The 118,453-nt window shown below is 37.5% G+C and overlaps 4 protein-coding genes across 13 annotated transcripts; 2 read left to right on the top strand and 2 right to left on the bottom strand.

Moving 5' to 3' along the window:
- Positions 1–2,969: 2,969 nt before the first annotated feature.
- BLTP3B (bridge-like lipid transfer protein family member 3B) lies at positions 2,970–52,777 on the bottom strand. Of its 3 annotated transcripts, XM_083858870.1 has the most exons (22): positions 52,604–52,773; positions 45,563–45,709; positions 39,816–39,978; positions 38,687–38,725; positions 36,111–36,202; positions 34,461–34,650; positions 31,391–31,531; positions 30,711–30,881; positions 29,322–29,502; positions 27,894–27,977; positions 25,604–25,786; positions 25,382–25,500; positions 23,464–23,605; positions 22,535–22,728; positions 19,097–20,595; positions 18,458–18,633; positions 16,489–16,625; positions 15,640–15,790; positions 11,402–11,658; positions 9,140–9,248; positions 8,064–8,233; positions 2,970–7,364 (listed from the first exon to the last, which is right to left on the bottom strand). In XM_083858870.1, the coding sequence occupies exons 2-22, from the start codon at positions 45,583–45,585 to the stop codon at positions 7,239–7,241; spliced, it is 4,347 nt and encodes a 1,448-aa protein (XP_083714996.1). In that variant the 5' UTR covers positions 45,586–45,709; positions 52,604–52,773; the 3' UTR covers positions 2,970–7,238. The 3 variants fall into 3 exon arrangements, with proteins under 3 accessions (XP_083714996.1, XP_083714995.1, XP_083714997.1); XM_083858869.1 differs by lacking the exon at positions 45,563–45,709 and having other exon boundaries at positions 52,604–52,776; XM_083858871.1 differs by lacking the exons at positions 2,970–7,364; positions 8,064–8,233; positions 11,402–11,658; positions 45,563–45,709 and having other exon boundaries at positions 9,155–9,248; positions 52,604–52,777.
- A 5,354-nt stretch (positions 52,778–58,131) lies between these two features.
- Positions 58,132–67,557, top strand: ACTR6 (actin related protein 6). 2 transcript variants are annotated; one of them, XM_083859927.1, is made up of 11 exons: positions 58,132–58,337; positions 59,252–59,369; positions 61,095–61,163; positions 62,494–62,617; positions 63,395–63,530; positions 63,626–63,682; positions 64,348–64,446; positions 64,627–64,705; positions 65,411–65,582; positions 66,263–66,341; positions 67,151–67,557. In XM_083859927.1, exons 1-11 carry the CDS (start codon positions 58,270–58,272, stop codon positions 67,278–67,280), a joined length of 1,131 nt encoding a protein of 376 aa, XP_083716053.1. In that variant the 5' UTR covers positions 58,132–58,269; the 3' UTR covers positions 67,281–67,557. The 2 variants fall into 2 exon arrangements, with proteins under 2 accessions (XP_083716053.1, XP_083716052.1); XM_083859926.1 differs by having other exon boundaries at positions 66,203–66,341.
- On the bottom strand, positions 64,180–81,796 carry DEPDC4 (DEP domain containing 4). 5 transcript variants are annotated; one of them, XR_014589928.1, is made up of 10 exons: positions 81,706–81,796; positions 80,325–80,751; positions 79,627–79,781; positions 78,917–79,100; positions 77,132–77,358; positions 76,175–76,317; positions 75,856–75,981; positions 74,627–74,705; positions 68,298–68,428; positions 64,180–64,281 (listed from the first exon to the last, which is right to left on the bottom strand). XR_014589928.1 is itself a non-coding variant. In XM_083859925.1 (9 exons), exons 1-9 carry the CDS (start codon positions 81,788–81,790, stop codon positions 68,424–68,426), a joined length of 1,431 nt encoding a protein of 476 aa, XP_083716051.1. In that variant the 5' UTR covers positions 81,791–81,796; the 3' UTR covers positions 67,934–68,423. The 5 variants fall into 5 exon arrangements, 4 of the variants coding, with proteins under 4 accessions (XP_083716051.1, XP_083716048.1, XP_083716050.1 ...); XM_083859925.1 differs by lacking the exon at positions 64,180–64,281 and having other exon boundaries at positions 67,934–68,428; XM_083859922.1 differs by lacking the exons at positions 64,180–64,281; positions 68,298–68,428 and adding an exon at positions 69,505–72,272.
- A 161-nt stretch (positions 81,797–81,957) lies between these two features.
- Positions 81,958–112,008, top strand: SCYL2 (SCY1 like pseudokinase 2). Of its 3 annotated transcripts, none has more exons than XM_083860536.1 (18): positions 81,960–82,055; positions 86,186–86,389; positions 90,053–90,210; positions 94,082–94,226; positions 94,888–95,037; positions 95,661–95,882; positions 96,756–96,872; positions 98,202–98,327; positions 99,810–99,986; positions 103,290–103,412; positions 104,664–104,777; positions 105,240–105,372; positions 107,634–107,752; positions 108,362–108,462; positions 109,000–109,066; positions 109,190–109,276; positions 110,414–110,533; positions 111,129–112,008. In XM_083860536.1, the coding sequence occupies exons 2-18, from the start codon at positions 86,213–86,215 to the stop codon at positions 111,777–111,779; spliced, it is 2,787 nt and encodes a 928-aa protein (XP_083716662.1). In that variant the 5' UTR covers positions 81,960–82,055; positions 86,186–86,212; the 3' UTR covers positions 111,780–112,008. The 3 variants fall into 3 exon arrangements, with proteins under 3 accessions (XP_083716664.1, XP_083716662.1, XP_083716663.1); XM_083860537.1 differs by lacking the exon at positions 81,960–82,055 and adding an exon at positions 85,279–85,293; XM_083860538.1 differs by lacking the exon at positions 109,190–109,276 and having other exon boundaries at positions 81,958–82,055.
- Positions 112,009–118,453: the final 6,445 nt, after the last annotated feature.

The following is a 118,453-nucleotide window of genomic DNA, read 5'->3' as shown; positions in this document are numbered from 1 at the left end:
ACAGTAACTAAACATTCATAGCACCTGATTTAATTAATATTCAGCTTGTCTGTTTATTGTGCATTTCTCTCTTGCTGCAATTTTTAAGTTATTTTTCATAGAAATTCTCAGTCTCTCTTTTCTACTTCCTTCCATAACCCTATCTTTCTCACATCTCTTTTAGGATGGTTGTAGTGAAAATGTACATCATGCTGAAGACATGTTTGTCCTACAGCTCTGCCTTATCCTTTTTTAGTTACACACAGCTTCAATTAAGTTCTCACAGTAATCACCTCCAGTGTTTCAGGCTCACATTCTTCTGGCAGGCCCATTTCCAGTGGATATCAGGAATGGCAGAGTGGGTGAAATTGGATACTGAGTATCTGATACCTAAGTTTCCTGTTATTCATAAATTAATGTAGGGTCTCCTGATTGGCATAAAAGGTTTCCAAGGGTCCTTAAAGTGAAAGGACATCAGCAAAGTGGGAGATTATTACAGTCCTTGTCAGTTAATATCTAGCTAACACATGCAGTATGACGTTGCTCCATATATGAGTTTTATCACCAGATGGAGAAGAAAAAACATAAATTTTTACTGCCTATACATTACTATTTGCTGCTAAGTAAAAATATTCCTTTTAATTCCAGCAGGTGTGGATTTGAAGGCAGCCACACTGCCATTAAGGATGACAGCTATTCAGCCATGTAGGAACACGTTTTCATGAATAAGGTGCTCAGAATTTGTTCTAATGTATTGTTTTCTCTATACTTATCTCAAACACTCTTCCTTTTTCCTCCTTGACTTACAGTAGCTAAATAAGAGATATGTTTTGCATAATGAAAAGGCAAAAGAGATTAACTCTAGGTTGCCTTTGCCTGCTGAAGTATTTTGTCAAGTCCCATTTCAAGAAGTCTTTTAAATCTTCTTAACGTTATGACTTTGAAGGAGTTCTTTCCTATTGCATAAGCTGAAAATACTTCTGATAATTGCGAAGGAAGGTTTAAGAACCACATTCAGGTCATGACCTCTCTCAGATATATCTTCAGATGAGCATGGGTTTGAAACTTAACTTGTAGTTTCCACGAGTTACATTGCGAGCTGATTCAGAGGGATTTAGGACCCAGTTAAAGCAAATAGCTGATACTGCTTAAAGAATTTCTAAATGACTGTTCGCAACTTACCCTATTTCTTACATTACTTCTAGATAGGAAATGAAATGCTGGAGATGACTTTTTTATAATTCTTTAAGAAAGCTGTGGTATAAATACTTTCAAAAATATATATATACACACATACCAACTCAAAAAGTCTGTAAATAGATTCTTTTTTTGGTGAATACTGCAGAAATAGCAGATCTCATGTTTAGAAGGAAGTGATTTTTCAGGAGACTTCCTGCTAAGTTTGAGCAGAGAAGATTCATTTCTACATCAATCTCAGTTCAGGTAAGCAGCTGATTCTGCTGGTGTCCAGTATATTGTCATGTTCTGCAACTTGTTCTAGTATGTGGCACTGCAGGATGATGTCTTAGAAAACTCTCTATTGTACCTATCTTGAGTTCCAGCCTCTTGTTAGAAAGGGAATTAAAAATAAGTGGACGGGAAAAAACTACATTAAGATTCCAGAGGAATGAAGAGACAGCTGCTTTCTATGCTGTTTTCTCTATTTGACAAAGATAAGGCGATCCCATTCCTACAGTAAATTTTATATAAATTCCTTTTCTCTCTGCTTAGTCATTCTGCCTTTAAGTTTTTGAATAGCCAAACAGGATATAAAAAGAAATAACTCCAGATCACTTACCACACACTATAGTGTTAATATAAACTGTCAGGTTAGATTACCATCTGGCGAAGGTGGGTAAGGTAAGCATTTGCAAAGGACAACATTTGGTTATTCCCAAAGAAACACAGGATCTCTCTATATGTTCCTTTTATTAAAAACGAGGGATTTTTTTAGTTAGCAAGAAAAATGAAAAGTTGTTAATATCAAGGTGGAGCTTTTCATCTATACATTGATAGAAAAACCAGAAAAAATCATTCTACACTTTTAGGAGATAATGATGAAGAACAACAAATCAGGTAAAATTCTTACCATAAAATAAGTTTTTATCATTTATTTAAAGCTAAAAGGGGGAAGAAAATGTTTCTTCTGACACTGTTCAGGCAGTTTGTGTGATTTACTTAAAGAGGGAAACATATGCCATAAAGAAGGCAGTAGAAACAAAGCCAAGGTGTCTAAATTAGCAAAACAAAACCAAACCACCAAAGCAAACCCCTGATTTACAGTCGTGTTATGAAATGGAGCATGAGAAGAGGCTGGAAGCTCCAGGCTGCCTGGTGACCCTGCCCAGTGAGGTGGCTCCCGCTGCGCCCCCTGGCGGCAGCGCTGCTCAGCGCGGGGAGGAACCTCCGCCGACACATCCGCAGCTGAGCGCGGCTCCTCTTTACCGGCAAGACATTCACCGGCATGGACTGCAACATGGCAATTCTCCCTGCAAAAGCATTCTCTCGTCTCAAAAACTCCACGTTACTAGAACAATATAATTCCACTGACAGAAGTTGTTTCTGGCAGTTGCACCGTCCGTGGTAGTGGTGAAATGATGTTTGCAGATTGTTCTACAGATAAGTCGTGTAGAGGCTGCCTCTTTATTCAGCACTTACTGCCTCAGACTACCACTTCCGAAGCGTTCATTTGTCCATGTCTCTGTCAAATGTTTAAAATACGGACCAATTACGTAACTCAAATTAAATCATGGTGGTTTCAAACAGACTCTGTCCTAGGAAAACTGCATTAACCAGTTCATGCATTATGCGCCACACGCTGCCATCGTACTCACAAAGAAGATATAGCATAAGTTCATCTTATATTTACTTGCAAAACAATGCTCTCAGAGATTGTTAAAACAACATTAAAATTTAATACTGAGATTACACGGCAGAAAGCTTCAGGAAATACATATATTCCACTTCTACTCATACTAAAATGAGTGATGGCAAAAAAAAAAAAAAAAAAAAAAAAAAGCCAGGAGATAGTGAAAGAATAATAAAATAGATACTTTAATGTAAATGCTTATGAGTAGCTTGGGCAATGGCAGACAAAGACAAAAATGACCTTTAAAAAAAGTTATTATCTACCCGTTTAATTAGGTGGAAATATGAAAGATTCATGTCCTTGGGATGCAGAAGTTGCCCCTTACTTAAGGAGAGAACAGAGGCTATCAAGAGTTTAGCTGATTTTTGAAGATTTAACTTGTTTCAGCTAGCAAGTAGCATGACTACTTGCAAGACATTCTATAGTATCTGAGAAGCTGAGAGTTGCAAAAAAGTTCTTGAAATATTGAAGTATTCAAAAATATCTTCCATAAACTTTAAAATCAGAACAATTTTAATTTTTTATATAAGCATGCTAAAAATAGCTAAAACTGTAAACAACTATAACTACAGAGCTTTTATTTACCAGCAATCTTTATGCTTTTTCTTAATTTTATTGAGAAAGAAAGCTTTGTTCCTCCAGCAAAGACCATTACTCTTATCAAAGTTTTGCATCCCTTAACACAGATAAGTGATTAGCATGATCTTTGTGCTGCTTGTGCTTTCAGGTTTCCTGTTGTTACTAAGCAGAGGAGGTCACTGCCAGAGAACTCAGTGGAGTGAGCAGAGCACGCTGCTTGGCGCTGCACCACTGGGAGCCACTCATGAGCCTCAGCACTACAGCTGCACTTCAGCACTACAAAGCCTGCACTGGGTTCACAATGAGGCACAGGAAATGGGACTGCTATTCAAAAGCCAGTCAGCAGAAGTGAAGTGGCATGAGCTGGAATTAAAAAAAGATAAGGTTGTATTGCAGGGCCGTCAAAAAACTCATTTCCCTACTGGGAGGGGTGAAATAGTAGATTTCACAGCAAGTGCCCACAATTTCATTGCTACTTAACATATCAACGAGGTGATGTTCTGTTCTTACAGTAGAGAAAAAGACATTCATTTATTCCAGCTGAACTGGAATCTGATGTACTCTCTAAAATGTGCAGATGACAAAAGTGAGCTGAAAATCTACTTGAAGCATTTTGTGATGTTTTAAGAACTAGACCAATGTGAGCACATTATTTTATATAGAAATCATTGTGTCCATCATTACTTACCTGAAATCTGGTCACTGTAGGGAGTTTGCTCCTGCAATGCTTACATAACATTTGGTACTTTTGGAATTGTAGATGGTTAATACAAGTCTTTACCTTTATTATGACATTCTCCTTACATTTATTATAAAATTATTTTGAATAAAGGCAACCATCATGGCAGACAGATGAAGTTTTCTGCAGCTAGCAGTTATACTTTAGAGATCGCTTGTGATCCCAGATTAAGACTCTCAAATAATTTCCTAAGTGAGACAGTCTGCAAACAGACATGGCTAATGGAATTGGGAAATAAAGGCCTTAGGCAGAAGGGGTCCGAGCAGGTATGATCTCTACAAAACTCCCTCTTCACCAGGCCTTTTATAAGTAATACTATAAAGCCACAGAATTTTGATTTAAAACTGGTGCTTACCAACAAAGTTAGAGTTGCAGTAAGAACTGGAACAGCACATGCCAGAAAGATTCAGTGACTAAGTCTGGGAAAGGGCACAGCCTCTTTCAGGTGTGAGCTGATGGGAAAGCTTGATTAGACATTAAACCAGCCATTTCTAAACAAGATGAAGAATGTTAAGCAAAACTGCAGATCAGTTTAAATTTCCACAGAAAATATAAAACAAAAAAACACAGTAACAGTTTTCCTACCAGACTTCTGGAGTCAGTTTTCTATATACAATGAAGTTCTCCAAACTATCTTCCATATAGGTCTTTGCAGAATAAAAGCAAGATGTTCTACTAATAGTACAAACTTCCTGTCTAGGAGGTTATGAACACCAGCAGAGCCTTGAGGATAAATTAAGCCCTTTTTTTAAAAAAAATTCTGAGGCTTTTCATAACTATGTTTAGTATAACCTGTTAGAGCTTGGTTTAACGTTGGACTTTCAAACATTAATAAATGAACTCTCCCTCTGCAGTTTTTTTCAAAAACAAAGCACATTTCAGAATGACACAGTACTATCACTGTCAGTATTGTCACAACCAAGCTCACAACCAGGCACACCCATCTCCTCTGAACTGTCCTCAGGTGATGTTCATTACTGTACAACGGCCATGAAGTAGAAATGTATTCCCGTTATAGTGAAGTGCTAAGAAGTGATACCCTGAATTTCAACAACTGTACAGAGAAGGGCTGGTTTGGGCTGTTATTTTGGTTTGCAATTGTTTTTAATAAAAAAAAGCAAGTTTTAGTTTATGCAGTAAAAAACAATTTTGATATTTGGCATTTGATATTGCTATTTATTTCTTTTTAAAAATTAGGTAATTCTCAATTTAATATTCTAGCAACATGCTACTAAGCACTCTATACATTCCTTCTTCAGAATAATTCCAAATAGATCTTAACAAGGATAAACCAAATAAGAATTTCTTTAATAGTACCAACCAGAGTTAAACCTAGGGAGAAATCCTCCCCTGAATCTGACATTATATTTATGTGAAATTGCACCACACATATTTAATACTGTGTTGTCTTATGTAACTATGCAAATACAAATGTTTAATTTCTCTAATAGAAACATTGCGTGTGTATTTTTTCATCTAATTCAGAATAATAAAATAACAATTTCCATGGACATTAAGAAGTGTTTCAACTAGGGTTTCATACAGGAGGCTTTAAAATAGTGCCTGAACCAGTTGTACCACAGAGATCTTGATTAAAATCTACACATTTTCAGTAACTATTTCCAGCAGTGCAAATTATGTGTCCTCCAAAAAGTTTTAATGAAAACCATTTTAATTAAAACTGGTTTGACAGCCTAAATGTGCAAAGTCAAACCACAGGATACTAAATACTTTTTGAGATTTGTTTGCTTATCTACAAACAGAACTTCCCTCCAACATCCCATGGAGCAGAAACAATTGTGGTAACAATTAAAAGATTTTCATTTGTCAGATTCAAGGTTACTAGTTAAATTATTCAGTCAGTTTTATTTCCAGCAAAGACAATCTCTTATAGGCATGTATGGTTTTGTGTGTTGTTTCCTAATTGTTTAGAAGCACACTTACAGTCTCTATTTTACAGTGTTGTGCTCTTTTACTTTTTCATCTGTACCGTTTTTTAGCTGAAAATTATGTTCAGTTTGTACAAATCACCCATAATTTAAACTGTACAATTATAGTTCATGTAATCTCACAATTTCATTGGGTAATTAAATGATTCTCTACAGTTTATTAAAAAAAAAAAAAAAAAAGCAATATACAACTAACCAATCCCAATAGGATTTTTCCCCCTCAAAAGCACTGACATTACTTATTTAAACACACTGAACCAAATCCTTGGGCATGTCTGATGAGCTGTGCAGGAATCAGACATGCATGCAAAATGGCTCAACGCTCACCTGTCACCAAGGGCCAGATCCTATATCAGGGCTATATCCTCTTCAAAGAGAAAGGAAAAATAAAGAGTGAATGGCTAAATTACATCAGCTGTACAAATACTGTAGACCTTCACACAGAAGGAAAGACCAGTAGTATGCTCTCTTATTTAAATTCTCCAGCATTTACTGTTTTATTTTAGGAGTGAATATGGAAAGGATATACGGAACTCTATAGCACCAGAGGATTATACTTAAAATCCTCTTGGGGAAAATTACACTGAATGTAGGGCCAGTTTAGGCTGGTATTTTAATTTGCAGTAGCTATACTATTCTAGAGGATCTCACCTGTATCATCATAGTGCAAATGTAACCTCTTGTATAGGTATCTTCTGGCAACAATCAAACAACAAAACGTTAGAAAAAGAGGTACACCTTGTTAGTGAGGCGTGGTACATGGACTCTGTTATGTACCCAGGCACCTTCTTTCATTGCTGAACCATCCACTTTTCAGAAAACATTTTAAAAGTAACATTTCCTTTGATAATATTAAAAGTAGATGATATGATTTTTCCCTTGTAAATGAATAAAGTACAATATAAACTGATTGTTCCAAAGTCATTTCAGTTTAAAATGGGTTGAGAAAAGTTACAATGTTTAATGATGATTTCAGAATTTGGTTCACAAACTTTTTTTTGTAATGAGAAAACTTTGTAAGCAAAAAACCCCCCACATTTTCAAGTGATTTGCAGGCAGTATTTTAGGTGCCACCACCACCTGCAGTTATGATGATGATGCTTTGCACCAACAGAACACTGTCCTACTGATGTTCAACATTCATCTTCTTCATGTGATGAAGCAGGGCATCTTTTTCCATTTGGACCTCAGCAAGAGCCATTTTGGCTTTGGCTAGTTCATGTTTGAGACATTCATTTTCTTCAATGAGCTGAAATGATCCGGTTAGAAAAGAAAACTATTAGTATAACTCCACACTGAATGACTTTTTCCATTACAGTAACTTTTAAAATATCAAGTGCTCCCATTTGTTGCTGGGCAGAGGTTTGCTGAGGCTGAGTCAATTGCAACTGATTCTCAGTCAGTGAGTGTAGAACACGGAGAGAGTTGATGCAATTAGCTCAAAAGGTGGGATAGCCCGTGTTTCAGCTATGCCGTTTCCATTCTGGAGTGGAATGGAAATGACCCAAGATTCTGAGCTCTAGGCATAGATTGTTACCCAGTGAGAAAAACAGTCAAATTATTGTGTGGTTTCTGTCATCATCCATTCAAAATCTGGGTATGACTGATAGATCAGTAAGGATCTGACCAAACAGTCAAGTCCCCTGTCTTTGGCAGTTGCAGATGAATGAGGAATGAGGGAGATGGGGAGAAGAAAACTTCCTTATAGAACTCCCTCTGACTTAAAGGAAAAGAGTCACTGTGTAGTGTATTATTTCACTATTTAGAAAGCAGTATTAAATTGGTGAACCACACTATAATATCCACAATCCGTATTTTCCACCTCAAACAGATTTCTAAACAGAAGTGTATCACAGTCACACCCCCAGATAGCCTTACAATTATGATTAATAATGATTGTAACGTAATTTTGAGGGGGCAAGGTGAAGTCAAAATGAATTCTTAATACCTCATTTTTAAGGAAGTCAGATGAATCCCTGCTTGATTTAGAAGGTCTGGGTGTTTCCCAAGCAGTTTGCGTGGCTTGGTCCTGTGTTTTATGTTCAACAGATCCCACTGCTTGCTGCAATGTACTGCTTGAATTCTTCATCTTTGACACATCATTTACTTTTTGATTGTCTGTATTACAGAAATAGTGTGCAGGGGTTTTGTCAAAAAGATTTTTAAGCTTTATTCTTATCAGTACAAAATTAAACCCACCTAAAACAAATATAATATTAAGTACATTGATACTTGCCTCTCAAAACCAAATTTAAGAATAAAATTTAATTAAAACTCACAACCTTTTAAAGGAAGAAAAAAACAATATGTAACTTCCAGCCTGAAAAAAATAAACACATTTTTATACCAACCTGTATCATCACCACAGAATATGCATGCTGAATAATCAGAAATATGAGAACTATTAATATTGCTATTAACATACTGCCTCCAGATCTCTCCAAAGACAACATTAACATTTAAAGACATAGTGAGATAAACCTACAGAATCAAGGATTTAAATTAGAAGATAACTTTAATTACTTGGCATTAAAGAAACTTTCTAGCATTTGTAACTGAAGTGCACTATAACATGTGCTAAAATATACTGCTGCACATCAAGAGAAGAAGTCAGGGTCATGGTTTTACAGTAATTTCTACTACTATCTGCAACACAAAACAACAAAGATGGTAACCACCTTGGTAATCTGTAAAGAAAGGAAATATTTTTGTCTGCTTTGTAGCAACAAAGGAATCCTAAACTTACCATGATTAAGTGATATGCACTGATGAAGCATATCCTGATGACATTACAAGCATATCTTTATCTCTCCCAGGTTGATTCAACAGTGCATTCTCACAGCCAATACAGTATTCAAAAAGGTAATCCTCCTTTTTGTGACTACATTAGAATCATGGCATATGGCAACACAGCTTACACAAACCACCATCAATTATCTTTTCGTAATTAGTCCCATGTACGCACAAAGGCAAAAAACAACACGCCTATGGAATTGAGATACCAAAGTGCAAGAACATACAAACCTCTAATGAGAAAAGTGCCATCATCATTTCTTTCTATCCAGAGTATGTCAATATGCAGTTTTATGGGTACCAGCTCAGACGCCTTAAGATTTTCACGTGGACTGTCATCCTAAAAAATACACATAATAAAAAAAGAGTTTACAAGGAAATCAAAATAGCTAATTAGAATGTTTATTTAAACATAAGTGGATTTATTGAAACTTGAAAGGGAATGTTTCAGAGCAGAATTTTCTAATGGATCTCCACTAAACTTTGGCTCCATTTTTTTCCCCCCAGGGATTGTATTAAAGGCTCACAATTATCTCTGGAGTAAGTCTGCTGAACTCAATATATAGGCCAGCTAAAATACTTCAAAGTGTTTTTACAGACATCTCAATAAGATTATATCCCAACTCAAGACATTTGTTAGCTCAGGAGCTCTCTGAGTCACAGATAAGAAGCCTGTGCTATATCTGATTTTCCCTTGAACTATTTAAAGATTGAATGGGTACAGCTATCATTCTTGAGCAGATTTTGTCTTTTCAGAATTTAGTTTGGGATGACACCAGCTGCAGTTTAGTTATGCTACTGTACTTAACAGGAGAGAAACTTCACAAATTAATTCTTTGGGGTCTCCCCAGGAAGTCTTTATAGTTCATTATTCCTGTCAAACAGAATAACGCAGCCAGTATAATCAGAAACTATACATATCAGCCTCAGATGTGTACCAAGAAAGCTGTTGAGATACAGCTTCCAAAGTTTATTGAAACAGTACTGAGATTGCAGCAGAAAATGCAAACAATAAAATAATCTTTCTTAAATTCCTCCCTTGCCATGAAACACACTGTATCAAGTCTCATGCAGATGAAATTAAAAAAACGTACTGCATTGAATGGCAATGCAGCACACATTTGAACCATATCTTTTCATTCTGTAATACCCAACAACTCAACAGAAATGAACCATCTCTATGTGAAATTTGCAGTTTGTCAACCATCATGAGTAACTTCACCATGACTTGTGTGCACTGCTGAATGAGTACTTTGGTGCTTTTGCTGCCAAGTAGAATCTTGTTGCCAGTTTATTACTGTACATTCCCCATCTCAAGCAGCTGCTTTCTCAAGAACATTTTACTTAAGTCTGCTTTCTTGCCAATAAACCAGCACAATCCTGGTTTTAAATGCAAATGACTATATGTAAAGACTTAGCTATTTGCATTTGGGCATTCATGTTTGTGATCCACTGAAATCTGAGGAACAGATCCACAGCTCTTACAGAAAATGCTTGTGCTAATCCCGTAGAGAAGGAACAGCTCGAAGAGTGCTCAAATATCCTCAGGAGACTGAAAGGTTGTATCACTGAGGGAAGAAATACTGATGCATTTTGAGTAGTACACAAGACAACTGCCTCTCCAGTAAGTAATGATCTTGAAAGAATCAAGGCCTTAGCCTCAGATGTAGAACTGGAGCTGCTCTTCCAGTCCTCATCTTGTCCAAAGTTCATATGGGTGATTATTACTGTTGAAAGCAACGTAATAATTATCTTGGTTTTTCTGTTGTTCTACAGTCCTCAAAAAAGTGTCCTTATCTTTATATTCAGTGGTTGTACAGCACAGAACTCACCATCTTCTTTAAACGTCTGAAAGAAAGTCCCCTAAGAGACTTGAGCAGAAATGTTCTCCTAATGTTTTATTGGTAATATTTTAAGATATGGTGCTGAAAAATGCTTGCATTGTTTAGTATCTTTTTCTAGGTAGAGCAGAACATGAAATTTGGGTTGTAAGAAACAGTGTTCAAGTGGTAATGGAATTTCATAACCTTCTTCCTTATTTTGTTCAGAACTTTCATTGCAAGAACTAGCCTCCGACTAGGAGAGATAAATAACCTTTAAAATCCCTGGTTTATAATTAAAAAACCATATCCTCTGCTAAGCAAAAAAGCCCAACCAGAAAAACCCACATAGTGCCTCTAGAAGCTTGATCTACCTTACACATAAAATTCCCAGACACTGTCACTCTACAAGAAAGATTTGGGAGAGGAGGAAAAAGTATAAAGTATTAATTCATATACAAGTAACTTGGTCGTGCAAAAATTGACCTCCAGGCATACCACAGAGCTAACAAAATCTATGGATTTTAAAATTATTTTAGTATTATCTAAAGACCTTTCAGAGTATGATAGCAGTTTCTTTGAAGTTAACTGTATCCACATTAGTAGTTTATCATCAAAGAAACAAGATCACAATCCCTTTTTAGAGCAGGCAAGTATCTCATTGTTAACATACTTTTAAATTAATCCTTGCATTAGAAACTTTTATCTTCATAGGCATCACTTCTGCGACAGTTTCATCTTCTAGAAAATGCTGAATGTTTGTGAGAGAAGATGTTAGAAATTCAGCACTGAAGTTCTCCACATGACACTGAAGAAACCCATTTTTTACAGCTAGCAGGGAATGTACAACAGCACTAGGCCCGCTTTCCCATCTCAGACTAATCTCAGGTGATGAATTAACAGGTCCAGCCACAGATTTACAGTCAGAACCTGTTGCAAAAAGAGAACAAATTTGCATTAAAATTTTGTAATGTACAAAAAAATCAATTATGATGTAATTATTTCCACTTCTATTGTCCAACTGATTTTCCAAAAAGTACCATAGAGTTATTATTCATAAAAGGCAGTGTTGCAAATACAGAACTTCAGAGTAAATTTCTAAGTATATCACTTCAAAGTACAAAAATAAGGAGTACCTATTAGGGCTAGTACCTCACTGTGACAAGAGAAAGGACAATGCAAAAGTATCACCATCCACAAAAAAAAATTTTTGCTTCCTTGCTGCCTTGATGATGGAAAACCAATTATTTTGCATACTTTTCCACTAAGTCCTTAAATTTCAATTCAGAAAAACAATAAAGGCATTTCATTCTCTCAGGAGGGCAGGTATTTTCTTGGAAAGTCTGAACTGTCTGACTTACGAACCATAAATAGCAATGCAGTAAGATAGAGAGTATGACCACATATGCATTACTTGACTGGCAATAGACTTGAATGTTAAAAAAACTCTGGCACTTTCTTGCTAATTTCAGTATCTTTAATCAGTAAGGACAATTGCAACATTCAACCTAAAAAGTTCTAAAAACCATAATAAACCAAACTAAAGTAAACTAAAATAAAAATTTATGATAACCAGATTGGGTGGAGGGGGGTGACCAGTATCCATTTCTTGCACAAAGCAGTTGCCCCATGGGATTCTCAGGTCATCTCATCACTATGATGGCTGACCAACAGAAATTATCTCTATGGCAAGAAGCACAATCGCAAGTAACTATAGAAAAAACAAGCACTGAAGCTTGGAAGAAACTCAAGAAAAATCAACCAAATTATGTTAATTCATCATGTAACAGACATTGCCTAGAGCTACAGCAGCCTGACAACGTAATTGATTTGCTTTCCTATTTGTATATTAATTGGGTTCCTCTTCCTGTATAGTGTGCCAGTTCATGATGACCTGGCACAGCAGCAGAGTCAGGACTTATGCAGTTATCTACTGGCACTAGAGTCAGGGTAGATGGATACACTGTCAATCTGGGCCGACAGTGACCAATGGCAAGATGAACATGAGAATCTTGCTGTGAACCAGAATCTCTCCCTTTGTTACCTCTGTGAATAGAGGTTTCCACAACACCAACAGCCATGTTTCCATCCTTCAATCTTTTCAATGTTTAAGTAGTGCTAAATCTCATATTGCCCTTCCCCACAAAAAAACCGCCCCCAAAACCAAGCAACCAACCAAAACCATACTGCAAGTATCAACTTTCTTTTTAGGCTCAGTCCAGACAGAAGTGAATAAACGACCTGCAGCCCAGGAGAGAAGGGACACTCTCCAGATAGAAGAGCAATGACCACTCTGTTCAATTAATCTCTGCAACTGGTTTGGGAAACTTTGTTTCCCTCAAGGATCCATATACTTCCCACACATGCCGATAAAGAAATAAGCAGTAGGTGGCCTAAATATTTCTGCACCTGAAAAGAGTGCCTGCATCATTGCTGGAAGAATCCAAAGTACAGAAAAAGAGCAGAGGAAAAGACCACACATTCAGTCTCAGCCTTGAGTCAATTTTAGTTGTCTTGCAGATGCATGAAAGGGGCAGTGTCAAGGGAAGATGGAGTAAAAATGTGTTTAAAATTTTGGAAGCTGCTGTGAGCTCCTGTTGCCATTTCACAAGCATGGTCAGCATGGTAAGATCTCAGTAAAATCACAGCCCTCCCACAACACCTCTGCCATACTCCATCCTGTCTTCTTTTGGTTTTGCTGACAGGAAAGATTGGATAAAGTTGCAGTCCTGCATCCAACCCTGCAGGGAATTGCACAGCTGCCATGTAGCCCTCAACTTAGTCCAGGTTTTAGCCACATTCTTCCCTTTTAAAATCTACTGCACTAACACTATAGTAGATTTTAAATAGTTATTTTCATCCAGAACATCTTGTAGACTGTAATTATAACTTGAGCATTCACTGCATTGCATGGTTCCTCAGGTTACTGGTTTCAATTGTTAATGCAGCACTTGAGAAAGTTTTATTAAAGGTTTAAGAGATCTTTTATTGAGATATTATCATACACATTTGCTTTTATTGAGATATTATCACACACATTTTCTCACCTGTTCTTTTAGTTGTATTTTTTACCATTAACTCTTTTTAAAAGTCTCTTTTGATCTGATTCTCAAGCTTTTTCCAAACTTTTTCTCTTTTTGTTTCAATAGAAATTACTATGAAAATAGAAATTAATATGGGACACTGGGAGCAGCAGCAACTGCTTTTTAGGCTCAGAAGATTCCTGACAGTACAGAAATCACAGTGGGAAGAAAAGATCAGTGGCGAGAAGATGTACATTACAGAATAGGAGTGACCAGCAACGCATAAACAACAAAAAAAAAGTGTTGTTGGCTCAACCATTCAGGTACCCACAAGAAAGAGAAGGGAAGAGATGTGAAGTGGAAGTATTTGGAGATTCCAATCATGTTAGACCCTTTCTATCCACAAAATAATTAATGCACAAGCTTCTCATTATCAGCTGGGAAGCATTATCATTATCAGAGGTTTGAGCTGTAGATACACCCAAGAGCGGGAAGGTGGCATGTTCATATTATTTACTCCCTCCAGCTTTTACAGAGGATATGGCAGATAACCAGAAATCAATTTGTGTGCTGTATGAACTGAGGGTCAGGCATGAGTCCTCCCTGCTGGACCTTCTCCTAGCCTTCAGATGCTTGAATACAACATCATGCAACAGCTGCTCACGCAGCAGCTGCTGGCAACAGCTCAGCTTACCAGTAAATGGGTTCTTTAGCCAGGGCACCAGAGGCTGTACCACCTCTGAAGCTGAAGCACCTCCTGAACAAAAGCCATGCTGATAGAAGGTTGGAATACAAACGGCAGTTGCTATAGCTTTTTCCTGGGAAAGGATCTGAACCAGAAGCAGGTGCATTAGGGATCTGCCCCCTAAACCCTACAGTGCAACAAAGCTTACATCCAGCAATCCGTGTAGAAGACAGAGGGGAGCAAAGCAGACTGTGACATGAGCTGCCATGCCAATACATCATGCCAAGAAAAACACCTCATCCACGAGAACTCCGTTTTCTGGCAAAGAATGTATATATTGTACTCATGCCCAAAGAACAGCTCTGACAAGACACTGGTTGATCTAGCTGTGCAAGTATCTGGCATGAAACCATACTCCTTGTATTAAGCTTAAAAAAAACCCAAAAAACCAACCAACCAACAAAACCACCCAAATAACAAAACAAACAAAAATCCCAAACCAAACCAAAACCAGTTGTCTGTCTTTAAAGTTCATGTTTATTGAAGGAGGAAATTTTTAAGATTTTCTTAAGCCACACTTTATAAGCCTGTTTAAACTGTGTGTGTCATTTCATCTAGAGAAAGTGATCTTGAAAAAAAAAACACTCCTTCAAAGGAAGGTACATTAAGCAAAGTACTATTACAATCACAAGGGAGTTCCACCTTCACAAAAGAGTGACATAGTGCAATGTGTCATGGTTCCACCCCGCCAGCAGCCAGACTCCACACAGCCTCTCACTCACTCCCCTACCAGTGGGATTGGGGAGACAACTGGAAGGGTAAAAGCCAGAAAACTCATGGCTTAAGATAAAGACAGTTTAATAGGGAAAACAAAATCCAAAAAACATAGCCCCATATCAATCACTAGGAAGACAATTAATTCTACCCGAACCAAAACTGGCACATAATGCAGCTTATTTCATTTTCAAAAAAGCAAACTAATGACTAGAATTCAATGCAATGCAAATTTTGACTCACATGATCATACACAGTTCTAGTTATTTATTCTTCCTTTTCAATGTATGGTAATGAAGAAAAAAAAATCAGAGATCTAAACCAGCATAACAGGGTGCTAGTCTAACATAAAACTGCATTTGCATTTTTATTTACTTAGAACAAATGTTTCCCGCTCCAATTTCACCACACTGAATTGCTGGTTCTTACCAACAGTTCTGTTGCACAGATACTGTCGAACACCAATATTTCCCAGCTGGTTTGGTATCACTTGGTTCACCTGTAAGCATATTTCTGTGTCTTCTCCTCTGATGTCAATTTCACCATTAACACCAAATACTTGAAAAACCACAACAGACATCTGCCAACAAAACCCAGATAAAACAATATAAGATTATAAATGAATTTACAGTGATTATTGTTTATAAGGTATGTCTCAACCTTTTCCATCACAAAAGGAAAAAAATCCTTTGTATCCAAACCCCCTGCTCACAGAGAAGCACGAAGTTTTCTCATTTTCCTCTTTTATTTTTGTACACATTGGCTTTATAATGGATTGCTCAACAGCCTGTCCAAAGACAGACACTTATACCCCACTGACACCAATTCGGAACTGGCTAAAAAAGCCATGGAAGTGAGACAGAGTTTCCTTACTCTGACAAAGGAGCAGATGACCTATATGATACCTGAAATGTCAGGTATCAGACAACTTACTTACAACTGCATTCAACTTTATGCATATCATAAGCACAACCAAGCACTTGCAGTGCTGAATCAGACCACGTTAAAAAGCTAGGATAGGCTACTAAACTTTGGCTATCTGCATAGCAGTTAGCCCTTCTTCTTTATTTACCAGGTTGAGTATTTTTTTAGAAAGAAGTAGAAGCCAGTTTTAAGTCAGCTTTGGTGTCAGAAGATGTGTGTCCATCATCATTACTATTATTTTAGGTTCATTTTTCTAATGACTTGAAAAATCATCTCTAAAAGGATTCATTTCATTTCTGTTTAAAGGTTTAATTTATGGAATCATGTATTTTAAATGGAATACAATAATATTACCATTTCTTCACAAGTCTCATGAGCATTTTCTGAAGCAGCACTCATAGCATCTGGAGATGACCCATCACAATTTTCAATCACTGTACCTCCTTCGTGGACATTTTCTGATGGGCTTTGATAGTTTGTGGCTGTAATACCTTCCACATATACACCAAACAAAATGCAAAGTTAGCACAGCATAACCTGAATCACTCCTACATTAAGAATAAAGTCAGTTTTTTAACATGAGCTGAATGGCTTATTAAACAAATATTTATGAGGAACTGCCAAATTCATTCCTTTTACAGCGAGTTCAAAGTTCTAAATGCTAATCGAAAGTAAAGCAGGAGATAGTAACAAAACCAAAACAGCACTCTATATGCATTGTTAAAAAAAAAAAAAAAAAAAGTGAAGGCATTTTTTAGTCTTCCAAATAAATTAATATAAAAGTGATCTAGCAGGGGGAAAAAAAATCCAAGTTGTGTATCTAAAATACTGCACAGTGCCTTTAGAACAGATGCTTGTATGTTTACAGAAGTAAGCTACATATATTTTCATTAGACCAATCATGATACTGTTTCCTTGACAACTGGAAAGCACAGATACTTAACCTGCAGTTAAATATTGTTTACACATGCTAAAAAGACATATAAAGGTTATTTGAAATGGAAAATGTATTTTATGGCATACTCCCACATAAGCACATGCAGGAACACTCCTACAATTCAAATACATAACAGGCTTGTAAGTGAAGGAGTCTTCTCATTATTGCTCTAGACTGAAGAGAAACCCTACAGAAAAAAAATAGTCAGTCTTTATGTGTAGAGGCAGATGAGCCTGCCAAGCCTCTGCCCTGGAGGGATGTCCCTTGAATGGAATGTGATAAGCTCATCTCAACCCTCCCTGTGAGAGGTAACTCTTAGATGAGGCTGTTCTCTCCAGTCAGGGCAAAGTACCCATAATGCTCCGATATACCCATGTAGATCCCTTCTAACCCATTGGTTCTTCTTTGGCACCACTCCTGCTTTCCCCCATAAATACCCCACCTTCTGCCCATTTCAGCAGGGAGCTGTTATCCCTGGCCCCCTTCACAGGGTGCTAGACAAAAAAGGCTGTCCCTGTGGAATCACCACATGGCACTCCTGTCTCTGAGGCAGCCTGGGATCACCTCACCAGGCAGAGCTGAAATCACTGCTCAGAGCTGATCACTGGCTGCCACAGGCTGCACCTCGCTGAGGCTGCCTGGTGGCCAGAGGACTGCCCGAGACCCCTGGAAGGTTGTCTCTTGTGAGACCTCTCTCTCTGGGAAGGCTGCGCCACTCTGGGACAGACTAGCAGAGCCCCCTCAGCCATTACATTTATGCAAATTAGAATTACCAGAAAAGAGATAGCAATAAGATCATCTTACTCTATTTCTCAATATGAGAAAATTATTTCATCAGTATATGCACAGATGAGCAAAAACTGGACAAATACCTGCTATTACACAGTTGATAGCTGGGAACCACTCCTTAAGGGATGAGCTGCAAGACTACCAAACCTGTCTGCCTGGTAATTAGCATGACGAGCATGAGTGAAAACTCGTTTCTTTTCCATCCACTTCTAAAATGAAAGCTTCTTTACCACTTCAAGTGCAACACTGATTCAGGCTACAACCTGTAAATACTTACAGCCAAAGCAGTTGCTTTTAAGCACAGCAAGGAACAAATTCTACTTAATTCAGATTTGCAACACAGCACTTCAACACTCTTACTTTCCTTAAGAGAGGAAAATTAAGCAGTGTTAAAACTAAATAGTGCTGCTTAAGTAGTGCACATTATTGCTTTCCCCTGAAATGATTCACTGTGAATACACCTGGTATTACTCATGAAGGTAACAGAAAGAGTCTTCTGAAGTATCAGGATTTGCTGGACTAGAATCTTCTTGAGCATGACTTTAATAACAAACAACATTTACATGTATTGCTTAATATTCTGTTAAACTTACTTACCTTTCTCCAGAAAGCTTTGACTATCACTTCCATCACTCTCTATCAAATGATCCTCTAGCATCATACTATCAATAGAGATGGTATCCAGAGAGACTTGTGAAGGACTTCTCTTCATATTTTTGTAAGAGACAGAGAATGCAGGGAGGTTGGATGAACAGCGTTCCTTAGGCTTAGCACTTTTAAAATATAAAGATATGAGGACATTATTATTTAAAATTAAAGGAAATACATAGAAGTTACTAAAAAAAATTTCTCTAAACCAAGTAAGACATATATAAAAAATCTGATTATTCAATAATCCTTTGGTAAGAAAAAGAGGTAAATGTAGAAACATACATTCATCTAGGTATTTGTGTCAATATTTCCTAATATTTAAATTAAAAGTAAATAGTTTTAATCAATTAACTAACACTTCATTTTAACTTTCACTGAATGCTAGATACTGCATAACTTCTTACATGCTTTAAAAATTTTCATCTACTAGAACACAGAATCACAGAACAGCCGGATTTGGAAGGATCATTGAGTCCAGCTCCTAAGATGTTCCCTTCCTGCTAAAAGTACTAGAAGTCTGTGGCCAACAAGATTGCTAAGTATTTTCAAAGAATAGGAAAACTGATAGCATTGAATCTGTTATACCTTGAAGAAGACTGGGATGCAGACATTTTAACAGAAGTCACTTTGTCTTTGTTGATTTCAAGCTCTTCAGATTCTAAGGTAGTTTCTGTTTCCAAGTCAGCAACTTGGTTAGGACAGCCTTCAGTTGTGCCTTCCTGTTCATTTAACTTATTTGAGAATATGTTTCTGTCATCCTCTTTATCAATGAAAAATTCAGTAGAATCTTCTCTCTTACTTAGAATGGATACTGAATCCCTAGGATTCAAACTACTTTTCTCAGTTAGAGGTCCGCAGACCTCTTCTGAATCACTTCTACTAAAAAGTCCACTGCTTCCTCCTTCACTTGTATCTCCCAAACCTTTATCTGATGCATCATCGGAAAATGACATTGCTTTCTGCAAATCTGTATTACTATCTGATTTAAACAAAAGAGGATCTATTAAAATTCCTTTATTAACTTCAGCATTCAGAGGCTTGCAGTCATTTACATAACTAAAATTAGTAATACCAGTTTCCACTATCTTACTACCAACTAATTTACTCTCTGAAGTAAGAGTTTCCCCATTTCCCACAGGAGAGTGTTCTGATGCCACAGGACTTCCTTCCTCCTCAAGAGGAGATTTACAAGGGTTTCCCTGAGTCACTGGATGGAGCAGTAAGGCTACTTCTGCACTTTTCAGTAGGAGCCCAATGCAGACATCTGTTTGCTTTGCAGGTTTTCCCGTCACTGCCTCCACATCATTCCTTAAGTTTTCCAGGAGCAATACAAGAGATTCATGGAGAAACAGCAAAAAAAGATACTGGTAGTGATTGATCTGCACTTTTACATGTTTCTGAACATGGACAAGAACATGTACATCTGCATCAGAGGAAGAGCTTTCAGAAAACACTCCTGAAGTCACAGACATTTGCATGCCATTGGTTGAGGGCTCGGTCTCACTGCTGTAATACTCCTTTAGAAGTTTCTTACGCTGCAATCTATTAGACAGATCACTAGATTCACTTTTTGGAATGTTCAAGGCTGTCTGATTATGGGATACCAGCTCTTTTTGTGACTTTGCAAATCTTATTGGCTGGCAAATCCAAAGTGAAAGCGGGAAAGAGTCCACAAAGCTTACTGGTCGGCCTTTCCCACTTTTCATTCCTTCATAATCTATCCAAAACTGGGAAAAATGCACGGCCCAAACATCAGTTGCTGCAGATGTTTTTAATGCATATTTATTCAATTCTGGGATGATATAACCTTTATAAACATCATGCATTTTGGTATCTTGTTCATGAGCGTGTCTCTGGAAGATTGGATGTAAAAGATTAAAATTTTTTGGGGACTTAGGAAAAGTGGTGAAAGTTCTACTGAAAAATTCAGTGTCCTTGAAGTTCTGAAACAAAGCTTCTAGATCAGAGTGTCTGCAGTTTGGTGAGCATCTGGTATTTGTAGCAATCATCTCTGAACTTTGAATGGAAAGTGCACAAGGTTGATCTTTATGAATTTCAGGTTTGTTTTCAAATGGTATGATGATCTGCAAGGGAGAAATACATTTTTTCTAGTTAAAAATATGTAGATTAAGAAGCTATACAATGAAAGAAACAAAATAACAGCCATGATAGCTGATACAAAGGAATATAATTATAGTTTTACGAGAAATCAAGTACAGGACATAGAACAGAGGTAAGTCGGGCTCAAAGACTATGATTTATGTTCTCTCTCATTTTTAAGAAGGATGCTGTGGCATCAATATTTGTACAAAAACATAAGAGTCTCAGGCTTTTCTTATCTGAAGGTCATAAATTTAGTTCAGCTATATTAGGCTGAAGTGGTTCATTTCTTCAACTCAAGCACCTTGGTAGAACATTTGTTAAAAGTGCTTCCAAAATTCACATCTTTGAAAAACAGAGAATTATAATCTGGAGTTCAATCTGGCATGTCAGATAGGGCTTTTCACCATACCAAATACTACAGTATTTTATTTCTATGTTAAGATACAAGCAAACAGTTAGGTATGCTAATGCAGCTAATAGTCTTAACATTGCAGAATCTATATATAGATATACTTGATCTATATTCTATATTTGATCTATATTTGACAATTATCTATCATAATACATTTGTTTCATCAGGAAAATAGTAATATACTTCAATTTCTAAAGCTCAGTGCACTGTATTTAACTTGCACATTTTTAGTGCCAATTTTAAAGTAAGCATTATTTTATGCCAAATCCTGAATCTTAAATTGTTAACATGAACTCTGGCCACTCTAGTTTTGCTAATATCAGTGACACTGCCTTCTATCGCAATATCTCCATTCTGAATCTAGAAAGTAGGAGTAAAAAAATCATCCCTAAAGACAATTAAAGATGGGGGTAATGAAGCTTCTTCATTTAAATATGAGGACTCAAAAAAATAACCAAATAAAATAATCAGCTAAATGATATGTAAACATCAATTCGTTATTTGCTAGAATAAAAATATTGTTGTTAATACAGGGTGACATAATTAATATGAATCAAGGTTTGAGGGACGTAAGAATACTTTTATCCTTTCGTAGTTTAGTAGGCTATCCACATATAATAATTCAATACCAGATCAATCTATATTTGCAATTTCCAGTTGTTTGCTCTTAATAACAGTTTTTATTCAGTACAAACCATGTCCTTGTAAAGTTCCATTAAGAATGTAGCAAGAGCTTAGAGAGACAACCATCTCTCCATATGCTGACTTTTTAGAACCCCTGAAACCTCTCCTATGGGCACCACTGAAAAGACTCATTTTGTTCACCTCTGAACTTTAGAAATCATACAATGAAATGCCCAATGCAAATGGGATGGGTGGGAAATTTATCTGCTCAATAATCCTTCTTTTACAAAGAAGGAGAAGACAGGGAAGCAAAAATTTGATGTTCAGCTGCATTAACAAGCACCACTCCTCTGGAATAAGCATACAGAGAACTCATATACCTGAACTACACCAACAGCTAGCATGAAAGAGAAAACTATGAGAATGGGCTTTGGAGAAGGAAATAAACCCTCAGGTGTACTGTTTTCTTTACTCAAGGGCATTCACCAATAAGACAAAAGAGTTTTGATATAATACAACCAAAGGAACAAGGGAGAGTCCTTGCATTAATATAGAGTACAAATATTAATTTTTCACTAGTTATTTTTACTTTAGTGCTCAATTTTTTTTAGTTCCGCTATGTCAAGTTCACTGACTAGAGGGAAATAATTTGTTAGTACTCCCACTCAGTTCTTCAATACAAAACCAAAATACCCAAATACCCAAACCAAAATACCAGGACACAGATGAAAGAGTGCAGGAAACAAGATGTCTGTCTTCAAACAATCATATTCTGTAGAGTTTTTTAGAGAAGTGTTTCTTCATTCATTTAGGTATTTGTAAGAGAATAACAGAAGAAATAGTCTTCCAAGGAATCACAAAACCCCTACTCAATGACATCATACCTTTAACATTAGTCCATCCACTCTCACATCAACATGTTCATCTGATTTTGTATTGTCATTTAACTTGTACATGGCCATGAACTGAATAAGACTTTGTTTCAAATCCAACACAAACTGGTTTAGCCAAAGAATACTTCTCTGATCCAGGGTGAACTGTAAAGCATTCAGCTGGGCATACAAATTTGGACATGGAACTAAAAGAGTAAAGAAAACAAAAAACATGAGAGTAAGTGAATTGTTTATGGGTTGGGTTTTCTTTGGTTTTCAAACTATTGCAAACTTATTATTTTCACCAGTACTTTTCATCAGAAAAAGAATAGAAACCTGGTCCTTTAGTCTCAAGGAAGAATTAATTGTTAGGGGATACCTGAAGAAATGCTTTGTTCTCTCACTCCAAGCAAGTAACTGAATCTTTGAGTGTAAAAAACTAAGAATAGAATTAAGTCTGAAGAAATGGGGAGAACAGTCTCATTACAGAGGAAGGGCAAGACCATGGCAATTTGCTGTCCTCAAGTTCCATGCCCAAGAAATCCACTAACATTCATGTATATAAAACAAGGCCAGTCACAGAACATATTCCTACTAATAACTCCAACAGCTCTTTGTTGCATTTTAGGTATTACTGCAATAGTTAGAGTGCTTTCATCTAGTTGGACAGTGAAATTGCAGAAACAATATGTGGATGTTGGAGAATGAATAATTCATGTGCCAGTAAAAATGCTGCAAATGTTTTCAGACTGAAAAAACACATTTTTTTTTTAATAGTATTACTAAGAGCTTGCCAGGAGCAAGCACTGTGGAAATGGAGCAGTCTTGTTCTCTTATACATTTTAGAAAGCCATTACCTATTTCCAAGCTTTAAGCTTCACAAAGGTGAAAGTAACACACAAAATTTATGCTTCAGTATAAGCAAAAAAAAAAAATCTTACTAGGAAAGTCCTTTCCATCTGGGTAGTAATATTCAGTGAATTCAATATGAATAGCTGGCATTTCTGGTGGAAGATAAAGTGACTTTTTATTGCAAGAGATCAGAGCTTTAGGGGAAGAACGACATTGGTCTGCTGTTGAAACCTGTAAATGATAAAAGATTATTTCATTAACACATTACATTTTTAGGAATGATTAAGCATTTGTAGTTGCATGGTACTGTCCCTAGTAAGGTAACATTCCATTGCTCTTGGGTATTGGCCCCCAAACACAACACAAAGTACAACACAAAGGGTTGTACACAACGACAAACAGCGACAAACGCTTAACTGCCTTGTGGCAGAAATTACTCGCATAAAACCGTTTCACAAGCAAACTGTTTTAAAGGTACCAGATCCCCATCTTCATACGAGGCAAGAGGGAGCAGGTCACTTTCAAAGGTGTTCAGCAGAAGCCTAGAATGATCTGATTTTTTTATTGCAAATGCAACAGCTCCTGTTTAAGTATTTATGCTTGGATGGAGTGTATTTCCACAGTCTGATCTAGATAAGGGATAGATAACCTAGATAAGTTTATTACACATGTTAGGTAGTTCTTTTATAGTCTTAAGAACAAATTCCAGTACACAAGTGAACTCTCAAACTGTGAAGCAGTTACTTGTGCAGCAAGGTGTTCAGGATGCACAGAGATGTGTATGCTTGGATATGCTTGAAGGTCTGTTTCACAGGAGAATCAAGATCCTGTGCAACAGTAATTTCCATTTCTGTTTCTTAAGAATGTAAATTATGAAACAAGTAAGAAATCAACATTTGATATATATTTGACCTTAAATTTCATTGAATGTGCCAAAAAGTATGTTGCCAAAACAAAGCATTTCCATTCAACAGTTAGCATGTCAAACTGCTAGTCTGAAATTACGCAGTGTAATAATATTGAATGTATCTATGGTAAGGTTTACTAGAATGAGTTTCACTGGAAATAATGAATACATGACCTTTATAAGCCGCCTCACTATGTAGTTGTTTTCAAGAGGCAAACATATCTGCATTGACACACACAAAAATTCAAATGAAATGATCTATTTAGAAAAACAGCTTTTAGGAAATTGCATAGAAATGATGACAATTTAAAAACTGAAAATATGTTTGTGTAGAGAGGAGGAGACAAGAGCAGAAGGCAAATGGAAACATGAACAGTAGAAAACAATAGTATAAAACCACTTCAGATCCAGACAAAGCCTCCCAGCAGCAATCTGCAATCTCCCACAAGACCAGAAGTGATATGGCAGAACAATCTTGGAAATCAGAAAAAGAGCAAGAAGAAATCACAATGACAAAGGACGCACACTAAACATTTCTGTTAGGACCTGAAACTCAGAGCAAATCCTCCCATATCACTACCATTCTGCCTAATAGACACACACTCCTCTATTTTCATTTACCTCAGAACAAACAATCTGGACCACAGCCAGCAATGAAAACTACTCATTCTAACAAAGGGGAGGTGGATGGAAGTAGTAAAAGTATCTGCTCAAAATATCACTGGAGAGGGAGTGGCTGGAAAAAGATTTTAAAAACTTAATAAAACCTCTTAACAGTTTTTAATGTACTTTGAAAAATACAACATTAAGAAAAGCATGATATACAAAACCACATAGTAAAATACTGGGCACATAACACAATACAATGAAAAGATTAAATTTGAATTCCAAATTCATAATTCAGAGAACAAGAGAAGTTAGATTCAAGACATAATTGTGATAAGATCACAATTTTAACAAAGCAGGTCCATAAAGATCTAATCCAATAATGAATGGAAAGACTCATTAATTTCAATGGGCTTCATACTGTCCCTTAAAAACCACAGTCATACAGTCAAGGGTTGGAGTCGCCCCAGTTTTACTAACTTAAAGAAATGTACCTGATATATATTGAAATCTGCAAGTCTAACCACAATAGGACTAGACATCAGTTTGCCCTTTGGTTGTTGGGAAGATACAGAGGAAGCCCTAGATGTTCCTTTTGGTATCTGTTCCTTGCCTGTAATAAAGAATAGTGATGGAATCATTGAAAAGATCAGTCTTTTTTTTCCATAATTTTAATATTTCATGGCAGCAGGGAGTTAGTGATGGAAACAAAATACCTGTTTGTAGGTTCTGAGGAGATACAGCAGGTGGTGATTTGGGAGGAGAATCTATGACCTGATCCTTCACAGCTTGCTTAAGCAATTCAACATTGCTTTTGAATTCATTTAATAATTCCTTGGCCCATCCACTTCTGGTTTTAGTGGCATCACTATAATGCATCCAGTGATCACAGCTGTCTCCTGCAAATAAGAGAAATGGGGAAAATATTAACTCATTTGAAATTCTGCTTTTAACAGGATAACAAGTTTCCACTATTTCACAAGTATTCTTCGAACTATAAGCTCATTGCATGCTGTAATTATAGAACAACAGCACTCATACCAGATACTGAAACAGAAGTTATATATTCCATAAACCAAATCTCAGCACTTCACAAAATCACTCAGAATATAGCATTACCAGCTGCCTTATAACACCACTAACACTTAAAACATCATTGAGTATTTTCAGTTCAGAGAAATCTTATGACACATTACTGTCATATGTGAGAACATGCAAAAAAATGTTCAATTGAAAAAAAAAGTGAGAGCAAGTAACAGAATGATGTTCTCATGCTCACTTTTTCCAAGCTTATCTTTCCTGTCAGAATTGTGTCCTAAGACGTTCCTGGTCCCTTTCCAGAAATGTATTCTTTTTGTCTTGGTTCTCTAGCACCTTTATGGCACACAAACAACAAGGTAAGTTCAAGAAGTGCTGCAGCACACACAGCCTTAAAAATCAATCCCACTGGAAATTCTTTCATTCCTGTTTTTCAATTCCAACATGTTTCTGTTGGTTAAGCAAACCTCTGAAAGAAGTCACAATTATCTTCAAGTAGTCCCTGTAAAGACATTCTACTAACCTGTTCAATAACAAGGATGTAATAACAAATAACTTTTATCAGTTGGTACATCACTCTTTAAATACTACCATGGGAAAATTTACTTTATTTGGGACTTAATGAGTTTTTGGATACTTATACTGGGGATGAACAAATACGTTTGCTATTAAAATAGGAAAATGATTTTGGAAAAAGATGTGATTTCAAGTCCAAATGCAAATATTGCAGCATTAAAGAAATTTTTAGGGTGAGGCCTATCACAAGAGAGGACATTTTTCCCCACCCTTCTTCCTCAGTTATCTTTGTCAGTTATTCATATTTTCATAGCTAAGGAAGAAGATAAAGGAACAAGGGAGAGACCAGAAAGAGAACAAAAGGACAAAGATGCATTAGACTGAAGCCCATGAAACTGGGATTCTCTAAAACAAGGTTAACATGGGGTTCCTCCAAAAACATGCAACAGACTCTGAAGGACCTCCAGGACTTTGTTAGCAACATCATAGGGAAAGGTCTAACATCCCTTCTGGGAAGTCAGTTTGGGCAGCTGCCTCTCTGAAGTGCATGAACACTAACATATGCAGCATCATGTGGGAGCAGGGTGACCACACCCCTGCATGCAGCTGCATGGCTGTGATCTCATTGGGATCACAGACACGTGGTGAGACAGCACACACAACTGAAATGCTGCAAGGGATGAACATGGGCTTTTGAGGAGCACAAGAGGGCATGCAGGGCGAGACCAGGGGAAACAGACGGAGCTCAGCCTCATGATGGATCATCAGGTTTGGAGTAGAGGACAGACCATCATGGATGATGATGTGGATTTCTGCTCCAGATCATCTGATTAGGAAAATGATCAGACCCTTTTCCTTGTCACCTGCTTTGTAATGTATCCTTTTTTTAATTTTTTAGATTTCTACTAGAAATTATTTATGAGAAATGTTTTATTTGTAAGAAACACTTCTTTGGAAGTTGTTAACATTTTTAAAATAATATTTCTTAACAAAAGGCTACACAATTGAATCGCTACACACTGAGATTCTTGTTCAGCAAAATAACATAAAAAGCAAAACACTGATTGGAAATGGACATAAAGTGATAGATTTCTATATAGGAAACAAATCTAACAGATTGATTCTTGCAAATATCCAATTACTAAATTTTAAATATGCAATACTGCCTTCCTCTGTCAATACAAAATTCTCTTCATGTTAGAAATGTGTAAACACTGTTTCGCTGACAAAACAGTGAAAAGCATTTGGCCTAAAACAGCTCATTTGCAGAAATTAAACTGGTTCCCAAGTTTTTCTTTTTCTTGTTTTTGCATATAGAAGGAAATAAAAAAGTGCATTTCAAATGGTGTGAGCACAATTAACTAAGCTGTACACACATACACGCAAATTTTTTTATCATTCAAGGAAGATAGTTACAGTCACAGGTAATTCATAAAATGCTCACTTTCATACCTGCTTTGTGAAATGGATAATAGTCCACTGTTAAATAGCTGAAGGAAAGCTGCATGGCCCCTCCTGTAACACGTCTGTTTGGGTCTGTAAAACAAAACAATGCTTGGCTCTGTGGACATTGCATTTAGCATGTTGGTTCTCATGTTGTAATCCTTTAAACACCTAACAGCTACTACTTTTTCCCTTTACTGTCTCTCCTTACAAGCTCATTATCTTCCCTCAAAAATTTCATTCAGATAGTTTTCACTGGTTTCTAAAGAATTGCAGAATTCTGTACTCAGTCACTACTTAAAAATTGCATACTGTTTTCAACACTATTAAAAAGACAACACTTTGAAAACATATTACTGCCGTTTTTCTGAAACAAACTTTTTACACTGAATATATGATTATGATCAGTCTTTGAAGTCAATATTTACTTTCAAGAATTCTATATAATACAATTTTATTTGACAAATATTGCAGTAAAGGGGTCTTCTGAGAATCTTCTCTCCTGACTTTTTCCACTGTTGAATTTAAACTTCATGGCCAAAACTAAAGTACCAATAAGAACATCTCACTAGGAGTGATAAATTCCAACTGCCATAGATACATGGCACGTAAGGAAATACATTTTTAGCCAGTGAACCTTATGCTCTACTGCTCTGAAAGTGTTTTCCCTATTCAAGGAAATGCATTTGAAAAACCCTATGTTTTTCATACTCTTCTTCAGCAGACCTTGTATGTTTTCATAAATTTTTCAGTGACTAGCCAGCTTCTTGGATATACACAAATATCTCACTCTCCTATGATCACTTCTAAAAGGCATGAAAAATATGCCCTTACTTGTCTTCCTTTTTTCTCTGATTCTCTATATGTGACTACATGCAATAGGCTTTTGTTAGAAAGCAGCAGTACAAGACTTACATACAAAATTTTAAGGTCACAGGACACTTGTTCCATTCTTTCCATGTGCTGCAGACCATACCAAATTGTCTAAATTAGTTTCACAAAGAGGACTGCTCTTTTATTGCTCTGTATTTATAAGATTATTAAAGAAGCAGATTGTGTAGTGACCCCTTCAAGCCACAAAAATGTTGCCACTGCATTCTTCATAACCCAGTTAACTTATAAAAGCAAGAAACCCAGGAGTAACAATCAGACTGATAGAATCTGTTCCTAGAAACAGAAAAGGCACAGAAGGTACTAGCACTATTAAGTTTTGCACTTATTCTAAAATAATTATATTTAATAATGAAACGTTGTCCTAACAGAGCCACCTAAATAGTTTTACATGAGTCCACAGACACTGGAGATAATTCTAACTATTCCTCTGAATTAAAGTCTCTTGACTTTATTGTATTATTATTGTCTCATTATTGTATTCCCCAAAACATCTCCCGTAAAGATGATTATGATTCGCATACATGTTACTTTAAAAAAAATTACCTTTTTCTTTAGAATGGATATCATCACATATATGTAGGTCCAAGTGGGAAATTACTAAGTGATAAGAAGTTTCCTTAACATCAAAATCATTAAACAATTTTACTATTGCATCGTTTTGATCAGGTGCTGCTGTTGTCTGGTGCGCTTTCACCTGCTGGGAGCTGGGTGCAGGGACAGAGCTCTGAAAAAACATTTAGTCAAGCATGTCAATTTATAATGTTCATTGTTTCTTTCAGTAAGTATCCATCTATTTACATAAAACAGGCATTTGAAACAAGGAAAAATATGCACAACATGCATTCCCCGTTGGATCATTACTGAGATTGAAGTGTACCATTTCAGCATAAAGCTAAGTTGAGCTAATGGATGTGTGCGCTGTACTACAGTGCCAGTGCATCCCCCATTCTCCCCCATTTCTCACACTTCCTTACATTCCTGTCACAACAGCACAGTTGTGACAGTGGGCTCCTCTCTGCTAATTTATCTCCTGAAGCTGCATCACGATAGGGTCAAACATGAGTTTGCCAGCGTCAGAGAACACGTGAGAAGCAAGTACCGGGCACTGAAGAATCACAACCTCCCTGCTCAAGAGCGGGTAATCATTAGATTGCTATGGCTAAACCTTCACACCTCAACACAGGGCATCAGGGCCAGCACAAGAACTGAACCCTCCATTAGAGTATACCGGCTGTACTCAGTGATTCTCTACAACTGACTGTACTCAGTCATCAATCATGTTTTATTTCAGAGCACTTATCTTCTATCAGTGTACTCGTCCTGCTTCTTCACAGACAAGAAGAGGGGCCTCCCCTGAACACCCACAAAGCCCAGTTGCTCTAGCCTGCTCTGTGTGCTGAAGAACACCAAGATTTACAAGCAGTATCAACAGCACAGATATGCCAGCAGAAATATATTTAAAGTAGAATTGGTTTTCATTATATATTTCAACAAGAGCTGCATGAAGGTAAGCTCTTAATAAAAGTCAATTTTTCAGTACCATGAGAACAAACTGGACAAGCATTTTAAATTATTACAATAAGCATATCTATCCACACATTAAGATTACCTTAATGTGTCTTAATTATTTAAAATCATAACTAGAAAGTATTTAAAGAAAAAATTTGCTAAGTAGTCAATAAGGGGTTAAGCAAATACAGAAGCCTAAACACTCTGTACATGGATAAAGAAATGAAACTTTTTTTATTTTCTGCAGTTAACATCAATACACAAAACCTGGCAAAATAAAGCCTATTTGAAATTATGATTCACTCCCAGCTGAATGAAAATGAGTAACTGAACATTCCCTAAAATAAATTGACACAACTGACCACACTGTATTGCACTGTAGAACACCTGAAAATGATACAGTGAGACAATCAATTCTCATACCTGGGCTGTTTCAGAAGCCAAGCTTTTCCTCTGTTCTGCTGATTTCTCTATGGCTTCACTAAGAGATTTGGCATACTGGACCATGGCTTTCAATTGGGAATCAGTCAAAACCCACAGCAAATCATCCAGAATCAGAACCAGTTTGGATGCCACAACATTACAGTCTTTTAACTGTAAAATAAAAATTTAAAATTGAACTAAGGACTTACATTTCTTATATTAAATACATGGGGTAAAGAAAAGCTGCATGCAAAAAGCAAAATCAAAGATTTTTTATTTTAAATTTTATTCCTCTAATTAACTAAGAAGTACCTAAGACACGGTATATTTATGCCTCACTCTATATATTTGGCAAGCACCAGATATTAAAGTCCTGCATTTCTCTACATGTAAGTACTGTAAATATTACCTGAATCTAAAGAGATAAAACAACAAGCATCATCATAAACAAAGCTCTGTAGATCAAACCATTTTATTAATAGGACCTCTGTAAGGTGTTAATTTTCACAATCTGCCTGTAGCATTTCTTGTAAACAATTACATATTATTATAAATTCAGTTCAGGGAATTCTACATTGGTTACGGCCTAAATTTAAAATCGTTGCTATGTGCATGTATGCCTTAAGAGCACGAGTTACAAATTCAAAAATAAAATAAGACTTCAAACTTTTCAAGTTTACCCTTCTTTTAAGCGTGACCCTAATTTTTGATTGGTTAGTAATCAGTCGAACTGGAGCACTCATCATTTCATGCTTAGAACTCTGGATTGCATCAGCTTCTATTCTGATCATCTGCCAGTTGATTTCTTTAAAAGTCAAAACCTTTAAAGACAGAAAAAATATAGAAAAACACCTTGATCAATATGACATTTACTTGCACCAAACCCTGCGCATGTACATATGTACACACAAACTCATATGAGCCATACAAACAGAACAAATACAACTCACTTGCTATTCCATCTAAAGGTGTCAGGAAGCCCTCACCTTGCTTGTCACAGAAACATTAAGCTACTTCCAAGCAGGATGAGGTAACAAGCAGCATTGAAAATATTCAGAAGAAAATAAAGGTCACAACTATTGCATACAAGTCTGCTTTTGGGAGAGGAAAAAAATGATTGTGTAGTTTACTTTCAAGATGTTAAATAAAGAAAGAGCAGGGAGAGAAGCAAAGCTACAGGATAGGAGAGAGTTTTTTGGAGTGTTTCATTTCGATTAAAAGATAATCATTAACCACACTGCATGCCATGTAGACCCCACAAGCTTTGAATCCACTACATGGATTTCTAGAAGATGCAGCAAGCAAATGTTAGAATAACAATGATACAAGAGCATCTGGATATACAAGAGTACAGCTGGACACTGAAAATCAAATCTGGAAAAATGAGTGATTGTCCAGCAGGAGCACCATGGAGAACATCAAATGAACAGGACATCAAGAGGGAAAAACTATCATTCTAGTTTACCTAAAACTCCTTCCTACATGATTTGGATGATAGGATCAAGTTCCCCCAGTAAGTTCACAGACAACACCAAGCTGGGAGAGTGTTGAAGAGGGTAGGAAGGTGCTGAAGAGGGATCTGGACAATTTGTATTGATGGGCCAAGGGAAACTGTATGATGTTCAACAAGGCTAAGTGCCAGGTCCTGCACTTGGGTCACAACAATGGCAGGCAGCACCACAGGCTGGGGACAGACTGACTGTTCAGTTCTCGGCCTCTCACTTCAGCACAGACATGGAGGTGGCTGAAGCACGTCCAGAGAAGGTGAAGGGTCTGGAGCACAAGCCTTTTGAGGAGCATCTGAGGGAGACAGGTGTGTTTAGCCTGGAGAAGAGCAGGCTCAGAAGTGACATTATTGCTCTCTACAACTGCCTGAGGGACGATTGCAGAAAGATGGCTGCTGGTCTCTTCTCCCAGGCAGGAGACAAGACTAGCAACAGGACAAGAGGAAATGGCCTCAAGCTGCACCAGGGGAGGTTAACATAGGGGCATGAGGAAGAATTTATACACTAGAAGGGTAACCACTAGCATTGGAATGGACTGCCTAAGGAGGTGGTAGAGTCACCATCTCTGTAGAGTTTCAAGAAATGACTGGACATGGCACTTAGTGCTATGGTTTAGTGGGGATGGTGACGTTTGGTCAGAAGTTGAACTCAATGATCTTGCAGGTCTTTTCCAACATTAATGATTCCATGATGCTATGATTACTCTCTGAAGAAACAAGGATCAGCCATGAGTTAAGAGCAAGACAGAAGAATTTGTTTGATATGTGTCTTATTCTTCCTGTGTCATTCTCCTCTTGTCAGTTTGAAAACCTTACAGCATATGTCCTGAGAACATACGTAGAGACTTAAGTAAAACATACCCAGGGTGTCTGGAAAAGAGGTACACTCTGTCAGGTGAGCAAGATGGAAAGTGCAGTGCAAAGCATCTTGAAACAGCATTTGCAGAAAAGCAGAGTACCTATCCTCCTCATACAGGACATGAAGTGTGATCAAAAGCTTCTAAAAGTATTCTAAGGAGATTCTTTATTATATTAAGAATGTAGCTACAGTGCAAAGCTAAATGATTATGCCCTAAATATATGGTTCAGCACATGTTAACTTCAATGCACAGCACTGGTTTTGGTTTTTTCACATTTTCATGCAATTTGCTGCTAACAAATCATTCACTGTAATTTCTAGAAATTAGTTTCTGGTATCAATTGCACTAAAAGGAAATTGCACTTTTCCCAAGGAAAGCTCTGTTGCGTACAGGACTGTTCAGAATCAAATTCTTCCTAAAAACCACAAAATCAAAAAATCTGTCAATACAAAACTACATCTAGTCAAACTCTAATTCTTCCCATTCAGATTTCATTAACATGAGAGCGTAAGCATGCAGATAAGCTCCAGGAAAGGAAAACTGTCAGAAAAACAGTATTCAACTTCTTACTTTTGTGATTTTTAACTGATATTTTCCTGGCGTTTCTTTCCCTACCTAAAAATCAACTACCAGACTCCTTAGCTCTGGAGGAAGCTGGCCAGATTTATGATGCTAAAATAAGTCTTCTTGAATGAATATTTAGGATCAACCTTGCACTCAGTATACATTTAACTTTGGTTACCTGGGAGAAGGCAAATGAATGGCATATATCAAACTAGCACTTCCATGCGCTATTCTCCAGGACAGTAGAAACATACATTTTACTGCTATTACTTTTTAATATATATATGTCATTTAAGTATTCCATGAATTTAATTGCTCAAAAACTTAACTAAATTTCATTTAAAACTGCTTTAGAAAAAGAGAATTCTTATCAGGCAAACTCTCACAAGCAAATAAATAACCAGTTAAAACTTTGAAAATATAATTCTCGTTGTTTTTGTTATTTTTATTACTACTGTGAATGATAACAAGAATAGTAAAACCAGCACAATTTCTTATCCTTCCTATTTAATATACCGTTCTTTGTTCTTTCAGTACTCTTCAAGTCTGGCTCAGTTTGCATTTCAGAATAGTCACCCACTTGGACAACGTAAGAAGGAAATCATACACCTGCTTGCCCTGGTCTTTGTTCTTGCCTCAGCATCCACATTGGCCATTTGATCTGATTCAAATCCACCATTTTTACATATTTGTGCTCCTAGAAGACAACTGAAATTACTCAGCACAGAATGTCTCTATTCTCTAACCTGTAAAAGGTTGCAATTCAACTTCCTCCTTTACCACAAAAACAAGGGAAAAAAGTTAGTAAAAGGTATTATTTACCTCTCCACGTTGAGCTTCTTGTATTCTGGTAAACCTAAGGTCAGCATGTTCCCAGTTTGCATTTACACTATATATTCTCAGCTGGGAAAGTTCAAATGAAGCATTAAAGGCTTTTGCGCCAATCCTTATTATAATGGAGTTCACAGAAACTGAAATGCCTTCTACCACTTTTTCAGCAAAGCCATATTCACTAAAAAGTGAAATGTCAACATATTAAATATAAACCGAGTGAAAAGGCACAGATGAAATAAAACATGAAAAAGATGTTAAAATAAATGAAGTTACTAACGTATTCTATATTTAGCAATTTTTGCTCAAAATACTTGATGTCATTTACAATAACTTTCACTCTATGATCCTCATCTCTACATAGTTAAAGAACATATATTTGACCAAGATCAATCTACACAAATTATAACAGTTAATGAAATTCTTTCATGTTAAATTATATGGATGTATGTATTATATGTTATTATACATACATAAAAAAGTAGTATACATCATTATGTAGAAAGCTTAGTCTACTATATGCATACATGAGGAGTAATTCATGTCAAATTAATTACGTGACAATTCAAGTCAGGTTAGTATTTATGCCTATAAGCCAAATTATTTTGTCCATTAAAAATAGTAACTTCCAGATATTCAAAACAGTATAAAGTATTTACTTTATTTCATTCTATAAAGAAAGGCATCCTAAATGGTGGTTACACTTCTACAGCAAATCAACATGCATTCCAGCATTTAAAAAGATTAAGATGTTGTAAATAATTTTTAAATAAATTTTCTATATATCCTGAATGCTTTAGATTAGCGTATGGAAATTTAATATTAAATATTATTTTAACATCTAAAAATTTACACCCTTTTTTTTCCCTGCTTGTTTAAAAAAACCAAACAACTTGTGTGATTTGTCATTCCTTTTCCTTTTTCAACTTCATTCCACACAAAATCTCTATGGTAGTGGTTTTTAATCTGTACCTTAGGAGACATAGAGGCCCACGGACTACTTCTACACATTGCACAGAAGTAATAACAAGAAAAAAAATGTATCATCAAATTTATTTCTCTGTATATAGGTCCCTGTGACCACAGAAAAATGTTTTGAGTCTATGTAAAGGAAATGACTGGGGTGTGGAGAGACAAAAATCACTGATGTAATGTTGTACTGTTCCAATGAATTGCTTAAGTTGTGGGCTATACAGTGTGCATGAAATCTCTCAGTAAGAATCAGCTGATACAATTGAGAAAATAAAATTTTAAACTCCTTAGACAAAATAAATAAAAAAGAAAATATTTTAACCCCCACATGAACAGTATATGTATATTCCAAAAAGGATGAAGGCAAGATATCATTAATTTATAAAAAACTTAATATCAATTAAACTCAGTAAATATCTGACACAGCAGTTGCACCCCTACGAAACGTACCTTGCAAGCTCCATACCTAGTTCACATGTTCTCTCCAGGCTTGGGTCTGGATAGCTCCATGACCACTACACTATTTCACACACAAGCAATACAATAAAATTTTGGAGGAGATGGGAATGGCAAACTGCAACCCTATATACTTCTTAAAATTTGCAGTCAATCTGTACTATGTAATTCCAAACCTTTTTTGATCAATTATATGGAAGTACCATCACTGACCTCTGCCCGGATGCAGTTGCTATAGGAGAGGGTCCATTAGGGGCACGTGGCTCTTCACAGGTGCTCATTTCCATTACAACTTTATCCAAGGACTTGAGAAACAGAAAAGAAAAAAAAAAATAAAATTGAGACTTTAGAGGTAACAAAGTAAACAGATGACATATGAAGAACAAAAATCCAAATGAAAAAGGTGACTCGAGAAGTTTTTCTGAAATACACACAAAACATTTCCTACCATGTCAATTTTTCCATAAACTTTCATAACACACTAGAATTATCTTCTTGTAACTTTTTCCTTTTTTTAAAAAAATTTTGTGAGCTCTAACACATATCCTCAGTCCAATACTATATCATGAAATTCTTGGCCCCTGAATATTATTTATCCAACACATAAATTTTCAAAAATTGCAGTTCAAAATGGACATGCTTTAATGTGCAGTCATCTGAATTTTCTTTCTATATGGCTGTTCTTTCAACAAAATACTTAATACTTAATGCAAGCTGATTCAAAGCATGGGAGTTAAGATTTTTTCCCTGTCTAATTCTAACTTTCTACCACCCCTTCTGAATGCCCCCATTTATGCTCTTAGGTCAGACAAACATCAGAAACCCCTTTGTCCTCAGTTTTAGATTTTTCATTATTCAATCTACCTTAGCTATTAGATTATTTGTCATAATCTGCTTGCTCCACATTTTTCTGTGCTACTCTTACCCATTAAAACCTGACTACAACCAAAAAGTAATGAACTGTCTAGTCTGGATTTATTTATACTTCACTGCATTTTGATGCTTAAAGGGAAGAAATAGTTGGTAACAGTAAATTTGCACATTTAAAAATTATATTTTAGCTGGCCCAATGATTATCTTGTCTTGAAAACAACAGAGAAAAAAAACCAAGAAAAACCCAATCCCTTAGTTTGAGGATGGTGGGGGGAAGCCAAGATTTCTCCTAGTAATCCTAGAAGTTTTGGATGTTCGACCACTCTTTTAAAAATTCCCTTTATTACATGACCAGTGCACAGAACAGTAGGACAGTGATTTCAAGAGATTGCACAATATAAAAAAGAAGTAACAAAAAATGTATCTGGATGAAGATCTGTGTCTTTTCTCACTAGCAACTACTGTACTTGGATAGAGTAAAAACTTCTGCAGATTATCCTTGGGGCCCAAAATCACTCCTCAAAACTATCATGTTTACCATATGAAATCAGAACTGGATGAACAAAGATAACAGTATGTGCCACTGTGTTAACAGCTTGATTCTCACTAAGGGCAACTGAGCTCAATGAAAGGCCCTTTGGCTAGATAAGTGGGTTCTAGTTATCCAGTAAGCTATGCTAACAGAGGATGCTATTCCAACTTAATTCAACTCTCAGTAGCAAAAATATCCCTCCACCCCTGTCCCTCCCAAAACACCAGAAGTTCAGTGATATAATGAAGGGCTGAGATTTGGCACTTGGGCCACTAAATTCACTTTCCTTTAGAAATCAAAAAGGCTGTTGTACAATCTACCACTGAACAGTGAACTTTTGTTACCTGTTTATAATGCACTTGGTTCAAGGAAACCTTTATGTAAGAAAGGTTACCTTGAAAGTTAGCCTCACAAAGTGCTAATGTAAGTTTAACAGGAGCAAAGCAAATAATGCCTTGCTACCATAGGTCAAAGTGTGTCATGTTTAAGAATAGCACAGCTTAAACCCATTTCCTAATTTGGCAGTTGCATCTCACAGCCAAGAGGTCAAATCATCCACCTTGGCATTACCAGATTTTAAGTTCTGGGTGTCAGGAAGAAGCAGTACAGACATCAGTACATTCCAACTGGGTCACTAGCAAATGCATCAATTATTTAAAACAACATGTCTTTCCCAAGTCTGATTCAGAACAAAGGAATTACAAGCACATTCACTGCAAGACTGGGAAACATGACAGCTAAAGGAATACTCACCCTTAAGCACACTCAACTGCAAACGCAATTGAGAAAAGTTTACTCATCATCAAATAAAATTACTTCTGGGGCTACCACAATTGTTAGTATATTTAAAAATAAAGAATAAAGGAAGGCAAATACAAGAATTAACACGACTTCTAATTATCATTGAGTCCTATTTATGCATTTTACCTCCTATTTATATCCAGGCTGAATTCTAGGTGGTTACAAAAACCCTACAAATGCTATGTGTGTCAAACCTGCTATAGCTGAGATGACTGTGTGAAGATTTGAAAAGTCCCAGAAAAGACATCTCCAAAAGAAAGGCAGGAACTTGTAAAAGGGGTTAACTGGACAAATAACTACCCTTCAGGTAAACCCAAATTAACAAGTAATGACTAAAAACTTGACAGAAACGAGCTAATGGTCAAACATTACAGAGATTACACCAAAGCCACAGATTAGGAAAACAAACCTACCAAGAAAAAACACTAAGGCATTTTGCCTTGATCTGCTGCTACCCAAGGACACTTAGTAAAGGCCTGTTGATGTTTCAGTTATTTCTAGAATCACACCAAGAGAACTATATAAATATTTCATATAGATTGTGCTACACACAGTACATTTCAGAGTTTATTTCAGAACTCACCAAAGAGATGGGATGTGTTTTCAATTTTGTCCATGGTATCTGCAAGAGAAAACATTATTCTAAAGCAAATTAAATATTAAAAAGATAGTAAAATAAACCACACAGAATCTGTTTTAGGCATACAAATTATATTTCTAACTTCTGAACTCAGCATAATATTACTTTCAAAATGTTAAGTTCATCTGAACATACTATATGGTGACTTTATGCACACACTAGGTGTTAAAAACTTTGAACTTCAAAATCTACCTATCACTGAGCAGAAAAACAGAGGAACAAAGCAGAATCTGTCTCTTTAACAATGAGTTAACAAGCATCAGAAGAAGCATCACTGCCTTACACATTCTTTCCTTGAAAAGGAAAGAAAATCTACATCTCCTTTGCTGACCTACAACTGACTGGATGCATGGAACAAAACATCAATTTTACTGCATCCAGAAAAATTAGGAGAACCTTCCACAGTGGGGAAAAAAAGCAAAGAAAGAACACTAAAAAACCATAAACAAACCCCACCAGGTGCTAATGTTTGCCCACACTGTAACTTCAGTCAAGAACAAGCCAGTCTTCATTTCTTAATCCTACATTCGTAAAATGTAGGTGCAGATGATATATCTTGTTTCAATTATTAGCAGCCACAACTACCAAAAACGCAGGATCTACTAGATTTACTGTGTTTCCCACATTTCCTACAGAGATCAGAATCCCTCAGAAGGATATTTTTGGAAACAGGAACAAAACAAGAGGGAAAGCAATAAACAAAGAGGCGTAAAGAAAGAACATACAAAAAGAACAATAAATAATTATGATAGACTAATTACCACAGACAAATACAAACTTTTATTTCTACCTCATTTTTCAAAACATGCAGGAATGAATTCTACTCAGAAAGAATAACAATTAAAAATAATCCCTCTTATTTTCAGTATTTCCAGATGCATTTTATGTCATCACATGACAAACAAAAATAAGGAAGAAATTATTGCTGATAAAACATTTGTTTTTCTTTAAAATTTTATTAAGCATTTATCACAATTTCCAACTAACACAAAATTGCTTGAAAGTTTACAAAGACAGAACAAAAGGAAGCAAGATTTGTTTTATTACCATTCCAGCACAATAAAACACTCACCCTAATGGATGCTTTATTACAAAACACCTTGTTTATAGCCAGCCATGTTGGAAGATCCAGCATGTTCTGGAGTACCTCTTGATCCAGCTCTAAATTGGTCAGCTGACCTTCCCCCTTTAATGTGCTCAGGTTGATCTTGTCAGGTGACAGATTTTTGGTGAACCTAAAAACAAACACACCTTAAGTAAAAACATACAAAGCAATCAAAGCTATCCTGCATATCAGTGACAATTTAACTTAAAGCAATGATATGGGGGTTTAAGAAATCTTAGATAAATTTCACACTGGAAAGAAATGATACAATGGAATTGATTTGTCCCTCTAATTTTTTTTCACCTCAGTAGCTCAATCTCTAAATACATAAACAAAAATATATTGTGGGATATCTTCTAATTTTTGTGTCACCTAGAACAACAAAAAATCCTTGACTCAAACTATTGAGCTATTAATTTTAAACTATATAAAGCAGAACAGAATCTATTTCATGCTTTAACTTTCTGAAAGGAAAAAAAAAATCCCAAACCCCTAAAATTACTGTCATAAGAGTACCTTTCTATATATTTAGCAAAAATCTTGCAATAAAAGTTTTACATATAATAATAATTAGATTTAGTCATAGAATTTAATGACAAATTAGAAATACACATACACACACATAGCAACAGGAGGTATATAAAATACTGGATGAAAACTTGAAAGCTGAATATGATATCCATGTGGTAAAAAGTGTAACTATTTAAAAGCATACATATAAATAACTTATATCTCAAATGCACTAGGATTTGCTGATACAAGGAAAGAATCTGTGTGACTGTGTCAAATGCTTCACATCCTTGTAAGAATGACAGAGCCCATGGATTCTCCACCTTCAAACCACAGCTGTAGCATTGTATCTACTGTAAGCTAAGAACAGGCTATACTTTACCACACTTTCAATCTATCATGAAAAATTGTTTCTGCTCATGAATTGAGTCTAGTTTTACAAAATTAGGAGTAGAAAATACTGCCATTGGCATTATGCTTTGTGACTTTTCCTACCAAAACCTCCTGGTACTGCTGTTCTCCAGGCAGAGAGCAAAGGGTTTGTCTGTCCTCAATGATGGAACACAGCCCAGAAGCAATGCCTCAGAAGGTGCAATTCCAGCATTTCCTTTCCATTCAAGAGACAACTTCTAACTGAACTACAAGGTCCTCATTAAGTACTTGATACTGGGGGAGGTGGTGGAAGAAGATGAAACAGGTTGGCAAGCTCTCTTAACAGTTTCCAAGTACAGCTTGAAACTTTTTTGAGTCCAACTGCCCTACTTCACTCCCAGGATGGTTAGCTTTTTGTCAAGCCTGACAAAATGCAAACAGTATGTATTTACAAATATTACTAGACATGTTTCTTATGAAATGCTGCAGTTGTTACTGTATTGCTTACAGTCATAAATTATCCACAAGCAATGAGATTTAATCTGTGAATAATATAGTTTCATAATTTCAGTACTAAAAATATATTGAGATAAGGCTATTGATAAATGTATTTTCCTTGGCAACTAATGTATTTCTAAATGCTCTGTTTAGAAACATTGTGAGGGGAATGAAGGACTTCAATTATTTTGTTTCCTGGTTACTCTTTTTTCTGTCTTTCTTTCAACAAGAAAGAATAATGAGAAGAGCTAAACAACCTTCCTCATTAAAACAACCTATCAGTAACTGTAAAATAACTGCAAAATATAAAACTTCCTATATCAGAAACCATTGCAAAGTCTCATCTGACTCAGGTTGTACAAAATTCCTAGAAGAAAAAAAGCAGCCATTGAGTGTTTTCAGCCACCTGGTAGCACCTCTCACTCTTGACTTTCTAAGTAAGGCTCAACACAAGAATTACAAACTGATGTCATCTTAATGTCACATTTACACAGCAAACGCAAAACCATTCTGCCATTACACATGCACAGGTACACACAACTCTCCTAAGACTCATGCTCTGTGAAAAAAGTCTCCCTCAGAGTTCCCTGCTGCTCAGTCACACCAGAAACGCCTCCCAGCTCGGAGATAGATCCAAGCATTACCCTGGTCACAGCTGCAGACACATCACAGTGAAACACACAGGACTACAGAAAGAGGTTTTCAAACTTCTGAGCAAAAGATATCAAAACACCACTAAAGAGGAGAATGGCAACAGCAAAGCAATTTTTGAGTTACTTTCAATATCCTTCAAACAAACAGAAGCCAGTCTTTCTCAACAGGAGGACAGGGAAAAAATCAGAAAGGACCATCACTTTTTCTATATACATTTTTTTTAATTCTTCCAAGAGTGTTGCTTTGAATTTATTTCCTCTCCTGCAGCCAGTGAAAGAAAAAATGCTCTAAGTGCTGCTTCATTCAGGAGAGACACACATAAGAGGATCTCTACCAGTTAAGACTGTACCTTTCATGTCAAAAGTCACAGAAAGTTACAGGTGAGCTGTGAGAAGATATTCTTAGCAAAACTGTTTTCACTGATTGTGTTTCAATTTCACATTTCCTTTCTCAAAACATATCTGAGGTTTGAATTACTATGTGATAGTATGAGTTTCGATACAGTTTTATTATTGAATTTTACATGTATAATAATGCTGTAAAATATTTACCATTTAAATGCAAGGATACAGAAATATGAATTCATCAATATCATAAGCTGCCTAACATAGCTCCTTTGGGCGCATCTACACACACACGCACTAAATATTCCTATGCAGTTACAGATAGACGGTTCAACTTTAATTTACAAAGTACAGACTAAGAGTTTAGTGAAAAGCATAAAAGACTTCACAGTAACACTGCAGTATTAAGAATCAAAGAGGAGTAAGTTAATCAATGTATTTTGTCAGGACTACAACAGTTCTTCCAGTTCTCTCCCTCTAAAATAACTCAAAAACCTACATAAAAGATGCATTTATTTCCTTGCCTAAAATGTTTTTTTAAAAAAAACATCACAGGCTTGGAGCTCTGAATGGAGCAGGGAAGATGGCCAAGAACTTGAAAACAGAAACAAAAAATCCCCCAGAACAGGTAGAGAAGATAGGAAAAGACTTTTCTGAAGTCACAAGTTTATGGCTTGTATACGAAAGGCCACAAACCACGTGAAGCTTAGAGCAGTGTTCCCCAAAGGTTTGGAGCGAATACCAGGTGCCTTGTGAAGTTTGAGAACAGAAACTCCAACACAGAGAAATAAGAGAAATCTAGATCACATTTGGACACAGATTCCCAGCTATTTTGCACATCTCCTGTTTTTCCCAGCTCTACCATGTGTCTTCCTGTTTTTAAAATAAAATTTCCTCAGTGATATGACTCTAAATATATGCTCAAATCATGACAAATTATTAAATCACAGTATGTGCTGCAAGTTTGTTTATTTCCTTGTTCTGAACTCAAAACTGCTTAAACAACAGGCTCCAAAAAAGGGAAGCATTACCTACTAAGCACTGCCAACTGGATCAATAATAGAACGGCAGAAATGAAACACGAAGATAACAGGTTGGGTTTTTTTACTGTTTCACCTGGCTGAACCATGTTATTTGATCACTAAAGAATTACACCATTTCTGAAACAAGACAAATGATCTTTTTCAATTGAGTTTCTCAGGAAGATGTTTCCTACCCATGACTGTAAGTAACAGAGTGAAGGAGGTCTACTACCATTCAGCTCACTACACTTCAAATTTTAAGACTTCAAGCAGAAGAGGAATAGAACTAACTCAAATTTGCCACAGAAAAAAAGTGTTGGGATCGACAGTGTATACTGTTACAAATGAGTTCCTCTCATCCAGCCCAACACCACAAATCATACCTAATTCTAAGTAACTGGCTTGATCAAGCACACCCCTCACTATCTGCGACACCCGACTGGCACCTTCTTACACCCTCTAACACCAATTTGTACACAAGAAAGATATCACCCCTTTACCTACCGGTATTGTGGCCACTCCACACAAATGGCTACATACTTTATCTAATCTCACCCTGAACATCTGCAGAATTGTCAGGTGTGTATTTGGTGTCTGAGTGCAAGATGGAGAACCCTCCATGGCCGGTTGGATGTCCAGCATGGAGAAGATCTGCATCACCTGCTGCAAAGCACTTTGTGAAGGTGCTCATTGCCCAATCCTCTGCAGCAGGACAAGGAATTTCCTTGTTTACAAACCCAGCCTGGACCTTCTGCTCTCAGGCTGGTCATTAGTTACACCACACTGACAAGTCCAAAATACCACCTACAACCCTACAGCTTCAGGTAGGACTTTTCAGGCCTATATAGGAACTTAAGCACGTAACACTTGCACGCTTTTTGATCTATCACAGCATAAAACCAGATCTTCCTTGCCAGGGAAACCACAAATTAGGACCTTGGCTCAACAAGCAACCTGTATTTGTGTAACATATCTGGTGCAGTGTCACACCACACCCTTATCCATCCCATTGTAGGAGCCTTGAATAATACACATGCTTTGCTGACACCTTCCAAATAATTGCATCCCCACCAAGTCTCTTGACAGTACACAATGCTTCCCCTAGTTAATTCTGTAATAACACATATAGGAAATTATTTTCTTTCAATTTAAAAAGCTGAATTGCTTGCTTTTTGGGTACAGGCAGCTGAGACAGCTGCTGTCATCAATGATTATTATCTAATTATGTGTCATGAAGCAGATCTGCACAGACACAGCCAAGCACTGCATAAATGAGGAGCTTGCACTGCACAAATGATAATCATGTGGCAAGTAAAACATTGCTTAAGCAATTCACCTTTCATTTATGATAAACCCTTATACAGACCAAGATTAAGCTTTTCTATTCCATCAGTCTTTTCACAGCAAGCAGAGAAATGGCCAATATGATCAAACCCAAAGAACTTTGTTCAAACATGACAATCCTATACATGTCAGGGCTTAATTATATGTTGAGTACAAGAGAACATAAAATCCTGAATATATCAAACAATATGTGGCAATGTATTTACAACTTGCCCACTGCAGGCAGCAATAAAACCACCTTAATTTGCTTATGGTTGACAACTATTAAATTCCACTTAAAATGCAACATTCTGTACGTAATGCAAAAAAAAAAGCCATATGATGAAAAATAACTTCAAAAATTAAAAATCATGAAATAATGATATAGCGCAAAAGCAAAACAATACCTGCTTTTTGAAAACCTCATCATTTATTTATATGACATGAGCACGTATCTATTTTAATGCTAACCGATCAGATCTCACAACAAAATAAGGTCTTTTGATAAGATATTAACTGTAAGAACTCTTCTAATTTAAAATAACGGAAATAAAATCAGTCACTTTTTTCTGTAAACCAGTTAAAGAGCTGACCTTCAAATATATCAATACAGAGGTAATACACAATAAGTGATGAAAAGAAATTATGTAGATGCAAATAATAAACAGTAAATGTCATATAGCTTAAATATATTAGGAAATACTCAGATTACATTTAGAAAATACACATAAAGGTATGTTTATAATGGGATTGCTGATTTAGTCCACAAACTCATTTTACAAATTTAGTTTAAGACTTACAAAAACCCCAAAGAAGCCAAAACACACAGCTGCATAGCAAACCATTATTTTTTTTACAGAATTTTAAATTATAAGAAGAAACAGAAGTGGAAACCTAAGTAGCATTTATAGACCTCACTTCACTCCTAAATTTATATAAATACATACCACCTCTTATATTTACTCTACAAAGGTGGGAGAGGGGAAGTTACCTGAGGGCAAGGTATTCAGACATAAGGCCCCTACTCCTGGCGAAAGCAAGTGGTCAGTTGCCACGGCTTCTGAGGAGCTTCTGGTACTCATTTTGGTAGTAAGGATATTCACAGCAAACCAATCTCCACCAGAGCCAGCTGGGATCGCTGCAGGGAACGGGACACAGGGGACATACAAGGGATCAAGTTCAAAGGGAAAAAGGAGTGATACAATAATGTAAGAGAGTTTTCGCTAAAGATAACTGCAGTTACAAGTTGTTACACATCATGACACTACAGAATTCAAAAGGAAACAGACCTGTGTAAAACACCAGATTCCCATGAGGATATCCCTTGCTGTCTGATACTACGGTACTGGAGCCCTGTTTAAATGAACAGCTTACGAAGAAAATTTTAATTGTGCAGGAAAGATCTATATAATGTAACCAAGTTGTTTCAGGGATATCCAGTAATAATTTGGAAGAAGATAGCCCAAAGATGCAGCATAAGAGGGTTTTATTTTATTTTTAAATGGAAAACAACTTTTCAGTTTTGTTTTGCCTAGCCTGAGATTTCTCACATTATTTGTTCCTATTTACAGTGTCCCAACCTCAGCTATTCAAAATTCAAACTAAAGAAACCTGACTCTAGAGATATAGGGGAATGGGACTTCTGGGCTTGTTTCTGTGTTCAGTGTGGTGCTACAAAGACTTACACACATCTGAAAGTCTGATTTTTGCAGGCTATGAAATTTCAGTACAATAAACTCCTCAAAACAAAAGTTCTCTGCTAACTGTCTTCACTTCAAAGAGATGCCTCATCTTAAACATAATTAATTCCTACACTTTTACCCCTTTGGGTGCAACAAAACCCAAACATTTGGACAGTGACCTTGGTAGGCAGTTTGTTCGTATATCAGAACAGCATTTAAGAAATTTATCACTGAAGTCAATTACAGATACCTAGTTACAAATTATTCTTCTCAAGTTTCCAGACTCTGGGCAATGGGAGAAACTACAACATGAAACCTGTTTCAGAAGTGGGCAACCACCTAACTTTCAGATTCCTGAGTAGCTGGATCCAAGTGTTACTTCCTTGGGAGTCAGAAGGAGCAAGCACCTCTGAGGAAAAAAGAAAACCCTCTGATGTTCCCAAGCTAAATGGTGAAGATGCATGGCAGAGCTGCTACGAAATCTGCGCTGGGGACATTCTTCCAACAAGGCCTGTACATCCATCTGTGGGAGGCTGGAAGAACTAAAAAGCACAGCCTAGCTGGAACTCTTTCATCTCCTGTGTTTCCTTATCAAAAATTAAGACAATGAAGAAACCTAAACCATGGTTAGCACCAGCTCCACAAAGATGTACTCTTACAGGAGTTACTGGATTGAGAAACTTGGGTTGTTGTGCAAGTGGCCAAACCCAAGATACTATTGATATAATTGAGTAATTAAAAAAACAAACAAACAAAAAAAACCCCAAAAAACCAAACAACCAAACCAAAACACAACCTCAAAGCACTAAGGCTTTGGTGGGAAAAATAACAAATTTTTAAAAATGTAACTGTGGGCTAGTTTTGATACTTACATACTCCATAATCACTTGACCTTAAAAGACAATTGTATTCCTTACAGGCTTTATTTAAATATCCTTTTTTCCCAGGGAATAGCTTATACTAGTGTGTCAGACACTTGAACAGAGCAATCTTCAAGACCATTTTCATTGTGAAACTTACTAGTATTCTGAGAACTCTAAAGAAAATGATCACATACAATTAAAATGCTGCTGAGTAATTACTCTTGATTGTGCAAATGTGTTAGTTTTTATTATGTACTCACAAGTTGCCTAACTTCAACAAAGCTTCAGCAGAACTTTAATTGTACAAATACAGTGTCTGTAGAATTAGCATTTAGATTTATAATACACTTGCAAAAATAACGTAAAACAAACTGAAAAGGAAAAGTCAAATTCTGTGTTTATTTTATTAACACAAACGCTACTGAAAGCTTAAGAGATCTTTCTGACATGTAATGCAAGATTTAATATAAAATCTTAATAAAGGTAACAATTAAGAATTTTACCAGAAAATGTATTATTGCTCATTTATCTCCAAATTACAGGTATAATTTCACAAAGCACCACAGCAATTTCAGTTTGAATTTTGGAAGATGTTCTGTTACAGAATATTAAAATGCAATATGATGAATGAAGCTACTAACAAAACCAGAAGAAAGTTAAAGTTTTTTTTATATCTGTTGAAAAAAAGCATTTATTGATTCCTTCATGTTCATTGGAACATTACCAGCACATTCACATGGAAGAAATTGTTGGCACGAAGTCTCCACTTGAATACTGAAAGTATTGATTTTCAAACATAAGGGAATTTAAGAAATATAGGATTACAGTGATATTTTACATTGCTCTTTCTCCTCCTCCTTGTCTGCTGTCTCAAGCAGTTGTGCTTTATTACCTGTAGTTTTTAGGCTTATTCTTTCAGTGGGTGCAGCATTTAAGACAGACATAATGCTAACACTTTCTGCAAGCATTCAGATTCAATACAGACTCGTTCAGAAAAACAGAGATTATTATGCCTACATAGTGTTTTGCAATTTTATCACATACTACACAAGCCAATAATGTCACTAACCTAGAATACACTCTGAAAAAATAGAACAAGCAAAGAGAGAAGTGGAAAAGTACACATTTTGTGTTCTTTGGCTGGCTAAAGGAGTTGGCTAACTTTCACAAAACTAAAGTGACACAGAAATGGAATACACAAAACTGAAAATAAGCAAAAAACTACTTATTTTGCTACTAGCAGAATTTTCAAAGTTCATCCAATCAATTTTGGTCATTTACTTACAGGAAGGAAATGGCCCGTTCTAGTCCAATGAAGGTGTGTTATACTGCTTTACTCTAAAAGGAGTCACCTCAGATTTCTTGAGAGGACAACATCCCTCACCAAACAGGCATGTCTGACTGGTATAAAAGCAGGTCAATATGCAGGGCAAATACTTCAGTAGGATGGATATCAGTGAAGTTGTCCTAGATTATCCTAGATTATGCAGGATATCATTGCTTATATCAAGACTAACATCCATACAATTAGGATGCTACTCTTTTACAACCATTCTTTATATGAGCTTTAGAGTGACTTCCCAACTGCGAAATGAAGACAATTGTCACAAAACTCCCCGCAATTTTCTTCTATTGAAATCTTAGTATGTTCACATCTATTGATTCAGATAAACAAAAGCAAAGGTCTAAGTTCATGCAGAACATTAACTAATGACACAACTGAAACCAATTTCTGCCATACCAAACACTTTAGAACCCCTTACTGTTTTCTTTCTGGAAAATATTGAGTAAGAAGCAAACTGTAACTTTTCAAGTTGAACTACGTGTTATCATTGATAAACTTAAGAGTTGGTATCAATTGAGGTGAAGACTGTCATATTTAGTGTGGCTACTTATCAGACAGGCAAAGTTTATAAGCTTGCCTTCATTTACACATATCTTTATAAACAAAACTGTTTTTCACAGGGCATGGATCATGCAGATACACAGATGACTCAGACATCTCATTAACTAGAAAAGGAATTGCCATGAGACTAAAAGCCAAAACTATAAAACACTTGACAACACCATTATATAAGTCTGAGTTAGTAATACCCGATCCCTGTATGTACCTCCCATCCAAGAAACCCAAGACTGAAACCTCTGGCACAGAGATGATCCTCTCATAACCAGAGAAAGTACTGCAGTAACACCACAGTGAACTTGCACAGGGCAATCTAGATTCCTAGCAGAAATCTTGAACACCATTGTTTCATACACTTGTCCACCAAGTCTGAGAAAAAAAGAAGGTATGCTCAAGGATATCTGCAATCATCATAGCAGAGCATTAAACAGAAAATTTTGCAATAAAAAGGTGCAAGAGATTTCAACAAGAAATCTCTCACCCACTGAAAATATGTAACAGCACAAATGATGATTCAACACAAGTTTCAGTTCATTGGGGAAGACCTTTACAGTATGAGTAAGTGATCCCAACACTAGAGAAGACTTCTAGGGATGGTGTCTTTCCTGCCTTTGTCAAGGATGATGCTGTTATCCAGACTCCACAAGAGACTTATTTTAGGGCACATATGAAATAAAGACACTCTGTCACCTGCATTCAGTAAAACCACAGCTAATATAACATGGAGATAACAAAAATTCAAGCCTCCACATAGCAAACTCATCTCTTCAGTTCAGTTGATAGGTTTAGTTTCATATCCTACACCATCATATAATGTGATGTACAACAAAAAGACATACAGTTTCCTCCTACCCCTTCCCTCCTTCTTGTTTTCTACCACAGCCTTGGGAAAGAACAATGCATGTTGAAGATAGAGGACTTTTTTTAAATTTTAAAAGACCAAGAAAGCAAAACATTCATTACCACATCCTGACATGAGATACAAGACTTGTTACAAGCTGAATAAAATAAGTTTTACTACTTTCATTGCTCTTAAACTGTAACACAGCAATAAGAAAATCCCTTTACAAAGTCATAAAATAATTTAGGTATTAAAATCGTTTCAAAATGCAGTTTGGGTCATCTTCTTGTCTTTAGACCTTAAAGACTAATATCTATGTAAAATCTCCACTGTCTAACAAATGTAGAATGACAAGGCTCCTTCTACACCAGTGTCCATTATCAGTTCATCTAATAAAAGCACTGTGAACTGCTATATGGAAACTGTGCTGCTGAATGACACAATGTTTTCAAATTTGCAAATACAGTACCTAGATAGGTAAAAGAGTAAAGACATGATTAACAGATACTGCAGTAACCTTCACGGCAAACATTGCCAAATCAATGATGACTGGGGGAGCTGGACATGACACCTGCTAAAGAGCCCTTCCAACCTCAACCGTTCTTTGGGTTGTGACAAAAAATCAAATAACTTCTCTGTAACTTAAGGTACAAATTTGTATCTTTGTTCAAACATAAAGGAAAATAAAATATTCAAAAATTAAAACGAGATGAGAGAGTAATTCTTTCCACTATTGCTTAATTATATATGCGCCTCTTCCAGTAAGTTTTAATCCTGCCACTAATACCTGCTTAGTTGAAGATGACAAGCAGGCAGCAGCTTCAAGAAACTACTAAAACTCCAGAACAGCAACTACTACTATAAGAGTAAAAAGTGAAAGTGTCCTTTGGCACTCTGTCTATTACAGGAAATTCCTTATGTACTTGGCTCCTTAGTCACATTCTCAGAAAACTTACTAAAGAAAATCTTGAATTAATACTTGTATAATTTTTGCTGAAAAATCAAGGTCCTGAAATTTAAGCTCATATCAGTTGAAATCTGTTTTCCTGAGTAACCAACTTCTGAAACCACTGACACACCTGTTCTGCAGGAAGTAAAGACATTATCTGAACATGTAATGAAAAAACACTCATTACAAGGGGCTTAATAATACTGTCTACATTTTAGGTAGCAAATACACTCTTGGAATAGTATGGATTATGAGCATCAAGTTCAACATGCAAGCCTCAAATCACTGGATATATCCCATAAGCTTTCCAGAAGTGATAAAATTTGTCATAATCATTTGACAGAGCCTTGTTGAGTAAGCATTATCACAATACACGAGAGGAATCACAAATTTACCAACATGACAAAGTACTTAGTTCTAATCTATTCAGCTGCTCATTTGAAAAACTAGACAAAAACTGACTCATCTTACTCATGCCTAGCTCCCAGACACATTTTAGAGTGAATCTGTAGCACAGAAACTAGAGCTCACGTCTCTTTCCATACAGCTCACTATACACTGCTGCAGGAAACAAGCTGCTAAATCCAGGTATTCCAAACTCCTGCTGGTTAGAAAACTGACTCAAGGCTGATGACATCTTCCCCTTGCATTTCCATTCACACAGCGCTCTCTCATTTTCATGTGAAGAAAAGAATTCTTTGTCAGCATTCCCTGCTACATAACTCATGAGCAGGGCGGAGAAGAAACATCAGTCTACTACTGCCCCACATATCACGTTTAGCAGATAGGTATCAAAGGATTTGGAATGAGAATTACGTTTTCTGTGTGCATCAACAAGATTAGTCAAATGACAATCTGTCACTCCATTTTGTTAAATTTTCTCTAGAAACATTTTTCAGAAATACCACACGAATGTGGAATAGAACATTAGGGAAAAAAAAAAACCCTAAAAATTGAAGTATTGCAGGTTATATTTTTTTAGATATAAAAGTAAGCTCTGAAGAATTAGCAACGCTGTGGTATCATGACAAATCGAGTACCTAACAGGTTTTTGCCTCTTTAGAAAATGGGAGAAACCTGATGCGGCTTTCAAAAACTGTATGAATCAGACTGTGTACTTTCTGCGATTCCTCCATCTTTCAAGCACACGACATTGACAGCCAAGACATTTACAGCAGATTTGTTTGTTTGTTTCGTTTTAGGCCGCGAGGCACCACAGACATTATTTCAGCCGCCCAGAAAACTACGAACTTATTTTTCATCTCTCTGCGTGCACCTTTTTGTTGCCGGCCTCACCTGTGTCTCGGGAGCTCGGAATTGCGAGCCGAGCTGCAAGGACACGGGCCAGGCCGCCCCGGCCCGGTCAGCCAGCGCTGCTCCGCGCCCCCGCCGCCCGGAGATGACGGGGGTCGGGTCCCCCCGCTCCTCGGCCCCCGCACACCTCGGGCAGCGGGGGCGGGCACCGTCTGCCCGGCAGGGAGGTGGCCGAGCCCGGCGGTGACTCACTCGGTGACTCCCTTCTGCGCCAGGCAGGCCGAGCCCCCTCCCCGCGCTGCGCCGCCGGCACCGGGCGAAGGAGCGGAGGCCAGGGGCCAGGTAAGCACTCGAGCATCCGGCCGCCCCCTCCGCCCCCAAACCACTGAGAGGAAGCGGCTTCAGCTATCCCATCTGCGGTCAGAATGGACCCGTTCCCGCCGCCCGGCGCTCAAGCCGGGGTCGCTCTCCAGGACAGGCACCCACAGTCGACCCGCCCCGCACCGCCCCAGCCTGCCCGGGGCACCGCGCCCCACTGACCTGGAGAGATGCTTCAGGATCTGCTTCTTGATAATCCCCGCCATGGTGTCTGCTTGCCCGCGCCCCTCACGACGACCAGCCGGCTCCAGGAACGCGCCTCATCCCTGCGCCCGCCCCTGCCCGAGGTGGGGAGAGCGCCGGGAGCGGAGCCGCTATCCCCACTCGCGCTCACTCGGCGCCCGGCGCCATCTTGGCCGCAGCATCGCTCGGTGACGGGCGCGAGACGGGGCGGGACGGGCCCTGTCCCCCGCCCCCCGCCACAGCGGCGGCCCCGGGCGGGCGGAGCGGGGCAGGACGGGGACGGGGCCGGGGTAGGCTCACCGGCACACGTAGTGCCGTGGGCAAGGGCAGTGCCGCCTCCGCCCTTCGCTTGCTCGCAGAGCCCCTGCCCGCCTGCTCGGCATCTCCGTCCCCAGTCAGCGCCCAAAGCCCCTGCCCGCCTCAGCCCCATCGCTCGCCTTTTCCCCGCCTGCTTCCGCCAGCTGTTCCTTTCATCCCTCTTTAGCCTTCCCATCTCCAAAACTCTGGAAGCGTGTCTGTGCATCCCCGCCTGTGAAGCATGTCCCAACACCATCACACCTTTGCCTGGGCCTGACCTCGGCCAAGCCAAAGGACAGGCTAGCTGCAGCTTCTCCAACATCCACATAAAAGGAACAAGGCTAGATAAGATGAACAACTCACTGACAGAAACTTACAATGCTGTGGCAAGAAATTTACACGTATACACACCCACACATATATATCCCATCCCCGAATTGCTCAAAGCCAGAGACTTGTAAAGTCAGGTTGTTCCTCAAAAGCTTACATTTTGCTGGGTATTCGTGGCAAGTATATAGCCTATGAGTTATTTTACTTTTGAGAGAACAGCCTCTCTTGCTGTAGCAAAATCTCCAAGTCAGTTAAGAAATTAGTTTTGTTCATCTAGTAACCCTGTTCCTCCGGCACTCCCTCATTCATAAAAGGCATCTTGAGGAATTTCAGTGGTGGGTAACCAAGTACCCTAAAACATTAACTGGAAAAAGAAAAAAGAAAAAAAAATCAGTCAGAAAACGAAATAGTTTTTCAGATGTGACCTCCATATGCAGGATGGGCCTCTGTAATAGAGTCTTGAGTTGCAGAGTAAAGACATCAAATACTATTTTCTCTGCTTCTTGTATACATAACATTAATAATTTACAAGCAATGAACCAAAACCCTAAGGACCTTTAAGTCAGAAATATGAAGCAGTAATAGGAAATATAGGTCAGGAGATGAACATTTTCAATTGATTTTTCAGACATTTAAAAATCAGTCAGTTGTGTAATATTGACCTCATTATATTCTTAAGGAGTTTCATAAGGTAGGAATGAGCTGTGTATGAAGCTAACACTTTTATGCCTGTTTTACGTTCAGTTTTCTCAGCTAGGAAAAGTCTACCAGTATCATGAAGAAACAATACTCATTATCATGATGGGTCAGTGTCTCATCAAGAGAGAAAATACAAGAGGCAAAGAAAGCAGGACCCATGCCGTGTGTCCTCTTTCAAGTGTCCCACATGCATAGCTCTGGAAGAACAGGGGAAGTCCTGAGGCTCTTCACTAATGTCAGAAGTGAAAACCAGAAATATTTCTGTCCAGCAGGATTGATCTGAATTGTGACCTCATGTTGTATCCCTGTGTCCTGGAGCATACGGGGTGGAGGAACAGAGGAAAATGCACAGATCAGCACAAACCACACACCACACCCTCCTCACACAGAAGGGAGTTAGAAGGGCACCAACTCTCCATGTTGATTTCAGACCTTCCCAGTCACCATGGACCTGCATGGTGATCCCTGGACTATGTCTGGCCTTGCTAATCCCACCAGTCCTGATCCTGATCATGACTTGGGGGCTGTCTTATGTGCTCGATATTCCAACTGCTTCATTGTCACATTTGCTTGGTAACCTGGGCTCTGGGCTTCATTCCCACACCTGTCTGCCTTCATCCCTGGCTGGGGGTGGTGGGACAGGCCCTGGCTAGCAAGGCCCTACTCTGGTGGCCACAGTTTCCCTCTTGGCTTCTGGATTCTCTCCCTCTTGGAGCAGCTGGCACTCATGTCACTAAGGACAATAAGGACTCCACTTGTGGGTATATCCAGGATGCTGAAATTATCTCAAAGAAAAACTTTGTCTTATATTTGCCATAGGTATTTTTAGGGCCTATTTGTGAGCACAACAGAATTTGTGAATTCAGCAGAACACCCAAAAAGCCATGGATGGAGAGTTTTCCATCCCCAGTCATCTCAACCACCAGCCTGCCCTTCAACATCACCCAAATACAATTACATGGAGTACAGTTCATTGATGCAAAGTCCAGGGTAACAACCCCCTGTCAAAGGGTGCAATAACTTCTTCCTCGAGGATATCTTTCTTTGGATGCTCTAAACAACCTGGAAATTCTGTTCTTGGCTCCATTCATTCTGAGGCTACTTCTCCCACAGACTTGAACCAAAAAGCATCTGTGCTTTGTAGAGGGTGTGCAGAGTGAGTTTGACTCTCTCACAGTTTCATGTGTTCATGGGGATTTCTTAACTAGAAAAACTGGAATGGAGTTGAGAGGAAAAAAACCCAAACCAACTGGAGCTCAAGCAACTTCAGAAACATGAAGATCATAGAATTTTTTAAAAATTATTTTTCCCATTAAATAAAGTAGTAGGAGATGTAAGAGAACAAACTAAATTTGAGCTACGTTTGAGTGAGTTCTTTGTATCATACTTGCAGAATGAGAAATCTGGCATGCTTTATTATGGATAATGCAAAAGATAATCGTCTGTCTTCAAATGCAGATGTGCAAGGCTTAAGTAGTCTGACAGACCATTATTCAAAGAGCATCACAATATATCAAGTCTCAAAATCAGTTCTCACAAGGGGCGATGTACCAGGTTTGCTACCACATGGACTTTTGAATGTCCTATTTATGTGTCCTTGCTGATTTTGTCTGTGTTACATACTCTAACAATAGAAAGTATTATCAGAAGTGCCATTGGAATATATGGGTGAATGTGTAAACAATCTCAATAAATATGCATGAATTGCCCTCAAGTAGAAGTGACAGTAAATACACCAACTTTAGTTCAAAGAGATTTGAAATAGTTTTGTATATCAACTACTTCACATAAATCTAAGTGAACTCTTAAAAGCCTGGCACTTGTCCTCCAAAAAAAAAAAAAAAAAAAAAAAAAAAAAAAAAAAAAAAAAAAAGTAACTCCAAATCCAACAATCCAACACAGGTTATTGGATGAAAACAGATGAAGCATCATAGAGCTGGAGCTAGTATTTAGAAGGGAAAAAGTAATTTACTAAATTCTGGCTTTCCCTTTTATTTTCACAAGGCAAAAGTTAGCAATAGATATTATGACTTTTTGAATCTAAACAATTATTTTAAGAACTTTATATTAGTAAAAGGATAAATAAAAGTTTTGCAATTTTAAGAGTAGTATTTTATGTTTCTCTTTAATACTGAATACCTAAATAATTCGTTACTATTCTATGTTTTGTGTATTTCGGATTTTAATTAGAAACCCAAAGGGGAACAACTGACAGGGTTCTTTAAAAAGCACCCAGGAGTTCCTGAACTCAAAAAACAGGCTTTTGATAATTCCTGTGACCTCTTCTCAAGAATCAAATAATGTATCTGCTAGAGTCAGGATTAAGGAAGCTGTCCTTATGACACTTCCTTTACAAGCACATAAAGAGGATTTGTCTAAAAGCAGATTGCCATGTGTTCCAATGAACATCCTGGCTCATGGAAAGACATTTGTTAGGGTGAACAGTCATCATACAGAGTAACAGTTATTTTTAAGTTAAGGAAAGTCAATTACACAAAAATACAAAACTGTAATGCTCTTTCTTTTTACTGGAATACAACAAAGGAACTAGAGATGGTAGGTAAAACATATAGATAGAGCAAAATTCATCATCAAGACAAATGCAAGGTGCTGCACCTGAGATGACATACCCACAGAGCCCAGTGCAGGCCCAGACCTGTGTGCCAGTGAAACAGCCTTGTGGAAAAGGGCCTGGGGGTCTGGATGGACATGAGGCTGAACTGGACTAAGCAGTGCACCATTGCAGCAAGAAGCACAAAGCAGATCCTGGGTTGCATCCACAGGCACATTGCTAGCAGGGACAGAAACTCGATCATTCCACCCTGCTTGGTGCATTTTAGGCCACACCTGGAGTATTGTCCAGTTCTGCTCCCAGCAACTCCAAAAAAATTTGTGGACAACTGGAGAGCATCCAAATTAAGGCCATAAAGATGATCAAAGGCTCAAGAACACACCCTGAAGAAAGAACTTTGTTTTTTCTGCCTGGAGAAGCTCTGGGGAACCTTATCACAGTATTGTGGTACTTAAAGAGTGGCTACAATAATGGAAGCTCTCACTTCACAAGACAAAGGGCAACAAGCTTTAGGTTGTACCAGGAAAGTTTTCATCTTGATATAGGGAACTTTTGCACAGTGAGAACAACCAATCACTGCAGTTCCCATTGCAGGTTTTCAAGATGGTGTTGGACAGGATGTTGGGTTTCATCATGGTTCGCTTTACTACAAAAGGTTGGACCAGATGATCTCTCAGCGCCCTTCCAGCTGGTGCTATTCTGTGGTTCTATAAAGGTGTGTGCTATATTACACAGACTTCACTAAAACAAAAGCTGACCAGCTTTTGTTTTAGAGAATTGGAACAAAGAATTCCAATAGCACTGTTTTCCATACTATTTATAATAAAAGTGTTAATTATGCATGCTTTGAAAAACTGTTTGCATGAAGGAAGGTTGTAGCCAGTTGGGGGTTGGTCTCGTCTCCCAGCCAGCCAGGGACAGGATGAGAGGACTTAATCTTAAACCCCACCAGTGGAGCTTTAGGTTGCATATTAGGAAGAACTTTTGTTGTTGTTGTTGTTTCACAAAAAGGGTGATTAGACATTGGAGTGGACTGCCCAGGGAGTTGGTGGAGTCACCATCCCTGAAGGTGTTTAAGTAAAGGCTGAGCATGGCACTTAGAGCCATGGTCTAGTTTACGTCGTATTCAGCCATAGGTTGAACTCAGTGATCTTAAGGCTTTTCCAACTTAATTGATTCTGTAACAATAAAATAATGATGATAGAATTTAGAGTTGCCTCCCTTTCCATGTTGTCACATTCTCACACAGCCCAGGCCCGTGTTGCTGGGCACTTCCCACTGAGACTGTCACTCAGCACCTTTCTCCCGGGGCGCGGGGTTCCCGCCCCGCAGCATCCCGAGCCGGCAGGGCCACCCGAGGTCGTCTGTAATTTTAAACCACTGCTGCACGGGGTTCTCGCCCCAACATCCCCGCCTCATCCCCGGCCGCCGGTACCGCCCCCGCGCGGCTGAGGGCGGCCGAGGAGGCGTCTGCAGGCGGGCCGGGGGCTGTCCGCGATGACGCCGTGTCACCTCCCCGCCCACCCTGTGACGAGCGGCGCCGGGTCAGGCCCGGCCAATGGTTCCCGCGGCTCCGGCAGCGTCACGGGCAGGGCGCGCGCCCCGCGGCAGAGGCGGAGCGCTACCGGCACTGCCGCGTCCCGCCGGGCCACGCGCGCCCCGCTCCTCCGCTCTATGGTCACCGTAGAAATCCACGGCGGTGGCGGATCAATACTGGGACGGCGGCGGCCGTGGCGCCGTGGGGAACATGGCGACGCTGGTGCTGGATAACGGCGCCTACAACGCCAAGATCGGCTACAGCCACGCCAACGTCAGGTGAGGGACGGGAGGGGACGAGGCGGGGCGGGCGTTGGGCGGCCCCTCGCGGCCCCTCAGCCGCCGCCGCTCCCCGCCGGCCGCGCGCCCCTCGGCCGCTCACGGGTGCGCGTGCCCGCAGCGCGCCTGCGCTCACCGCGGAGAGGCGCGGCCTGGCCTCGCCCCGCCCCTGCGGCGGTGCGGGCTCCGCCCCCGCGACTCGCGCCGCGCTGCGCATCCTGGCTTTCTGTGTCACACCGCGCCCCTTGTGTCACACCGCGCCCCTTGTGTCACACCGTGCCCCTGTGTCACACTGTGCCCCTCTGTGTCACACCTGCCCCTCTGTGTCACACCGTGCCCCTGTGTCACACAGTGCCCCTCTGTGCCACACCGTGCCCCTCTGTGTCACACCGTGCCTCTGTGTCACACCGTGCCCCTCTGTGTCACACCGTGCCCCTCTGTGTCACACCGTGCCCCTGTGCCACACCGTGCCCCTGTGTCACACCGTGCCCCTCTGTGTCACACCGTGCCCCTGTGTCACACAGTGCCCCTCTGTGCCACACCGTGCCCCTCTGTGTCACACCGTGCCTCTGTGTCACACCGTGCCCCCCGGGCAGGGTAGGGGGAGAGCCCTTGACGCTCTCCCTGTTGTGCCGGCGGCAGGCGATGGCGGTTAAAGCTCAGCGCAGTGTATGGCGGAGGTGGGGAGTGGTATTTGATTTTCCAAAAAGCTTCTCGTCTGCACTGGAGTTGTCAGAAGTTAAAGATTTCCGTCATAACTGGCTCTAGTTAATGGACTAAAGCCAAAATACAGCAGAAAAAATATTAGTGAAAGTACGCTGTTTATGAAAGTGGCCTAAAGAAAGTGTCTCATAAAGTGTCTCTTGAATGTGTCTCATACCATGTTTAATAGGAAACTTCCCAATCTTTTCCAGTGTTATTCCCAACTGTCAGTTCAGGTCAAAGACTGCACGCTTGAAAACCTTTACGGCAAATCAACTGGATGAAATTAAGGATCCCTCTGGTCTCTTTTATATTCTTCCCTTTCAGAAAGTAAGTAAGATCTCTTCAGTTTAACGTTAAAGCCAAATTTAAATGGTTCTAGGGAGTAGTTTTCATACTGTATGTCCCAACCGCAGGATTATATGTAGTATCATATAAGAATCAGTGAGCAGTGTGAACTTTAACAGTCATAAACTGTTTAGATTGAAGAAAACCTTTAAGATCATCAAGTCCAACAATTAACCCTGCGCTGTCGAGCCCATCGCTTAGCCATGTCCCTGAATGCCACATCATCTAAATACCTCCCGGGATGGTAACTCAGCCAGTTCCCTGGGCAGCCTGTGCCCGTGGGTGACAGCCCTGTTGGCGAGAATGTGTTTACAATCTGAAATTCTCAGATGCAACTTAGGGCTATTCCTTCTCATCCTGTCACTTGTTACCTGGGAGAAGAGACCAACCACTACCTCACTACAACCTTCTTTCAGGTCACTGCAGAGGGTGATAAAGTCCCCCTTAAGCCTCCATTTCTCCAGGCTAGACAGCCTCCCTCAGCTGAGTCCTCATAGGATTTGTTCTCTGAACCCTTCACCAGCTTTGTTGCCCTTCTCTGGACTTGATTCAGTCTCTCAATGTCTTTCTTGCTGGGAGGGAGCCAAAACTAAAAGTAGGATTTGAGGGATGGCCTCACCAGTGCCAGGTACAGGAGGGCAATCCCTGCCCTGGTCCAGCTGGCCACACTATTCCTGATATAGGCCAGGATAGCCTTGGCCTTCTTGGCCACCTGGACACATGCTAGCTCATGCTCAGCACACCAACCAGCACTCCCAGGTCCTTTTCTACCTGGCAGCTTTCCAGCCACTCTGCCCCAAGCCCGCAGTGCTGCATGGGGTTGTTGTTACCCAAGTGCAGGACTTGGCACTTAGCCTTGCTGAACGTCATAATACTGTCCTCAGCTACCATCAATCCAGCCTGTCCAGAAATCTTTACAGAGCTTTTCTACCCTCCAGCAGATGAACAGTCCTACCCAACTTTGTGCGTTCTGTGAACTTACTGAGGGTACACCAGATGCCCCTGTCCAGATTGTTGACAACAGGAACCCCAATACTGAGTCCTGGGGAACACCACTGGTGACAGGATGCCAACTGGATGTAGCACCATTCAGCAGCACTCTCTGGCAGGGACATCCAGCCAGTCTTTTACCCAGCAAAGAGTTCACCCATCTAAGGCATGAACAGCCAGCTCCTCCAGGAGAATGCTGTCAGAAATGGTGTCAAAAACTTTAGTGACTTTGGTGAAGTCCAGATAGACAACATTCACATCCATTCCCTCCTCCGCTAAGTGGGTCACCTTGTCACAGAAGGAGAACAACTTAGTCAAGCTTTAATAAACCCGTGCTGATTTTTAATAAACCTGGTTACTGATTTGTCGTCCTGTACATGCTGGGTGGTGGTATTTCAGGTAATCTGCTCCATAACCTTCCCTGGCACTGAGAAAGACTGACAAGCTTCTGCCAAAAAGAATAATGTATACAGAAAACACAAAGTACATTGTTTTTATAGTTTGTAGCGCAGTAATCAACGTATCAATGGGGAATATTTGTAACATACCTTAATCCTATGTAACATTTACTCCTTAGCCTAAAAATGTAAATTTAGACATTTTGACTCAAATTTTTTATATTATCAATCTCAATTGCTTGTTGTTTAACTTTTTTTTTTCCTAAAGTACAATTTTATTTTTTCTACATAGTGTAAATTTATTTCTAAATTCCTACAGGGTTACTTGGTGAACTGGGATGTTCAGAGACAGGTTTGGGATTATCTCTTTGGAAAAGAAATGTATCAAGTAAGAGCCTTTTCTTAATTACATATTTTGTGTAGATTAAATATTGACAAATGGAATTAACAAATATTAAGTAGAACAGGTGATCTTACTGTTCTCTTTGAAAGTGCCTTCAATTAGAAATCACAGGGATTTAAGTTTTTGCAATGTTTTTGAGTTCCGGTGTAGAATTTTGAAAAATATTAAATTTTTTTTCATCTTGTAGGTATGTACTGATACTGAGTGCAGCTTACCTAAGATTTATATCAATATAATTAAGAGTTCAAGTTAATAAAAAATAATCACAGACAATGTAGTTAAGAGATCAAGAAATAGTTAATGTAAAAGGGAAGGATGAGCTGTGTCAGTAGGCCAAAATACATATGCATTCAGTAATCATCTTTGGCTAGCCATTTTTTACCCATGAATAACTTAAATGTATAAAATATAAATATCTGATACTTTATTTTTCATATCCCACAAACTTGATTTAGCACAGGGAGTGTATTAAGACTTTCCTTTAATTTTTTTTCTTTTAAAGATATTATGTTCTCTGGAAATTCTTGAGCTTTTTCTAACACCTGTGTACTGAGAATGAAATAATGCCTCCAATTAGCTTAGTCTCTGTACATTTTTATATTAAAAATATAAAGTGCTGGCTTTTGATACATAAATTTTATTTTAGTTTTGGAACTGTATTCAATGTAGTCATGGTTTTGAGAATTTGTTTTTAATTCTTCTTCACAAGTGAAGAGTACAGAGAGATACAGCTGGTAATGTTTTTAGGGCCATATCCAGTTATGATTGAAGTAACTCTATGAAGTCCTCTCTTAAAGGAGTGTTAGAGATATTGGTAAACATGGAAAGCCCAGAATCTTTTGCTGGCCTCAGTAGAAGTCATTGGGAGTTTTATTATTGATTCTTCACTGTACAGGACTTTGGTTATTAGACAAGGAATTCTGTGGTCCAAGTGCTGAGCTGTCAAGGAGACTTATTTTTCTGTAGTTGACGGGATTAGTGTAAAGTATTTTACATTAAAATTGTAGTGTTCCTTTGTGGAGTCTGTTTAAAATGTTGGATTACATTTTGTAAGGATGGGAACAGAATCAGGATATGTATGAAAGTGTTCCTGTCTATTATGTCTTAATTAACCCATTAATTTGATGAACTTGTATCACTGCTCATGAAGCCTTTAAAAAAAGCTAAAACGTTTTAAGTCTAGCTTTTACAAACAGATATGGCAAGTGGTAATCATGTCTTCAGATTTACATGATCTTCCACTGCTGCAAAAGATGGTAAGGGATTAATAATTTCTGCGTTTTATGCAATGACAATTTTAATGTGTTTTTCATAGGTGGATTTTGTAGATACCAATATTATTATTACTGAACCTTACTTTAACTTCAGTTCAATCCAAGAATCTATGAATGAAATTCTATTTGAAGAATATCAATTTCAAGCAGTTCTTAGAGTAAATGGTGAGTATGTCTCCTTCTAGTTTGCATTTATGTATTTTGAAGCTTAACCCTTTAAGTAAATGAATAAGCAAGCACACATGCACACGTATATATATACATGATTAAAAAAAATTACTTAAGTTGCTTCCTGGCTCTTTAGTAAAAGTGGATTAAACATTTTAAAAATATTTTTTTTACAAATTCTAGCTATACTCTTGTACTGCTTCCTAAAGAATGTCATGGTATATAATTACAGGAAATTTCAGGAGAGTAAGGATGACAGAAATAGCAGATGGATTTTGAAACAGGATAGCATTTAAAGAATTCTACCAAAATTTTGCATGAAGTTTTTATCTGATAGCTTTCCTTTTTTAGGGCAGTAGGATTGGGTTTTTGTTGGGATTTGTTATGTGTTAGCAAACAAAATGCAGCATTACAATTATGAAATGTATTGTGTCTCACAGGGTATGTGTAAACAGCAATACTACCCTTCTGAAAGATAACTGGACATAGAGTACTCCTTTACATAAGTTTGATAAGTTTGTAGCATGATCCGTGTGATTAGACTTTGGAAGAAATGGAACATGGACTGGAATTCCTGAAAAAGATTAAATAGGGCCATATATAACACTTAATTTTATCCACTGCCAAAATATATTAATGCATTGGCTGTATTATTATGTATTGAGGTCTTATAAGTCTGTCAAAGGCATTTAAAATATGACACAAGTGTACCTTCATATCACTGTAAGGTCTAAATGTTCATATAAAAATGGAATTAATTTTTTTGTATTTCAGCTGGAGCTCTTAGTGCACACAGGTATTTCCGGGATAATCCATCTGAGCTCTGTTGTATCATCGTGGATAGTGGATACTCTTTTACCCATATTGTACCTTATTGCAGAAGTAAAAAGAAGAAAGAGGCAATCATCAGGTATACTGCAGTATATATTTTCTAGAAGAACTGTTTCCTGTGCCTGAAGTTAATAATTACATAAGAATTTCTCATGTTACTCTTTTTTTCTGTAGGATTAATGTTGGAGGGAAACTCTTAACCAACCATCTAAAGGAGATAATCTCTTACAGGTAAAGCATGCCAGTTTTCACTCTGAAACTTGGTAAGAAATGAGCTAGAAGTTTATGAAGTATTCTTACTGGTTCTGTGAATTTTAGATTAATTGCTTTTCAAAGGAGAAGGGAATTTTTGTCTGTTATAATCTGCTAGATACCATCTTGTCCTTAAGATCAAGATGAATTAAGAAGAGTTTAAACCTGTTGAAGAATTAGGCTGCTATTTTTCAAAGTGCCAGTGCTTTTGAAGTTGTTGACTTACACAAGTCAGTATATTTTCTGAAGTGTCTCAGTAGATCATGAGTCAGTTTGCTGACTGATTGTATCAATACTGCAAATAAAATGCAATAGGATCAACTTTTCATTTGGATCCTTTAGCTTGGAACTTTATCTAGGTAAAGGTGTCCACCAAAGAGCTACTGGCAGGATTGCAGCTGTGCTTGTTAGCAAGACAGTGGGCAAATGCACATGGGTGTATTTACTGAACTGTGAAACAGGACAATACTCACCTCCAGTAGGCCAGGGATGCTTTTATAAATTAAATACAAGTTGAGATATTGAAACAGTAGCTTCCTGTGACTGAGAAATAATGGTTGCTCAGTTCCAGTGGAAAGCTGGACAGGAAAAGGAACACTTAATTATTCTCAAACTTCTGTGGTTTTGGTTTTTGTTTTACACAGGCAGCTACATGTTATGGATGAAACACATGTAATTAATCAAGTGAAAGAAGATGTGTGTTATGTTTCTCAAGACTTTTACAAAGACATGGACATTGCCAAGTATGTATGCAATGGTACTAAATGTAAAAGTTGGCACTTCTGAATAATCTGTTTGTACAAACAAAACTATTCTGTTAATCAGAAAATTTTCCAGTTAAGTTAAAGAAGTCTTGTCAGTATAAAATAGTTGGCAATTTAGAACTTGTTCTTTATTCTGTTGAATTTTACATTCTTTTTCAGATTGAAAGGAGAGGAAAATACTGTAATGGTAGATTATGTTTTGCCAGACTTCAGCACAATCAAAAAAGGTTTTTGTAAGGTAATGATAATTCTGAAGGTTTTTTTTTTTTTACTATTCCCCTGCACAAGTCTAGTGGAGAGGTTAAAAATACTCCCTTTTTTCTAATGTTGTATTGTAACCTCTTTCTGTGCTATGCATTATTGGTAACGTTTTTCCTCAGTAAGTTGGGATGAAAAAAAGTACTGTTTTTCCAGCATATCATTTTATGTTTCATTATTTAACAGTTTTATCTTTCTCTGTTTTTGCTCTGTCATATAACTTATTCATATCATTATTAATTTTTTTAACATTAAGTTAGGAAATGTTTTCTCTACTTTGATGGGGTTTTTTTTGTAAGTTTCTCTGAATTACATTTAAAGACTCAAATAGGTTGAAAGTTCAAAGTCATGTTACAGAAGAGCCTGAAATACCAGCAAAGACAATTTAACAATTTTATCTTATTTACTGAGCCAGCCGTAGTTTTGAAAGCAGTCCTGTATTTTAAGGCCATGCTTGTGCATACCAGTTTTATTTTGATTTGGACAAAACTGCAGTTGGTAAGAGCAAAGTCACTTCAGGTGTAATACCAGAGTATGCATTATTCTTACAAGATTTGCTGATAGATAGTATGATAATGGCAGCATACACTGCCTGCCTCTGCAGGACATGAAATAGATTAGCTGAATCTTCTAGGATGTGATTTCTTTTCTTAAGCAGTGGGTACTATTCATGTCTTTAATTTAGCCAAGGGAAGAGATGGTGTTAAGTGGAAAATACAAGACTGGTGAACAAATACTTCGTCTAACGAATGAAAGATTTGCAGTTCCAGAAATACTTTTCCATCCTTCGGATATTGGTATTCAAGAGATGGGAATTCCTGAAGCCATTGTTTATTCTATTCAGAATTTACCTGAAGGTATATCCTAAAAGTATTTTGAAAAGGACAGGAGGGTGGGAGAGGGAGGGGATGTTGGAATAGCATTGTTGCATTTGGTGTGAAACTACTGAAAGTCACTAATTTAAGCATCAGACAGTAAAACCTTTGTGACTGCTGTTTGTCAGAAGCAATACTAAGGCATTCATTTCATAGATTATGTACAGGTAATTATGTTTTATGTACAGGTAATTATTGTTTTAAGTACAGGTAATTATTGTTATTATTACAAAGAAGACTTTCATAGTTTTTATGAAGCCATCTAAGTATGGCAGTATTTAGGCTATTAATGTACTGTTAAAAAGCTTGTGTCACTTAAAATCCCTTTTGAAAGGGGAATTGTGTTAGCAAACATGAAATTTAATAAATATAAGAAAACAGTCATTATCAAAGTCAAATTCTGAAATCAGGGAGAACACAGGGTGATTGATCACCTTCTCATATTTCTGTTTAACTGATAGGCTGTCTAGATTATCATAAATTTTTTGTATGCATATTTCTTACTTCTGTTCAAATTCATAAAAAATTGGAAAAATCACCACCTTTAATCTGTAGATGTATGTTCTGTCTCTTAACTACGTATTTACTTAATTATTTTACAGAAATGCAGCCTCATTTTTTCAAGAACATAGTTCTGACTGGGGGAAACACCCTTTTTCCAGGCTTCAGAGATCGGGTTTATTCTGAAGTTCGATGTCTTACTCCAACTGACTACGATGTTTCCGTTGTTCTTCCTGAAAAGTAAGTCCTAAACTACTAAATAGAAGGGGCTTTATCTTTCTAGCAGAACAAACAATAAAGTAGGGTTTCTTTTGCTGATTAAGAAGGTAGGTTGAGTAAAGGCATTCATTAAAATATTAAGTGAACAAAAATAGTGCAAGAAGGATGTTTTAAAGCAGTGTATTTTCAGACAAACAAAAGAAACTAAAGATCACCTGCTTGCTCTGTACTTTAGCTAATAAAGTTAAGGAAGTGTTTTTAGGGTCAGCCTTTTTAATGTAAACAGATAACTAAGACTGTATTGTCATTAGGTGGGTATGTAAGTATGTAAGATTAGAACTTGGTCTTTTACTTAGAATTTTCAGCTTCTGAATGCTGCTATGTCATTATTAGTGCACCACTTCAGGGATTAGAAGGTGTAACATCTTTGCAGAGGGAGTAGAGACAAAACAAGTATATTTTGAATATACAAAAAAAATCTACTTTTTAAAAAGTACTCTTGTTAGAGTATTTTTAAATACTATTAAAGAATTATTATCTGTGCAAAGTAAATACAAAGACTTTTAAAAATACAGTGACATGAGGGAACATGTCATTCCCTCATCACACCTGCCTTCAAAGAGGCCCATTTTTAAAAACCAAGCCAGCTAGCCCTGCTAAAATTTCAGACTTTGTCTCATAACTTCTCTGGAGCTGGATGGTTTGATTTAGCAATTAAAAATGTAGTTTAAGGTAGGTATGGCTAAATAAAAGTCTTGGAAATCATCACTGCATATTTCTATTTTAAATTAATCTACAGAGGAGTAACAATAATTTTGTTCATTTTCCAGCCCTATTACTTATTCTTGGGAAGGTGGGAAGCTCATTTCTGAAAATGATGATTTTGAAGACATGATAGTAACTAGAGAAGACTATGAAGAACATGGACACAATATCTGTGAAGAGAAATTTGATATATAGGTGGCATAGTTGAATATGTTGTTATTCCATTGATTCACTTAAAATGGAATTCTTTGAACTACAACCTCTTTTCCATCAGCTAGGATTGTGTTTTAGCTTTCCTGTATTGAATTGGGTTGAGAAAAAAATAATTTAAGAGTTTAGAAATAAAGTTTTACAAGTGTAATACTATGAAATAATATGTTCATTGCAATTTCATTCTGTTTGTATCTTTTCTGATAGCTTCATTGTATTTTTATTGCAGAACACCTCAGTGCATGAGGCAATAAAAATATCAAATGCTTGTACGGGTGTGTTGCTAATACATAGTGAGAAGAAATAGGTTTCTTTTTTTCTTCCAAAATGAGTATTATTCTAACTCAGATATTCCACTAAAAGGGCATTTAACACATCCAAAAGGGAGTCTTGATGTTGCCTCTCCTGAAAATAAATACATTAGTTTTATTTTTGCTTATTTTTGTGAGTAGCTATGAGAGAAATACACTTGAAATGTGACCACTGCTACTGACAGTATGCTGAGGCTTTGAGAAAAGAGTAATTTGAACAACCCTTTTTTCTAAAAGGTTTTTAATTTAGTAGGTTGTGGGGGTTTTTGTTTGGTTTTTGTTTTAAACAGTGCCTGAGGAAATAAGCTTCCTGCCATCCCCCTCATCATTCTGAAAAGGTGCCACAAAGGTGAACAAAGCTTGCAGCTGTGTCTGGGGTGATAACCTGTGTCCTCTCCCCCTTCCTAGACAAACACAAATATCTCAGTACTTGTTATTTCTAGTATCAGAAGCTGTGTTACTTTGCCATCAGTCTATGCAGCATGGCATGTAGGAGGGGGAAGAGCCTGAGCTAAGAGCCAGCTAGAAGGCTGGGAGGGCCAGGCTAAATGGGGGTGCCCCACTTGGCTTGCTTGCCAAGACAGGCACTCAGGGTGGATAACGGACACTGGAGTATCCTGCTGTGTCTCATATTCCCTCTCTTGCCTGCCCTAACATAAAATGGGTAAGTATTTGTAAGCAGCGAACTTACCTGGCTACCTTGTATAAAAGGGCAACATCAAAAAGCAGACAGTGCTTCAGAGTGGGAGATGATCTTTCTTCTTGAATACAATCCTTTTTACTTTGAACTGCCAGCTCATGATTGCTTTCCTCTAGTCTAACCTGCAGAAAGGAATGAAAGGGGTACCTTCCTTGTGCTGTTAGTAGCTTAGGTGAGCCACACAGGAGGCAGCTACGGTATGAAGGCATGAGACCAGCACCTACAAATTGCTAGACCCAGACTGCATGACTTTGTGCAGAACACGAATAAGCCTGGTACAGTCACTTGGATAGCCACATGGAGAAGTGCTTGTGTCCAAGCTCTAGTTTTTTAACTAACTGCATCAGTATTCTTTAGCTGGGACTTAAAGAAACATACATGTTCTCGTGAAAGCACTAATGAACCTTTTCCTTGGTAGGAGCAAACATGAATGCTCTATGAATAGAAGCAAGCCTCCTTTGATGGTGGCATCACTTGTGGTTTGATAAGACTGTACTGAAAAGTAACTCGACTAAACTCTTCACTCTGAATATTCTCTACTTCAAACAAATAGATACTGGCAATTAATTTGATAGCTCTATGCTAGAAATCATAAACAGAAATGAGGGACAGGTCCCAAGTTTCCCTACTACAATTCTGTGTCAAATACTGTTAAAAATACACGACAGAACTTTCTAAAATCCAATAAAATGTTTTTAATTTTGGAATTTAACTGAAAAACAGTAGTCTACAGTTTACCAGATCTGTTCTGTTCAGTGGGCCTTTAGATGTAAAATAACAGGCTTCTGTCAACAGGAGATTAAAGGTGAGTAGATTCTCCTGTCAGGGTATGCAAATAAAACAGGGCTCTCAAGAGCTAATCCTTTCCTTTGCAGAACTAGATCAATCTTAGCTTCTTGTCTCATTAACTGAAGGGAACCACAGGGCAGCTATAAACTGCTGCTTGGAACACTTCCTTACTGTTTAATACCTGGTTCTACATCCCCTGAGCTGCCTCTTCCTTATGAGCATACTATGAAATGAAAGACTCAACACTTTTTGGACAATTCTTCATTATATTTAAATTAGCACAAAAAAAATTCTAAGGTCACAAAGTGCAAATTTGTTTTTTAACAACACAGTTTTTTCCAAAGCAATTCCCAGCCCATAAATTACCATGTTACCACCTCTCTGTTACCAGGTTTAGTATTTTGAGTAAGACACAACCCCCACACATGGCTAGAAAAAGAATACATGGCCCTGTACCATAGGAATTAGGGCATTCACCTCTGAAAGGGGAAACTTGGACATTTTTCCTCTAGAAATTATTTTTGTCACACTAGTGAGTCACAGTTAAACAACAAGTGCATAAACAGGGATTCATGGACAGAGATTCCAACTACATTCCTAGATTTCTAATACAGTGAGGTAATTTAAATAAGGCTACTTGAAATATGCAAGTTAACTAAGTGTAGGTTGTGTAAACAACAACAATAGGTTGTGTTGTTTATATCTTACAGTGTAACTATTTCAATTTAAAAATAAAACAGCACTTATTTTAAGAAAGGTTTAGTATCCTGCCTACTTGACTATGTTTGAAGCCTACAGGAGGATGGAGACACCTAAAACAGCACATTCACAACAAAAAAAATCATGCTTAGAGTGGAGCTAGTCCAACATTAGTGCCAAGAAACTGGTAAGGAACTAGAGGATCTGTTGTGGGAACCGACAGTGGCCAGAACTTGGATTTTAGGATCCAGGGAGTGGCTTGAAGCCTGTGGGAACTTAAGTGTTCTCTCAGTCTGGCGTGGGAAATCATAAGGAGGATTCCAAAACAATCTTTGTAGATATCCTCCTCCTGACACCTGCTGTTTTTCCAACTTGTTTACTGGTAAAGATGTTTACAAGAAGGTGTCCTCTAAATGACCAATCATATTGATTGTACCAAGACACTGTATAAAAGAATCTGTCTTTCAATAAATCTTTGCTATAAGCCCTCTGAAGAAACCGGAGTTCTATGTGTCGCTATTAAGCCATCCCAAATGGTAACGATAGATCTGTAACACAGGGAAGAGGCTGAGAGTGCTGATTGTTAAGCCCTGAGAGTGCTCATGAGAGGGAGTGAAGAAGAGTAGGCCAGACACTTCAGCAGTGACAGTGAAAGGATGGGAGGCACTGGAAGAAATTCTACCTGAGCATAAAGTGGTTTTTTTTTTGTTTTGTTTTTTGTTTTTTTTCTCTTTTTCTGTGGAGGTAGGGCTCGTTTGCTTGTTTTTAAATACTGTGAGACTAATGAAAGTCTGGACCAGACTCATGCAAGAGGCTGTGGCATATCTGGTTTTGGAGATACTCTAAACTCAACTGGAAAAGTCCTTGAGCAGGCTGCATTAATCAACTCCACTTCAGCCTGAGTGGTGAGACTAGAGGAGAGGTCCCTTCCAATACCAAGTCTTGGAGTCTTTGTTCAATACATGATTAAATGTCTGTTGCAAGGATAAAAGAAGTAATGCAACCCCTATCACACTATATCACATATTTATTTATTATAAAAAAAGGCTGAGACAATTGGGATTCTTCAGCCTGAAAAAGACAAGGTTTTGGGGCGATGTAATTGTTGCCGTCCTGTACCTTGAGGGAGCCTACAAAGAAACCTGGAGAGGGACTTTTCAAAAGGGCATACATAGTGTAGTGACGAGACAAAGACTTCAAACTGAAAGAGAACAGGTTTAGATTCAATATTAGGAAAAAATTCTTCCCCATGAGGATGGTGAAGCACTGGAACATGTTGCCCAGAGAAGTTGTGGATGCCCCATCCCTTAAAGTGTTCAAGGCCAGGTTGGATGGGGCTGTGAGCAACCTGGTCTAGTGAAAAGTGTCCCTGCCCATTGCACAGGATATGGTAATATCTTTGGTAATAATCTTTAAGATTCATTGCAAACCATACCATTCTATGATTCCATGATTTAATGATTTGAATCAACTAATCCTTGTTGATGTAGAGTTAACCATCAACGTGTCAAGACAGGCCAATATACTTTCTAGCTTTGCCCTATGAATTAATAAACATTACCAAAGTATTTATGATCAATAATGGGACACTATCAAAATATCCTCATGTTAAAATAAATTACTTAAGTGTATTAAGATCTAAAACAAGATAATTATTTCTCAGGTTTCTTCAAAATGCAACATTTTACTTGAATTAGCAGCAACTCAGTCTGCCAGAGTGGGGAGGCAGTAACAACAGGTTGTAATTACTGACTGCAAGCACACACAGCTCCCCTGCCTAATAAACCATTCCTGCTGCAGATTCAAAACCAAGTGACCTGCTTCCAAAATTTTTTACACACTCTGTACACTTTTACAATACCCATAGGACTCAACCTACAGTTTAAGATGAGATTAAGTTATTAGTAATTAAAGATAGAAAAGATTAAAACTCCCTACTGATTATCAACCCAAGCATGGCTCAGAACATAGATGTGTCTCAGAAATCCATAGGGTTCTGGGACAGGTGAAAAAAAGTGGCAAACCCTGAACTCAAGGTAGCCCAAGCAGTGTGCTGTTATTACTTACAAGTAATTAAGTATATTTTGCTTAAAAGATTAATTAGATTTAATGCTTTTTAGCAGCATAGCAATTTTGATAGTTGTAGCTTCCTGAAACTGAAGACATAAAAACATAAGAAAGAAACATTTTCTTCATGAGCAATTTTCACGTGCCTCCTCTACTCTTTTAAAAAAAGATTTTAAAAGGGCTGTACTGAAGTCTAACCATTTGGAGTACAAAATCCACATGTAGTTTTACAACCACTACAGTAGACAAGAGAGTGGTATTTTTGGAATTCTTTGATTAATTTCTTCTTTTGCTTCAAAGGAACAGTAGAGTCACTGTCCAACTCTTGAATCAGTGCTAGAAGATACTGATTGGTTTGTTGCTTTTGATCTTCGTATTCTTTGGTTGTAATGCGCTGACAGAAGGTGAAGCCTTTGTAAGAAATCAGAGGTTCAGATTAAGTTTCATGCATCATGTAAAAACCTTATTAAAAATACAATAAGGAACATAGGTATAACTGATATTACAGTTCAGATGTGATTACATCTACAAGCCATGTGAAACATACAGCTCTCCATTGAGAATGGATGGAAATCTAAACATTAACTGCAAAAATAAAGTTGGAAAGCAGTGTTACAAGTACAGTATCATAGAAGATTCTGGATTGCAAACAGGCCTGCAAGACAAAGAGCAAATACAGTTCTCACACAGAAATCACAATGAAGAACATTACACACTAAGAGTGGCACTTCGCATGTGCCAGGATCCAAAAAATCCCTGTGAGTAAATCAGATCTGTAGCAAGGCTCAGTACCTAATGCAAGTGAATACATACTTTGGAGAAACAGTTGCCTCTAAACCACACTACAAAAATCAGGAACAGAATTTAGGAACTTCTACATGAGTAGACAGCTGAGCATGGTTTGGGCACCAGAAGCAGAGGTGATGCAAGAGAGATACTTAATTCAGCATGACTTAGCTATAAAGAGGTGGTGAATCTCTGCAGTAAAGTACTGCCTTGCAAGGACTCAAGCCCCCTCACTGGGCAGGTGAGTTCTGGCCTGAGGAAAGACTGGCTACTCCACAGACACTTTTTCTTCCTACGTATAGTAGGGAGCAATTTGATTGTACAAGTGTCAGTTGCCTAAAGAGGAAAATTTCTTACTAACCCTTCCTTAAAAATACCATCATATTTAGACTTCACATAGAGAGTAATATGAACCTGAGCTGTCAGAGTTTTCACATGGGCCTGTCCTTCCCTTTTTCTACAGTAAGTTTGTCAAACATCAATACTTCTTATGGTTTAGTAGAAGGAAAGAAAAACACAGCTCTTTCAAAAGGGAACAACTGGCAAAGAGATTACCTCTTAAAACTTCAGCATGGATCTCTAGTCCTATGGTTTCAAGTATCATACTAGATTAAAACCAACCCCAGAGTTCTCTTGCTGGTTTTAGTCTTTTTTATTTCCAGCAGACCTAAGGATTACCTTCCTGCAACTGACAGATCCCTTTTCTTATCTGGGTCTCCCAGCCTCTCCTCCTGCTCCCACCCAGACTTGAGAAGTTTACCAGCTAAGAATGGCTCAATACTTCCTAGGAAAGTTTTTGGAAAGAAAAAGGAAAATGACGCCAGAATATGAGGCACACAGGAAAATGCCATCCCAGAGAGCTTACAATCAGATCACAGTGACTATTTCAACAAGTAGATGGAACCTATATGCATTTACAGATTGGATCCCCAAAACTTGGTAGGAAAAGTGGAGTATGGGGTTTGTACTTCAGTTGCCTGTTCAGTGTGTCAATGGAGATTCCACAGGCTCTGAGAATACTACAGACAGGCAGCTCTTTCCACTGTTGTTCATCTCTGTATTCTTTGGCTTCACAATATGTGATTCTCAGAACACTGAACCAGAAGGAATTTGGACTCATTCCAGAACCCAATACAGATGGTAAAAGATTCTGTACCAAACTACTTCTCCAGCAGCTACTGTATTAAATATAGTATTGCCCAGCAAAATAACTTAGTGTAATTTGGTTCCTAAGTGGTTTCTTTTCAGTGTGTAAGCACACAATGCAGTGGCCATACAGGAGTCAAAGAAGATAAAGAGTCAGAGAGAAATTCAATTACCTAAGTCAACCCTTTAATCAGTGTTGCAAGATATTCTTGGCAGCAAGGCCAGACCGAATGTTAGCACAAAAGAAACAAGCTGAAAAGCGTTAACCCTGCATACAGAAGGGTAGTGTACCAAAAAGGAAGGCATCTGACACTTGCTAAGCCCTAAGATCTTAATAAACTTTATGCTTACCCAGAAAAAGGAGAGCGTTCTTCAAAGCATTTAACAATTACGAGACTAAACAACCAAAGTTTGTGCTCAAGTCATCTATCAGAACCTTGAACTACTGAGTTCTGTGAGAATTTGTAGGTGTCTTGTGGCAAAAACAAAAGAACACTGTTCCTAAATACAAAGTCCCATCAAAATTCACAAGCCAAATTAGAAGCAGATCACTTCAGGAAGCACATTTTGCACTCCTATTTCCAGAAGTAATTATTTGGTAAAAAATAAATAAATATTTGTAATGTATCCAAACTAGATTATTAACAGAATCCTTGTTCTCCAATACTCAGACCAGTTTTGCAGATAGCATATAATTTAATATTTAGTGCATTATCCACTGATCCCCCTAATGCTTCACTTCTAAGAAAGCAAAAGAACAGTCTATGCACAATTATAGTCAACTGATGATAAACCAGTTTGTATACAACAATTTAGATTAAAATTTATCCCACCTGAATTGATATCTGGATCTTGCCCTTCTAGCAAGCTCTCAAGTCTCCTACTTGTTAGTTCCAGAAGAGTTAAAGGAGCCTGAAAACACAACCCAACAAAGAAAACATTACAAAGGCAGTACCTTCTGTCTTTTGATAATCTAAAGCTTTCAGATAACCAATTTAAAACCAAATATTTACATGCAGAAGAATCTATGCCCACATTTATTTAGGGACACATTCAAAGTCTCTCACAGAATTGCACTAAAACACATAGTTTTACTAAGATATGTGTATTTATTTCTGGTCATTTTCCATGACAAAAATTGCAGTGTAAAACAAGCTGATTTCAGCTTTTGCACAAGGCTCTCAGCTGCAGCTGTCAGAGTGAACCACTGTCCACTTGCTGTCTCTGCACACAGCTCTGGCCCTAACTCCAGTGGGGAATCAAAGCCCCAGCCCTCATGTCAGAACCCTTATACAAATTCAAAAAGGGGGCTTAGCTGTGTACTAGCAAATAGAAAACCCTTACTAACCACTTCACGCTTTCAAACTAAACTGGAGCCAATTAATATATATATATTTCCCATGTCTCAACCTGAAGTCAGAAGCAGAAATGGATGTGTTGTATAAAAATAAAAATCAGTATTTTACTGAAACCAAATTTCTGTGAAGCTTATTTTTATAGGGTATGGTAAAGTTTCATCTTTTCACATATGACAACATGATGGAACATAAATTAAGGAGATTATAAAAAGCCTGCATATTTACACAACTCATCAAGTTTAATAGAAAGGCCACTAGTATTTTGTGTTCTATTTGTTTTCTTCAATTTAGACGTTAACACTCCAAAATACTGAAGGATCTTTTAGAGTTGCCATTTTTCTACCACTCAGAATATGTCAGTGAACTTCTAAAAGAGAAAGACACCAAGATATATAAATATTTAGAAGGTATTCATTACCAACAAGGTGCCAAAATTACCCTATAAAAATTACTAATAATTTAAATATTTTCCTAATACAAATCATGCAAATAAACAGAGGATGTAATTCATAAAGGATTGCAAAGCTCTCAAAAATCTGCCCTCCATAGTCTGGAATACCTTCTTATCCTGTTTGGCTGTAGTATTAAACTGTAAAAAATGGAACATTAAACACAGTTCCTCTGACTCATCATACTCCAAAAAAGGCAATTCATGGTATTTAACATTTAAAATGACAAAGCCAATGATGTAAGGAGAATCATACCTTGAAGAGCTCGGAGTGATTGTCCATCAGAAACTGAGTCAGCAGTTCTGCTTGTGGTTTTGACAGTGTCCTGTTTTGTAAGATGAACTTTGAACAAGTCTTGATGATCACAAATCTGTTCTCAAACTAGAAAAAGTAGTACCCAGATTTGGCATTAGATTGACTTGCAATGTGCTAGTAAAGACTAAGTATAACAGGATGCTACAGTGGGAAACAGCTCGCACAGAAAGGCACTAAATGGAATACTTGAACTGGACAAAAATGTTAGCTTTACTATGAGAAAATGCTATTTTTCACATTAGGCAGAACAGATACATACTTGTTTTTGCAATCTGTAGCCCTCAGATTCCGATGCAATGGCGAGGAATGTAAGGAGCCTGTGAAGTTCTTCACTAATATTCGGTGCCAATAACTTAAGATAAAGTTGTAATGCCTCTAGAGCTTGATCTGTTTTTCCTTTTTCTGCCATGGAGTAAAACAGCACATCCAATGTTACTAATCATTTTCAGAGTGACGAATACTTACTTAAATCCCAATAATCCCACTTTGGGGGGGTTTCCTTCCAAACAAAGGATGAAAGGATTCTTTCCCCAATCCACAAATTTTAATTTTTCCTCCTCCCACCAGGGGCAGGGTGGCAGCAGGCAGTGAATGAGCAGCTTTGTAGTACTTAGTTGGCAGCTGGGGTTAAGGTACAACAACCCAATAGGACTGAAGCAGCAGCAAAAAAGCCTATTTAAGTAGGATTAATCTTAAACTTGTATTGAAATGAAACCCTTCTGGTTTACTTGCATGCATGATGGAAGGGTTCTCAGTAGTCCCTTTAATAATTTTAAATAACTTCTATTACTAAAAAGGGCCCTATGTCCATAACTTAAAAAGCCTTATTCTGGTTAGCATGAAAAGCTTTACAGCAATGATTTTAGTTTTACGTTATTACTTAGTAGTAGCAATAAGGCAAATTCTGACTTGGGGTAAGTAACTTTCACAATAAGAGTAGCTACATATTGAAAGAGTTACCCACAGAGGTTGGCAATCTCTATCCTTCCAGATTTTCAAAATTCAGTTGGACCAGGCCCTATGGAAATTGATCTAACTTTGAAATTTGTCCTTGTCTTGAGTAGAGGTTCTTAGTAGCGATCTTGAGCATTTCCTTCCAACCTAAAAAGTGCATCTGCAATGGCATTGCAAATGGTGTCATGATTCAGTCAATTGATGCTTAGTGACATCCTCTACAGAGCTTTCATCCATATTTTTTGTTCCAAGTTGCTCTTACCTATAAGTTCTATAATTCCTGAATGAATATCAAAATCCTGAGTGGCAAGAAGAGAGTCCTTCTTTTGACTGTAATACTTAATTATAACATCAAAAAGAATCTTCTTGTATGTATTCAGACTGCTGGGGCTGTTAGTGCTTTCAGGTAACTGCTGACTAACCATCACTAGGTACTGGTCAGGAAAATACTCCAAGCATTCAATTGCAGCACAGAGCCATCTGTCAAGCCTGTAGAAGCAAAAGGTAATTTTAATGCTTGCTTCAAAATTCTCTACCTCTTTTCATTTTCACAGGTCCATAGAATATTCTGAGTCAGAAGGGACACAGAAGGATCATTGCATCCAACTCCTAAGTAAATGGGATGGAATCCATAACCTTGATGAAATTAGCACCATGCTCTAAACAACTTAGCTATCTCAAGGTCCACTTAATCCTTTAAAGTAAACTAGATAGAAACCATATATATGAACCGCAATGCTGAACTCGTTTACTATGCAGCTTGTGTAACTTATTTCACTACAGCAGCTCAAGAACCTGTTCAAAATGAGCAACTTCCATGTTTCTTTATTGCTAAAGGCAATATACCCGAGATAAACCCAGATCAAAACAAGCTGCAATCATGCCAGACTGTCACTGACCCCAGGAATCCAGGTAGTATTTAAAAACCAAACACCACCATTACTCCAACACACACACTGATAACCCACCAGGGCTAACCAGGATGAAAAAACCTGATCTTTACAGAAGGGAAAAAAGACAGTTATTTTGAAAAAGGAGGAAAACAAAAGTAGGTTAAATCCCAGAAGACTACAGAAGCAGTTAATTATCTAACCTACTATAAAGGCATGAGTTTTCACAACCATCTGTTGTCTCTATGTCTTAACTAAGGAAAGAAAATGTAACCTAATTATGCACCTAAAATTCGGGTGCATAATTCATTGTTGAAAGAAGCCAGAAGATCAGAGGAAAAATCTCAACCATTTTGTACGGAGGGAATATAAAATCATAGAAATGTGTGGGGCAGAGGGACAATCACTTATCTGATTCTGGACGTAAAATAATTCCATCTGAACCAATGACAAGTTGCAAATAATACTTAAGATTCATAGAATCTTATTTTTATCATGGAGAACAGAAACAAAGATTCTGAAGTTGCAGTTAAAAACTGTACTAATTTGACAAAAATAGTCGTTCCTAAGACATTCATATGAATGTTGACATATTCATTAGAAGTCTATGCAACACAGAGGTCAGCTTAAGTACACTAAACAGGAACACTACAAAAGTGAGAGAAGAAGATTTAAGGAAAAGAGCACTGACAACATGCAGCCACTTCTACTATTATATTCTCATTATATAAGCATTCTTCAGTGCTACAGCTTAGTTTATCTTTTTCTCTTGCTAACAGTAGATGGCTTACTGACTTTGTATCTTCACACCATGGCCACCAGGAACTGTGACAAACAAACAAAATGCCTCAATAAAAGTTTTCACATTCTAATGCCTGTTACAGAGACCTTGGAGTAAAGAATCTGGTCTAGAAACTAGGAGTGTTTACAACACTCAAGGTTAAAGTGTTAATGTTTACTTAAAATGTTCAAGTGTCCAACTCTAAACATATACTTTTTGTGAAATCACTTACCACTTCTGTAAAGAAGTCAATCTGCCACCCCGTCTACAAGTATACAAGCATAATAATGTCTATTTGTTCACATAACACAAATCTTTGATCAAGAGTAAAATAAAGCCTTTACCAACAAATTCATTTCATAGATACATAACTTACTCGGAGAAGTTTAAGCTACATGTAACCTCTCTGTCCAGGAAAGTATTTGAGATAATCATGTCTTCTTTGCCAAAACTGTCTGATTTTGTCTTCACTGAAGACACCAAGATATCTTCCAGAAGGGGGACATCAATTAACTGCAGAAGTCGTAGCAGAGTTTGCTCTTTCCAGACATCTTCTATTACTGATACCACAAACAAACAAAAAACCCTCAGAAAGAAGATCATATGTAAACAACTAGTCTTTGTTTTTACTCAATCAAGAATCTTTTAACTGTTCAAAGAAAACGTGATAACAGCATAGTGTGAAGTTGCTGTGTTGGGTAAGAAGGTATCAAAATAGGAGTGCTAAAAAAGTCTCCCTCCACCATATTAGAATTCAGAATAAACTACTCTAATTAGTAGAAGAAACAAAAGACAAGTGAAAACCAAAGGAACCACATAATAAAGATATTCTTAATCTTAAGACCTACTTCCTTTGGAAGTAGTATTTTCATAAATAGCACCCTTATGCAAAAAGATAACCCTGTTGTGTTTCCTTCTGTTTAGTTACTGCAAGCATTAACCCCTTTAACGCTCATTTAGATATTTTGTCATTAGTGACAGGTTAAATTTAGGTCTCTGTGGAGCATTGTTTAACAGAAATGAGGTACTCACTCCAAGATACAGTGAAGAACAATCAAGTTTTAAAAAGAAAACATCAATCCTCACCTCCTTTTGAAAGCAGGTGAGTTGGTTCATTAACCATGATCTTTGGAGGTAAAGATGCATGAACATGTATTGATTGAAGAAGCTCCTCAACTCTCTTTTTATCAGCCACTTCCAATGCTAAGGGATTTGAAAGTGTTGTGCCACATTTTGTTCTGCTAAGGGAGGGAAAAAAAAGTCAGATGTATAACAAATACTACTAGAACATATTTGTCTTTTTGGTACTCACTAAATTGCTCTTAAATCAGAACTTTAGGGCTTCATTATATCTGGAGTCTATCCTGCTACTAGAATTCCTATCATCCACATCTGCCTTGTGGAAAGGGCAAGGATATTGATTCCAAATACTGTTTGCTAGTTCCACTTAATTTACCAGCTTTCAGTAACTAGCTCATTCATGCTAAATCTCAGATTTCAGGACAACTGATTGCAAAATGAAATTATTCCTAGGCTTATGCTACCGTGTCAGACTTTATTCCAAATAACAAAGGGCAGATCAAAACACTTTACCCAAAAATACCTGATAGCATCTACAATTTAGACATGACATGTCTCAAAACTGACACAGACTTTTCAGAAGTCTCCAACACCTGGTTTAGACAGACATAACTTCCTTTAAAGATAACCCTCCTTGAGTTATTAAAAAAAAAAAAAAAAAAAAAAAAAAAAAAGAAAAACTAGAAAAGTTCAGAGTAACTCACTTGGAACATCTTTTTGTTCTCTGTTTGCAGATTTGCTCAGGAGATAAGCTTTCATTGTCCTTATTCTTTCTTGGAAGAAGAGGATCAAGACTGCTATTTACAAATCTATAGAGACTAGTATCCGTGTCTTCAAACTCTGTTTCTTTCTCATTCTTGAATAAGTAAAGCTTGGCTCCAACTGGCTCAAACACTTTGTGATCCATCAATGCTTGGCATACACGGACCCCCTTGAGCCGAGAAATATCATTGCAGCTTAGGTACATGCTTTGCATCAGATGGCTCAGTACCACATCAACAGCATTGGAGCCAGTGAAACAGTTTCTATACGTTTTCAGGTGTTGTCTACGTCTCTTGATTTCCACTTGATTGTGAAGGGCATGTATAATACTATTCCACAGCTGAGTGGCTTGAAAAGGACCATCGCAGTCTGCAAAATATTTATATGAAAGTTTTACAGATTTATAAACCTTCACCTTAATACTTAAAAAATCCCACTGTGAATTAATTTTACATCTTTTAAAAATAATCAGAAATGAGTGGAATTTTACAAAGACAAAGATAATATTTCATGATTCAGGGGTTCTTGTAAGCTGACTCAGACCCACTATGGTAGAGTCAAGAGAAAAGAACAAAAACTCACTAAAAACAGGCGAGGAGGGTTTTTTGGTCACTGTTATTACCACACATAATGTGTGTGTGTGTGCTGTGTACACACATACATACACATTAAATTATTAACGAATAAGAAAACAGCCGAGGCTTGCAGGGAGCTCTGGGGTCTATCTGGTCCAACCTCCCTGCTCAAGCAAGGCCACCCAGAGCTGGTCGCCCAGAACCATGTGCAGACAGGTTTTGAGTCTCTCCAGATGTCCACACACGGTATCACAACCTCTCTGGTTATCACTGAAGAGTCTGGCTCCATCCTCTGCTCTCTCTCTTTAGATACTCGCAGAGACACCCCGAAGCCTTCTCCTCTCCCGGCTGAGCAGCCCCAGCCCCACTGAGGGAGGTGCTCCGGAGCCCCCGGTTTGTCCTCCTCACACATCGCGTCCAGCCAGAACAGGTGTTTGCAGCGCATTAACCGCGCCCGCCTCCTGGTCGGGACACGCAGCACCCCCCCCGAGCGGCGCCCCCGTCGGCTCAGCTCCAGGGGTACGGCCAGAAGCAGCTCCTCTGCCCCTGTTGAGGTGCCCAGCCTCCCTAGCCCCGTTCTGCCCGCCGCCAGCCACCGGCCCCTCCCGCAGCACCGGCAGCCGGGGGTACCAACACAAACCACGGGCAGGCATCGGCCCCCCGCAGCCCGCTCCGCTCCCCGGCCCCTCCCACAGCGCGGGGGAAAAGCTGCTGCAGCGGAGAGACGGGGATGACGCTCTTCGCCCACCTCGGCGCCGTCCGCTCCCCCGCCGCGGCTGCAGCTCGCTCTGGCTGCGGATCCTCCTGAAGCGCGGAGTCAAATACCCCGCCATGGCCGGGCCGGGCCGCTGGCGGAAGCCGCCGGAGCGCATCACTTCCCGCCCGCCGCCCCGGCCGCGCCCAGCGCCGCCCCTGCGGGTCGGAAGTGAGCCGAGCTCCGGCCCCCCCGCCCCGCTCTGAGGCTGCCGCCGTCGCTATGGAGTAGCCGCGGCAGGACGGGGCCCGAGCGAGAGACGGAGCCGGAGTGACAGGCGGCCCGCCGGGCCCACAGGGTGACGGGCGGCCGGGCGCGGCGCCGGCAGCTTCCCCCGGCCTCAGGTGAGAGGCCGCGGCTGGGTCGGGAGCGGCTGCCCGTGGCCTGGTGGCGCTGCGCGGGCCGGGCCGGCCGGGCGGCTCCTCGGGCCCGGTGGTCTCGGGTCCCGGGTGCCCGGTGCTGAGGGCTGGAGGGGAAGGGCCGCCCCGGAGGCTCGGTCCCCGCGGGGCAGGGCCGGGCAGGGACCGCTGAGCTGCCCCAGACCGCGGATCGCGGGTCTCCTGCCGCCTGTGGCCGCGGCCGCCCCCGGCGCGCTGCTCCGGCCGCCCCGCGGAGCTCAGGGAATACCGGCACGGCCGGGCGGCGCGGGCGGTGCGAGTCCCCTCTCGCTGTAAACAACAGTAGACAGTTGGTCCGGGAGGGCCGGCCCGCAGGAGGCTGACTGGGGCTTGTGCTGCCCCCGGCTGGGTTTCACCTGTCACCAGGCGACAGGCAGAACCCCCTTCGCGGATGTCGTTCCATGAGGTCTTGGTAGGATTCAGCTGAAGCTCAGTACAGAAATGGTGCATCAAAGTTAAGAGGGTGACGTGCGGCGAGAGCAGCCGTGCACAGTGCTTCCTTCACTGCATTTGACCCTCTCGATGTTTTTGTAACAAATGCAAAAGACTGGTTGTGCCTGAAAAATGCTGGCGTTTTGTCCTTTTGTTTGCTGTGACTGTTGTTCCAGCACTTAAATCTGGGGATTGATCCTGGCTTGGGGCAGGTGGAAAGGATGCGGATTGTTGGCGTGGGGTAACTGTGCACCAGCCTGCTGGCCTTGCTTCCCACCGGGGAATCCCAGCTTGTTACACTTCAGAATAGTAGTAGTGTATGTGGTACTGCTGCACAGTGTGCACCCACATCAGATGGAGCTATGACCTAGTCTGAGGATAAATTGATGGGTTTGCATGATGCCGGGAGGAGGGGAGTGGGTTGGGTTTGGTTTGGTTTGGTTTTTTTTTTTTTTTTTTTTTTTTTGTATGAGTGAGAATTGAAAAATGGTAGACAGTCTTTGTTTTGAATTTCAGCAGCCTGTATTTCAACGTTTTGAATGTTTTGTCTCCTTTCTGAGTTCAGTGTTGGTTGTTGCTTACTGCCTTGTTCGGTGGTTGTTCTCATCATGCTGCTGTATGATTGCTGCTGTACATCAGCATAAAAACTATTGCTGACTGTGAGAGGCATTCATGAAAAATACATATCGAACATTCAGAACTTTTTAGGATTACTTCCAGGTTTAATGGACTCAGAATCAGTAGCATTAATATTCTTCATGAAATTCAAACAGGAAGAGTTCTTAAACATTTATTGAATGTCCTGTGTTGCTTGTCCAAACACTGTTAGGCTTCAGATTTTGTGTTTGTCTCATTTATTACCTTCTAACATGAAATGCAGATTTCATTGTGGGTGACTGACTTAGTTGCCACTTGGTTGTTAATTTTTTTAGAAATATTAACTGAACAAAAAAATTTTCCTACAGTTGAAAATAAGACCTGCATATTTCAGATGTGGTTAACTTGTCATGATTTTTGGTGTTACAGATACTATCCAGAACACATATTTTTGGGGGGGCATGGATTTTCTAGGTACATTGTTCCTGTTGACATACACAGATTTTTTACTGAAGTTGGTGATAGCAATTGTTTTTATAGAGAAAAATACACCATTTTTGCTTACATTCAAATGTTGATGAAAGGATTACTACAAATCTACAGTTAGGTGGATGTAAACTTTAAACCCCATCTGCTTATTGAGAAATAAGTTTCTTGGTATTACTTGCTCAGAAGTTAATTAAACTATTGTTTGCCTACTGTCAAGCTGGAGGGGAACAAGTTGGACAGGGTCTACCAGGCTTGAATTTTAAATTCTAACACTTCAGATACTGGAATGCTGTTGACATACTCACCTAGTGGCTTTTCCAGGCTACTCAGTGCAGTTAGTCTGTCACCCACAGCAGAGGGCACTTCTGATTTAATGAATACTACACCGTTTTCCCACCATCTGTGTAGAGAAGCTTCCTTTGGGATTTACACAAAGGAATTTGAACATGGATGCACACGCATTTTCTTCATAATATTCTGCAGTTAATTTTGCAAAGTGTATATTAGTTGTGAGAGTCCTAACACAAGATGGTATTGCATTGGTATTAGATGATATTTGATGGCTGGTAGTGAACAAAACAATGGAAAAAAGCACATCTAAACCCAAGTAAATTAGATTTGGGATTATCTTAAAATCATTAGGATTGATTTTGTAGTCTTTTAGCCTATAGACTTTGCCCATGGAATAGCTGCTGAATAAAATTGCTGAGAGATGGAAATGCCTATAGTTCCTTTTTAGACTAATCCATGATCCTTGTTTGTACCTATTTTCAGGTTAGTGAAAAGTTCCTTTATAGAGGGACATTAGCCTTTGTCTTCATAGCAGTTTGGTCTAGGCCTGCATAATTAGGACTTGCATATGTTTTTTCTATATCATGAATCATAAAGTAAAGTTAATTTCTTATAATAATAAAATCTCAAATACTTTAAATAAAATTAATAAAGGATTTTTTTGTTTACATAATTTATTTACGGATATGTTCTCAACAAAACACTGACTAGATACCGAACAAGTTTATAGTTATGATTATCTTGTTGATTTCAGACACAGCTTCTCATATATAAAACTCACAGTCCTCATAATTGAGACAAACTTCACCCTTAACATGCTTGTAGTCACATCTGATTCTGCTCCTGAGTTGGCCTGTTGAAGTCATAACTACTATATCTGATTTAGGTTTGTGTATTTGCGAGATTGAGATCTGTGCAGCTGGTTTCTTGTCTTTTTAAAAATACATTTTCTTAAAATTCCTGGTTGGGTTTGTCATTTAGTAGCATGAAGTTGTGTTGCTTCAGCTGACGTGGAGATTGGAGAAATAGCTGTGAGCCATGGCATTAGTGTGTTCCTGCATTTCCCTGAGGTAGAATACTGAAAGTAGGATGTAACTGCACCAAGAGTCAAGATAGAGCAGCTTACCTGTTCCACTGTGCTAACCTTTGCTTAGGGCTTGGCCAATAGAGTTACACACAACTGCACAGGAGTGAATTGTTCCATAACACAGTGAACTTTTTAAGAAGTTTTGTTTAGAATGTTTATTACCTCTTTTATATTTACCGATGCCTATTACAGGTCTGTCTTTGCAATTGAAACCTAATCAGATTATTTGGCCTGATTTGTAGTGGAATCAAATCTCTAATACCAGGGAGAGAAGGAGTACACATCCAGGTAACTTCAGTGTGGTTGATTTTGGTTAAGTTTGGCTGAAGCATACAGATGTCTTTACATCTTAAGTGAAAGAGAGACTGAAGAAATATCCTTAGGTGTTGCTTTTGAATATATGGCATAATACTGATTCCAGGAAATAATTTCTTCTTGCATTCCCTCTTTTTCTTTGCTTACAGAGATAAGGAAGATGAATGTCTATATCTTTTTTTTTTCTGTTTGTTTGCTGCCTTCATTCTTTCTTGTGTGTATATTACCAGAGAAACAATTGTATAAATGGTAGACAGGATTCAGAAGTTGTATCTGGCAAAACAGGCAAGTCAGATTTATTATAAAAATATAGAAAACTCTGAAAGTACACACTGTAGGGGAAGATGAAGTAAATTAGAAGATGCCACAGCCTTTTAGCTCTAAAATTTGAAAGATTATGTGAAAAAAGCTTCATTGTACAATTTTGGTAAAGTGTAAAAAGATGGTTTCTTGTTTCCTTCCCTTGCACTTAATACTTAAGTTCATTAATAATTGGACCGTACAATGGTAATATCAGCAATCTGATGGGCAAAATACTGAGTTTTGAGCTTGTAGTTTGAAAAGCACTGTAGGAAAGAATATGTTTATTTTTTACTTGCTGTCTCTATAATACACGTCCATTATTTTGCTGGTCTGGGATCTTAAGCAATCCTTCGCTTCAGAAAAATGGGTATTCTGTGAGCACTGGAATTAAAGGAATCTTTTCCTTCAGATTTGTTTCTCTTTTTGATGGATACTAATACACAAGGTGTGAACCTTTCCTGTCAGGGGGCAGTTTATAAATCCTTCACATTATTCGATCACTGTTTTCAAGAAATGGTTGAATTGAGAGGACTGTGAAACCTTTCCTTTCCTGTCTTTGTAGGATAAGCCATTGGTGCAGATTGAAGCCATGGAGTCCATGCTGAATAAGCTGAAGAGCACTGTCACGAAGGTGACAGCTGATGTCACCAGTGCAGTCATGGGAAATCCCGTTACCAGGGAATTCGATGTCGGGCGACATATTGCCAGTGGAGGTAATGGTCTTGCTTGGAAGATATTTAATGGAACTAAAAAATCAACAAAGCAGGTGAGTTATCAAGTAAAAAAGTGATCTGACAAGGAGGAAGAAGTTTGCTTTCATGTGAATTGGTTCCCCAGTTTGTTGCACCTTGTAACTTTCTTTTGGTAACAGTTCTGTCTTTTTACAGTTTAAAGTAACCAAGAAGTATGTCATCGTTTGTTGGCAGAAAGAGACACTAGTTTTTTTCTCAGCTACAGTACAGAAATTGAGCAGTTAGAAATGTTAAGTTATGAGATACTGTAGCAGGAAGGCATGGGATAGAGGAGGAGGTTGTGAAGGAAGTTAGTTATGCTTTCCCTGTGCTGCTTTCAGATCAGTATTGTTCCCTTTAATTTCCTTAAAGTATTAGGGTTTGGAGCACTAATACTCAAACTTGACTTGAAGTCACATGTATAAATGAATATGGGACTGACTTCAGAAGAAGGTTTGCCAAATACAGAGCTTAAGAATTGTTATTACAGAAAATTACTTTGTTACATTGGAGAAATATGAAAAGTCTTTTTTTCAAATTTGAGGAGGAAATATAATTTTCAACGTGTAAATAGAAGTGTTAGTAAATTACAGTCTTTAGTTAAATGTATTGCTATGTGATGTGAAGTCACTTAGACAGTGCATCAGCTTGCTGCACATGTACCAAAAAGAAATGGACACAATCGAATAACTATGGTTACAACAAATAACTTTGGAAAATGTTTATGCAGACTGTTAGATCATAGGCAAATAAGCAGTAGCAAATAAATATAATACACAGAATAAATAATCTGCAAAGAATCTGTGATGTGATACTGTATGACAGAGTTTGAGTAATGCTTAATCAGGTACTTTTTCCGTGTTTTCGTGCTCTTTTTTTTTTAGCTGTTGCAGGACTCTGTGCATCTTCTATTTACTGACTTTACCCAATGTATCAGTTGATTGGGGCTTTTTTTTGGTTTTACTCAGCTATACAAAGAAGTGATAACATTGGAAGCATAGTAATTTTGATAGGTTTTATACAATCTATGTGCCTGGTAACCATTTGACCTGTAGCATGTGTATCCTTAAGGTTTGGAGAGTTGTCGCAAGTTTCTTTCACTGTACAGTTGACAGAATATCTGTAACTAGGTTCCTGTTGATCACGTTTTTCAAGTCTCGAATGGGTGTTTTGACCAAAACTTTTACAGAGTTTTAGTTCAGGTGCTCCATGAGGTCCTGCAATATCTCTGTAAACCCTGACTAACATCTGTGCAGTTGCATGCCATCATTAGTAATTAAAAATACAGCAGCAGTTGTACTGCATGGAATTTTAGATGGCTGATGCTTTGGCATGCAGTTACCATTCATTATTAATATTACCAGTTACGTAAGATCATGTCAACATTCGTTTTGCTATTGCAAAACAAAACTGTGCAGCAATAAAGCTTACAATGTGTTGCATTGCAGCATATGTTCTTTAACATTACTTTTTATTTCTTTCCTGTGTATCTTCTGAATGTTCTTTGGGCTGGCTGTCATTTTCCAGGTGACAGCAGTCACTTTTGTGAAGTTGCACATATTTGGTGCATTAGAACTGTGTATATCTAAATTGAAGCTACAAGCTTTTTTTTTTCAGCGTGTATTGCAATCAGACAAGCAGGATGTAAGGGTTTAATTACCCGTTGTTGTCACTTTAACACAACACAAGTAATAATTTAAGTCACTGTAGCCAGATAAAACAGATAAATTTGGAGGTTTTAACACTATAGCAGTAGATCTCATCAGAAATCTTTGTTTTCAGGATTATTTTTGTTCCTATTTTAGGTCAGTGGGCAGTTACAAATACTCCATCTCTGGTGACAGTAGATATCTATAAATTTATTCTATTTTTCCAAGTTCTACCTGGTTCCTGCCTGGATGTTTGTTACTATTTTTTTAATGTATCTTGTCTTTTCTTGCTTACTGTGTAGGTGACTGAGTAACAACCTAACAGAATGTAAGGAAATTGCTTACCTGTGTGCATATGTTTGTCTGGTGCTATTTCATAGCTGATTTGCTGCTGTGTGTTTGAAAGATTTGTGAGTCACTCTGGTTATAAATAAGTGTATAGTTTCACAGTACGTATTTCGGCTCATCTTGGATTTATTAACTTAGACTTAATGCACTTAAACTTTTTCTGGCATAATTTGGCACTCGTCCTTCTGCTTAGAAAGTGCAATCATAAATAGATAGGTTAAGGTCACAAAGTACTTGCCAGCTCAGATGTAAAGCTAGCAGAAGTCCCAACAACAAGGCTACAGACAGTCAAGAGGGACCTAATGGCCTTGAGTCAGCTGGTTAAGGAACTGGAGTACAAATTGTGTTCTCTTCTCCCAGGTGCAGGGAATTCCAAGTTTAAACAAACCATGGGGGATTGCAGCAAGCACCGATAGAACTTATTAGACCCATCACAAAATATTCAAACCATAGCTGATTTAAATGCTCACTTTCTGATTTCTTTTCACTTGTCATCAGACAGAAGTTTTTTCAGAAGTGCGTCTTAGTTTGAAATTTTGCTATTGGTCATGTACTGCTCAGTGTATGTCTTCATCCCCTGTCATTGCTGTTCTCTGCCTTGTGTTCATGTTTGATGCATCACACTTCGGAGGTGGAGCAGAGAGCCAATATGGATAGAGGCAGGAAAAGTGTACTTAGTTGAGTTAGTTACACGTATTCACCTGCTAACAGCTTAATGAAAATAGCTGGAAAACAATTTTTTGTGTATTGAGCTGAATTTCATATTTTGGATAGCATATTTCTAAAAGTTTATAGGTTTTTTTTTTTAATTATTAGTGTACCTGTTCCTGTGTGTTAATTAGAGTAATGGTTATAAAATGTGCAGTGAAAGAGCATAGAGTTCCTCCTGGGACCGAAAAACTGTATGTTCTTACTATTTTCTACTGCTTTCTAACCTTTATTATTATTCATAATGCTGTTGTAGCAGCATATAAAAGTCTGTTTCATGATAAAAGTTTTTAATTCCCTTTTTTATCAGTTGATACATTTCACATTAACAACTTCCCAGATGGTTTATGTAATCTAATTTTTTTATTTTACATCAACCTCTGTAATTTCAAAGTTCCATAAAAATTTCTTAATTTTCTCCTGCTCCAGTTGCAGAAGTTGGAGATAATTTCTGTTTTTAACATTTTTGTGACTTTTTTTACACACTTTTAAGCATTAAAAAATTCCTAATATTTTATCATGTGAATGATCTGATCAGATTAATAGACTACTGTGACTATTTTGTCAGATTGTACTGGTTTGGAGCAAAACACTGAGACAGGACCTGGTTTAATAAAGCAACACTTGATGTATACTCAGAATATTTTAACTACTCATAGTTGATGTAAATGCTTTCATGTACTTAAAATCAAGCTGATTTCTGACTGTGGATCTGCTGCTCTGTCACTGCGTAGGTAGGGGTTACAGTTTACATACTACTGTTTATACAATAATGGAGCAATAGTACCTTATCTCAAAATGTGTATTTCAGAGTTTATGCACAATAACCTCTCCCATGACTGGGACCAAGTGAGAATAAGTCTGTTTCTTTGTTTGGTTATCATATTGGTGGGATTGTACTATTGAATCAAAAAACACATTTCTGTATAATTGTGTATAGGCTTAGATTTTGGCTGTGTTATATACTGAGTGAATTCTGTTGCTTGTTTTCAGGAAGTGGCTGTTTTTGTCTTCGATAAGAAGCTAATAGACAAGTACCAAAAGTTCGAAAAAGATCAGATTATTGATTCCTTAAAACGAGGTGTTCAACAGCTAACTAGGCTTCGACACCCTAGGCTACTTACTGTTCAACATCCATTAGAAGAATCCAGGTAAGCTGTAGTAAAGTAGAGAACAGTTATTTTTAATCATTGTTTTGGTATTGGATATGAACTGTCTGGAACATTCAGTACATACATCTGATGAGATTCAAGTTTAATGTATTTATTTGTATGTCAGGGTATTCACCCCTATATTTCCCCTCCCTCTCCCCTCCCCCTCCCCACTGCAGTTCTGATATGAATCTAAGTAATAATCTATTGCTTGATTTTGGTCCACTTGCAGCTGTAAGGCTACACATCACCGTTACAGCATGAAAATTTGGTGCTTTAATTAATTTTGCCTTTAAAGAACTGTCTTAAAATGGTTTTCTCTCAAAAACTTATTAGTATATTTTTTTCCATGTATGAGATGTGTTTAGTACATGTGAGATTAGGGATTTTTGGTAAATTATATGTGTTGTAACTAAATACCTTGGAAAGGCCCTCAAGTACCGGTCGAGGGAGACAAATTCAGCAAGTTCTTCTAGTGCTTATTTGATTTACGAAAGGTCACCAGGCACAATAACTGGTTAATCTTACAGATTTATTGTTCAACTGTAGGGATAATAGCACATTAAACTCTAACAAAAAGAAAGAAATCAAATTTTCATGTTAAAATAGGAAGCTGATCCTGATACTACCAAAGAAGATCATGGTGATTTTGGGGTTTTTTCCCCAAATAGGACGGGAGTTGGACTAGATAATTTCCAGAAGTGCTCTCTAACCGCAGCCATTCTGTGATCCTAAATGGTAGCCTGATAAAGACTCATTATCTAATGTCATCTCTGTGTTATCTTGAATTTTTCCAAATGGCTTCTAGGATCCAAGAATACTGTAGGAATGCTTCTTCATCTTTGCAATACCTGCTTTGAGACAGGTTTATTTGATTAAATTGCACTTGCATATTCATATCTATCTTTCCTCCAGTGCTAAACACATTTCACAATTAACCGGGATTCAAAGCTGTCATTGCACCTATGATCTGGTATGTCCCTTACAATGGCCTAAAGAAAATCAGTTAGGTAGTTGAAGACACTTCTCAGTACTCTACAGTAAATAAACTATTACATGCTAAATGGCCTAGGGTCATCTCAAATTATAGTGTATGCATGTGAATCCCCGAGTATACCTCAGGCTTCTTCCTGAAATTGTCAGTTTTCCAGCTGATGCAGCAACTGTTCCCCTGAACTTTGCTCCTCAGAAAAAAAGGCTAAGATTCAAACCTTTAGAAAAGCTTTGGTGGTGTTCTTGGGAAGCATTTAAGCCTTTTGAGTAAAATTAACAGTGTAGTTGCATCAGAGTTAGTTTGTGAGTTTTTAGTAATGCCTTACACTTTGCTTCTGCTGTTTTCCTTTCCATGCTCAGCATGCTCAGCTGCTGGTAGAAACACCAGAAGCACAAAACCTATGCAGTTACTCACTGTGCCAGAAACTGATGTAACAGTTTTGGGAGGAGATTAATAAAAGAAAGGTTTATGTAGACTGTATCTATGTGTGACCTTGTGCAAGCATGCTGTAAGATTGCTTCAGGATTTCAGGTCTCTCCAGAGTGCTTACTCTTGAAGAAATCTCATGTGGGCTTCTGGCTAGACTGTAGCTGATCTTCTTCATCTTCTTTTTTTCAGTTTTGTGTTTCCCCAAAGTAACACACAGCTGTAATGAACTGCTCGCAGGTTGGCCATTATTCCTCCCTTATGAGGAAAATAGGTACTTGATGTACCTGGGGGACTGAAGTAGATATGGAAAGAAAGGCTGTACCTTTTCTGACCCTGGAGTGTAGGTCGTTTTTCCACAATTAATAGAATGTTTCTACTACAAATTATTGGTATCCAACATAGTTATGTTTAATATAAACGTACATGATAAATATAATGATGTATACCTCGTAATATGCATTTGTATGGGTAACTCCTTATTTGTACTACATATTTAAAATTAGTATGTTTATTTACAAATGGTCCTGAATTCCATTAACAGCACTGGAAAGCAATATTAATTTATATTTAGCTTGTTATTGGAGAAAAAGTTAAAAAAAGAAATTGTTGGTTAACTCATGATATCATTCCTACCCTTTGAAAACAGTTAGTAGTATGAATTGCCCTGGATAATTTATTAGGCATTGCATTTGTTACATTGTTTCCCTGTAGAAAGCATATGTATTTTTATTTTAAAAATGTTTTTATTTTATTATTCTGAATTTCATGTTGATATTATTCAGGAAAGTGTTTAAGCATCTGCTGCACTGTATGGCAGATGTCAGCTTCTGCAATATTCTGCTATTTTAATTAGATTTACCACATCCCTCTGATACTGTGGGTTGAGTCCTTTTTTTAAATTACCTCCTAAGGTAAAAAAAATAAACGGCCATCTTTTTATTCCCTCAAAACAGCCGTAATCAGAGTTTGTTATGAAAACCACCAAATAACTGTTCCCTAGGTATTTTCTATCATCTGTGCCTTAGCCATAACTAAATGGATAAGCTAAAGTCAGACTGTAAATAAACGACTTCATCTTTCTATGTTTTCATTTTGACTTGTATTTATAACAGAAACAAGTTTTATAGCTCTAGTCATATTAATAGAAACATGAAAGGTATGTCATTAACAGAATGGTAGGGAGGAAAGCAGGCAAAAAATAGTTTCAGGTTGGCTGACACTTAGCATTCAATGTATTTTACTTTTCAGATGTTTTTGTTTTAGAGAGGCAGTGGACAAAACTAAAATCCAGATCAATAATAAGAGATTTGCATATTTCAGCAGCCTTATTTTAATTCAAAGGTCAAGCTTGTTAATTATTGAAATACTTAAAAAATACATGGTAGTTTCATGCTGAGACGTGTCTTCTGATGCATTTATGGAGTGATCAAAAAGTTAGTCTCTGTATTCTTGCCTATAACTTTATATTCAAAAAGCTATCTTTGTTACTGTTACTCGATTTCTGTTTTCTATGTTCATACCGACGCAGTATTTAGTGTTCTCATGAATTAATGATCCTTAAAGCAGGTATGTGTGCTACCATCCATGCAGTGCTTTCTCAAAAAAACCCCTTTAAAACAATTAAGGAGTGAATTGCAATGGCTGTCCAGGGCCTCCACCACTGTGCAGAGCAGTATGAAGAATGTGGATGTAAAGAATGACTCTGTCTGTACTGCATGAAGTTTGTGAAATTGAGACATATATTGGTTTCAGGGCTAATTTTGAAATTTGAAATTTTGACAGTGTTATGGCCAGTCCTTATATGTGGAAGTCTGCTTCTTCTGTGCTTTTCAAACCCAATTGACTCAAAAATGCATAAGCAAGACCATTAATTTTCATCAAGAAAAAGATCAATAAAATAGTTTAGAGAATGGTCACTTCACATGCAAACTGCAATTCATATAACAAGCATATTTGTGTTTTGCAGATCTTCTTCTCTATCAGTTGTCAAAGTAAAAGAGTATTCAGGTGCTGCCTTATATTGATTTAGTTTCTGATCATTGTCTGAGCTCATTAAGTACTGCTTCAGTCAGGGACATGTTAGTTTTAGGCATAGGTAGAAGTTTGATTTTTCAAGTTTCAATAGTAGTAAGAATTATTTGATCAATTTTTCCTGGATCAGGACAAGAAAAACATTGCTTTTTTTAAAAAAATTATGAAGCATTATGTGAATCATTAATGATTTATGTGAATGTTGGAGAATTCTAGTATTTTTTTAAACTTCAGACATTTATGTGTTTCTCTTTGCTGTAATATTAAGATAATTCAAAATCTGAATTATAACATGGCTTTTGGTAGCACCAGGTGCTTTGGCAATGTATAGTATAGTGTTTGTATGGTTCTTTATTTGCAGTCAAGAGATATATTACATTTATGTACAAGAATTTTTTTAATGCATTTCCTATACAGGGATTGTTTGGCATTTTGTACAGAACCAGTCTGTGCAAGTTTAGCTAATGTTCTTGGCAGCTGGGACAACCTACCTTCTCCTTTACCATCAGACATTAAAGAATACAAACTTTATGACGTGGAGACCAAATATGGTTTGCTTCAGGTATGGTACAGGTTGTCTTTATAATTTTTTTCTGCTTTTAGTATTAATGATTTTTTTTTTTAATGACATCAGTGCACTGCCAAAGTTTTATCTGCCTATAGTAAATCAAATAATAGTGAGGTGAGAGATATTAGTGCCCTGATCACTCTAAGTGTAAGAGATGATAAACGCTAGAAGCTCTAAGGTACTACTTGGTTTTTTTGATTGTTCTTTTTTTGATTTTGACATGTAAAATAGAAAATTCAATTAATTTTTATTTTCCATGTAAATGTCTATGCTACAGCTGCCTCTTCCATATGTGAATCTTTACGTTCTGTGGAGAATCATTAGCTCCCAGGTTTTGTTTGTTGAAGATGTTGATCAGCTTCATAAAAATATTTTTGTCCTTCTGAGATGATGTGGCCTGAAGGGAGAGGGGAATGCACCATCACACTTGTGCTGTGATAGTTAACTGACATTTGTAATCTCACCCGCTGATTACCCATCTGTGTTTAATTTCCTTCATGCATAATTTTTAAGACATAGGCTAAAATAGTGATGAAAAATTGTTTCTTAGTTCACATAGGAATTTGACTGTGACCATAACTACAGAATTTTTGTAAATGTCTTCTAGGATGTTTGGGGAAATAAGTAACCTGAAATAATGATCTTTTATGGACAGGTTTCTGAAGGTTTGTCATTTTTGCATAGCAGTGTCAAAATGGTCCATGGAAATATTACTCCTGAAAATATAATTTTGAATAAGAGTGGAGCATGGAAAATTATGGGCTTTGATTTTTGTATCCAATCAACAAATCCATCCGAACAGGAGGTAATAAACTTTATATTTATCATCATTTAATTTCAAATTCAGGTGTTTGCCTGAAACGAGTTTCATGATCTTGCATTCCAGTATAGAACCCCTTATTTAATATTCACCTCTGTATTTTGTTGGCCAAAAGTTAGAACATATGGCACAGATCTGGATTGAAGTGCTGCATTTGATGGATGGTCTTAGAAAAAGAGCCTGAGTGGGCTCAGTGGGTTCACAGTAGACTATACTGTGAACTATACTATACTACACAGAGGCTGGAGCTTGTGCCACTTCTGCTCCTCTTCATATCGGAGCACATGCAAGCCTACCTAACTTAGTGTTCTGCCTGGTTGCTACCTCTTAAAATGAATTCCATCATAGCTCATGTTTTCCCATTACAGCAGTGCTTTGATTTTACATGACGCTTCCCAGCTCTAGTAGTCAGATAAAACTGCTTCAGCTAATCACTCTAAGCTACAGACAGAGATCCTTAACAGTTTTGCCTTACTCTGTTTCTGTTTGATTCATAATTGAATTTGAGTGGCTTAATTATTTTTCTCTACTTGAGTTTATTTTCAAAAATGGTCTTTAAAAATCCTTGATAAATGTGCTTCCTTTTACTTCTCATACTTCTCTTGTAGCCGAAGTTTCCTTGTAAGGAATGGGATCCAAACTTACCATCCTTGTGTCTTCCAAATCCTGAGTATCTGGCACCAGAATATATTCTCTCTGTGAGCTGTGAGACAGCCAGTGATATGTACTCTCTGGGAGCTGTTATGTATGCAGTGTTTAATAAAGGGAAACCAATTTTTGAGGTCAACAAGCAAGATATTTATAAAAGCTTTAGTAGACAGCTTGATCAGGTATTTGTTCTTTTTATGACTATTGTTTGTTGATTTTCATATTTGAAAGTTATTTTCATATTTTACACATATTATTACTGTAACATAGATTTAAATATTGAGAACGCTAACAGTGTTCCAACATAAACCATCTGACAATGGTACCTTACCCTGCATACTGTTGTTACAACAAAAAAAAAAATCACAGCAAAATTTGAGAAATAAAAATATCTTTAGAGGAGGGTACATGTACCAGCTTCATAAAGTAAAAATAGTATTTTTCATCTGATTTCTCTGTAAACCTGTTGAATGCTGGTCTTGTGAAATAATGCTTACCTGTTGGGGTGAACAGTATGAAACACCTGGCAGTGAATTACCTATGTAGGACCATTGAAGAGGGCTGGGTTTAGAGTGATTTGATCACTTGACATGGCAGTTGGTATCCACTTAGCTATCACTATTTCACATTCTTTGTGGACTGTGAATATTAACAGAAGACAGTGTCGCAGTTAATTGGATTAGCTGATCTAATGTCTGTTCAAATGCAGGTTTTCTTTATTGTAACTTCTTTGGGTACCCGTTGCCACACAGTATGTACTGTGTTTTAATGTGTATAGACAACACCTTAGATAATGGTATTTGCCTGTTTAAAATACCGTGTTTGTATTCTCTGATAACCTGAACTACAATGGGAAGTGGAAAAAACAGGAGTGGGATCTAAACCGGGTAGGCTTTTGGGAAACAGAAGAAGACTGTGAGCAAGAAGGGAGGGATATCAAACATGTGGGTAGAGAAACCATCAAGAGAACAAAGTATAGGCCTGTTATAGATTGGAAATAGTTACCTGCAGGATTTTCTGACTTCATAATGTACATGCTTGAATTGCTTCCACAGCTGAGCCGTTTAAGCTCCAGTACTCTTGAGAACATTCCTGAGGAGGTGCGTGAGCATGTAAAGCTACTCCTAAATGTAGCTCCAGCGGTCAGACCGGATGCAGATCAAATGACTAAGGTCAGTCCATGGAAAATACAGTAACCGTAGGAAAAAGAGAAATTAGTGTTTGATTTGTAGAGGTATTTAAAAATGTTTTCTGCTAATCATTTTAGTTGAAATGTTAAATATTTTTTAACCATTTAGATGTAATGTTAGTTGATGCCAAAAGTTATCCTTATTTATTTATATGGAAGAAGTGGTTGTTGAGACAGAATTTTGAAAAATTATTAAATTATTCAATGTAACACTGTTTTATTCATTTCCATACAGTTGGAAGCTTTTCTTTGCTATGATTTTATACAGTTTAGTCTTTAAAACTATATTGGAAAGATTTGAAAGTGAGAAAATGATAAAGGGCGATAAGCATAAGGATTAACTTTTGGCATATGATTTTTGATATATTCTTAAGTATGCAGAACAATAAACTATATTCAGAAATTATTTGCCCTTATAAACCAAAATTTAATTGCAAGTAGAATATAATTTAAGTTTTAATTTGGCAAAGCTGTTGCTGCATTTTCCTGTCTGGAAATATAACTTAAAGCATTGTTCTTCCCTTGTCTTATGCCCCATTTTCTCCAATCTGATAGCCTTTCAGATTCCTGCTTATAGGTTTGTTTTGCTAAATGATTTTATTCTTTTGCTGTGATGTAAAAAGACGGTATGCAGATACAGAAATCAGTGTTTTAACTGTTGAAAGAAGTAGTGGGTGAAGAAGGGAGAGGGAGCAGGCGATGGTTTTGTCCACCTATATGCTGAAAGATGGGAGTGAGGGAATTGGCAGATATTTCTCAGGTATCAACTTGGTTGTCTGAAAGACTACAATAAACAATCTGTAAATGGTTGCATTAAGCAGTGTGGTTTTATAAAGACATTGAGTCTCTTTTACCATATCTGCACACAGAATCATAGGATAGAGATATCAGAGTATCCAGGGGTTTCTGGAGTTTCCAGGGTTGGGAGCCAGATGTGGATGACCTAGTAGGTAATCCTCTGTTGTAATATAATATAGCAGAATTATTCCTAGAAAAACATTTATTTGAAGTTTTTATTTTTTGTTACTTTTTTTGTAAGCCACTTACTGTATATGAAATAATGTTTTAACTTAGATACAGTTAATATGTTAGTTTTTGAAAAATGCTAGGAAAATTCTGTCTTACCTGTATCTGAATATTATACTACTTGGTATGTAAAAATTTAATTTTCTAATTGTTAGTTGCAGACATATCATTGTAAAGGCTTACTGTCATGCATCAAAAGGGTAGATAGATGACTATATTTTGGAATTATTGTAGCAGTGTCAGTATTTTCCCCCTCCAGATCACAATCTTTTAATCTTATTTTTAGATACCATTCTTCGATGATGTAGGAGCAATGACGCTTCAGTATTTTGATTCATTATTTCAAAGGGATAACCTGCAGAAATCACAGTTTTTTAAAGGACTACCAAAAGTTCTGCCAAAGCTACCTAAGGTATGTCTGAATTATGATATTTCAATGACTTGGAATAGCAAGTTTGAAAATACATGAACATCTTGTTAGCATTTTGACTCTTGGAATGCTGGACTTCCTGTAGCATTGTACCATAATAGACTGCCATGAGACTGTCAGAATAGAGTAGAAGGAAATAAAGGGAGATTAGAACATACTTATTCTGGAAGTATTCCTCAGCAAACAATAAATGGAAAATGGCAAAAAAGCCAAATAAAGAAACCATCATTTGCATGTCCTGTTGTAATTCATCCCAGTTTGAAAGGAAGTTGTCTTCTCTCCATTTACAAGGCTTTTTCTGTGTTTCCAGATGCCACCATAGCTCTTTGAAGCCATTTTGCCACCTTTTCTTCCTTTAAGATTACTTCAAGATTTTTCATAGCAAGGCAGTGCTTTAATGTTGAATGATACAAAGCTTCCTTCCTTCAGTAGACTAAGCGCTTTATTGTCCTGGCAGTGCTCAGAAATCTCAAAGGCAAATGCCTGTCATTATATATTTCTCCTGTGTAGTGTTAAGCACTATGTCTAGACTGGCTCCCTTTTCTTTTCTTACCTTAATTATATAAGCCAATATACATATGTGATTGAAAAGTAGTATTAGTTTAATACGTAATAGAATATCTGAGCTTCTCATCAGTGCATTAAATTTCTTTATTTTTAATTCTGTTTTGCACTACAAAGTGCAACGTTTAGTGTCCATATTTAATACTATATTCTTTTTAATTTAGTAATTTTTTCCTTTGATCAGAAATGGTTGCTGGTTTGAATTTGGAAATGGATGGCATGTATTTAACCTAACTTTAGACACCCACTGAATGACCAAATAATTTTATTTTTTTCTGTCTTGAAAGTATATTTTATGAGGGGAAGTGACTGTGCCCTTCAACCATATATTTCTGTTTATTGACTTCAAAAGCATTTAAGGATGCCTAATGCTACAGTAGACATCCACAGTTTAAATAACTGTTTCATCAGCAGAATCCTATTTAGGGAATGTATCTGGAGTTTTACAGAGAGGTATAGTAGGATTATGTGTTTGTTCAGTGAATAATCAGGAAAACAGAAACAGTAACAGAAAAAAGTTACGAATTTGGAGGGTTTATGGGATATTTTTAAGGGTCTTTTTAGGGTCTTTTTAAAGAAAACATATAGAGTATGGTTTTCATAACCTGTGTGTGGCTCCAAGTGCTATTTTCTGTACAGTTAATTACTTTTTGTTGATCTTCACAGTTGTTAAAGTCTTCATTTATGTTTTGAGTGCATACAGCGAAAATTAAGCAGAGTAGCACAGTGTAAATTAATTACAGTGTACTGTGCAAATAGGAGACCAAAACTGAAAATTATCTACCTATTTTATTATAAGTATCAGGCTAATACAAAAGCTGCTGAATTGGCACAATGGTAACTTACATCAGTGCAGTACAGGATTCATGCTTTGTTTTCTTTTTTTTTTTTTTCTTTTAGCGTGTTATAATTCAGCGAATTTTGCCTTGCTTGACTTCTGAATTTGTGAATCCTGATATGGTACCCTTTGTCTTGCCTAATGTTCTCTTAATTGCTGAGGAGTGCACCAAAGAAGAATATATCAAACTCATTCTACCTGATCTTAGTCCTGTTTTTAAGCAGCAAGAACCAATCCAGGTATGTTAATATTATTCATATTACAATTTTTCTCTTTGGTTTTGTTTTCCCTGAAAAAATGACTAATTGCTCTATTTCCCTTTTCTAGCTTCACACACATTGCCCAGTCTGCTCTATTGTTGTCCTGGCAGTCAGTCTTGATTCATTCAAAATAGGTTTTTCCAGGAAATTCTCAAAGCCTCTACCTCTTCTTGTTTGGATGGGTTCTGAGGGTATATTCCATTTATAGATGAAATGAGATTTGCAAGAGAGGTTTAATTTACCGCTTGGTTTTGATTGTAGAAGATATATTTGTAAGCATTTCAACACTTACCTGGTTAATCTGAGCAGGGTTGTACAGTACAGTGTTTGCATATATTCTACCAGTAGATGAACTGTGGGGTTTTTTGGTTGGTTTTTTCTTGTATCCAGTTTGCTGACATTGGGATCATGGGGTGGAAAAATTGTAGCTTTGACACTCTCTAAGAAGTGCCATTTATTCATACTAAGAGTAGTATTTATTTGAGGACTGTGCAAAAATTTGTGAAATTCGTTTAGTTTCTGTTTGACAAATGTAATGTGTAAGTAAAATATGCTGTGTTAGTATAAAAGTATTAAAACATAATTGTTACTGTAAAGGAGCAAAACTTTGTATCCTTTTGTCATCACAATGATGATTTCTAAGATATCTGTCACAAAGTAGGGCATTGTGCCTCCACAGATGAGAGACATTGGTATGCATTTCTTCTAGCTCACTCCTGTGCCATTATTTTTCTGCAGAGCACTTAAAGGGCCAGGTAAACATAGCAGACTTTTTACTTCTGGGTTTCAGAAAACTGGATCAGAGAACTGTATTATACTGTGGAAGGGGACAGCTGTCTAACTGATACCTCAGGAAATTTGAACGACTTAATGCTGTTTATACTTGGTACACTGAAGCTTTATGTTAGCTTTTTTGTCTTGAAAATAATCAATGTTTAACCAGCCAAAAGCCAGTGAACATCTCATTTGTGCTGTGTCATCCTAAAAGGTAACTCTGTGTTCTGCTGCGTTTAACATTAGATTTGTGACACAATCCTTGCTGCAAAGAGTTTGTAGCAAAGTTACATCTGGAGCATAGTGGACACAACAGCTGGTTTATATCTTGAGAGATGAAGGAGACAAAATACAAATGGAATCAGCTCATAGAGATGGAGCTTTGCAAAGTTTTTCTGTGACTATCTAGACTCTATTAAAATTCTTATGCTGGTATTTTAAATGCAAAGTACTACATGGTTTATTCAACTGTTATTGCTATGGTCTTTTTAGTATGGCAAAGTTTAAATAATCCAGGTCATGTTTTCAAAGTTAATATATCAGGAATTCTGGAAAAAATACAAATGTTCAGAGTGCCAGAGGATAGAATTCCAGGTCTGACTATCTTAGTACAAGGCAGAAATGTGCAGTTTCTGTGTGCTTGTAGCTCCTGGAGAGGGGCTTTCAGGGAAGATGCCCTTATCTCTTCCAAACACTCTTTCAAGATGTTACAGATTTGTATAAGGGGCCTGTTGCTTGACTTTAGTAGGATTTTCGAATTAGGAAATGAATGTATCATAGGAAAGCTACTCTAATTAGTATGAAGAAATTGTTAGCTAGTGCTCACAATGTCTTTTTGTGAAAATGGAATATTTAGATAAATTTATTCTTGGGGTTAGTGTGGAGTATCATGTGCTGTACCTTAACATCCTAGCTTATTCTGATGTAGCTTTCCAGATAAACACTTAATTTGTATCTACAGGGTTCCATAGACAGTTAGCATAGGCTGTGCTGTAAATTCATTTTCTAATTCACTACACAGAAGTGTTCCCTGGCAAGTACTGGACACTGCATTAATGAATGAAGCATTATTACTTAGAGTACAGCTGCTGTTAATTGCTTATTAAATGGTGTGTGAATCTGTGACTGTACCTTCTTAATTTTTACCTAAATTGATAAAAAGTATCAAATAGGATCCTAGCAGCTTAAACATAGAAACTGTAATCTCACAGGATTACATTATTAGGGTTGCTAGAGAAGAACAAATGTTTAGAGCACATGTAGGTCTTAAAAATTCAATTTTAGGATATTGAAGAAAACTGTAAAATCTTGCTTTAAAACTCATCTCATTCATTTCCCCCTGATTGTCCCAAATATGGGTTATTGCATCAGACTGAATGTTCATGGAATGAATGAATGATTGTCTGTGTGTGTGCAGTTTGGGAAATCATAAATACCCGGTAAAAACCACATATTAGCTGTATTATAAAAATCCATTTTTTCCCTGTAAAGAGAAGGGGGAATAAATAGAAGGGAGAAATTTATAATGAGGTCTTGGTGCATTTCTCTTTCTACACTTCAATGCTTCTGTTTATTTGACATAGAAGTACTGATTGCCATATATTTTTAGACAAAAATTTAAGTCTTCCTATAAAATACTTGGCTTTTTGTTCTAAATGTAATACTTTTAAACATAATTTATCCATCTAGTTTAACCTATTTTCTGAAAGTTCTGATGTCAGTGGATAATCACTGTACCCTCTAGCACCTGTCTGAGCTGTGATATGAGTCTTATGAGTTACATAATGCTCTGTATTTGAGACTAAGCTGGGTGAGTGATTTAGAATAGTGTTTAACTTTTAGATGGCTAATCTTAAGCAAGATGGATCCCACTATGTATAGGTGCTGTTCTAGTGTTACTTTTTCAGTTAATGTGATGTGAATATTTTGTTATAGATTTTTTATTTTATTTTTGATGCACAATTTCCATGTTAAATAGAATAAAGGCATTTTTGTCCATTTATTAGCCATAATATTTTTATTATGTCCCTATTTTGATTTTAGACACATGGAATACAGCTTGTACATGCGGAGTTGTGATCAAGTGCCTTGAGGACAGAATTTGAGTTATAGTTTTTTTGAAGTTTAGCTTTTGCAACAATGATACGTGTCTAAAGATTTTCTGTGGGTGTATTCTAACAATAAAGAGAAACAAGAACTACTTAAAAGTTCTTGTAACTAGAAAAAAAAAACTCCTTACCAAGTCATTATGATCTGTTATTTCAGAAGAGTCGGTCTAGAACATGCATATTTTGTTTGATTTGTATTTGCTGTATTTAAAATGCAGTAACATGTCAAAGTGTTTTTTGTCTTCCATGCCTTCAGGCAAGCAACATGGTAAGTGATCACATTTACTGAGTTATAAGAAAACTTCTGAAGTTTTTTTGATACGATACAACATATTTTAAATTGTAAATACATCCTTTGCAGTTAAAACTTTTGGCTTCTGAATTGTCTTTCTTTGAATAGATATTGTTAATCTTCCTGCAAAAAATGGACTTGCTTCTAACCAAAACTCCACCAGATGAAATAAAAAACAGCGTTCTACCGATGGTTTATAGAGCCTTGGAAGCACCTTCAATTCAGATCCAGGTATAATAGTTGCTGCCTTTATTTAAAACCTTCTTTTTCCTCTTTCAGCTGACATGCCAACTGTTTGTATACTTGTTAAGTCTGTTGACTTAAAAAAACCCTATAAAACTATGTAATATGCCTGAAGTTGAAAGAGACAAATGCTTTATTAAAGAACATTTGTTTCTGGTAAACTAAAATTTAGTTCCCTTGTTTTCCAGGAGGGTAACCACTTGGTTGTTGTTCTAATACTCTTATCTTAAATTCTTACTCGTCACCATAGCAGAAAGTAGGATATACATTTATATTTCACTGCCTGTCAGCAGAAACCATGCAGGCATGCGTGCTCGTACCAGTCAGTGAGAGGTGGCTTATTCTGAGCCCCCACCGTTGAGAACATCAGTGCTGACAGTTACCTCAGGAGACCTGATGTGCTATAAAATCATACTAATACACATTCTCACAACTTTTTATATAGCCATATTTTTTCCCCCGTATGCTTTCTTTACCTTTCTAAGGTTCTTCTGGGGATTTTTTTAATCATTCAACTGCAATTAACTTCCAGTTATCCAAAAATGTTCAGGAGTGGGAGATAAAGAAGCAAGTATTTCTCAAAGGCAGTTTTAGATAATCAGATGTGACTTCTGCCTTTGCAAAGCCTTTGTAATATTAGGGACAAAGGTTTTTGTTTCTAAGTACCTGTCATGAGTTTCTTATTGCATCAGTAGCTTGGTTACTGAGGTGTTTACTTGCAACATGGACTTATTATTACTGTCTCTTATTTTTGAGATTGGGCTGAAATTGTGTGTTTATTTTTTCTCTGTTGCTAAAGTATGGTTAATCTTGACATGATATTTTATCATGCAGTCTATCATTGTACTGCAGTATTATTGATAGTACTCACTGAAATTTTCTTGATTTATATAGGAGATTGATAGTTTGATGTAGTAGAAGCTGGGTTTTATATAAAGGTGCTTCATGTAAATTCAAGATACTCTTGCTGTGTAAATATTATGAATTTATGAATTTTTTTTAAAAATCCATTTTCGAAGGTCCTGTATACATACCATGATGCTTTATTATTCTAGCTATATTTTAAAGTGAGTCTGATAGATTAAGAGCAGCTTAGTTGAACATAGTTCCTTAAATATTTCCTTAAGAGAAAAGCTTAGGAAGACATTTCAAACTAACTGGTATTGAGTTATATTAGTACTAATTTTATAATAGATATGCATGTTTCTTTTTAAACTTGTATGGATTTATTTTTTTTAGGAGCTTTGCCTAAACATAATTCCCACGTTTGCCAATTTAATCGATTACCCGTCAATGAAAAATTCATTAATTCCAAGAATTAAAAATGCATGTTTGCAAACATCTTCTCTTGCGGTGAGTATCATCGTAATCTTCTCTAGTGTTCTAGAGCGTGTTCTAGAAAATGTTGTAACCTTTAGTTACTTTGGGTTTACCATGTTGTATCTTTAAAGGAAAGCCCATCAATGGGTTCTGATTTCTTACTTAAAATTTTTTCAAAGAACTTCTTAAAAGTGCAAAAGCACCATTTCTTTGCTCTAACAATTTTTAAGTTAACAGCTTACCATGTTAATAATATTGTAAAAATTACGTAAGTAAGCTCCACAGTAATACACATTGACAATGTTTGTCATGCAGAAAGTTTTTGTGAGCATAAAAACAAGTGGTTTTCTTTCATTATATATTATATTATACAAAAGCATTTTTTACCTTGTCTTGAATTTTTCAGTACAAAGATTTTCTCATGAGTTTTGTAAAGTTGTTTTGGGTTTTTTTCTATAAATAAAGAGTTTGTTTAATTCTTATCATTCTTCACAGGTCCGGGTAAATTCACTAGTGTGCTTGGGCAAGATTTTGGAGTACTTGGATAAATGGTTTGTGCTTGACGATATTTTACCTTTTCTACAACAAATTCCATCAAAGGAACCTGCAGTGCTCATGGGAATTTTAGGTAACTAATACTTCCAACTTTCGCTTTTGTGCTTTGATGTTATAAATCCAAGAGCTTTCTGTGTTATCGCTGAACACGTTTCCATAGTGTATCCCTAAAATGACTGTTAAAAGCTTTCTGGTTCTTGCATATGTCCCTGTTCAGTTACCTTATGTATGACATTTGAGCACTAGTTTTAGTCTTCAGGGCCTGGTGCAGTTCTGAGTATTCATTGAAGTTCAGGGGCTGTGACACATGGACTGGGTGCTCCACAGAGTCAGAGAGGCTGTTTTCTTCAGAAGAATACATGAACTGTCATCTTTCAGATGCTGGAGCTTTTGAGATGTTACTGTTGCCTTCTTCTACCCCTCTTGTATAGCAGATGCTATAAGTGATGGTGTACAAATCTCCTGTTCTTTACTGCAGGTTTTGTTAGACTCCTTTTGTTGGATGTTTAGGCACACAGTTGTGCCTGTGTGCAGAGGTGGAACACAGTCTGGGTGAGGTCTCACAAAATGACTAACAAAACCTAATGGCTTGGTACTTCTGGAAGGGGAGACCTCCCTCCCATTTGAGCTTTCCTACTGCCACTTGGTGCTTGCCTATCTCAGGGTGTGATTTTAGCAAATTAAATGGGCTTAAGGAGTCCAGCTGACCAGAGCCACTGCCAAGAATGAGGTGTGACTGCTTGGCCAAGTCTGGAAGACAGTGACTATTTCTTCTGCTGACACCAAAGTGGTGTAGACCAATTCTAACAGCTGAGCTGAACTGCCAGTAACCATCATTAAACACTCTACTAATATGTGATGGCAGCATTATTTTTATTTGCTTAAAAGCAGCAAGAAGGCATCTTACCTGCACTGATTTAAAGCTGCCTGTTTCCCATAATCCTTGCAACTTTGACTTCTATTTGCTATCTAAGAATAAGGGATGCTATTTTTTGCTTTAGCTGTGTTAATTCTTAATTCTACTCAGATACAGTGAGTAAGTGAATCCTAGTTTGGAAATGATGGGCTGAAATCAGTTTTATCTACTCAGGCTCTTTTTTCTTCCAGAATCATACCATCCTTCACCTTCTTTGTCTTGGTGACAGCTCTGTTCTGCTACTATAGAAAGTGAGGAAAGCTGCTGTGTCTTTTATGCTAATATGTTCCGTGTTTGCCACCAGAGCTGGGCTATTTAAGCAGAAGACTCTTCCTGTCAGAAACGCTACAGAACTTTTGGGCTTAACACTGGGTCTCTCATGCCTGTCAGGATTCTTTCTGTGATTTTAGAACAGATGAAGATTATGCATGAGTTCTGATACTATGTGTAACAGCCCAAACCTTCTAGTTAACAGTGTTTGTAAAAAACCATCAGAGAGCAGGATGATAGTTAGTCCTAGCTACTTGTAGTGTGGCAGGAGAGGACACATCCTTAGTTGATGCAGCTTGATTTCTGAAGCGGCACTGTGTCACTTTGTGGCAAATCACTTGCACATGATCTATTCAAAGATGCATTTTCTCAGATAATTGGCCAGAACAATACATTGACTAATACCAGGTTTCATAACTGCGAAGTATGACTTTGGACATCCTCTTGTTCTGAACTGTAGCAAAGCCTCTTGCTGTTTGTTGTTGATCACTACTTAGCTGTTGGTGTCCCGAGCTGCTTTACCGGCTAGCTTGCTCTCTCACCAACATGTAAGGAAGGTTTGGTGGGTTTGAACCTCAGGCTGCAGTGTGATCGATGGCATGGAAGAAAAGAGTGGACTCTTCATGTGGGTTTCACTAGACTTTATTCCATCCAGGGAGCTGCCTACGTGCAAAAGTGAGCTGTGGCCCTCTATTCTCACCTTTAGTACCTGGAGGCGAAATCCTGAGCAGGGGAGAATCCAGAACCAATTGAAGAGGAGCAGGGGTGTGACCCAGAACAGGGAAACTTAACAGAACAATGAAGAAAGGTGGTACCTGAGTACCTTGCTGAATCACAGGGCATTTTCACTAGAATCTTCTAGATCTTTACAAGGTGATCACCAGGGAAAGACCACCGGGAGTTTGGGGATGGGGGTGTCAGAACACACCATTGTAAACAAATAACAAACCATCCAGAACTTTGGAAAACCCCAAAATGCACACTGCAACACTTAGGCTTTAAGATTCTCTTGGTCATGTTTGTCCCTGATTGCACACAAACACAGTGTTTGTTCAGATGATCAATACATGTACAAGTGTGCTACTTGGAGTTTCTTCACATTGTTTACCAAACTTAACTATTTCTGCCATTTTTATGTTCCATGTTAGGTATTTACAAATGTACATTTACTCACAAGAAGTTGGGAATTACCAAAGAACAGCTTGCAGGAAAAGTATTGCCCCATCTGATTCCTCTTAGTATTGAGAACAACCTTAATCTCAATCAGGTAGGAACATGACTGTTTTACATGCTTTGCCTTGACAGTTATCAGAGAATAAATTTAAACTCTTGTCATAAAAACATTCATCTATTACTGCATGTCTCTGTCTACTGTAAAAATAGACAATACCAAAACCCTTCCTAATTTTACTGTATTTCCATGTTTGAAGCTTGTTGTTTTTCAGCGTATTTAACTGATCTGGTGTAAAATTTCAAAATTAATACTGTCAACCTTCCAAATACCCTGCAAAAGCTGTTAGGTACTAACATAATAAGTATTGAAATAAAATGCTATGTTGCTGTGAAATATTGGGAAACAGAATAATAGGTTGGTTTGTTTGTTTGAAAATGAATCTGGTAATACTTGTCTGTGGAGGTTTTGTCTGCAGTGCCCCATTTCAATTTTTTTCCCCTGTATTTTTCCCTGTTTCAATGTGCACTCTGCTTGTAATTTGCTATCTAATGCGTGATAGTGAAGGTGGAGTATAAATTATTTAAAAGTCTGCACTTTATTTGGCACTATGTATTGTGGATTTATGAGGTATTACCTGCTAAGTTACACCTATCTGAATTCCATCACTGCAAAATCTAAACTTCTTATGTATTTCTTTTCCAGTTCAATTCTTTTATTTGTGTTATAAGAGATATGCTCAATAGATTGGAAGCAGAGCATAAAACAAAACTTGAGCAACTTCATGTCATGCAAGAGCAACAGAAGTAAGTGTTAATGTTTGTGTTGGAGAAGTAGTCATTTTTTGGGAAATGTTGAGAACTCTAGCCATAGCAATTAAAAAAATCAGGTAATTCTAAGTTCAGTAGTTAAGAATTACCTTAAATAAGCACAATGGTCAGAAGATCTGCTTCTATGTGCAAATTACTTTCCTGTAGTTGCTGAGAAATAAACCATACCAGAGAAACTTACACAGTGCAGCCTTTTAAAAGGCTGTGATATTTTAAAGTATTTGAAGCTATTTTATGGAGATATAAGGTGAGATTTCTCAGACAAAATAATTTGGGATATCTGAAGTCTGGGTCACCCTGCTCAAAGGCAGAAATGAAGACCACAGAAAATTGGTTGCAGATGTTTACTGTTTCTCAAAGAATATTTGCCAGTCTCCTGAAGGCATTATATAAAATTGGTTGCTCTCATAATGCAATTTTTTGGTATTATTTAAATGCAGAATAATGATCTGCATTGTTAATGTTGTAGATGTGATTGCAAAATTGTCTTGTAATACACTCTCCACTGTGTAGATCCTTGGACATAAGCAACCAAATGAGTGGGTCTGAAGAGGCAAGATCTAGTGGTACAGGCAATCAGGTAAGTAACAATATGTAACTTACACGTAGAACACTGAAATTTAAAATCACTTAGTTGATATTTACATAACCTTAAATTACAGTATTTCAAATAATGAAGGTTTTTTTCTTTGAACTTAAACAGATTGACAAGGTATTTAATAATGGAACTGACCTTCTAACTAGTGGATCTGATAGTAAAGAGAATGAGATGTCATCAATACAGAGAAAGGTGTGCTTTATTTTATTTTGTAATTCTTTTTTGTGTATTTGTCTAATACAAGGCTGATAGGGTTGCAGAAAACAAGTGTGTGTAAATATGTACCATATTTAAAGCTTTAGTAGAAAAACTGACTGCTTTTATGTATAGCACACCACCATACATAGTCACTTTAGAAGGTCCATGAAAAACATTCAAATCATATCCTTCAATTTCCATGTAAGCCTTTCCTGGAAAATAGCTTTGTACTAAGTAGGCAGCAATTCAGATTATAAATTTGTGGTCATTTTCTTTCTCTTTAATTATACATTTAAATGAAACTACAACTTTATCACTGGATTTAGGTAGGAAAAGCAAAATAGGAATCCTTATGATAAAATGACAAAGAGAAAGGAATATGCAATGTAGAATTTTAAGTAGTAGCAGAGACTAACTTTTACTGTACCTTTCAAAGATGAGTGAAAACAGTCAATATGTTGTTAAATACAAGACACGAAGGAAAAACATAGCATAACATAAAATATAAACAGTAATACAGTAAACACAAGCTTTAAGTATTGTAAAATTCTTTTCATACTAATAATTATGGAAATGGCTCCCCAGAATCTGTATGTTTTATAATTTCTATTTCTAGTTATTTGAATCCTCGTACTAAGGGGGAATGATTTAATTCTTTCATCCTTCATTATTAGCAAAAGTGGAGTTACAATCCTCAAAAGACTCTCGAGCAGTTTTAGAATAAAATTCCCTTTTCACCTCCATGGTCATTTGCATTTCTAGATCAAATTAGTAACCATATAAAAACAAAAACTGTGAAGAACACTTTTTCTTATGCCCAGTTTAAGTAAACTAAATTTCTTATGCCAATAAGGAAACAAAGCTAAAGTGGTTTTGTTGATATATCTCTTTTATTTGAGATCTGCACAAAATTCTCACTATGCTGCTCTTAATATTGTATTCATTGCTTTAAGTACTTCTAGCAATATTATAAATATTATAATAGATTTTGCTTATTGGCTTTCTCTTTTGTGTAAATAATTGTATTGTTTACCATATATTATTGAGATGACAGTGGTAGTATGAAATAAAAATATGAATGTCAGAATAACCATTTTGTGCAACTTACTATTAGTACTTTCCCTTTTAAAGGCGTCACTTACACTGGAAGAGAAGCAAAGGTTAGCTAAAGAACAAGAACAGGTGCAGAAACTGAAAAGCCAGCAACCTCTTATGCCCCAAGCAACTACAGTAACACCTCCAGTGAAGCAGGTGAGACAGATCAAACAACCGCACTGTTTCCATTGAAGCTCTGATGCTTTTTCAAGGGCCATGTGCATGTAGCATTTTTTTCCTCCTGTGAGTTACTTTTTTTTTTTTTCTGGTGGTACAATGGCACAGCTGAGAAAAGTTAAATTAAATTTTCACATGTCTTCCATTTGCATCATTAGCAGTATTCCCACTTTTTAAATTGCTAGAGTTGCCAAGGGTATCATTATTATCGGAAGGTCATTGTACCAGATAAGGGAAAAGGACGTACTAGGAAAGGTTTTTCTCTGAAGAGTTTATTAAGGAAATATATAAAGAATTTGGGGATAAGAATGGGGCATTTAAGCAAATAGTCACAGTAGTACTTTGTGCATAGTCCTAGATGTCAAATCAAAGCTGCATAACAAATAGTTCTAAGTAGCAAAGAACATAAGTAATGTAATTTCTCTTGTGTATTACTACATTTCATGCCCAATTCCATGCAGTGTATTCTAATTTCTGAAAAATTGTTGCCGGGTCTGCAGGGGTAATGATAAAATACGGTTGCCAGAGTGTCCATAGAGGAAAAACATTTAATTGGATTTTATGTGTTTTGCAGACAAAAGACTTGACAGATACCTTGATAGATAATATGGCATCTTTGACCAGCCGTCCTATCAACCAAGCTCAAGTTGCCTCTTCAAACAGCTTCTCTTCCGTTCCTTCTATGGGTGTTGGAATGGGATTTTCATCACCCATTGACAACACAAAGAGAAATATGACAAATGGACTAAATACAAATATGGGGTTTCAAACTGCTGGATTCACTATGGGAGCAGGTCTTGCTACTCAGAATTTCTTCAGTGGTCCAAGTACAGCAGGAGCAACCAAGATGAACATTGTACCACCTGCCAGTATGCCAAATTACAGTCCTATGAATGCTGCATCTGCAATCTCTCCACTCACACAGCAAAACAGACCCCCAGATATGTCTGCTTTAGATAATCTTTTTGGTCCTCAAAAACCCAAAGTTAGCATGAAGCAGTTGGCTCAACAGAAATCAAGCCAGTGGGTTAATCAGTTTGTGCCACCGCCAGGGTCCCCGAATGCGAGCAATACAGCCTTGGGACCTCAGATGAACATGATAGCACAGCCAGGCTTTGGTATACAGGGTAATCCTTTCTTTTCTCCTCAGAACTTTGCACAACCAGCAAACAAAATGACAAACAGCAGCTCAGCTAGCAATGACTTAAAAGATCTTTTTGGGTAAAATGTTTTGTTTTCTTCTTTCAAAGATTGGTGAAATTTGGATCATGGGTAAGCTGATTAACATCTTGGTTTGATTAATAAAAACTCGACTGGGGAAAACTTTCAACCTGGCAAAGTAAAGACTTTTGGACAGGAAAAAAGGCTGATGTTTGATTCACCTGGTACTGCAGTGGAATTGTGTAAGTGCAAAGTCATCTTACGTGCTAAAGATTTCCTGTCTCTTTACCAACATGAGAGTGCTGAAGGCAGGAGGCATATATTCAACTGAAAAAGAAGTATATAGAAATCATTTAAAGGTGTACTCAGTCAAATCCTATGAAATTTCCTACAAAATTTTGTTTCTCAAGTTCAGCAAAAATGCTTAAGGGGATAATGACACTATTGGATGCAAACCTGGAGAATTACTCATGTTGCCTGAATTTGTGTCAAGCTGTCATTTGATGATTTGAAAAGAGAAAATTCTTACACTGGCCCAAAAAATTTGATAGTCAAATTATACAGAGAGAACTCTAACCAATAACTCTGGGCAAGACTAAGAAGGGAGCATATTTTGACCTTTTTCTCTCATGTAAGCTAATGTAATGAATGTGGTAGTAAACTATAAAAAGATTTCATCAGGCGTAAGAAGTTGTTCTAAAATTTGGTTCAAGTTTGAGACAGAGTAAGGACACTGCTTTAAAGGTCATGCTGGTGTACAATCTCTTTTATAATGCCAAATCCTTGTTACAAGCCCCATAGCAAAAGCAACATACCACTTATGCAGGATTTTAAAATACATGTGGTGATTTCGTCGCATTTACTATATGTTCCATTGTTTTGGCCAATATGATACTGCTTCTAACTGATGTGAAAAAAAAATTGGAGTTGTGGAACCTCATAAGATGAATGTAAGTGTAAAATTCACGTGTCAACTGCCCCAACTGTGTAACTAAATGCACGTTATATAGTTACACAGGAAAATCTTGAATTAATTAATAATTTTTGGCTCGATTGAGACAATGAAAAAGAATCGCCTTATACAATTTGCACAGGGTTGTGTGAAAGAGCAGACTGCTGTAAATTGCCTTGACTAGAATGAACTAATTCATTTTAATTTTGGTTTAAATCAAGTCCTTATGAAGGATAGATTGACATGAAGTGATTTCTCAAATACGGATTTGTAAGCTCTAGAGTGTATGATAAATACACAGGTATTTCAGATCCTTTTTATTGTATTACTCTAAATTCAATAAAGGTCTCCAGAAGTCCAAATAGTAGTTTCTTCTACTTCCAGAAGGTGTATGTTCAGCTTGCCCATGGTGGAATCTCTGCTCTGTCAGATACTACTACTGTTGGGTTTTAACTTTTTTTTCCTAAGAATTTCAAGAGCTTTCTTACCTAGTATTTTGAAGACTATAAATGGTTATTTTGAGAAGGAAATAAGTAGTTTACCTTTTTTATGGAAAGCCTACCTGCATAGTTTTTCAAAGCCTTTCACTGAAGAAACTCTTACTTCATTTGCTGCTTAAGAAACCAAAGGGCCTTATGCTGTAAATATGACTTGTATTTTGTTATACTTCCACAGTTCTAAGCGGTGATAGCATTAAGCATATTTCTTAATCCTTTATGTATTATAGCTGCTGTGTTCTTCCTATTATTTTAAAATACCTGGGACCAATAAATTTGTGGTCTAGAAAACATGCCTAATACATTGTGATGCTTATGTGCTGTTAATATTCATGGTAAGCATTGTAGGTAATGTTAAAATATCCGTGTAGATTTAGGTACAATACTAAAACTGTTGAATTATTTAAGTTACAGTTGGTGGCACTCTATACTCTTAATCACGCTAATGTCTTCTTTTATGTCAACTCTTGGAAGCTGTGTTTCATTAGGGTAACCTAAGGCGAGCTTTTAAAGAATTACTTGAATCTGTATTCCTCTAAATTATTTGGAAAGTAAGTTTATGTTAAAAACAACATCTCATAGGACTTTACAATGTACTAAATTAATCCATCTATGGCAAAGGCAGTCTTAAAAGTCAGTGTCCTGATCTGGGCTTTCAGTCACTGATCTCTCTGGACTGGGAGTTTTACAGAACTGGATTTAGTTTAATCTATTGCAGGAAAAGTTAAGCGAAAAAAAAATTTGATCTGGTTTCGTATACTAAACTTCCTAAACTGTGTGGTTTGGGGTATGTGCTTTTGTCATGGGCTATATCGGAACATAATCTATTTTGTAAGAACAAAGTAAAAAAAAAATCTTACAGGTTCAAATTAAAAGAAGCTCTTTCATGAAGTGGTAATGCAATGGAATAAGGTCTTTATCTGATTCAAGCAATAGGACTTTTTTCCATTTATATTTGAGAACATAACTTTGATTTCTCTTGTTTGCTGCAATTTTCAGAATGTCCGGAGTAGAAGAACAACAAAGAAAACTGAAAAGGGTGCTCATAAAAGCTCTAAAGAAATCTTCTAGTTATTTAAAATTAAATATATATATATATATATATATAACTGCATTTAAAAGTAGTGAGCCCAATCCCTTTTCCACATAGATACTTCCTGCTTAGTGTGTGAGGAAACCCAGTGTGTTTGAAATTCCCGAATTATTTCTTCTTAACTTAAAGGAACGAGGACTTGCAAGAGGTAAGTCACCATGGCCATATGCCACTTGGCTCCTGCTACAATAGTTTTTCTTTAGGAAGCCTTGGCCAACCGATCACTCCACTTACAAGTCATCGTTCTGAGGCCCTGCAAGAGGCTGGAAGAATTGTTTTGTGGTAAGAGTGAATTGTTTGAGAGCAGCAATTGTGCTTCACATCCAAGTTTGTTTTCGGGAAAGACAAAGAGGAAGGGACAATATTACAAAGTGTGGGTATTCCAGGAGCCTCCTATGGCTGAATTTGCATGGAAAGCAGTGCTACATCCAGCTTGGCCTAAGCAGAGGGTCTACCTAGTCCCCCTGTAAAGTAAAATGGAGAACAGGTTGGAAACTGGTACCTGATTAAGAAACTACAAATGCTGTTAATGAAATAGTAACCTGATAATAAGTTATTCTTTACAATGCCTTGAGGAAGACTGTAAATTACACTAAATTTCTGCCCTTCATATTCAAGGTAATTTAAAGGAAAAAATGTGAAAGCCTGTCAGGTTATATCATCCCAGCACCCACTGTGCACCCGGTGTGCTCACCCACTGTGAGCATGTCTTCATTCTACTGTGGAAATGAGAATAGGGTCTGGGCTGAAGTGCCCAGCCCATCTAGATTACATTCGTTTGTGAAGGGGAGGTAAAGGGAAGGGACTAAGTTCCTATTCTTTAAGTGATTCATCTATATTTTTTACTATAAAAGTAAAAGTTAAGTGAAAATAGGTGCACATCAGTTGTGCTTTGGCTGCTCTGGTGTATGCCAAATGAACATGACTGCACCAAGACAACAGTGTTTTCCATATTAGAGCTGTTGGTTCCATTTGGGTTTAAGTATGAAAGTGTTTGAAGCATCTTTTCAAAACTCAGTCACAGAAAGCAAACTAATCCTGCTAGAGAGAAGGATTGTATTATAGAGGCTTGAAAAACCTCTGTTTTGACTGATGGAGAACCTTAAAAACTACTGAGTTTCAGATAAGCTTAGAAACGCCTAGTTCTGACTCTTGAGGGAAACTGGGAATGAGATGGCACAGGTGTCACTGGAGGAGGGAACTGATCTGTTCCTTTTCATCACACAAGTGGCATGAATAAGGCACAGAACAGCCCTTGGAACTTGCTTATGCAGGAGGCCAGCAGTACCAGTGGAGTCTTTTGAAAGGTAAAGGAGTCCGCCAGTTATTTGGGAGATGGGGAGAAAAATTTTACTGGGAGCATGGGTAGAATGCCCTAGTTTGTTTTAATGAAGATACCATGTTCTCCTCACTGTGAATAAGAAATGTTGTGGGGAAGTTGTGGCCTTACACAGGTCTTGGGTACCCCAAGAAAAAGGCTGAATTTTTGGATGTGTTGGTGCACAACATTTCAAGCCTTATTCTTTAAAACTTTCCTTTTGTGTTTTGTCTTTTTAGCAACAACTGGTTCACATTTATGTGGAACCTTAACAAATACCCTGATTGCCTTTTAAAGTACGAAAAATGTATATTGACTTCTGTATTATAAACCCTGTTGTAATGTTATCTGTGTCTGTAGATGTAGTGTGATTATATTTTAGATTATAGGACTTTTGGATTTTTCAGTTCAACTGCACCAAAAAAACAGAGACTAAATAAGAAGTTAGATATGAATCTAATTCCATAAAGCTTCCATACAGACTAAAAATTATATGATACTTGTGTTATCTGTTATAAATAGTACATGCTTAGTTTGCCTACTAAGTCACCTGTGTGACTTGAGCAGAAAAGGAAAGTTTTTAAAACATAAGTTTATGAACACTGGATTTTGGATTACTGGATCTTGCATTACAATTAAGCTTTTGGACTTTGGAGTGACCTTTGCTTATTGATTAGGGTTTTTTATTGTGGTTGGGTGGGATATTGCTGATTTGTGCCATTTCCAATGAAAGAAGCACAGGGAGGGGGAGTACAGAAAAAAATACCATGTTGTGTATGTAACCATTCTTTTTTTTTGTTAAGAGAGATGCTGCATTTTATATATACATTGTGAACTTCTCCTTTGGAAAGCTGTGAGGAAACCTATCTGGAGAATTTCAGATGAGTTAGATGATTTTCAAGTGAGGTTCTGCCTTGTACCATATCTTCGATTAGGTTTTGACTTCTTTGCAAGAAAATGACACAAGGCAGTAAAAATACACCAAATCCTCTTGCCTTTCAGGCCTCACCCTTGTGTCAACAAATAAGCCCTGAAGTTGTATTGTCTTTAAGTTCACTGAAACAGATCTAACTGCTGTACAGATTTCTGAGATGAAGCTGTAAATCAAAATGTGTTATAGTGAACTCAGGCCTTGTGCAAAATATTTAATACTTGTTTATTTGTCTAATTGTACAGTCTCTGTACTAGTGGCAGTTTTATGTTCTGGTTGTAAAACATTAAAATTCTCATGAGATTTATAAAGTGATACTGTTGTTGTGTCAGCCGTGATTCATAAATAGAACTGTCATAGCATGGCATTAATGTATATCTAGTTCATTGGACAGCTCTCTTAAAGCCAAAATTATTCTTGTATCAACTTGTAGATCAGTTACTTTAAAGCTATGTAAAAGGTACAGTGACAGTTTTGAGAAATACACATCACTTTGTACTCTGAATTAGGTTGCCTATGGAAATAAATGAACTTTTCATATTTTCACATTGGAAGATATTTTTATTGAAAATTTTCATTAAATTAACTAATACTAACTTCTGCAGAAAACTTTTTCCCTGTACATTTTGTTTCCCTGTACATTTTATTCCATGTAGTTTTGAGTTCATTTCTTAGAGGTTGCTGTCCAGACATTTGTAAAATATTATCACATACCGCCTTCATGCAGTGGGTAAAAGTTCTGGGAAAAAAACTGCCACACTAGATGCCTCTAAAATTAGCATTTACTTTTTCTGATGACACATAGTGATCTCAGTTTGCATTTTCACAGCTTGTTGACGCAGAAAACAGCCCTTCCTCTAAACCTGAGTATCAAGATATGCTGCTTTGTCAGGTTAGCTTGCCAGCACTCTGAAGGACTGTAGTTCTCAGGTTTTTGTATGGTATAAATTGTTCAAGTACAAGACATCTGACATACAAGACATCTGAATCTGATCAGAAGCATCATTGTTGGCCAGAGATGGTGTGGGAGAAGAGAGTAAAAGAACAAAAAGATAGATTAGGTGAAAGTGGACAGGTAGCATCAGGTGGATTCTATTCTCTCTTCGTTTTCACTTGGAGGGGATGACAACAGCCCTTTTGCTTCCACTACTGTATCCATCAAGTGAGCACAGTCCTGTCATATGCCAGCCCCTGCTTAGAATATGCCTGCCTTAATTTTCTCAGCTAATCACAGTCCTGGTCTGACTGTTATATACTTCACCTTGGTAATGTTCTCTTTGTCTCTCCATTTCTGGATATTGGTAGGATCCATAACTCCTACCTGTTTCTTAAGCAAGAAGGTTTCAAGTGCCGAAATCCAGATATTTTGGGTTGGTTTGTTGTGGAGTAAAGTTGACGTCTTTATAAACTCTTTTGTGAGTCCAGATAGCCTAAATCTTCAAACGGGGAAGCTGGAGATCTTAGCAGCTGGTTTTTCTTTGCCTGGAACCCTGTGGTATTGGCAGCTAATTGTGTGTATTTCATCACTTAAATATCTCACGTCTAACCGTTGGATTTGTCCTACACCTGAACTTTAGATTAATCTTTTTTATATCAGCCTTTGTAGAGCTGTGTTACCAGCTGGAGACCACTGCAGTTGCTCAGTAGTTTGGAAAATGGTTCATAAGGTAACAAGGTGGATTCTGATTTCCTGTGCCAAACTGACAAAGCAGGAATTCAGTTAATCCTCGTACCCGTGCACAAACCCAAGAGCAGCTCAATAAATACTAGTTATTCAAGCTCTGAAATAATTTACTAAGTATTCTAGACATAAAATTTAAACTCTAGACTTCTAATTTTTTTTCCTATGTAGGACACCTGCATATGAACTGTACTATTATGGTTCTACTGCAGTTTCTTCCTGCAAATTAAGGCAGTTGTGGGTGTGGAATGTTTGAAAATGCAGAA

This window comes from Zosterops lateralis (genome assembly GCF_965231275.1).
Source record: "Zosterops lateralis genome assembly, chromosome: 4".
Lineage (NCBI taxonomy): Eukaryota > Metazoa > Chordata > Aves > Passeriformes > Zosteropidae > Zosterops > Zosterops lateralis.
The sequence above is the reverse complement of the archived record's forward strand: the minus strand, read 5'-3'. Positions and strand labels throughout refer to the sequence as shown.

Excerpts from the sequence above, each read along its gene's own strand:
- DEPDC4 (XM_083859922.1), bottom strand. The coding sequence starts at position 81,790 with ATGGCGGGGTATTTGACTCCGCGCTTCAGGAGGATCCGCAGCCAGAGC. Across the intron at positions 80,752-81,705 it reads GGGGAGCGGACGGCGCCGAG|ACTGCGATGGTCCTTTTCAA; the intron begins GTGGGCGAAGAG and ends AATATTTTGCAG. Across the intron at positions 79,782-80,324 it reads AGAACAAAAAGATGTTCCAA|CAGAACAAAATGTGGCACAA; the intron begins GTGAGTTACTCT and ends TCCCTCCCTTAG.
- SCYL2 (XM_083860536.1), top strand. The coding sequence starts at position 86,213 with ATGGAGTCCATGCTGAATAAGCTGAAGAGCACTGTCACGAAGGTGACA. Across the intron at positions 95,883-96,755 it reads TTAGTAGACAGCTTGATCAG|CTGAGCCGTTTAAGCTCCAG; the intron begins GTATTTGTTCTT and ends TTGCTTCCACAG. Across the intron at positions 107,753-108,361 it reads ACAACCTTAATCTCAATCAG|TTCAATTCTTTTATTTGTGT; the intron begins GTAGGAACATGA and ends TTTCTTTTCCAG.
- BLTP3B (XM_083858869.1), bottom strand. The coding sequence starts at position 52,647 with ATGGCGGGGATTATCAAGAAGCAGATCCTGAAGCATCTCTCCAG. Across the intron at positions 31,532-34,460 it reads AAGAAGCTCAACGTGGAGAG|GTTTTGACTTTTAAAGAAAT; the intron begins GTAAATAATACC and ends CTGTCTTTAAAG. Across the intron at positions 9,249-11,401 it reads ATGCAAGGATTAATTTAAAA|GATGACAGTCCACGTGAAAA; the intron begins GTATGTTAACAA and ends TGTATTTTTTAG.
- ACTR6 (XM_083859926.1), top strand. The coding sequence starts at position 58,270 with ATGGCGACGCTGGTGCTGGATAACGGCGCCTACAACGCCAAGATCGGC. Across the intron at positions 58,338-59,251 it reads TACAGCCACGCCAACGTCAG|TGTTATTCCCAACTGTCAGT; the intron begins GTGAGGGACGGG and ends AATCTTTTCCAG. Across the intron at positions 63,531-63,625 it reads AAGAAAGAGGCAATCATCAG|GATTAATGTTGGAGGGAAAC; the intron begins GTATACTGCAGT and ends TTTTTTCTGTAG.